Source organism: Girardinichthys multiradiatus, chromosome 15 (assembly GCF_021462225.1).
Source record: "Girardinichthys multiradiatus isolate DD_20200921_A chromosome 15, DD_fGirMul_XY1, whole genome shotgun sequence".
Taxonomy (NCBI): domain Eukaryota; kingdom Metazoa; phylum Chordata; class Actinopteri; order Cyprinodontiformes; family Goodeidae; genus Girardinichthys; species Girardinichthys multiradiatus.
Window position 1 is genome coordinate 8,608,375 of NC_061808.1, and position 121,896 is coordinate 8,730,270.

Genomic DNA, 121,896 nt, shown 5'->3' on the forward strand with positions numbered 1-121,896 from the left:
CCTTACGTTTGAAATGAAGAAATGTAGCAACAATTGTTTGTCTAAGTTAAAAAAACTCCCAACCAATGGTTTTAACCTTGGAGATAAAAAGCTAAGGTGTGCACAGACCTGACAGCCTAGGAATGTAGCTTTTCCAGCACAATAATGGATAAACTACATTGTCATCGCTAAGGTTGCTGGGTACAGCACAGTAGCAATGATTCAGTGTGTTGTGGAGAAAGTAAAGCACAAAAAGAGTTTTTATGCATAGCATCAGCAAAAAAAGAAATTATGACACCAATTAGGGTGGCACAACACATGCATTTACAAGGTTATTGTTAAATATTTTGTGATAATAATATTGGTTTCAGTTAACCCAAATCTCCATACATATCTCAAAATATTTTCTCCATTATCAAGATTTTCCCACAACACCTGGTGAGCTTTCACTTCTCGACCACTAGAATCTGTATCAGGTGTGGGCACTAAGCAGCAAAAGTCCATCCAACTAGCCAAGTATTATAATGTTATGGCATGCATTTTGCACCTAAAGTTCTAAGCGATTGCTTTGGTTTTGCACATTGATATTGCATATTGTGATTAGATATATTGTTGACCTCTAGGTAAAGAATTACATTTTAATTTTCTGTGTAAATGACCTTTTCCTAATCCATGTTAGTTTTGAGTGACAAGGTTATTACTTGGCTAGTTTGGCTGAGGAAGTGAGTAGCTTGCAGTAACTTCCAGTGCTGGCAAATTAGGCCAATAGAGAAGATCTAAAATTATTCAGTGAATAACTCCCTGAATGACTGCCTGAATGCTCCATCACGCGTTAGCCTGGTTTAACTGTCACAGACATATCAGCCCATCATTGAGACAGCTGAAGCAAACAACAGTCCATAAACAGTTGGTATAAATGCAAATTTAGGAGATTACCAATGGTTGCTGGCCATTTCAACCCTTTGCCATTTTCTGCTTTTGCAGTTTTGGTTTTTTAAAAATGTTCGCTAGGAAATGAACCCATCTTGTGACGAATGTTTCCTATTCATTTGGACCCACCTTGAAGACATTTCATACCCACATAATCTGTTTTTCACCCTGCTCAAAGTGAACTGTAAAGAAATGTGGTTATGTGACTCCAAAGAATGAAATCTACCAGTTCCAAGTAATTTGGAAATAATATTTAATGAGGGCAGACTGACCCAACTGGGGGGTTAGCAGCACAATGGCTAGTAATTGGCTCTAACAGAAAAATTCCGAAGATAACATACAATTAAATCAATATGTGCACGACATTAAAAAAAAAATAATTGTTTGGTTGTTAATGTCAGTAAATCATCAAAAACAACAATGGAAATGCATAAACTGATACAGTTTAAAGATCTGCAAAGATGCAGATTAATGCTCTGTGAGGAAAGGCCATTTCCGCTTTTTGTGAGACGTGCAGTCAACACGCGTACCCCTGTTATACCCCTATGTTCTGCTCTGGTGAAAGCACTGCATGTTTTTTGTCTCTTCTCATGCAGACAGCTTAGACTTCACCCAATACATGCTGGTCTGTGCTCCATGCTGTTGCTAAGACGAAAGGGAAAACTGACAGACATTTCCAAACTAAATGAAAATGCATAGGTGGGCTTTCGTAGGCATGACCAAACAGGCAAACTGTGGACCTCATCCTAACCACACAAGCAGTGTGGTTAGGGATTGCAAAGGACAGGAATAAAGCAAATTGTTAACCGGTAGGACAAGTTATTGACATTTTGGACTAATTTTCCTATTTTTCCTGTTCATGCCTTGTTAACAGATGCAGCAGAAAAACTAAGGGGTTCTCTGGAAAGTTTGAGAGTTTGAGAGGGGCTGCATATACAGGTCCTTCTCAAAATATTAGCATATTGTGATAAAGTTCATTATTTTCCATAATGTCATGGTGAAAATTTAACATTCATATATTTTAGATTCATTGCACACTAACTGAAATATTTCAGGTCTTTTATTGTCTTAATACGGATGATTTTGGCATACAGCTCATGAAAACCCAAAATTCCTATCTCACAAAATTAGCATATCATTAAAAGGGTCTCTAAACGAGCTATGAACCTAATCATCTGAATCAACGAGTTAACTCTAAACACCTGCAAAAGATTCCTGAGGCCTTTAAAACTCCCAGCCTGGTTCATCACTCAAAACCCCAATCATGGGTAAGACTGCCGACCTGACTGCTGTCCAGAAGGCCACTATTGACACCCTCAAGCAAGAGGGTAAGACACAGAAAGACATTTCTGAACGAATAGGCTGTTCCCAGAGTGCTGTATCAAGGCACCTCAGTGGGAAGTCTGTGGGAAGGAAAAAGTGTGGCAGAAAACGCTGCACAACGAGAAGAGGTGACCGGACCCTGAGGAAGATTGTGGAGAAGGGCCGATTCCAGACCTTGGGGGACCTGCGGAAGCAGTGGACTAAGTCTGGAGTAGAAACATCCAGAGCCACCGTGCACAGGCGTGTGCAGGAAATGGGCTACAGGTGCCGCATTCCCCAGGTCAAGCCACTTTTGAACCAGAAACAGCGGCAGAAGCGCCTGACCTGGGCTACAGAGAAGCAGCACTGGACTGTTGCTCAGTGGTCCAAAGTACTTTTTTCGGATGAAAGCAAATTCTGCATGTCATTCGGAAATCAAGGTGCCAGAGTCTGGAGGAAGACTGGGGAGAAGGAAATGCCAAAATGCCAGAAGTCCAGTGTCAAGTACCCACAGTCAGTGATGGTCTGGGGTGCCGTGTCAGCTGCTGGTGTTGGTCCACTGTGTTTTATCAAGGGCAGGGTCAATGCAGCTAACTATCAGGAGATTTTGGAGCACTTTATGCTTCCATCTGCTGAAAAGCTTTATGGAGATGAAGATTTCATTTTTCAGCACGACCTGGCACCTGCTCACAGTGCCAAAACCACTGGTAAATGGTTTACTGACCATGGTATCACTGTGCTCAATTGGCCTGCCAACTCTCCTGACCTGAACCCCATAGAGAATCTGTGGGATATTGTGAAGAGAACGTTGAGAGACTCAAGACCCAACACTCTGGATGAGCTAAAGGCCGTTATCGAAGCATCGTGGGCCTCCATAAGACCTCAGCAGTGCCACAGGCTGATTGCCTCCATGCCACACCGCATTGAAGCAGTCATTTCTGCAAAAGGATTCCCAACCAAGTATTGAGTGCATAACTGTACATGATTATTTGAAGGTTGATGTTTTTTGTATTAAAAACACTTTTCTTTTATTGGTAGGATGAAATATGCTAATTTTGTGAGATAGGAATTTTGGGTTTTCATGAGCTGTATGCCAAAATCATCCGTATTAAGACAATAAAAGACCTGAAATATTTCAGTTAGTGTGCAATGAATCTAAAATATATGAATGTTACATTTTCATCATGACATTATGGAAAATAATAAACTTTATCACAATATGCTAATATTTTGAGAAGGACCTGTATAAACAATCTAATCCATATTATTGTCTCTTCCTCTCATTGGCTGTGACTAGTCTCAAATGTAAAATAAAATGCTCATATTTCCTTAATGCTTTAAGATAATTGGACTGAGTGATTTGCAATAGAAATGAGTTGAAGGTGATGGGTTACCTTGAGGTTTTGCTTTCCATGTCTTATTCAATGTAATCCAAAGACGTCAGATTTAGAAAAAGGGTCTGAGATAGACAGTCAGTTAAAAACAAACGAATTTTAATGTTCAATATTTTCCATTTTCTGAATGAAATCTTTCCAAAAATATAGGGATCAGTAATATGTTATAAGATTAAGAGGCGCCAATAATCCAGTCTAAATGGCCAATGCATGAATATCACATTCATTTCTAGTTTTTAATGGCACATTTGAATTGTTCCCTTTTCAGAGTGGAAGGATGACACAACACATATCTTCAATGAATATTAATCAGTACATTTTTTAAATAGGAATTGGATGCATAGTTTGAATTTATTAAAACATCTCTAATCCGCACACAATCAAAATTATGCATGAACGTTCAAATACTGTATATACAGATACACACTTCAACAAGCTTGCAGCATCATTCTGGGTGGTTATTTGACCATTCTTCTTGGCATAACTGGTAGAGTTTATTCTAATAAGGTTGGTTTCCCAGCATGGACCTGGCACTTTAGCATTGCACACAAACTGTCAGTTTACTTGTGGTCAGTGCTTCCCAGAGGTTTCACGTTAGCCTGCTTTATCCATTCTAGAAGCAGTTTAAATGTGTGTTCAGGATCATTGCCCTGCTGGAACACTTAATTTTGTCTTAGTATTAACAATCAGTCATGATGGTTAGTTCACCAATAATCATCTAGCATGATGCTACCACCACCATGGTTAAATGCTTTACTTTCTTCTGGTTATTGTACTCATTTTGCCAAATCTCTGTCCCGTCTGATAATAAAAAAAAAGTTCTTCAAAGGTATTTGGATTGTCAATGAGGGCAGTGGCAAACTTCAGCTTAAAGGTGATGATTTTTGATCATGAAAATGTATAGATTGTGCTTTTGTCATTGGCCCACAATGGTACAAGACTGAACCAAAAAGGGATTACATAAACAAATAAAAAATAAAATTAATATGGAATCCATGCCTATACGGAGTACATGTTAACTTCTGACCGGCAATTAGTGTGAGCAGGGATTATTGCCAGTGTTACAGTGGATTAGCTGAGTTGCTACAGATATAAATCAGAGAGTGCTATCACCTTTGAAGACTATTTGTTCATAAAGAAATACAAGGTTAAAAAGCACACCTCCTTCCCATTTGTTTCGGATCTGATTTGCATACAGATGGGTTGTGCCCACTGGAATCATTCTGGCTTTGTGCCTCTCAGAGTGTCCTCTAACTGCAAAGGTAGTTATTGGATCTTGACTTTAGCATCAAAGGGGCAGGTTTTAGTCCCCACCTGTGAATGGACTGCATTCAGAAAGAGAGGGGTGGTAATCCATCTGCTGCACAGACACACTCACACACATCCAGATGGTCTCTGGAGAACACAGGCATCCCATGTGTCCAGTTACAGCATGAAAGCAGCAGACAGGCAATTTAAGGAAAGACCTATCCGCCCATGTCCGTCGGCCACACAAGAACGACACAAACTGTTGATCACTTCGAGAATGAGCCTCATTAGGGGTGTAACAGAGTAAATGAGCCTTTCAGCTGACTGAATTTGCTTTCAAAATCTCAAATGTATTGATTCTGTTGTTTGTTTTTTGCTTTCTTTAGTTTTGCATCTATCAGTTGAAATGTTCACCTTAAATCTGCTGCAATAAATATCTTCATGTTGGATCAAATGTGTTATGTGAAAGGCACTGCAGTCTGCAGTTTCATTCAGCTCCAAGGAACGTATTAGTTTCAGCTCATTGATCACCAGCTGCCCTGCAGCAGCAAGAAGCAGGCAGAGAAAGTTAGCAACTAGCAGGAGACCAGAGTGCAGTGTCTCCCATTCATTAGACAGACAAAGCCTTGAGGTGAAGGATCCATGCTTACTGGAGTTGTTTTAGACATGTTTTACACATGCACACCAGAACAACCGAGTTTACTTGCTTCGTAATCTCACTAAAGCTTGTAGGAAGAACTGTACTGTCTCCTTTTCATTAATTATCAATATCTTTCTATTTGCATAAAAGTTGCAAAAACAAGTCCTTTCTTGGCCAAAAACAACAGTACTTGATATTAAATATAAAATTGAGCTTTTTTCCACAAATTGTATATTGGACGGTAGCTAGAGTAAATCATCAGTCTGAACTTTTAAATGTTTCTTTTAAAACACTGTCTCTGATACTTCAATTCTTTTTAAATTTTAACTCTTAATTTCTTTTTTGGGAGGGAAAAAAAGCAACATTCCTGCCTGCACCTGATGTTCTTGTTGCTCTTCTCATGTCTCATTGACTCTGTCTGTGTTTTAAAGTTCAAAAACTTCACATAAATACAACCCTTCCATCTTGTCTGTTGTGTTTTGTCAAGTGCAGCAATGGCCAGCAAAACAAGTTAAGAAGTCGGAGCAAGTTTACGCATTACCTTTTTTCACAGTGAGAGTGTTAAGACTTATCTTGAACGTTACAAACGGCAAAGAGGGTGACAGTAGATTTTAAAAGAGATAGCTTGGCAAACCTTTGTAATACTGGGAGAACAGGAAAAGGTGGTATACCTGGGAGTTTACATGGCCCACGTGCAATATTACAAATGTGAGAAGGCATCAAGCATCTGTGTGTTTTCAAAAAGGAACACAGGCTCTATGACCTCCTACTCTATGATTACTAAGAGTTTAGTGACACATTGTTTTTATATTTTTGTGCTAACGGCGAACAATTATATGCAGATATATACAGATTGGAGCTGCACAGTGCAATCATCATCGTAATATAATGTGTGCAGTATAAGGTGTGCTGCATCAAAATGGACTCCAAGGCAAAGAAATCACTGCTAGGAATGTTGCTGTCACTACTTTTCTGGATTGAGAACTTCAGGGTGAGAGGCTGAAGAGGGCTTAAGACAACAAAGTGTACAGCAAGAACCATGATGGTCTCCTCCCGAGGAGTGTGCAATGGAATTGTGTTTCCACCGTCGTGGAGTTTGCTCAGCAAGAGGGTGGGAGTGGATCTGTATGCACAAGCAGGTAAAAAACCTTCTGACAATGGCCCTAGAACAAACATGGCAGGTAAGAAAGCACCTTCAATCCAAGAAGACATCAAGGAAGCACTGAAAAATCTTCAGAACATACAAGTACTAGACAAGAACAAAGCAAAAGATAATGAAATTTACCACCTATGACCAGGAGCCTCCCAAAGTCTTAACTACATTAAGAACTCAGGTTTTTAAAAATGTTTTAATGAGCAGAAACTGACACATTTTGGTCAACTTTAAGCATCAATAAAACAAGAATGCGCTACCATCAGTAGGGATTATGCCTGAATGTTGGCTTCTAGCTTAGCAGTATAAAGTGCAGATGCTATGAGGAAGACAAATGAACTTTAAACAATGGCTCTTCTCAAGTTTAATTAATTAAATGTTGAAACTACAAAATACAGTGTTAGTATCAGTGCCCAAAGTTCAATAGGTACTGTGTCTTCCAAAAGTATTTATGTCGTATTTGTGTCACCTTTCACATCCCGTCACGTTAAATAACACACTTTAGTGCTTTTACGTTGGATGTGGAAGACCAAAACAAAGCAGCACAAATTTGTAAAGTGGAACGAAAATGACACGATGCATACATTCATACATTTATTTAGCTCCCTTTCCTATTTTGAAACCCCTAAATAAAATCCAGCGCACTTCAGAAGTCTCCGAAATCCACTTGTGTGGTAATTAATCTAATTATGAATCTGTTCTGTGAAGGCCTCGGAAGTTGGTTAGAGGGCATTAGTGAACAAACAGCTTTATGAAGACCAAACACACAGCATACAGGTCAGAGAGAATGTTTCGGAGAGGTTTAAAGCAGGCTTAGATTAAAAAAACAATATCCCAAGATTTGAATATCTTGCAGAGTACAGTTCAATCCATAATCCAAAACTGGAAAGAGTGTGGTAAATCTGCAAACCTACCAAGACATGACTGTCTACCTAAACTGACAGGCTAGGCAAGAAGAGCGTTAATCAGAAAAGCCGAGAGGCCCATTTTAACTCTGGAGGAGCTGCACAGATCCACAGCCCAGAAAGGAGGATCTGTCAGCAGGACAACTATCAGTTATGGACTTCTCAAATCTACAGTTTAAAGAAGAGCGGCAGAAAGAAAGTGTTGAAAAAAACTACAAGGAGTCCAATTTGAAGTTGGGAAGCCATGTAGGGGACACAGTAAATGGGCAAGAAGGGGCTCTGGTGAGATGGGACCAAAATTGAATTTTTGGCCTATGTGCAATATGCTGCACATCTCCCTGAAAACAACCCCCTCCCCAAGTAGAACATGGTAAAGGCAGCATAATGCTGTGGAGATGTTTTTTATTTCTCAACAGGGACAGAGAAGCTAGTTAGAGGTGGTGAGGAGATGGTTGAAGCTAAATAAGCCTGAAAGAAAATATATTAGAATCATCAAAAGACTTGAGACTGGGACAGAGGATCACCCTCCAGCAGGATAGCGACCCTGACTATAAAATTATACTCATTGTGGAATATGAATAGCTAGTCAAAGTCCAGACCTATATCCAGTTGAAAATCAGTGGCAAGACTTGGAAAAATTGCTGCTCAGTCTCTCCTCATCCAAGCTGACTGAGTTTAAAAACTTAGCCAATGAGAACGTGTAAAAATGCAAGTTTGTAGATGGAAGCTGGGAGAGACATATCTTGAAGGACATTGCGGCTGTGACTGCAGCAAAAGGTGGTTCTACAAATGATTGACTTAGAGAGGCTAAATACAAACACACAGAACCGTTTATAGCATTTCATTTGTAAAAAAACATGAGAACAAAGTTTAAAAAGTTTGAAAGGTATGACTACTTTCACAAGGTTCTATACAGCAAGATGTTTCATATAAACTTTGCAGCAAAGACTGGAATTTGTTTTGCCATCAACTGTTGGAACAGCAGCATCAGATTCAGACTTTAACAACTATGAATAACGACTGATCGTCTATTTTTTTTTTACAGTATATTAAATTCAGTTTTATTCCCAAACAGCCCTGATGTGTTACACTGGATAAAAGCCAAAATATAAATTGAACTCTTACATAAACTGTCCCTTTTTTTTGTAATAGTTTTGTTAGATCACATGCAGTCTTTTCTTGTGTCTGCTACAATGACAACACTGATAATGTTCTTCCCATTTTTCCACGCTCCACTGCAGAGTCACCTCAGATTAAATCATCTCTGCAGCATAGAGGCTTTGATTTGCCCCTCCAACCATATAAATGAATCTTGCTTTCATTTCTGGTAAAGTTATCAAGATGCCTATCAAGATCAGGTTTTGCTGAACTTACACTTGTGTTGACTTATCTTCGGAGAGGGATTCTTTGCACAAATGTGTCGCACCACATCTAGCTTTCATCAGGTTGTTTCTTTAAGATATCTTATCGACATAGAGAGGACTGAAAGATGTATGTCAAAAGCAGTGAAGTGTTGCAGATCCAAGTTAACCACAGAGACCTCTAATTGTCTTGTTCCGTTAGGGGATGCTCATCTCTTTGATTCACATTTAGGGCTACACATACTTTGCAATGCTCAAACTGTACAATAATTCATTGCAAAGCCATTATAAGCAAGTAATTATTAGTTTAAATTGTCTTTACATAGTAGTAACCTTTGAAAAATACATATAAGTCTTGATTAACTGGAAAGGACAGCTAAACAGAGAGGTACAGAGCCAGGAGCACATTCGATAGAAAAGAAAAACAAAAATCGATTCATGGGGGAAACACAGCTAAACACAAATGAATCATACCAGCAGTACTTTTATGTGACAAAGAAAAACACAATGTTCATGGCAGTAATAGCTCAATTAATGACTTGGTCTAGAAAGGAGGTAAGTCTAAACAGAAAAGCACTGGGTCTTGAATACTTTCCATGGGTAAGGAAAACAATGAGTAAACAAATTAAATGGCAACAAAATTGCATTAGTGATTCAATGTTGAATGGTTCCGTCCAGGGAAGAGAGACATAGGCGCTGACCTAGGAGTTCTTTCTAGAGAAAAGAAAAACAAAGAGTATACACATAGTTAACAGTAAGCTTTGTCAGTGGCTTGGTTCATGAAAAAAATGCAGCTTTACATAAAATAACTGGGACGAGTACTTTCTATCGGCAAGAAAAGCTGAGTACACAATGTTAATGGCAACAATAGCTCTATCAATGGATCTCACCAAGCCATGGTAGCTGAGGCTAACACCAATTACCCTGAGTGAACATGTGAGCACCATGTGTCTGTTTCCTATAGAGGTTTTGCCTTCAAACTAAACACTTTTATGTGGTTGCTCAGATTTGTTGTGCTTCTAATACAACAAACTAATAAAGACCTACTGTGGTGTCCAGCAGAGGCCATGTAAACAATACAGTCATAGATATACAGGCTGTGCAAAGCTATTCATTACTTTTCAGTTAAAGCTGCTATCTTTTTATCCTCAGAGATTTCCACTGAGGGTTTCAATGTTTTAAGACTTTGTTTAAATTATAAATAATGACAGGACACAAACATTTTGGGCATCAAACACATTTTATTTTGAACGTAATGCAGTTTAATCCAACACAGTTAGTGCACATGCAATGTTTAAATCATCACTGTATGTTTGTACCAAGTTTTTTTTACTTGAAATGTAAATATTTCAACATTTAGGTAATAAATTAACAAAACATAAGCGTTACTAGAAACACCGCCCACAATGTGTATACACTTTTAACAAACCATTAAATACAGAAATTAATAAATCTGCAATGTTTGTATTTATACCTTTTTTTATGAAAACGTTTTTTTTAAAAACACAATTTTAGTAAGACACCAGAAAAAAGAGAAAAACAAAAATCCCATTTGACTCATGTTTACAATAAGAAAAATTCCAAACATGTCTTTCACTTAAAGGTATTGTGTGTAGGATATTCGCTGAATATTACTTTACCAAATAGATTAACCAGTGCTACAACATAAAGTCACTATGAGCCACTTTATAGTCGTTTTCCGAAAAATTGACTTCCAGACTGCAAGAAAAGTGGCAAAAATGACCGACTTGCACACTTTGTCCAACAATCAAAGTGCATTTTTTCAGGTTTGCTTAGCAAAACAACAACCATTGTATGTCAAATGAGCAGAGGTAATTAGGCACTGTTCAGGCCTGAACAGTGGCATTATTTAAGAGCAATACATCTTCTTCTCTTAGAGGATACTACACATAGCACCTTTAAAAATGTTCCCACCTTAAAACATAGGTTTGGGCATCAGGTTTCGATTTGAACCGGGATTAACATTCCAAATCTCCAGAAATCATTTAAATTTTTAAATTTTGATTCCTAGTTTTGATACCCAACCGGAAGAAGTAGCCACTGAACAAAAACAAAGAAAAATCCAAATCGAAAATGTGGCTTAACTTTCATAAAACAAATGACCAGTCGGCTCAGTGCAACACTTGCAATAAGATTATATCATGCAAAGGAGGGTGCATGACCAACATGATTAAACACCTCTGGATTTATGGTGTAGAAATAACAGAATGCCCCGTCTTTGAGGCGTTGCACTGCCTTCCTCCGCTGCCTCTTCCTTCAGCTCTGACACTCAGCTTAGTGCCACACTGCAGTCAGAATCAGGTAAGTAAAACAAAAAATCCATCTCATACCAACAATGAGGCAGCTACCAAGTTATACTCAACCTAAAACAGTGGGTCAACTAAAATGAAAAAACCCAGCTAACATTAGTCAGACAGTTGACCAAAGTCCGCCATGTGCCACTTCGTTCACCATCGCAAAGAATAGGAATTGCTAGGAATCGGGCATCGAAAGAGGAATCGGAATTGTAATGGTTCAAATTCAAACGATGCCCAACCCTGCTGAAACATCGTCAGAAAAACACAGTATGAAGTTGTGAAAGAAATGCACAAATCCTTAAAAAAAGAAAACAAAAACACGTTTGAAGAAGCAAACAGAGCATGTACATTTATAAAATTCTTGTAATGATGATTTTATTCTGTGACCACTGAGAACCATTGAGTGTTGACTTGTTGTACATGTGGTGGAGTATTAAGACACATAAAATGCCTTAAAAGACAGCAAAAAAAGAAAACCTTTGTTGTGGGTTGTTGTTCTGATTGATGGAGGTAGAAACACAGGGAAAGTTGCTAAAATCCAGCTCATACATGATTTATTTATATTAAATATTAGATTACTGTATGTTTAAGTAGCATAAATATGGCTTACCTGTGGCTCAGACTGTAACCTCTCTCTAAACTGTCCAAAGTGCATTTAATGCTGTCATAAAGTTGGAAATTTAGGCTTGTACAGCAGTTAGACTTAAGGAAGCTGTTTTAGGAAATATATTTGTTTTCTTGCAAAATGCGTAACAGACAGATCCATAGTCTGATGCTCTAAAAGTGGATCTGAATGTACAGCCAACTGTTGGCTGCCTTAAAAAAGGAACAATTCACTTCTCAGCCTAAAATATTGATGTTATTTATGCTGTGCAAAAAACAAAGGTTGGAAATTTCCGACCATCTTCAAAGTTTAGGTGAATAGTTTACATCTAGAAAACATTCCCAGCAAAGAAACTAAAAAACAACACAGACAAGTTGTCAATTAGACCAATTTTGTGAATATTTTACAAACTAGTCTGTTCAAAAGTTTCCTTGAAAATCTGCAAATGTGTTGCTTTCATTAAACTGAAAGAAAAAAAATGTGAATTTGGTTTTTTTTGTTTTGGTATTTATCATGTTTAAGGTCTTCTTTACCACAATTCCACACATTTGACTAGCCTGCTTTTTAAGAAACAAAGCTTGTTTTGTTTCCACGGGCTCTGCAAAACTATTATCTTGAAATATAGCCAAACATAACTTCCCATTATCTTTCGATGCATAACTGACTTGTTAGTGAAGCAGGCTAAACCAGCTGAACCTGAAGTGCCCACGCTGCTCGTTTGCCTTTTTGCAGTCAAATTCTCGCCAACAATTGACTCTCAGTTACATAATCTACGCACTTTGGAGATGCTTTTTCCTTTGATGGCTTTTTTTAAGCTGTCAGTAAATCCAAATGGAGCTTTACATCATCACAAATCGATTCATCTTGGAGAAAGGCATGTGCTGTATATTTATTTATGAACATATAATAGTTTGCTAAAGAAGCACAGCCTCGTCTATTTGTCTGTCCTAGGATGAAAAAAAGTAGAGAGAATGCAAGCAACTCCACATTTTTTTCAATTGTTTAAAGTGGTTTTGAACCATCCTTCTTGAGGGATTATAAATGTCTCTTGATTGCTACTGACTTGGTTTCTGGCTTAGTTTTCAATCTAAATATGGAACCCAAAAACAGCAGTGGAAATATAGATAAAAAGTAACAAGTAGGCTTACATACACTACTGTATGTCAATGCTGTCCATATTTGATAGGCACATGCAGTTACAGACTGGCCTTCAAGTTTAAATGGCTTTATCTTGTTACATTTACACATAGAACCAGAAGCAAACTTTACAGTGATTACAATGAAAATATTTTTTCTCCTAATGGTTTATGGCTCTAGCCTTTGTTAACTTTTTAAAATGAGAAGCTTATTTTTTTCTTGAGCAATTTGATCATTTTTCTACAGGTAAAATAAATACAGTTGCTGGTTATATTATAAAGTGAAGTAATAACTTGCACTTAAAAATCCACAGCTGCCTTATGATTGTGACATCTTTCACATTAACGCATTAAAACATGTTGTGGTTTCTGATTGTGAAAGTTGGTTCAATCCAGAGTTTCTATGATATGTATTTGAAAGGTTGAGTTATGTTTTGGGTGATCGGGCTTAGCGTTTTAATTTCAAAATTCCTTTACAAGGAAATCATTTTGAATGATTTCCTTGTAAAGTTAAAAGATGATTTATTTTTTATAATTCTTTGGGGAATATCAACAAGTTATTAGCCAAGAAATCTAAGCAAAAAAGACTCACAATGTACAGCTTTAATAATATATTCATATATTTGAATAGAGCTGAGGGCAAAAAAAAAAAAATCCTTAAATGGAAAAGCAAACAAATATATTATGGTTAATTTAAAAGTAATATTTCTTTGTGCAAGTAGTAAGACCTCAAGGTGGAAAAGCACCGTGATGCCTGCTAATAAGGCTGAGCCAACTAAACTGCAGGATCGGAGTAAAAAACTGAATTTTATAACATGATTGATGTAAAAAAAAAAAAAAAAGGAATCTTGAAATTTGATTGTCAGCTTTCCCCTATTCCACAAATGAAAATGGCAGTGCACTGGTCCTTCTAGGCATTTCTTCAAACCAGAAAAGCTAATCTGTTGCCTTAAAACTTGAGTGGTCTGCCCAACTAAATGCTACTTAGGCCCCCTTCACAACTAAAACTGTACTAGGACATAAACGTGGATGGTTCCTGCAGAGGTCTTTTGGGGTGCATCGAAAACATAGTGGGATCCCTGTTACTTGTGAAAAAGTGTTAAGAGTTCCCAGACTTTTTGAAGCATGCAAAAAAATTCTGTGGTAAGATCATGATAGTTCATTATTATGGTGGCAGCATGTCTAGTTCACGGATTCTGTGTGGAGGAGCCTGTTTTAACTCATCCATGATGTGTGGCCCATGTACACCTGCACGGCTTGGTTATCAGAGAACTTAAAGGAACATGAATTCAATCACACCCATACTGGGCTGGCAGAACTCCAAGTAGCTTAAATTAGTGTAACACTCCCATACTATAGCTGGATTGAGGCTCCTAAAAACCATGGTCAGACTTCAGAGTCATTGTGTGATCAGCTCAGAATGATCAGTAAAAAACACCGATTTTAAATGCATGATTCCTTGTGCCTGCACTCTTTGAGATATGTGCACAGAGTGCTGCGCACGATTAAAGTTATTGCACAAAATCCTGATTTATTGTATGCTTTGCTCTTGACAGAATATCAATTTACCTGCATCCTCTAATGCTGCTGATGAAAATACTGATGGTGTTTTGTCCTCCTCTGTGGAGCTGAAACTGATGGTGGAGGTGCAGAAACCTCCCTTACAGACATTATGCAGACTGTTAAATTACATCTTAGGGCAGATATGATCCTAATGTTGGTAGCAAAGTGATTGGATGGCCAGGAAAGCAGCAGCAAAAGGCTTACCAATAAAGTGGAGGAGCGTTGTTTGTGCCCTCACACTGAAATTAGGTTTTCTACATTTTGTGTAATCCATTAATGTTCAAACTGTATTAGAGGTCCTCAAGAATGTAGGGTGGTCTCGACCAGGTGTAAAGGGGGCCTTAAAACACCAGAGATGCATTAAAGTTTCTCTTTATGCAGATAGTGTTCTGTTTTTGTAAACTCTCTTTATATGATCTGTTCTAATGAGTGGGCTTTGCTGATTTACTGTGCTGCATCAGCTGTTGCTAAAGAAGCAGGAAACTCAATGTAAAACCCTCTTAAACTCCTAAAACACCTATTAAAAAAAAAAAAAAACATAAACAATTTCTTTACATAATTGTTGAAGTGAACTAAAATTAAGTTTCAACAACTAGCCAATGTTCAAATTTGATTTTATTAACTTGTTCCTAAAAACACAATGACCATATAATTATTTCAAAGTAGTTTTTTTTTTTTAACATTGCACTTCACACTCTTTCAAATAACAGCCTTATATATCCCAAGGTATTCCTATGGTAACAGAATACCAGCACTATACGCAGGCGAGCACTTAACATATCAGTTGCATTTTGCTTTCTTCTCATTGTGAGACGTGTTATCTGCTTTACACGAACATCACTGTCTTGCACAAACACTATGGCCTTTGTTTCAGATCTTGCATATTATTTTAACACTTCTATGTGGGAGTTACTTTGTTTTTACAGATGAAATAATTAATGAAATACCAGCCCTTCTTCAATGTAAATATATGTGTGAACAGAGGACACTTGTATGTCTACAGCCTCACAAGCTGGAAGCGATTTTGAAATGGGATGTTTTAGGATTATAATGACATGCTGGTCTTTGTCACATTCAAAGATTTGTTGAAATATAAAGTTTAAATACTTGGACCTGAGATTTGGCAATTTGCTGATGTTCAGAGATTAGCTGTGTGTTAATGAGAGTTTGAGGTTTTTCCTACAAGTTAACTTGTGAATAGAAAGAATTTTGTTTTTGGAAATGCTGATTATGGTTTTCCTAAAATTCCTAAGATGTAAATCCAAAGTGTAAAAAAAGGCCTCATTCTTCTTACTAATTATCTACAAGGTTAGATTAACCAGAACTTTTAAAACAAAGCTGCCTTTAATAATCTGCAGAATGATTTCTATCACAGAAGAAGGTATGACAAATAATTACTGCAAGAGGTTTTGTAAAAAGAAAAGTTTCCAATCTTCCATTTTTAAAAAGTTAGTACTCAACTTGGAGCTAGATTTATTTATAATAATGCCCCTTTTTACCAGGAGACCTACGTTTGCTGCACAGTGTTTCTAACGTGATTGTGCTTCAGTACCTTCAGAGTAAAGTTAGATGTGTAGTATCCCTGTGTGGCAATCGAGGGTTCACTATACCTCGATTGGCACTAATTTCAGGCGCAATAAGTGATTGTTCAGCATTGGATGGTAGAACAGCTATTGCTTAAAGGATGGGGTTTAGAGAAACTACATATGGCTTGATGAACACCTAATTTGACGAACATTGTTTTTACATAACTGGGTGGTTCTTGGTTTTAAAATTCAGACTCGCGGTGAAAGTCTATTGCAAAACATAACTATCTGTTGCATGTTGCCATGCAGCAAGACAATTTTGCAATGAGACTAAGATGGAGTATATAGTGTTAACATCCTGGTTAAATGCTGCTTTTAGGTTAGTTATAAATATAATAGGGCTTCAGTGTTTCTGAATGGTGAGTGCTTGCATTATCATAGCTGTTTGCCAGATTAAGCTACTATTGCTTATATCAGATTTCGGTTAAATTAAATGCAAAGTTAGGTGCAGTATATTTGAGTTTTCAAGAGAGAAGTTTGATGTTACTTTTAAACCAGAAATTTTAGCTACCATCTACAGTAGGCATGGGCTGGTTACTGTTATCAAGGTATAGCACAGTTAAAGTCCATTTAATGAGATGCCACAGGAAACACTGGAGTGACCAGAGTGTTCTCCATCCATATGAAGCATAAACTAATGCAACATTTCCCTTCCACACATGCTGCTGGGCACTGAAAGTCAGCTGGCTGATGGAAGGTTCCTTCACTTACCCTGGCCTACAAACAATGATAAATTTGACTGTTCATGAACAAACATGGACAGTAATGGTGTGGTTGTTTATTCTATGCATCAAAATCATAAGAAAAAGTCTAGATAACAATATAACTGTAATAATCAATGTGATTTGAGCAACTTTAAGAATGCTTGCTGCTTTTCTGTTTCAAATAAAACCAAACAGATGTTTTTTGTTTTCAATATTAATATAAATACCTTAATACTGGTCTTTTTACTCAATGCTATCATACCATGTGAATCTCAGACCGGCCCATGCCTAACCTACGTAGAACCTAAAAGATGGCCACTGTGATGTAAACCATTCAAGAACTCCATTAAAAGCGCCAGGGCCTTCCTAAAATTGTGCAGGCAAATATGATCAGTGATATGAAGCCATTTTAAAGAGATTGCACATTAAAAATAAATAATTAGCATTTACCGAAATGGATTTAAGAAGAGAAAATGCGCCAGTGCAAACCAGCTATGGCAAAATGTTTTTTGTAGGAGAATTATCAAAACATTAAAAAAATAAAAAAGTGACAAGGACAAGACAAGGAGCCCACCCTTCTTTGTGTTCCAATAAGCAAAAAAGGCAACACAGGATGATGAGCTGTGAGGATAGCAGAGGGTGCGCTGGACCAGTGTTTGACTTTAATATGCAGTAAATGATAGAGTGGTTAACTAATGCCGGTTACACATTGGTAGATATCTTGTACTTGGGAGACATGTTATTATGGAACCAGATGAAACTAAAAATGACGCCCATAGTTTTGGGTATACGTTCGTCGTAGGCAAACGTCATGGCCTCGTGCAACGGGACCTTGACCACCTCGATAAGCTCCCCTTCGCGTGGCTCGCCTCCACCGGCGCTCACACAGTTGTCGTCAGACACCTCGGCGTAAAACATGGTCTGCTTAGCACCCGTTACACCCACACCTGATCTGTAGAGGAGAAAGAGAACTTGAAAATCTGTATTTGAGATCATCCTTCTATTTGTACAGTGTTTTGGAAAAGTATTTACACACCTTGAACCTTTCCAAACTGTCTCACAAACGATGTGAGGTGGAAGCAAATTTATGCCTGGTTTTCAACCTTTTTTTAACCTTTTAAATTGTGTTGGGCATTTGTATTTGATCCCCTTTAGTCTGGTGCCCTAAATAAAATCCAATGCAACCAAAAGTCAGCTAACTGGTGAAGAGAAACCAGCTGTGTGTAATTCAATCTTAGTTCAACTGCAGCTGTGAAGGCCTCAGAGGTTTGTTAGACAACATTTATGAAAAACAGCATCATTAAGACCAAAGAAGACAACGGGCAGATCAGGGAAAAAGCTGTGTGAAGTGGCACAGCTTTCTCCCTGAAAGCCTGTCCACCTAATCCAGGGGTCTGCACCCTGTGGCCACATGTAGCTTTTGGACTCCATACAAAGCGTGTTTACATGGACAAAAGTATTCGGTATAAAAGATCAAACAGAATAAAAATGCGTCATCTAAACACAGAAATCAGAATATTCTGATTTGATACAAAAAAATTGGATTCCGAATGAGAGGGGTGGTTTATGCCGATCTACAAACCGAACAGCTTCCATGTAAACACTTGTTCCGATTGTCTCATTCTGACTTCATCAAACTGACCAGACTGCACATGTGTGTCAGCATGACGCATTTCCACCTTTAGTGGCAAAACATGGAGGGATGTTAATTTCACCCCTCTCTCTAATCCTGTAACACAGTGAAACTGTAGTTACATTTTTTAATAATGCCTAAACCGCTCTCAGAACCTGGTGCGGGTCCATTCTAGGTGCTGAGAACTCTCAAAGTCAACAAATTTCTGCTTTTGTTTTGTATTTTCAGCACAGGAATAGGTGATACTTCTTCTGCTGTTGTTTTATGGAAATTTGACAACTCTGCGCACGTCAAAGTGCTCCTATTCTGAAATAAACGTGGTGCATGTAAAGAAACATCAGATTATTTGATTTTGCACCCATAAAAACAGTGTATTCAGATTTGTTTTTGTTTTTTTGCTGAATCCGAACATTTTAATCTGATCAAGAAATGTTGCACATGTAAACAGAGCTATGCTGGCTCTTAGTGTGCTATAAGGGTGAGCAGGTTTTTCTTATACTTATAGTTAACAAAAATGCAAATGTTTGCTGATTTATGCAATATTTGTATAGCATTTCTCAAACAAAAAATAATGTGATTAGGGATAAACGATTATGGAAAATATTTCTTTAATCTGGGAAGCAGTGATCAGGTGGGAGAATGAGTCAACAATTATTAGTTAAGCACTAAACAAATCTGGTCTTTATGAAAGATTGGCCAAAAGAAAAAGTCCTGCTACAAACCTTTTCAGGGGGCGTAGCAAGCACGCTGAAGAAGGTGCTCTGCTCAGGAGAGACCAAATTAAATTTTTTCTGTTTATGCAAAATGCTATAATGCACATCACACTAAACACACCATCTCCAGTTAGGAACATGATTGTGGCAGCATCATGCTGTGGGTATACTGTTGCTTGGCTATAAAATGGGCTATAATTTGCATCTATAAATGTGCCCAGCTGGTAGAGGCATACAGAAAAGCTGTGATTACAGTGAAAGGTGATGCTACAAAGTACTGACTCAAGGAGGTTGAAGGCGAACATGTGCCACAATTGTCTGATTTTTATTTTGGAAAAAACAAATCAAAACCCATGTATAATTTCTTTCAACTTCACAATTATGCACTACTTTATTTTGATCTATCACAACAAATACATTTAAGTCTGTGGATTAATATAACAAAATATAAACATTTTCTAGGGGTATGAATACTTTCCAAGGCACTGTAGAGTAAAACACCACTAGGTACTGTTTGGGGTTTTCTATTTCCTGAGTTGCGTAGCAGGATCCTCTGTTTTCTACATGGAGAGCTCCTGACCAGAAAAAAACACCCTCATAGGATTCATGTGGGTTAATATGATCCCATCACACGCAATGGAAGCAGCCCGCACATAACAATAGTCACAGACGACACCAACAGAGCTGGAGGAGATTTTCAAGTCAAATCAAAACCATATTTTTTGTTAGTATTCGGTCACGCCTGTCTAGCTTTTACAGTCAGATGTGGGACTGTTTGCATACTGCCGGTTCTGGGCAGCCAAGATGTTGACAGTGATGAATGGTTTCCCTGATTTTTCCTACTAACTCACTCACACAGCTTATTATTTTAAGAAGTTCCAGAAGTTAATATTTGGGTATCATTTCAGAGGTTCCTCTAAAACAACTGGCTTCATTTATTTTATCTTGTTGTGCTGTACTTCCTCCTACATCCATATATGCCTTATACTTTCCTCAGATTAGAGAAAAATTAAGTAGTAGATACATGCATTAAAAAATACAATTATCTACTCAATTAGAGCCCAGCAGCTATGGGCTAGGGCTAAAATCCTTTTGATTTCAGGTGATATCTGGAAAACCACCAGGTAAACTATGCATGCAGACACAAGTTTAAAAATCAAAGTCTTATACTCCATAAACTAAAAGAAGCATAGCTTTGAGAACATATTTTAGTACCTGCACTGCCTTTCTGTTGCTATGCAGTCAGTATGTTTGCTTGTCCATAAATAAAGCTTGTTCAGCTTGTGTCATCAAGCCTGCTTTTGAGGTTTTAAGTACCAAAACTAGATGCTGACAACTGTTGATAAAGAGCAGTTATTGCCTTTGTTGTCAAACATGATGACAGTTAATATGTTGGTAGAAAATCATTTCAAACACTAATTTTAAGAAAGGAAAAGAAACAATTGGAAGGATAAATATGCTAAAGAATTGTTTTGTTTTTTGTTTTTTACATATTCCAGCATATTCTGGAACACTGGAGTGCTTAACAACTACCGGTAGTACAATTTACCACCTGTTATTTAAAGAAAGTGGATCACCACAGTCTTTAAAGCCATTTTCCTTTTCAAGCACAGGAAAATGGCAAATCTGTTCATGTCACAGAGAAAACCGTTTTTCCTCATATCAGGAAGTGATTTCCACAAGCATGGGAATTATTTTGCTCTCATGGTTTATTCATATGGCATCTAACTTCTGGGATGCATTTGTTAAGGTTTTCACTGTCTTTCAATCTGACAAGAATGTGCCTTTGATGGTCAGCAGATTTACAGGAGGAGCTCAGTGGAACCAACAGGTGCGGTCCTTGTGTTTGAGTCTCCGACCTCAGGGAACATCTACAAAACCTAGGTGCTAAAAGAGCTAACCTGTATGAAGTAATCCTTTTCAGCTTGGAAGCTGGTATGTCATAACCACATTCCTCCAGCACCTCCTGCCGGGCGATCTCCTCCAGTGGGAGGTCCGGTTTGTCCACCAGGCCGGCACAGAGCTCGTAGGTGACCCCTGCTGAGGCTGGGGGCCACTGGGAAGAGGTATCTTCAGTGGCGGCCGACTGGCCCTCTTGAGATTCGGAAGCTTCTCCCTCTTCGGTCTTTTCGGCCCCCTGAGAGGTCTTTGTCTTGGCCTTTTCCCACTCACACATGTATACAGCTGAAGGTGGGAGAAAATGGGTTGATGGATACAAATTCAGCAATCTGCAAGGTTAAAAATGTAATCATATTCTAGGATGTGGTCATTTTTCTCTAAAGATAAAGGGAGGAAAGAGGTATATAATAGCCCAAACTTCCTTGAATTTAAACCACTGCCGATTAAACGGGGTTTGGGTCACACAGGATGTTCAGAAGTTGAAATTTTGATCAGCGAGAACTTGTTCAGAGGAAAATAAAACGTACCTGGACGGAACTGCTTGACGAGGACAAAACAGTGTGAGGTGGTGTTGAAGATCAGCACAGATACGCTGTAGAAGGCAGAGAAAAAAGTCACAGTTAAACACGACATTTCATTTCAGAAACAGGGATTCCTCCACAAAAAGTGAAAGCATCTTATCTTATTTTAAAAGAAAAAATTCTAATAAAGACATCCCTTTGAAAACAGCTTTTTACGTGTTCAGAATGCTGCAACCTGAGATCTGATTACATTATTTTTGGGTCTTTTTCTTCTCAGAAAACAGCCAATAGCCTTGTAGGTCAAACCAACATGCAGCAATAATCATATAGAGTTTAGGGCTGATTTTAGTGCATCTTACTTTCTTTTCCTAATGCAAAGTGCTCCCATTAGAACTTCCCATCATTAAATAAAAGAAATACATTGACAGTAAATGTTCAATCCCAGAATTTAAGATTAAATTAGAATTAGCATTTAACCCGAGTTGGTATTGAAAAAAATAATAAATTTACACAAAACAACAAACTTTTTGAACTTTTTTGTGTAAGTTGATAAAAAACATAAACCTAAAATCCCTTTTGTGCTCGAATTTAAATGTCTTTATCAATCTTCATCCTATGACAAAGCCATAGGTTTCCAAATTTATCTTCATATTGGACTTTTCCTGTTCAAAACTACTAAAAATAAAACAATACTAAAATAAATCCCCATACCCCGGCTTACAATACTAAAATAAGAATCAGAATCCGGAGTTCAGCAGGTCACATCGCTGGGATTTCAACTCGTCGCGACCAGGATATGGCACTAAAACTAGAGCGAGGGTCAAAGGGAACCATAGATGGATCACTGCTGTGGGGCCACTCTGCTGTGTCTGTGTTTGTGTGACTGTCGGAGGAGACTTGAGGCCTGGGGTCAGCATTGGGAAAGCGGATGCGTCTGAGGAGGCAGGAAACCCTGCCCCGTCTTTCCCATGCTCAAAGGGAAACCAGGAGATTGCTGTTACAGTTTCTAACAACAACTCCTAGAAGATGTTGCTAGAAACGTCTGTTTGCATTTTTTATTTCAGATGATGAAGTGCAGTTACAGTCACTGCTTGCCCAACTATAGCTCATGTCAGTGGAATATTTATTTAAAGGACAGGTAGTCGTTTGCAAAAGACTAAATCCCCAAACTCTAATCTTCAATTTGTAACAATGTTCGCAAAGTTAAATGCCAACAAAAGGCTCAACGGGTGATTGCTGTGAATGAGAAGACACCAAAACAGACAGGAGATAAACTGCATTTTTATCTAAACTTTCTGCAACGTGTTGAGGCACGTTTCAAAGTAATAAAAGACATGAATTGACCGTGCACAAGTATAGCAGCTAATACCTGAACTTAAAAGCAGATAGCCGATTTCCCTTTACCTGCATGTCTGTTTGCATCATGTCTGATTGTTTGTCTTTGTTGGTTCATTAAATCTACCTCTAGATTTGCTGTTGTGTTTCAAATATCCTGATAAATAAGGTAAAGAACTGAACACTGGAAAACAAAAGTAGTCATAAACCATAACGTAAATAGAAATAAATATGCACCATTTTAGGTCATTGTGGACTAAAGAGTCACATGTCGCTAGACACCATATTCCTGTGTGGTCCTGCCAACAGCCTTTTCAGCCTGAAAAAGAAAAGGTCAACTTTGTCTCTGCTGATAATTGCAAAGCTTTTGATCCTTTTTAAAAGGATCTCATACCAGCAGCTACAGAAACTCAACTACTTACTGCTCCACTTCCTTTTTCAATCACTTCTTCCCTTTCTGCCACCTCGCTGAAAGAGCAGAAACAAAAACAACCTTTTTCACTTACTGGTTCACAGAAGAACATAACAGAGCTACACTTCCGACCAGCACCACTGTTTTTTATTTTTGCGTTTCTCTTCAAATGATATTGTTCGCTTATTGGAAACAGCCGGAAACATTTAAACCAACTTCCAAGATCCGGAGAAAGAATATGAAAAACACAACATCTTGCAAAAATAATTATATGCTTTATGCTATATATGTTTTTGTTTTTTTTTCCCATTTAGTCACGTTACAAACACAAACTTCAATAACGTTTCTTGGGATTTTTTGTGTTAAACTGACATAAAGTAGTGTATAATTGTGAAATGGAAGGAAATGATACATAGTTTTATACCCAAATCTAAATAAAGCTGCAAGTCTTTTAGGATATGTCTCTTCTAGAGACTGAAATGTACACCCATTCTTCTTTTCAAAATAAGTCAAGCTCAGTCAGATGGGATGGAGAGTATCTATGGATATCAATTTTCAGGTCTTGCCACAGATTCCTGGTTGGTTTTAGGTCTGGACTTTGACTGGGCCATTCTAACACACAAGTGTGCTTTGATCTAAAGCAACCCACCAAGACTGACTGTATGTTAGTGCCATTGGGGATGGTGAATATCCACCCCAGTCTCAAATCTTTTGCAGCCTCTAAAAGGTTTTCTTCCATACATCTTCTCATTAACACCAATTAGCTTGTTTGTCCCTGCAAAACAAAAGCATCCCACAGCATGATGCTGCCACCATGTTTACCCCGGGGGAAGGTTTACTTAGTGCAATGTGCAGTGTTAGTTTTATACTAAACATTGCACTTGCACATTGGCCAAAAAGGTACGTTTTGGTCTCCACTGACTGGAATGCCATCTTCCATGTTTTCCTTATAGGGCTTGTGACAAACTGAAAATGTGTCGTCTTTTGGCTTTTTTTCAACAACAGCTTTCTTCTTGCCGACCTTTCAAGACCAGATTTGTTCAGTACACACCTTAAAGCTGTCCAGCAGATTCACCCACCTGAGCTGTAGATCTCTGCAGCTCCTCCAGAGTTACTATGAGCCCCTTCGCTGCTTCTTTGGTAAATGCTCCTATTGCCTGTCCCTTTAATTTAATTGAACAGACATTTCTTGGTATGTGTACATGGATGACATACACTTTCCATTTTCAGATGATAGGATATTGTTTTATTATCTCTACTACATATTTTACTTAAGGGAATCAAAGTAAAAACTTCAAAGCAACTACAAAGGCCCTCCACAGTTTACAGGCTTTTATTTGCCACACATTTTAAAAACCCTGGAATCAAATTCTTTCTAGTTCACAATTATGCGCTACCATCACATAAATCCATTTAAATGTGCAAGAGTTCAAGGGGTATGAGTACTTGCAAGGCACTGTCTGGACAAATGTGAAAAATGAGGAAAAACTGGTACATAGCAGTTATGAACAATTTGGAATATCTGCTATGCATGTAGAACATGAGCGTGGGGGAAGAAGACTGTCCTACCATTTCTGATGTTCAGGATTGCTTCCTGCCTCAATGACACTTTGACGTATTGGATGTTTTAATCTTCCCTGTTGGGATTCTGGACAAATAGCAGGAAAACTATGTTATACCAGGAATGAAACTAGGTGACAACTGGTAGAAAACTTATGTTGTATTATGGCCCTAAGTCCCATGTAGCAAATGATGGACACTAAGCTATTCTAAATTTACCATGTACAAAATTTAGAAGTCAAGTAAACATAAGGTTTGTTTGGATTTTTTATACCTTCATATTGGAGGCCAGTTTTATTGTGCCAAACAATCAAGAATGACTACTAACAGTGGCTTGAAACACTGCTCAAATCAGAATTTCAGTGTTTCTCCTCTACTGCACGAAGGACAACACTGAGGTTTATCTTGGTGATGCTCCACCCTTGACTGGGTTGGGATTAGATTTCTCAGATCAATCTTTCCTCATTGATCTAATTGATTAGCCAAATATAGACAGATGGCCTATTCAGGCACCATAAATTCTTTGTAGCTCGGATTTATACTTGTATAAATGGGAGGTGCAGTTGCATAACTTAGACATCTTCATTACTTATTGATTATCTGACATATTTACTTTGTGGGGCTCTGACTAAATATTTATAGAAGTAGGGAATTAATGGTACTCTTGATGACCACCTCTAAAAGTCTTTATCTCCGATGTCAAGACTTTTTGCTCACCTGTCTATGTCAGCTGACCAGTTCAATTATTATTTAGACAAATGCAACACTTAGTTTAATCAAAATAATCAGTTCTTCAAACAATAAGCAGGAACAGCAATCAGCAATTTGTTCTAGTTACAAAGGAAAAGCTTTTTGATAAGATTGGAAATTTGTGAAAGTCTCCGACATGAGAAGAACATGGGTACATGTCTGTTTTGCTTACGAGACCGAACAACAGAACAAAGTTTCCATCCAAGCAAGAAACCCGACCCAACTCTGTCACCAGGACCTGGAGAGTTTTCAAAGCTGCGGTTGCAAAAAAATGTTTGTTTTGAAAGTTCGTCTAATTTTTGTGTAAAGTTCCTGCAAATAGCTTTTTCTTTTCTTTTCCCTGAAAACCTCCAGGGAAAAGAAAAGCCGGGTTTGGGAGTATCCGTAAAACTTCTCGGTCAGATAGGGAGTCTCGTCCACACGAAGCAGCTGCGAAACCGACTACATTTGAAACCTGCTCCTGGACTGGGACAGCTCGAAGACACCCCGTGGTGGCTCCGTGTAGACAGCCCTAACTGCTAAACTGGCTACAAGCTGGCGAACTTCCCTCTGCTCTCCCTCAACGCGCATGTGCTGGCTAACCAAAAACAAGAGCAACAACAATGGCAGACGTCCGCGTTGCGGTTATGTTGAAACTATTGCATCTGTTGTGTGTTTGATACCAAAATCTTTTGCTCCTCTATGGTGAGCATAATTGGGAAAACTACGTCTGCAAATGTTTAGATCGCCATGTTCACTTTGTTCCTACAGCACTTTCATGTGCAATGTGATTTTTGTTTTGCCTCTGTTGCTGCATTACTGCACCACTCACTGGCATGGCATAAGTATTACAACACCTACTAATATGGCATCTCTGACATTGTGTGGTTTCATCTTTACGGTAAAACTTTCCTGCGTGAATACCGTCCTGGACTCCGTGTGGACATGGCCTCAGTGACTTTCTTCAATTGTGTAACTAAGGTCCAAATTTAAAGTGATGAGTGGCTTGACATCTCAAAAATCCCAGGCAGACAGAATCACCCATCTTGGTTTCTGTCATTTGCTCAATAAATAAGGTAATTTCAGGGAATGTGTAATGTGGACTGCAATGTCATCCCATCTCCTAAAAGGATAAAAATGATGCAGAATTGAGTAAAAATCTATATCTGAAAAATATTTTTATTTACACAAATAGGGCTTTTATAATGAAAGTACATTAACAGGTACAGGTAAAGAGATGAATGTAGCAGCATCACCTTAAATAATAACATAACATAATAACTACTAACTATTTAAAATGTATTTTCATAATATCATAAAATAATCATACAAACTAGTTCTGTTCACATGTCTTTGTAGTAAAAAGAGACTGACGTATGTCTGTGTTCTGGTTGCTCTGCAAAAATAGAAGAGAAAAAAAAAACTAGAAGTCACTAGAATAAATGGTGGGTAATAAAGTGTGTTTTCTTGATAGCAATACGTTCAGATCAGAGTAAGAAAGTCCAACAAACCACAGTGAATTAGGCTGTGGGTTATTTCCAAGAAAAGGTCAGTAGATTTTTGCCATTGCTGGGTTTAAAGAGTAAAACAGACAAATTTGAAGAAGATACAAGGAAAAATCTAAAGCGGTCAAAAAACATCATACATATAAGAAATACCCGTTGGGACTCATCAGAAATAAAATGAAGGACATGGCAAGGAAGAAAAAGATGAAGAGGTTAATTTAAACAACAGAATTTGCAGACACGAATGAGGGAACAGTCAAAATTAAAAAAAGCTGTCATTATTAAAATTGCAGGGCAACTGAAACACCATCTAAAATAAGTGTAACAAATAATCTCACAAAAAACTAGAATTTTTAGTACAATCTTCATTCACCCATTTGGACAATAAAGTTACAAAACTTTGCCAAAAGCTACATCTTTTAAATAAAATGAAAAACAAAATGCAGTACTGCAAACATAAAAGAAATTCACCTGAATAGAAAAGGCTACATTCAATTAAACAAAAAGGCAAAACAATCCCAGGTTCTTTTAGGCAACCCTGTAACAACTTAGCAGGATTTCCTCTTTGTGAATAGCTACCTGTCGCCAAGGGAAATCTTTTGTTAGAAACACAGGTTCGACGTTTACCGCCTTTCTCTCAGGGGTGCTGTTTTTTTTTTTTTTACAAGAATCCCTGTTAGAGCCGTTCAGCAGTGCAGGAAAGAGGCTTGAAATGACCTGAGATTAACCTCGGGGCAATACTAAGGAGAGGAACGGGGGCTTTGGCACTAAAGTGTGATATTTCTGTTACAGTGCCTCTCCATGGAGCTCAGTGTTGTATAGCCATTTTATTTCATGTAATAATAAAAAGGGTGTAACTCCCCTTGAAACCAGCCCTCTTAACTCAACCATCATCCAAATACAGAGACTCATAAGAGGTGCTGATCATAAAGGCATAAAAATATCAGGATGTTTTCCTAATAAAGAGAGAAGAGCCTCACACAATACAAGCATATTTCTATTACATCAAATCTGCATATTTCAGATAGCATCAAGATACTTATTAAAAAGGTTTAATCCAATAGCTCTCATCAGAAAAAGTGGAAAAGGCCCTGAAACTCTACAACAGCAGAAATGAAGAAGAAAATCCTAATATGCAGATAAAGAAAGACAGGCTTTGACTAAGATCTCCGAGTTCATCCTTATCTCCTGATCCCAGAGAGCTACATGGTATTCAAATACTTTAAAGTGAAGCTCTACTAATTGAAAAATGTCTTAAGGCAGGAACATGCTTGTTTTAGAGATTTACAGGCATCTACAGTGAAGTTTTTTGCACATCAGTCAAGCCAAGCAGGTTCAGTTTTAGGCCCAATCGCTGCTGACTGGTTGTCATCTCTGCAAGCCAGACACATTAAACGAGCGGAGTTGGGCCACTGCATCCGTTTGACAGTAGAAAGCTAGGGTTTTACCTGTCATGAGTTCGCATGAAGTCCCAGGATTTCTTTGTGCCATTCTGTAAAGACAAAACACAAGAATTAAAGATTTACTAGGTGCAATTAACAAATATGTATACATTTTTTAGCGGTGCAACTGAAGCAAAAAAAGACATGAATTCAGCTTATCAAACCCATTTCCACTTGTTTGATTGTTTGTAATGAGTAACGGATGAATAATAAATAAAGCCATCTTACAAGCTCCAACAGAGACAAACATCTGCAAATATGAAGCAAATGGAACAAAAAAACTAAAAATAAACACTGCAGAAAGGAAGACTGAATGTTGGGACTGGGCTTCATTTCATGCTTCATTCCCTTTTACTAAGTTCAAAACACAAAATGTCCTTAAAAAAAACAAACAAACCGTAAAACATCCTTTTCACAGTTCATGTCTGGCACTGGCAGGAAGAAACGGCTTAAACTAAACGCTGAAGTATATCATCCTGTCATGCAACTTTGGTGACATCAGCTATTGTAATTTTTAATAGTTTATAGCTGTGTGATCACATTACAAGACTGCAGAAAGACGCTCACACGTGGTGGCCTAGGAGCTGAGATCTAACTAACTGTTGGCTGGTATTCTTGTACAAAAAACTAAATACTAACGAGGAAAAATCTCCTGATTATTCTGAGTTATTTATAGTTACATTTCCTGTCACTTCAACTGCAACTTCAGACAATGATCAGTTAATGTGTCCGAATGTGTCTGTAAAATAGGATTGGGGGGCATCCACTTTTTGTTACTATCAAAGCTGCTAAAAAGTAATACTAAGGTTTATGGAATTACAATCTGCTTAGACATGCTTGTGATTTTGCAGTATTACTGTGAGTAATGTCAGCATTTGAAGGCTTGACCAGTCCACATACTGAGGTATTTATGCTTCTAAGGTCATCCATCTCTCTCCGTGTGTTTTCAAAAACTTTAAAAAGTGTAAAATTATGTAGTCTAACTTTGAGCAGTCCAAGCAATCTAGATTTTCAACCACAGTAGATCAAATGCATTACAGTGTCTCTAAAACAGTGAAACAACCCAATAGTTTAGCAATTATAGGAAGCTAAAAAGCAGATCCTAACATTAGCAGACTGTTTATTCCTGTAAGTCACTCTCACTGCGGTACCTCTCCTTGTAATAGAACTATCGAGTATATTATACTGCTACAGACCAAGCATTGCAGCAGAAGAAGATTATAAAGAGCAAGAAGATTCTTGAAACGTAACAAATTTAAATGTATCTATGCATGTCTTAATTCAGAAGTTTTTATTGATGGTATTTAAATCAAATATATAACCAACCTACCACATATGCTACAACACCCTGAAGCTGTTTCTACCACCCTCCACCTACAACAATATTTCAAATATAAAACAAAGTATAAGAATTGTATTAAATTGTTTTCAGGTAAAAAAAAAAGACCTTTGTACTTCAAAATGCAAAGTTGTTGGAGATGTCGCTTATAGCCGACAGGAAGAAATTAGCATAAACATCGAAGAGTTTTCCTTGAACTGTCTGATGCATGTAATAACCCCAAACAAACCTTGTACTGTAAATTCACCACAATAATTTAGCCTACATTACTCTCTCTACATTACATGCTTTTATAAAAAGGGCAAAGTTAGCCTACATTTTCAATGCCTGAGGAAATATGACCGCGATTCAAATTTAGGCTACACCTCCTCTCCACCTACAAGCTCTGTCAGATGCAGGAAGAACGCTTTTACCAGAGCAGGCTTATTTCTGCTCTGTGACTGTGGTTCAGTGACACCCTAGAAAAAGGGGCTAAAAGGGACTAAACAAGGCAACTATGAGATTTCTAAAGAGAATCAACCTTGCGACTTTCAAAAATGATTTAATCACTTGAAGAAGATGACCTAGGGCAAGCAGTTAATGCTCACTCCCAACCATTAATCCAAGGACATCATGCCAAGACAAATGTCTTAGCAGCACCGCAAACAGTCTACTGATGTAATTACTCTCTCAAAATTCAAGTAAGAGAGCCTTTGTCCTACACAGAATAAGTCCGACATGAAGCAAACTCTTTCACTTTCCTCAGCTGAAAGCAAATCCAGCTTAAAAATGGTTCGGCAAAGAAACAGTCATGGTGAAGCTGTTCTTACATATCCCTGATCCACACACCCCGTGAAAAACACCAATTGCAGAGAATCGCCAAATATCAAGAATCATAATAAGTTCCTAAATTAGTAAGTGATTCATAATTCTTAGTCAGCTTTTGAGCCATCTGGAATTAATTGCAAATGTTTCCAGCTGTTCAAAATTTTAGTGCAAAACCCCGGGAATTCCACAAAATCTCAGTTTATTCTTAAAAAATGTGTAGGTCTATTAGGTATTGTAACCGATTCCTAATTGATTCGTAGACATTCCGATGTTTTCTTAACTCAATATAGGATCCGTAAAGCATTGTCTTGACCACTCAGAGCCATCCTACCCCCTAAAAAGAATGACTAAAATGTAAAAAAGCTAAATGAATAAATTATTATTATAAGTGGAATTCACATTTTTTAATTCAGTTTCTTAATCCATTTACAATCCAAAAACGAGCACTTTAGTTTCTACATTTCATTGGCAGAAACAATAACTTCACATAAAACATTTTCACTTCCAAATATCACATAACATTCAGTCCTGCTAGTCCGTCATCACTTCATACAGAAGAAGGAAGTGTTGTTTCTGTGTAGTTGGGACCATCAGCATGTCTTTTCAACAGAAAACCACAGAACTGCAGAAATGTCTAATCAGTGCAAGCAATATCAGTTAGAGATGTTTTGATAACATGCACGTTTGTTCAGATTAAATATACCGATTCATCATCGCTGAATTTATAACCATTGGGTATTTATAACACAGTGAAAGATGACATGACTATTCCCACACGGTAGAGAAAGGTAAAACTAACCCATGTTCCCTCTCTTCGTTCTCTGGTTTGCTGTCTGCATACACAGATGGTGGGGTTTCCCTCATTACTTGGGCCACTTGCTGAGAGAGAAGGGGCGGCAACAGCGGGAATGGCCCAGGGGAGACTGAGAACCATGACCGACATGGATTACGACACAGAGATTAGCCCATGGGGAGAGACAGAGTCAGAGAGGAAGGGAAGAGGAGGCAGGCTACACGGGAACCTGAAAATAATGTGGTCCCTCTGGCTTTAGGCATCAGAAATGGCTGGCTCCTGTGAGAATGGCTACCGCAGGGAAGGATGTATAGTCTTGATCTTTTAGGTGCTTAAAGTCTAATAAACCATCCCTTTTAAACTCACCCACACACAACCTCACACACTCACAATACAATAAGATGGCAGCTGTAGCAGAAAAAAAAAACCAATTGCTGTCTTTGAATACAATAGCACTTAAAATTACACCCATTTTTTTTCCCTCTTGTTTTAGCTTCAGTCTCACATCAAATTAGAGATCGAATGGTTACTTTTATTTCCCAAATTACAAAAGCATTTGCACATGTACAAACATGCATATCACTTGTATTAAAAATGCTATTCTTCAAAGCTTAATTTTTCAATGCACATCAAGCAGCAGCCAACAGCAAATAAACCTGGAATCATTTGAAAAAATTAATTCCTGTGGGGTACGCTGCTTTTAGTTGTGCTTGCCATTGAATTCTTGTGCCTTTAATACCGTAGCGATTTTATTGCAGTTCATAGAATAGTAAAAAAAAAGTTTTTTAATTTATGACTTTTAGCTGATTCATGATTTGTTTTTTGATGTTTAGTCATTTATTTTCAATTTAGTATTTGGTTTTCTGGAGATTGTTGATGTGCAATATGTTGATGTTTTGTCATATAATTTACAACATCTGAATACTTTGTCAGTTATGAACTGTTCAAGGGCAACTTGCTGAGCAGTCATTTACATTAGCATTATTTCAATACTGACCAAAATAATCATGATTATGAGGTTGTTTCTTGGCCCGTTTTTCATATGTACATGTAGAAGTAGGCAAGCTTTTTATATGTAATGTTATTTACAATTGTTTATTTGGATAAAACTCCCCACCTACATACCTAAACACACATATTAAAAAAATATTAAAGTATAACGATACTTTTAGAAACACAGATGTTTCCGCCATGTAAAGCACTTTGAATTGTCTTGTTGCTGAAATATGCTATACAAATAAACTTGCCTTGCTTTATTCTGTTGACTATACTTCTCCACATCTTGAAAACTCCAACAGCCGATTACATGCTTTTTCCAGACTTTTCAGCACTGCACTGGTACCTTGATCTTTATAGATATCAACAAAAAGCTGATAGGAGAACCTGCAGTTAGACATCTGGGACCAACATCAATTCATTTCTCTACTGAACTGACAATTTTTGGCAATTTTGTACAACTTAAAACATTTTTGTTACATTCAAAACATTGTTGTTAACATTCTCTTCACTTGCCTCTCCCAACTATTTTAGCCTAGGCTTTTTATGCAACAGACAAGTTTAAAAAAAACATTTTAAATGCAGAAAAACATGGTAGAACCCTAACAATACACTCAAATGACTGCAAAGAGTATTTCTTGGATTTGGAAATGCATGGCCCACCCAATTCCTGCTCAAAGAACAACTGATTTTTATTTGTTTTATCTTGGTGTTGGTTGCGATAGGCTTTTTGGTGTGCCAGGACTGAGCTTTTGTGACTGAAGCAATATTAGTTGACTTATAGAGCAGTTTAAATCTAATAGAAGTGAGTTTATTTTACCAGGTATGTCGTAACACAAAGATTTCCAAATGTTTTTCAAGTCCAAATCCCATGCCTTTCCAGACTCAAACTCCCAGAGTTCTCTGCCACATTTTTCTCTAAAGGTTCTATATGAATTTACCACATATTTGACCACAGAAGTCACAATTTAAATAGAAAATTTGCAATAGTCATAGGCTGTAAAGACATGAATGAATGATACAAAGATGGAAAGGCGGATGAATGGATAAACAATTAGATAGATAGATGGGTGGACAGATCTAGACAAAAAACTGAGAATAAAGTCTGAAAAACCAAACAGTTTTCTTATTCCATATTTATCCACACATGAAAACTACTCAAATATAATTCTAGACTTTTCCAGGTACTTCAGGATCCCTGTAATACTGAAAGATTAAACCTGACAATGTAGACAGAATATACAAGACGAGATCCTACTGGCTGGATCATAATGACTGGAGGAGGGGTCCACTGGCTTAAAGCTGTGCATAGGTGAATAAATCCAAATGAATAATTCAAATTGTTCTGATAAATAAACTGAGGGCAATTATGCAGCTAAGTAGCAACTTGTGATTCTACGTCAGTGCCAGACAAGACGGATAAGAGGGGTTTCCCGGAGTCAACGAGGGACAATCACCTGCTTTGTAGAGGGAGATGAGACAAAACGCTACTAGACATCAATGAATCAAGAGAGCCTCTTGCACATGACATTACCCACTTCCAGAGTTTGCATGGAAGCAGGAGCACATTTGGTCAGTGACCAGTGGCTCAGCTGCAGATGTACAGGCAAGCATAAAAAGATTGTGGGGGAGACGTTCCCTCAGCGAGACAGAAAAGCCTTTGTGAGGGAGTCTCTGAACAGCTCTTCACGAGCTCTGAAGGGTACACAATGAGGATGAAAGGGTGGGTATGAACAAGGGAGCCCAACATCATTTCTTTCTATTATCTAACTACAGTCTTTAGACTGTTTCTCAACATATGTAACCTATATCCTTTGCTTTCACAGGTGTGAAACCCACTTAGGTTAGGCTAGCTTTTTTTATACGTGGGAACAATAATCAATGATTGTCAGGATGCCAAATAAGCCAATCTCCTCCAGACTTTTTTCTTTTGTGCATCAATGCCACAAAAAGGATGCCTGAAAACATTCATTATGAAAAAGCATCCCAGCTGAAAGCTACCAGCAAAAACTCTTACTCCCCTCATGCAAAGTTTTTGTTCCCTCTCCATTAACCTTCGAAAGAGGTAAAGCTGTGCCAGAAACATTTAGATCTGATAGAAAAGTCCAGGCTAAGGAACTTCACCATCTTCTAACGACATCAAGGTTGAGGTAAGAAAATTGCCCTGAATGAACACCTGACATTGCCGCCAACGATGGCTCAAAATAGTTTTATGTGTATAACCTGTGATTTTCAAACAGTGCTCATTTGTTCTGCTTCATTAAATCCCTTACAATGGATGGAGAAGCTATGAACAATCTAAAAAGCTCTGATGTGCATCTGTACTTCACAGTAAAAATGTTGGTTGCATTTTGTTTTAAGTAGGTCCAACCTCATATTCCTCAAAGCAGAAGTAGAGCCCAGTTAGTCTTAACCTGATACATCGCTGGGTCGGGTTCTTGTTTCATCATCTGGAGAAATGCAGACGTTGAGAGAAATACAATTTATTTAGGTGTGGAAGGTTTTCCTTTGAAGGTTGACAACGCAGTCAAAGGTGGAATGACATGTACTGATGAGTTAATCCTGTTGAAGATTAAAAGCACTGCCGCCTAGTAGTTGGTCGTACCTAAACCCCAAGATGCAGTGAGGATGTTCCCACCATCAGGTTTTTATGTTGACTTAGTGAAAACATCAAATAAACAAGGTTTTCATGGATTTCAGATGGTCACATCCAATTTAGATTCATTCAACTTGATTCCTCTTATGTGCATAACCAACCAACCACTAATTGCAGGAACAATTCTGTATCACTTTGGGTGCATGTTTCACACAAGCACTTTTAAAAACAAAATGTTAGACCTAGTGGAATCATAGTAGCAGTAGAACAGAGCTCAACAACTACTGGAGCTTTGCAGGGACATGTCTCTAAGTGTGTGATTATGGAAACAGACAAAAAAGAAGTAACTAAACTGTAAACCAATCAATCTTCAAAAATACAGCTCACAACATATGATTAGCCATCATTACAAACTACTTTACTGGGACTTTCTGTATCTTATTGGAAGTTGCACCCACAAACAATCATACAGCAATACAGTTTTCCCAACTAGATATATTTCCAAGCAGGCCAATCTGTCTTTCTTGTGAATAAAGATAAAGGTGTAGAAGCCTATTTTCCAGCTGATTGGCAGTGAGCAGCATGGGGGGCATCTGTTATTCTGAGCGGTTTCTGGTGGAAACTATTAGTGGTTTTGGCAACTTAACATTTTAAAACCTTAATATACCTTGCTATGGATCCATATCTAGTGTCACCAGCACAGCTTTGTTTAAAGCACTATGAAAGTCGGATTAATTCTTGTCCACAACTAAATATCAAGGCTTTAAACTACAAAGAAAACGGCAAGTCCCCTGGGCCCAATAACAGAAAATTTGCTAACTTAATTTGTGACCTTAAAATAGATTTATCCTGGACAGCAGCCTGTGTTTGTGTAAGGAAACATTTCTCACTTTGAGACCATCAGGACACACAGACTTGACTTGGCGTCCTAACAGAGGGAGAGCATTCATTATACTATTCTTTCCTGTAATCCACTGCACATTACATTGAACAGAGCTGGTGGAATTAAACTCACACAACAAAGTGAGCAAATAAACTTCACGTCTGTTTTACCATACATTAAAAGAATAAAAACAAGAGACTGGCAATCTGTAAACATCCAAATACATGAAAAGCAAGTAAAAACGTGGTAAAAACCTTTGCCTTTTAAAAAACAAGACTGAGTTAGTTTGACACCTGAGATCAACAAGTCTCACCTGCCTCCGAAACCACACTTACAGCATTAAAAACACCATCTGCAGTCAGGTTAAACTGCCAGACACTGAATGCCACCAAAGCTCTGCGAACTAATGTAAAGCATGCGCTGCTGTTAACGTGATGCCTGGAAATAAAACAGTCCTCTGTTGGGCTACCGTTAGCAATTAGCCTGTTAGCTTAGCAGTCTCGAGTTTAAATCAATTACAAATGTAACAACTGCATCAATGTGTGCGCATAACAGAACGAAAGTGGTTGGGTTTTCCCTGCTTTTATTTGACGAGACTCAATATTGACATCTAAGGTCAGTGTAGCCTTCTTCACGTTAGCTTGCTGTAGCTGCTAAATGAATGGGGGGTTGGGCTAGCCCCCAGCATCCTCCATCCTCCAACAGACAACAGATAACTCACCTGATTATAGAGCAGCCGGAACGGTTTCAGGTAGTTGGACTCTGTGCACGGAACGACTTCAATGTTATTAATCTCTTCCATAATTTACAGCTGAAGCAGGATTTGGGGCTTTACCGATGCCGTCTCCGCACACTGACAGTGAAGGAATGCCTACGGAATCCGGGAAAGGACATACGAGTTCTGATTCGAGTAATCTAATCTAACCCGAGTAAGTAATTGTCCGTCCGTATCATGAATAATATAAAATAACGCTAGATAGTATTTCTTCATGATCTTTAGCAGTTAAGTTTGAGCAAATGTTAAAATGGTGGAAACAAAAATTTGATTAAAACGTATAAATTAAATGTAATCAATATAAAGAACACAATCTTACAGCGGTTTAGCATTCTAACAGCTTGAGGCAGAAAATTTAAGCAGTCTGATGGTTCTGTTATTTTCCATTTAGAACTATTTACCTGATAGTAGCAGTTTAAAATTCTTTGTGTGGGTTTGAGGGGGCAGAGACAATCCTAGGTTTTCTGAGCCTCCATGTGAAATTTAATTTGGAGGCTCACTTCGAGTGAAGCCCACCAGTCATAAAGGTGACACCTACCCCTTTTAAGTTGTGGGTTTCTGTTTTATTTTCAGTTTGGATTTCTGTATTTGCTCTAGAATCAGAGAAAACAAGTTCCCAGCTCAGACACAAACCACAGAAATAATTAAAATAACTTAAATTAAATTAAGACTGTTTACATAACTTTCAAGCTAAGTTTCTCTTAGCATGTTTGCATGGTTCATTTGTCAAGTTGTCCTGCAGGCATTCAAGTTCTCATTGGGCCCAACACCAGGAGGTAGACCTGAGCAGAATCAGACTCAGAATCAACTTTACTTGCTAAGTTTGTGCACACAAACAAAGAATTTGATTTCAGTTCCACTTTTTGTTCAATGGAAACATTTTAGATATATATAAGGAGGGAAATAAAAATACAGGTTGTAGATACACATGTGGACGAAATCGTTGGTACCCCTTAATTAATGAAAGAAAAACCCACAATGGTCACAGAAATAACTTGAATCTGACAAAGGCAATAATGAATACAAATTCTATGAAAATGAACAAATGAAAGTCAGACATTGCTTTTCAAACATGCTTTAACAAAATTATTTTATTGAACCTTCTCATTCAAAGAGTTTTCTTTATTTTCATGACTATGAATATTGTAGCTTCACACTGAAGGCATCAAAACTATGAATTAACACATGTGGAATTATATACTGAACAAAAAAGTGTGAAACAACTGAAAATATGTCTTATATTCTAGGTTCTTCAAAGTAGCCACATTTTGCTTTGATTACTGCTCCGCACACTCTTAGCATTCTGTTGATGAGCTTCAAGAGGTAGTCACCTGAAATGGTTTTCACTTCACAGGTGTGCCCTGTCAGGTTAAATAAGTGGGATTTCAAGCCTTAAAAATGGGGTTGGGACCATCAGTTGTGTTGTGCAGGAGGTGGATACAGTACACAGCTGATAGTCCTACTGAATAGACTGTTAGAATTTGTATTATGGCAAGAAAAATGCAGCTAAGTAAAGAAAAACGAGTGGCCATCATTACTTTAAGAAATGAAGGTCAGTCAGTCCGAACAAGTGGGAAAACTTTGAAAGTGTCCCCAAGTGCAGTCGCAAAAACCATCAAGCACTACAAAGAAACTGGCTCACATGAGGACCGCCCCAGGAAAGGAAGACCAAGAGTCACCTCTGCTGTGGACGATAAGTTCATCCGAGTCACCAGCCTCAGAAATCGCAGGTTAACAGCAGCTCAGATTAGAGAACAGGTCAATGCCACAGAGTTCTAGCAGCAGACACATCTCTAGAACAACTGTTAAGAGGAGACTGTGTGAATCAGGCCTTCATGGTAAAATAGCTGCTAGGAAACCACTGCTGAGGACAGGCAACAAGCAGAAGAGACTTGTTTGGGCTAAAGAACACAAGGAATGGACATTAGACCAGTGGAAATCTGTGCTTTGGTCTGATGAGTCCAAGTTTGAGATCTTCGGTTCCAACCACCGTGTCTTTGTGCGGCGCAGAAGAGGTAAACGGATGGACTCTACATGCCTGGTTCCCACCGTGAAGCATGGAGGAGGAGGTGTGATGGTGTGGGAGTGCTTTCTTGGTGACACTGTTGGGATTTATTCAAAATTGAAGGCATACTGAACCAGCATGGCTACCACAGCATCTTGCAGCGGCATGCTATTCCATCCGGTTTGCGTTTAGTTGGACCATCATTTATTTTTTTAACAGGACAATGACCCCAAACATGCCTCCAGGCTGTGTAAGGGCTATTTGACCAAGAAGGAGAGTGATGGGTTGCTGCGCCAGATGACCTGGACTCCACAGTCACCGGACCTGAACCCAATCGAGATGGTTTGGGGTGAGCTGGACCGCAGAGTGAAGGCAAAAGGGCCAACAAGTGCTAAGCATCTCTGGGAACTCCTTCAAGACTGTTGGAAAACCATTTCAGGTGACGACCTCTTGAAGCTCATCAACAGAATGCCAAGAGTGTGTGGAGCAGTAATCAAAGCAAAAGGTGGCTACTTTGAAGAACCTAGAATATAAGACATATTTTCAGTTGTTTCAGACTTTTTTGTTCAGTATATAATTCCACATGTGTTAATTCATAGTTTTGATGCCTTCAGTGTGAAGCTGCAATATTCATAGTCATGAAAATAAAGAAAACTCTTTGAATGAGAAGGTGTGTCCAAACTTTTGGTCTGTACTGTATATATACAGTGTTTTTACAAAGAGAAGATTATGGTTGAATTAGTGCAAACATGTTTCAATCTATGGACTCTAAGGACTGTTAATTGTTCATCAGAGGGACAGCCTGGGCAAAGCTGTTTTTGGCAAATAATGCTCTTTAGTGCCAACCTGAAGGAAAATGTCTAAACAGTTTGTGTCCAGGATGTGTGGGGTCTTTAAAAAACATATGACGGATAGAAGACAGGAAAAATTGCGCTTAACTGTTTGACTCACCTTATTAAAATGCTCTGAAATAAAATATCTCCTATGATTTTGGAGAAAGGTGCTCTGGTACTGTATTGTTGTTATATAATTAAAGCAGGTCAGGCTAATGGAACATTGTTTGTGTACAAAATGCATGTGTACTTTACTAAACGAACAAATCTGTTAAATGCCTGACCTTTAAATTGACAGTTTCTGACAGCGTCCCGGGCAATCCGGTAACAGAGATGTTTACAGTTACATGCTTAACTGTAGAAATGACAGCTAAAAAGTAAACAACCTAACCCTGCAGCATTTCACCATTGTGTTTTTGTGAAGCTTAAGTGTGTTTACAGATCAAATGAAGAAAGTCCAACAATTACTAAAAATCCCAGATGGCTATTGAGCTATTTATAGACAGCATGATTTCTTTTTTTTTAGGATTTGTTTTTGTAGCACTAGTAACCTTTAATGGGGGCAATAATTACTGTTTCTGTTTTACTCAAAATTTATAAGAAGTAAATCATCAGTCTGACAATCTTCTGAACTTGTGAAGTGGTGTGAATAAAAGGCATGTACAACTACTGTAAATGCAAACTGCATAAAAATGGTAAGAGATGTCATAAAAAAAACTGAAAAATAAATCTTCTCTGTGACATTTTACTTAATTACCCTTAAGCACCTCACATCAAAATCCCAGATGCAGTTTCTTATTATTTGAAACATGAACAGAGTTTTGGTCTCCCCAGTGTTTAATAATGAATAAGAGATGGGTGTGAGACATTTTTCTCACAGACCCAACCTTATGGGTGAGGCTACATGATGTCAACCTCTCATATCAATAACAGCCTGGAAAACAATCTTTAGAAACTCCAATCTCAATGGGGTGGACTTCCTCCTGCGAACAACCAGTCTATACCACCTCAGTCCACCGCCCACCACACAAGGACAGGACGTAACACTTTTACAAACTCATTTACATCGAAATAAATAAAGGCCAAGACCAAACAATGTGCAGACCCAAAGGAGGAACCGGCGTCTCTCTGCTTGGCAAGCTCGATCTATATCGGCCAATCGGGGCAAGCTGCAGGGCACGATAAGGCAGGAGGGACTGTTGAGTTGAAGCATTGTGCTGGAGTCCAACTCCTCTGGTTTGCTGGCACACTCTAAAGGAAACACAAAGAAACAGTGGCACACCAAAAAGCTGATGAAACAACAAGAAGTTATAAATACATGAGTGGAGACGAACAATCACCATTCTCGAATCAAGCATGTATTTGTCAGAAACGAGTCATGAGGTTCATATGAAGATTGTTCTTTGTTTTTTGTTGTAAAACAGTTTATAGTGTCCTGTAAATGGATTCGTGCTGCTTGATCTTTTCCGCATTACAACTACAAATTTCACTGTTGTACTGTTTTGTGTGACAGACCAACACAAAACAGTGTATAATTTTGAATTGGAAGAAAAAAAAAGTACATGGCTTTGGTTTCTTTTACAAAAAATCTGAAAAGATTGTAGTAAGCACCACTGAGTCATACTTGTACTCAGCACCATCCATCTTCCCATGCTCTGACTGGCTCATCTGTTCCTGCTGAAGCAAAGCATGGTGGTGGCAGCATCCCCACAGCATGATGCTGCCACCACCATGTTTCACCTTTGGGATGGTGTATTAGGTAGGTGTGCAGCATTCGCTTTTCTCCACACAGCATTTTGTGGGTTGTTCAGTTTGGTCGTATCATACCAGACCACCATCTTCCACATGTTTGCTGTGTACCCACTATATTTGTTAGGTCTCATGGTTTTTGCTTATGGGTTTTCTTCAGTAATAGCCTTTGTCTTGCTACTCCTATAAAAGCTATATTCGTGGAGAACACAAACCTTTGACAAACCTTTGATGCCTTGACAGAACAGCTTAAAGTTTTACTGAGATTAAATTACTCCCAGTTTTTCCAATCTTCTAATGCTGCATCCTCTTCTGGGCCTCATGTGAACATCACCTACAAAGAAGTTTTTCCATAAGCCTTATCAGCCCCTCAGTCAGACCCTGGTGCACCCATAACGTGTTAATCCCGTTCTCCAAAAGAGCATGCGGGTGGAGGGTCCATAGCAGTCATGACCAATTAGTCCTTGAACTCAGATGATGCAGGGCAGACATGCATGGGCTCTGTCCAATGCCAAACCTGGAGCCTCTTAAAGCCATGATATCTATCATCTTGTCTGTCCTCAAAGTTGACTATGCTATTTATTTAATGGTTTAGACTTGAAACTTTAAAAGCATTTTTAAATGGTGTAATGAACCAAAAAATATTATAAAAATATTAACTATATAATAGACATTATCAAATTTGGTTGTAGAGGGCCACTTGCCAGTTAGAGGTTCGAAAAGAATGTTCTGATCCACACAATGGTACAAAGAACACCTCAGTGCTGTAAAATCCATACACTTAAGCTAGTTTTAGAGGTGAAAAACCCTGCTGTTTTCTATCCATAGCAAAGTTTATCGGTCAGGGTCAAGCAGGGATTTAGGCCTGGGCTTTGGGGAATGCACTTAACCAAGGTGCCAGCTGCGTCTCTGTTAGGGGGCTCAGGGTGTGGGTCAAGATGACTGCTTTCCTCCCAACCAGCAGTCTGGACGTTCAGCCGCCTCAGGCCTTGTCCAGGAGATGCTCCTAAATCCCAACACCAGAGCTCAGATTTCGAAATAGCGCCCCATGTTCAAAGGGTCGATAACATCACACAGAGATATGCACTTTGCTTCTCTGAGGTGTGTTAGGAGCTGATGGAGACGCCATTGTGAAGACAGAAAGGAGTGACAGTGACAGGACAGAGTTATCAGGCTTTGTCCCATCTGATCATCTGTAGGGTGTTCACACTGTGGTACATTTGCACGCTAAATGCTGATTTTAATGAGCCAGCATTTTCTGGATGTGTCAGGCTTTCAGGAAGTTGGTTCTTCAACTGAGGAGGATAGAAGGCTGAATCCTCTTGTTTTTAGTTCTGCTCCTCAGATTACTGAGTGCAGATCTCTCTGGTGATCTCCAGGGTCAGGATAGTTAAAAAAAAAACAATTTTTAGACCAATTATTACTCCTCTTCATTTAATTTTAAACAATGTGATATTAACAAAATATGGATTATTTTACTAATCTTTTGTGAACAAAATAAGAGAACAGCCAGAAAGGCATGTTGCAGGGTCTAAATTAAATTAACATGTCCAACATGCCATTTTCCTGCTCCTCTTCCATAGAAGCCATGTGGAAAACCTTCCCTTTCATGTTCTGGTATTTTTAGAAAAAGCTGTTATTATTTTTCTCTCCTGTAGCTTGCATGCCCCAGGATGTGTTCAAGGTCAGTATTCCTGTTTTGTCATCATTATTGTACAATAGAATAGGAACCTCACCTACAATGCTCAAGGTTTGGTGGGTTTCCTAGTACTTGATAGTTTTCTGCAGAAACAAACAGCTAATGTTGCTAAAAGCATTTGAAGTAATTCAAACTCAGCTAGTGAGGTAATCTGCTTTATAGGTCTAAACCAACGTGGAGGTCAGCACTTGTATATTGTTGATAAAGATAAGTTGCAAGTTCTGCATGAGTAGCTCAAGTAAGAATTATGAATATCCATGTGAAAGAAAGATACCTGTTGACAGACTGACAAAACTGACAAAAACCCCTATTAAAGCCCTTCACTTCATCCTCCGGCACCTGGACTCCACAGGAACCTACGCCAGGATCCTGTTTGTGGATTTCAGCTCTGCCTTCAACACCATCGTCCCAGCTCTGCTCCAGGAGAAGCTCTCCCGGCTGAGTGTGCCCGACTCCACCTGCAGGTGGATCACTGACTTCCTGTCTGACAGGAAGCAACGCATGAGGCTGGGGAAGCACGTCTCTGACTCCCTGACCATCAGCACCGGTTCCCACCAAGTCTGTGTTCTCTCTCCTCTGCTCTTCTCCCTGTACACCAACAGCTGCACCTCCAGTCACCAGTCTGTCAAGCTTCTGAAGTTTGCGGACGACACCACCCTGATCGGACTCATCTCTGATGGTGACGAGTCCGCGTACAGATGGGAGGTGGACCATCTGTTGGACTGGTGCAGCCAGAACAACCTTGAGCTCAACGCTCTAAAGACAGTGGAGATGGTTGTGGACTTCAGGTAGAACCCAGCCCCACCTGCCCCCATCACCCTCTGTGACTCCACAATTGACACTGTGGAATCTTTCCGCTTCCTGGGAACCATCATCTCCCAGGATCTCAAGTGGGAGCCAAACATCAGCTCCCTCATCAAGAAAGCCCAGCAGAGGATGTTCTTCCTGCGGCAGCTGAAGAAATTCAACCTGCCAAAGACTATGATGGTGCACTTCTACACAGCCATCATTGAGTCCATCCTCACCTCCTCCATCACCATCTGGTACGCCGCTGCTACAGCCAAGGATAAGGGCAGGCTGCAGCGTGTCATTCGGTCTGCTGAGAAGGTGATTGGCTGCAGTCGACTGTCGCTCCAGGAACTGTACACCTCCAGGACCCTGAAGCGGGCAGGGAAGATTCTGGCTGATCCCTCCCACCCCGTTCACAGACTCTTTGAGACTCTCTCCTCTGGCAGGAGGCTGCGGTTCATCCGGACCAAAACCTCACGCCACAAGAACAGTTTTTTCCCATCTGCCACCAGCCTCGTTAACAAAGCCCGGAAACCACCCTGACACTCCCCCTTTCCCCCACACCCCCCCTGACACTTGCAACTCTATGCGTTACATTAACGCTCAGCTTGGACTTCTGCTTTACTTGCACACTGATCACCTGCACTGTTGTACTGCTCTCGCATCTTATGCTGCTCTACATACTGCTCTACATTTACTCTCACTCACTTAAAACTGTGCACATATATTTATATTTATATTGTAGTTATATTTATACTGTTTAATTTGTACTGTATTGCACCGACTACGCCAAAACAAATTACTTGTATGTCCAAAAACGTACTTGGCAATAAAACTTTTCTGATTTCTGGAATGGTTGAGATAAAGATGGACAAAGTGTATTCATGTGTTAAAATGGCACAGTAACAGCCCAGACCTAAATTCAACAGAGTTGTTGTGGAAAAAACTTTAAAATTGCTGTTGACAAATGCTCTCCATCCAATCTGACTGAGCTTGATGTGCAAAGTGATATAGCAATTGGCATCAATGAGGGAGAAGCACAGTACACCACGGACGGGTCAACACAGAAACAAACAGATCACACAGCCCTGCACTAGATTCATACCTAAAGGCCATTTAGTGAGACCAAATAAACTAAGGTGCATGTTTGTGGGCAGTCCGAGGGACCCAGAACCGTGCAAAAATGCCTAGGTTATGATTCAAACACTGGACCTTCTTCCTGCAAGTTACAGCTGCACACAGAGTTTATGTCAGTACATTTTTACACATCCCTGATAATGGGACATACAGTAATGTGTCCCCAAAGAGATTAAATAAAATCTTTTCGCTAATGGATGTTCTCTATTGCTGCCCCGATCTTTGAAGTTTGATACTATGGTCACCTGCTGCTATTCCTTCACTGTTCCCCTGCTGAGAGAGAGCCTATTTTAACAAGTCAGATCCATTGTGATCCACCGAGGATGATCAGGGAATATATCAACTCAGTCACATGCAGAGTCCTTAAATGTAAGATGGAGAAAGGGGTGAGGGGCCGGACATGGGACCCCCCATATCCATCCCCTTTGGGAACACATGCCATCAGAGCTAATTATCTGCCAGGGAAGACCAATAATGACACTCTAATTCCTCATGAACTGTCTCATCATTTATCCCCCTCCATTCAACTGTACTGTAGTACAGTTGAATGGAGGGGGATGCAGGGTTGATGGACATGATGGTAGCAGCTGTTTAACCACAAATATTTTAATTACATAGGAACTTCTACTAATATAACTATGGCCTGGGAGTAAAATATTGAGGACAAGGTCAAAATAAATATATTAGTCATAATGAATTATTTACCCTGAATAAGATTTTTTTAAACCCTTTCCTCTCAAAGAGTTTTAATTAACCAAAAATGTATTTCTGGCATGAAGTGGCACATCTTGACTCAAATGTGTGGACAGCCTTGAATATGTAGATTTCACATCTTCAATCAAGTATCATGTAAAGTAAAGATCTGTATGGAAAAAATTCAGGAAATCACTAGATTGCAATGAAAATAAGAAATGTACTTAGTGGGTTTTTTTTTACATTTGAAAGTGTAAACAAACAGAACAAAGTCAGAAAAGGATTTGGTAAAAAGGATGAAGTTAACAAATACCTTCATCTATGAATCTAAGTCCTGTGTAGCACAACTCATACTCTCATTGGATCTATTTTTATGGAAGAAGAGTCTAAAATGGAACGGGAGCAGATATAAATTTAGAACCATGCCACTGATTACAAATTGACCTAGATGTTGGATGAGGATGAGCTGATTAGTTCTTATATGAGATATAGACATGAGGTAATACACAAAATGCTTATTGGATCTGAATTGACTGAATTTCTTGTCATCGATTTTCTTACTCCTTTTACATTATCGTATATTGGATTGTTTTTAACCACAAATTTTGATTTATCTTATGGAAAACCTTCTCTATAAATACACTGAACAATCAGCCAGATGTTTATATATGGCAACATTTCATTATTTCTTATTATTAATACAATGCAATACAATATTGTTTTATTTCAGTCTTTTTCCTTGCAGTCCAGCACTTTGTTTAAATTGGAGTAAACCTGTCACAGTTGGACTCCAGCAGCATTCCAGCAGAAGACATGGATGAGCAGTTGGCTGGATAAATTAGTTCTCCAAGGTCAGAGCAGGAGACCTGAGGGGAATTACTAATGAGTGATATGTTAGAAACGTACTACTGAAACACTGGTGGCTGTGATTTTATTCCAAATTAACTTTTGTTTTATGTAAAAGAAACAGTTTTTTATAAAAGGGGGTTTGTGGTTGAAAAAGTAAAAAATATTCTGGAAAGGGGAGCACAGAATAAAAAAACAGAGCCAAAAAAATCATCTTGATCAACAGGCAGTCAATGCTGCAATGATTTCACTATTCATAAGTTAAAATATGCCGTGAAGCTCAGCTATCCCAAAAAGTTTAGAAATAAAAAAAAAAAGCTTGAGTTAGAAATAACAAAAATATTCACAATAGTTAATTTGTAATGTTTTCGTTACATTAAGCCTAAATTAAAAGGTTAATAAAAGATTTGGCATCTGCTCTGTTAATCTCATTATATTGTGATCTAAATGTGATGTTTGTTATAGTACGAGGCCCTACATTTATTAGGTGTTTCTCAAATTATCCTGCAGGACACCTTGATACTACACAAGGGAAGTTTGAACAAAGTGAAACTGTGTTGGGTTGCTTTGTTGAAAACATTTACAAAACAGCTGAAACTGCATTTTTTAATTCAGTATATGTGCATGGCTGAGTGATTGCACTACATGCTGCTGGCCAGTTGTAACTGGTTTAGAAAAAACTGGCAGCACACAATCCACTCAATACAGACAATAATTTCCTGCGTAAGGGTGGCTGCTGGGTAAAAATCTTTATATGTGGGGGGAAAACATGGTTTTTGCCTTGATTTTAAAGAAATTACCCGTGAAGTTTTAATGTGTTATTTTTCTATCTTCCTGGAGCAGCAAGCTGTGCTGCAGCTTGTATGTATACAGGAAGTGGAGAGCTGGGTTGAATCTTATTTCTGTCCTCCTCTTTATCAGAACTGCTTTAACTAACAATATTTTGTCAGCATTCTAGCATCTGAAAAAATATTTTATTGGCTGCTGCTTCATATTTAAGAGGAATTTCCTGCAAAGGCTCCACATAGACATCCTGCACTAAAGAGCTGTAATATTTATTACATTTCAGTTGGATATTTTTCTAGCAAATTGGTTGTACTTTTTGTTTAATGTTATATTAAATGTTTTTGAAATGGCATATTTTCAGTCTGATAACATGATGGTGGAAATTCTACAATCATTTTAGCACATTAGCATGCTAATATTTGCAACTGCATTATTTGCTTCTGATTGGAAGGTAAGAGAAAAGGGTCATTGCAGATTGGTACCAATCTTTAACTAATGATGCAACATTTGTATCCTAAGTGGAGTGTCAATTTGTATCCGTAGGACACATCTAAATCATCTAGAAATTCACTAATAATCCGTGTAATATGTCATCGCCAAGCAACTAATCTAGGATTGCAGCAACACTAATTGCATATTGACACTTCAGATTTTTGTTTTGATAGTCCCCTGACATCAATTTTTTGTAATATCACACACCAATATTTCATTAAACTATTGATCACTGTCTTCATTGTGCCATTGTGTATAAATACGTAGTACTGTTGATTTTTTGCACAAGGAGATCTTTCCTATCCTTTGTATCCTTTGTAACCTTCCTTTAGTTTATGGCTTTAGCTAAACGATGCAAATGTGGTAACTGATAGCCCGGGGTGAACTTAAGAAGACTGAATGCTGAAACTGAATGAAAAAGTGTTTCAGTAAAGTAATTTTTCCAGGGTGTGTACACTTCACCAGATTACTGCACCTTTTCTTTTCCTTGCATTTATTCTGAGCTAGATAAGTGTCATATTACTTGTGTAAAATGTTTTGAAACATTTTTCTTGGTCTGGTTTGTTATATATCACAAGAAACATGTTATTTCAACAATGACGTTTGGAGCCACAGCATATAAACCTGGAATGTTGCCACTTTAAGAGGATAAATGGTGTCAAAATACAATAAAACAGAGCCAGATCCCCTCATGCTTGTGTTTAAAGGTTTTGGTCATTCTATATTAAATACTATATCTTGGTGGTGACTCAACTAAAACACAATCATTGTTTAATGTACAGCTATTTCTTACAATAAAAAAAGACTTAAATTTAACAGATGGAAGTTTTACAAGAATCCATATTAATGCTGAACAGTTCCTTTTGCAACCTTCATTTAAAATTATAGTTACTAATGATTTTTAACTGCACATTTAAGAATATGAAAAGACCTATGCTCCTTATTCATAGGTCTATTTTTCTGGAATAAACCACCTGTGCATTTAGACCAACAAACAAATAAAAACGCAGTCGTTTCTCATCATCCAAACCCAATTTAATATCCTCAATTCTTTCTGTTGTCAGCAGAGGACACTGATGTGGTTATTCAAGTGAAATAGTGCTCCTGGATGAGGCTGTAAACAGATTTCAACCAGGTTGCTCAAGGCTAAATGTCCCACTTTACAGGATTAAACCGTTAAAGTCACAACATGGATGGCTAATTTGAGAAATCACCAAAAAAAATGGTGTGATTGTTAATGAGATTACAAAAACAGTGTTTCATTGCACCTTACATATAATACATACACATAAAGTACTTTATGTAGGGCACAAGGAAACATACTCTGTATAACTAAGTCATATGTGAACATACAGGACATTTTGAAGATCCATGCTTCCATCCACTAAGATTTGGATCAAACCTGTCCTATCCAACACTTGGAATACAAATATTTCCCAATAATTTCAAGTTACAAGAGAGGTTGCTTTATACCTCATGTTCTTTCAAATTGGAATTTATGGTAGGAAGCAAAAATATCTCACACCAAAACAGATTTGAATCATTTATAGTGTTTAGATGAGTATTATTGCCCTTTTTACCCAAGCCAAGCACTTTAAAACAGTGAGCACTGACTAAAGTACTGAACATTAAGACAAGAAAGAATAAAAAACATAAAGCACAATAAAATACTAAATATAAAAGACATGAATAAGAATCAGTAACAATACATAACATCTGAAAATCAATTAAATCCAAATACAATTAACATACTATACTGAGTTAAATGCCAAAACTAAAAGGTGGGATTTCAAAGCCGATTTAAAAACATATTTACATAATTTGGGAGCCAGAGCTGGAAAAGCGTGATCCCCACCCAGAGCTTCCAATTTGTCTTTGGCTCATCCAACAGCAGCTGGTCAGCTGATCTGAGAGACTGAGAAGGGGTGTGCAAGCTCAGTAGCTCAGGGAAGTGTTTGCAGTGTGCTATGTGGCATTGTTTCACAATGTTCAATATTGTACAAAAGCCATTTCAGATTAGTAGTTGTAAATCAAATAATCTGGTTAACCTTCAGGGTCATATTGATATGGATTATTCATCACCGTATAATTTAATGTAAACTTAACAAATGAGTTTTCTAAATAGATGTTCTGAGCTGCTCACACTGATGCTACCTCTTAATGCTTCATTAGCATGCAGCTTCAAAGGGACACGATTAGGTAAGTTTACACTCAACTTATGCTATTCAGCTCAGTTTACAAGATGCAAAGGCATACCTCTTCCAGTGGGCCAACACAGAAATGACAGAGGTGAGAAACAGAGATAATTGCTATTTAAGTTCTGGGGAAATTAAGTTGCAATGTGCATTTTTGTGATTGGGGCTTTTCATGTTTATTCTGCACAAAAACATGAGCAAGTTTGCTAAAAATAGAAGTGAATAATGCTGCATGCAGTTGATTATTGTAACACTGTTCTAATAGTGAACTGGATGGGAACTGAATTTCCTCTGCAGGATTTTTGCAAAAAAATTACCTTTTGAAAAGGGAGCAAAAATCTTCCTGCTTGTTGTGAATCCAGGCTGATGACATTACATGAGGCAGCATGAATCAACTCTACACAGCAAGGATCTGTAAGCAGTGAGGATCAAGGTGACCAACTGATTTTAATAAACATGCTTGTCAAAAAAATGTTTATGTAGCCAGTTGCAGTTTTCCCAACACAGAGAAGAACAATACAATGAAAACCAGACAGAGTCTTTGAGTTGCAAGGGGTTTAACCTTATTTATTAGACTCTGACGAATCAGAATCCATTAACCTGCCCATATGGTTTTCAATAACAACTCTGCTTAAACTGATTGCTGCAGATCTTCGAGGATCAAATCTGGACATTCCAGTCCCCCACTAATTGCTTCTAATTGTTGCTTTTCTTCCAGTTGTTCAGAAACCCCTGCAGAGTTTTTATGTATGGCTCATGTGTTTTACTGCAGCACTGCAGAGTAAAATGAAGATCAGAAAGGTGAATTTGAGCGAAACCACAGAAGAAATTAGCGCCATCAGAAGTACTCCGATCAGCCTGTTGTGATGTCACAACAGTGATATTGAAAGAGTTTTATGGGAAGGTATATTTTATAGCAAGTTAATAAGATTTCGCAACAAAACACCAAAACTAGTAGGAAAGCTGACCACTGCATGTTGTGTTATAGGTAAACGTTCCATTAAGGGCTTCGAACTACCAAGTGTGAGCTGAGCATTTTACAAGCTCCATAGAGCAAGCGCAATACAAATGAATGGTTTTCAGGGTGCAGTGGAGCTGGTGCCACATTCTTTGTGGAAGTCCCTTTAGGGATAAACAATTATTGTATCGTTTAACATTATCAGGGAAACGTTATCCTGATAAACACTGTGATTTATCGTGATAGTCTCTAATTGACAATATTTTATAACCTCAAAAACTGAGCATATGTCGGGTAATGTTACTTTTGCTCTTCAAAATCTATTTTCTACTGTTCGTTCTTTGAAATCACCAATAAATATCAGACGATGTTAACATTTTAATGATTTCTTTTAATTGTATCCTGTTTGGAGGTACAATTACACAACAAAATATTGTGAAAAAACTTGACATCTATGTCACCCATCTCTAATTTTCACAGGTAATTATGGTGGAGGATCTGTGATGCTGTGGGCCTGTTTCTTATCCCAATGTTCTAAGAAGTTTGTAAGAGTGGATGGCAAGACTTCATTGGTCCAGGAGAGTTGAAATCCGATTATATATGTATATATATATTTTTTTGCCATTACTTAACAAGATATAAAATAAAATACATATAGGAGGTAAAAAACTGGCTCTGAACTCATGTTGTGTTGGAATGAAAATAACAAATCAACCGCACTTTTCAAAAACAGATGATAAATCATTCAACTGATCAAATTAAATTAAATTGAGGTGAGCTTTATGAGAGTACCCACATGCTGCTTGTATTGCCTTGCCTTTAGTTTGACAGCAGCTATTGTTCTCAGGAGAAGGAGGGACAGACGTGTCTCTCCATGGTTTGGAAAGTCAACTTCGACCCTTGACACTGCTGCTCAGGGAGGTGACTATCCCTGCCCAACACCTTCCATCCTTTTTGGCGCTGTCTGTGTCAGTCTAGCCCTGACTGTTTGTGGGTCATGTGATGCCTTCTTCTTTTTGTTACGCTGACATAAATCTGTCTTTCAGTGTTGTTTAGTGTGGTCATGGAGCTGCCCTTTGGTTGATAATGAGAGAAATAAATAGTACATTTGATTATTTAAAAACCACTAATAACATAAACAAAATCAAATATAACTTAAAATTTTACAATCAAAACTATACATTTTAGCCATTATTACTCGAATGATAAAAATGTAAACATATTTATGTTCCACCTGCTCTTTGTTTTTCACAATGTTTCAGGAAAGGCAATGGTCTTTGTATTTCATAGCCCTATAGTGCCCTCTAAAGTTTAAACTTAGTATAACAAGCTAAGTAGAAGTAATATTTTGCACCCAATTGTAAACCGCAGCCAAAATTATAAAATAACTTGAACAAGCTGTTAGTCATTAATGAGAAGTGACCAAACCAAACTTCGCTGCAAGCAATAAAAAATGTGATATATATCTGGAGTTAGGTAAGTCTAAAAACTACACATAGTAGAAATCTGCTTTGGAAATGAAGAAATAAATCAAGAAAAAGCATGTAACTTCATTGTACAACTTTTATTTTTTAGCACATTCTACATTTTCTACAGAAACATAATGAAAATAGAGTGAAATATATGCACATATTTTTCTTATAGCTTTGTTAAGATGAAACAAAGGTGCGATTTTTGGTTCACCACAAGGTATCAAAGTAAATTGAGGGACATAAGTAACCCCAGAATTTCAGTTGTCTTAGTTTTCTACCTAGAAATGATCATGGTATGGTTTAAATGTTCAGATTAAGTTTTACATTACAGAAACACAGAAGTTGTTTGACTTCTTGGCTAAAAGTGCAAACAATTGTTTATTTTATTTTATTTAAAGATGGACACTTTTATGCAGCATGATCCTTTATTATATTCTTGGCAAAACCTCAAATATGTCTGCTTAGCCTGTTAACAATTTAGATCCAGCTTCAGTAAAGGTTGATAGTGACAAAACAGTTAAACTCTACAAATTGGTGGATATTTGCTATTACAGCAAATATTGGTTGAACTGATCTCAGAACATTTCTGAAATGCCAACAATTTTACTATTCCCTCTGCCTTGGTGGTTATGTTCAACTGTAAAACAGAACGAGAACAAGAACCCACAAAAAGTTCTAGTGTACAAAAAAATTAGACATATTGTGTATCCATGTATAGTACTGTGATTTAGTATTTGTACCTTCATGTTTACTTATATTTGCTTTATGGGATTTTGATATTTTTATAGTCAAGTTTGGAAACATGAAGATTTAATGCAATTCCATGACCTAAAAGAACATTTTTAATGATTTTATCCTGCATTTTCTGAAATAAAAAAGGAATGATTACTATATAGACACATTAAATCTTTATTTCAAAAATATGCAACACATTAATATGTACAAAAGATTTTGTTGTTGTTTGAAGTTTACAGCAAGAGTGCTTCTGCCTCTTTTAGAGCTCTCTCAATTTCAGCAGCCTCCTGAGAGAAGTTCTCCGTTTCTCGCTTCAGAAGTTCTCGCGCTTTAGTGATGTCCTCCATTTTTGCTTGGATTTCCTAATAAATACAATGAAAAGTCAGCCAGGTTAAACCGAAAAGTTGCAATATGATCAGGAAAGTGAGAGAAGAGGATGACTTGCCTGTAGCTGAGTATGCTGTTGTGATGCAATGTCCCCAAAGGCCTTTAATTCCCTCAGCAAGTCAGTGGAAACACTCTGAAATACATGCAGTTTTTTACTTTTCCTTGTGCTCGGGTGCTTAGTATCTTGTGCACGTTTGCCCTTAGATTTGTGAGCATTTTACTGTTTACAACATCAAGGGAAATAAAAAGCATACCATAACTTCTTTCCTTTTTTCTTCCTTCTGTCTTGCATCCTCTCCAACCCTTTCCCCTAAAACTAAAACATCAAACAGGTTTATTACAACATGTAACATCACAATAGTTAAAATTAGACATTTAAATAGAAAGTTAACTTTTTCACCTGGGTCTATTTTGGCAGAAACTAGGAGGGTGTGACAGTCCTGTAGGTTTTTCTGAAACTCTACATTCTCCGTCTGAAGCTCGTCGAGTTGCAGCTCCAACTCAGCAACTCTTTGCTTTGAAATAAAAACTATATTTGAAGCACATGACTAAATCAATAATAAATGCTTTTCATCATTGCTTTCTTTACCTGCTTCTCTGACAGGTTTTTCTGCAGCTCCTCATTTGCAGCCACCAAGTTCTGATTTTGCTCCTTCAGCTCTACCTGTTGCCCATATCTGGTTGAGACCCTATATGAAAGTGCAATAAAGGCATGAGAAACAAAGCCAAAATGGGCTAGCGCCCCCTCAACATGATGTATGTTATGTAATACAATCCATGACTTACCCTTTGTGAGCTTTTGGAGCAAAATTTTTCCTGAAAGACAATAGATTTCAAAAACTATGATGAACAAATGAAACCACCAGAGTTTAGAGCTAAAAGTTACAATAAAAAAGAGAATCTTTTTTTTTTTTACTTTGGTACATTTTCCCTTGGATTTTTAAGATATGTGTCTGTTTTGGAAGCAGTTTTTGCCTCTGTTGGTAAACCTGAAAATACAGATATCCATTACTGTTAATAAAAAGAAAGAGATTTTCAAATTCAATACACTATTTAAATATCACTAAAAAAGTAAATCAAAAGCTCACCTTTGGGAATTTTTGAAGACATCATTTTTTCCCCACAGTGATGTTAATGCCAGTAATAATATTAAAGGCACCTGTATGGAGACAACAGTAGACTATATATGGGTATAAAAATGTGTCGTTTTGTCACCATCTCATTTAAGAAAAGAAAAAAAAAAAAAACAATCTTAAAATAATTTAATTTTGATTAACAGACTCTTTCACATAACTTTGTCACTGATGATAGAAATGAGATTTTAAAAAATGGGCAGGTAGTATGTCTTAGAGCTTATTTGGATTTTTCCCGAGTTTTTTTCCCATAAGACTTTTATATGCCTTTTCCACATAGAGAAGTCTGAGTCCATTTGCATGTATGTTTCCACCAACCACGATTGGTTATGCATTTTTTCAATACACTGCCATTGCAATAAAAAAAATAAATACATAACAGAGACTTTAATCCCTAAAACGTTTAAGTTATATCATCTAATTATTTACCGTCTGACATTTTGGCCTGAGCCGTCCCAAAGTACACAATTAACATGTTACTCAAACCGTGTCAGCTGACAGACTTAAATGCAACATTGGCTGCAGCAATTCAAACACATTGGCGAGTTTACACAATAAAGTGTATAAAATAACCCCCAAACACTGTTAAAACATACAAAAACGTTCAATAATGTACCAAAATGAGAGTATAAAAAATTACCTGTTTCGATAAGTCAGAAAATGAGTTTCAACAGTTACGAATTTCAAATACGTCCCGCCCTCCATAATCTTTTCCGGTCTGGCAACAGTTTCCGGTGTACGTAAAACGTCTTCAACAGTAGATTTTTTTAATTATTATTCTAGCTAAATAGTAGATAAAAATTTGTCGAAATTTTGTTATTTTCAACTACAACTTAGGAATCATATTAAACAAAGAAACCGGGAAAATACGCGAGACCAGCATTGTATTAGCTAATGCGCATGCGTGTAGGCGGCTAAATTCAAAACTTGAAGCGTTCGCTTTAGGTTGGAGATTCGCGCACTGCCTCACACAAATGTCTCTTAAAACGTTTTGTACGATAGTTAGCAACTAATAACACAGATAAATCAGGTGTAAAACGAAGAAGTTGGTTAACAACATATAAGGTATGTGGTTTAATACAGATTTGACGTGCAGTTTATCAATAGCTTGCTAACAATAAGGCTAACAACAACACTAAATGTTTCTGTTAATGCTAGCAATATGGAAATATGATACATTTATTAATGTAATAACAATGAAGGCACACATACTCTGAAGGCTTTTGCGAAGACATGTTTTATGTTTTAATAAAGAGCTATTTCAATGTTTTTGATTATTATGGATTAGTTTGAAAGATGAAATTGACCAGAAGCTGATCTTTGGGTGGCAAAATGCTAGAATAGCCTTAAATCGTGCTTGTAGCTTGTACGTGTTTTCCCAAGTAGAGTAAAGGCTAAACCAACTATAAATAGTAATGTTTAGGAACAATTTAAAGTATAGTGTAAGTCGGACATGGTTTGAACAGTAGGACTATGATTTTAAAGGTGGACCTAAATGAAGGTGCTCTTAAAACAAAACACCTTTTAAAAAACATAATTTGTTGTATTTTCACAACTAGAGTAACACTTTACTAAATTACGTTTTCTCACAATATTGGCCTAGCGACAAATAATTCAGTCCAGGTGTGAATATTTGTAGTATTGTAGATTTCGAACTGCACCTGATAGATTCCTTAAAAACTGTGAAATAACTCAAGTCCTGAAACAGATGCTAGCATCTGGATTGTGCTTGGACAAAAGAAACATTTTGCAAATAAAACCTGTAGCAACTTTTTTCTGGTTCATTTAATATATGGTAAATCTACATGACAGACCGATTTGCTGGTGTCACATACATGCAATTCCCTAAGAAATAAAGCACTTAATTTCTTTCTGGTTATGTGCACATGAACATGCCAATGCAAATCACCAACATTTGTAAATCTATAATCTGGTTTTGATTTCCTGTTTTCTTACAGGTGAAGATGGAACCTTTGGATCCAGGGAAGAATGTGTGAGTGAACATTTTGCTGTTTATAGTGTTTGGCTTAGGTTTAAACTGGGTTTCTTAGTACATTTATGGAAGTAAAATTAGTTTTACCCTTTGTTTCACATTGATTATACATTTAACAATCTTTTGCTTTATTCTAATGCAAAAGGCTTGAATTGAATATTTTAGCCATGATATAACTTTAGATTATTTACCATATGTTGTGTTTAGTATATGCAGCTTTAAATGAAAATTAGCCCTGTCTTAAAGTGTGTGTTGTTTACCCAAGTACAAGCAAACGTCACCTTAATTATTGTTTTTTGGTACAGTGAGGACAGCGGACTTTCCAAACGACGCATATCTTCTGTAAGTATTAAAAATAGTTTATAACAGAAAGTACACAAAATCCTTGGATAAGTGTTTACATGCAGTGTGGAAAAGTATGACATTTGATTTGTGCATTTTCCAGGTTTAGATAGATAAAGAAAAAGAAAAGAGTGAAAAAGTATTTGTATTTATACATTTTCCTCTCATGTTTCATCCATTTGTCCATCATCCTTTCACCTGTCTGTCCATCCATTCATCTATCCATTCGTTTTATCACCGCGTTCATTTCACCTTTTATTTACTGATCTGTCCATCAATCATTCATCCATGCTTTCCTGTTTTTCTTTTGCGTTTCCAAACTTATATCTTGACCACTGTGGAATTATCAGCAATAAGTCAAAAGTGAACGTTTGTGTTTGTATTAACAAAAGAAGGTTGAGAACAACACATGAATTAACTGAAATTTTCAGATTTTAAAAGCACCACGGAAATCATTGGTATTCTGTGAGTCGGAGCAGCAGGAAAATGAGGTAAATGGACTGCCCAGTTTCTGTTGATTTTGTTTTAATGTAAAAATATATATATTTTTTATTTTAACTTATTCAATGCTGTAAAACATTGACACAAAATGTTCAAAAAGAGGTTTTGATTTAGTTGATTGTTTTACATTTGAACTTAGTTTTTGTTTTTTTCTCACCAAGGTGGAAAGTGTCAAACCGGTTGAAAAGAGGAAATCGAGAAGAGTCAGTTTTGCTCCAGCCAATGATGTTCTCCTGTTTGCTAAGTGAGCGTAATGAAAATACTCCAACTATGCATCATGTAGTGATCTTCATTGTTCCTGATCGGCTGCTTTTTTTTTTTTATAGAGATGCCAAGAATGTTTCCCCTGCACGCTGTCCTCTTCAAGAGCTATTGGGATCAGGTACGCAGTAAAGATACTACATACATTATTCCCCCTTTTTGTTTTTGCATTGTTAAGTATGGTTATAATTGTTCTTTTGTATTATATTGCAGCCACTGCAACAACACAAAATAGGTAAAGGGGCCAATTTAATAAAGTTCAGTTAATTTATTTGCATTGTACATCTTTGTGAGTGTATATTTTGTTGATTTTAAATAAGGGTTGATGTGGCAACTGAGGACACAAGCCCACAGATCATGGGTAGGAGTATTGTTATATTTGTTCATATTTTTTGTTGTAATTGTATCAAACTGGAATTGCTATGTTTTTAGTGTTGTTTCTAATTCAGCTTTCTAAATGTAGGTATAGAAACCCTGCTGAATGCTCCTCTGCATGCTTCTCAACAACGAATAATGGTGAGTGTAGAGTTTGGGTGCTTGTTATTTTGTCGATTTTGTAGTTTTGGTATTTTCTTACCTGCCCTTGAGACATTTTATAACCACTCTGATAACCAATGATTTAAAGGTATTTGCTTTAATCTGCTCATAGTACACTGTAAGGAAATAGAGTTATATGACTACAAAAAATAATATCTACCAACACAGGGACTATGATTGTTCTTATGGTCAGATTAGGGGTCCAGTCTAAACAGGATCAGAATCATAGTTATTTGTGCTTTTTTCACTTTTGTCTTCGTGATTTATCAAAAACTCAGCTATCTGGAGATATAAACTGATAATGACTAATTAAATGGAGGTGTGAGTTGCATAAGGATGAGTTGACCCCTGCAAATTTGCTATATTGTTTTTACAAGAGTTATGTTTGTTACATCATATGAGCTACAGAACTGTTAACCTAAAAGGCTCTAACCTTTTTTCTTGAAAATTTCTATATTATTATTTTCTAATAATTTTGTTTTTAAACTGTATTTAGTAATTATTTACTGACTTAAGGTTATTTACTTGTATTAGGTCCACTTTGACAGTGGGAATGACTTTGGGGAGAAAACAGTCGTGTTTTCTACAGACGATGCAGTCATGGACATCACTCACAGTCACACCATAAACATCAACATGGATGCAGAGCTGCTTGAAGATTCATCCCATCAAATCTACAATCTTTTACCCTCAGAGGGAGATGGCAACGTAACTGATGTGTTCACAGATGTGCCTCCCAGTCATTCCATACAAGCAACAAATCTGTCATCATTATTGACTGATAAAAAAGTGGATTCAAGTTTGGAAAGGAGAACCATTTCCACTACTTTGCCTCTTTTAGATCCTGGTTTTAAAAACTTCCTCTCAAGCCTCTCCACACCAAGTGCCCCCAGCACCAATACTGTTCTCACTGGGATGAAACTTTTAACTGGATCATCCTCTGATGAAACAAAATCCCCCTTGGGTCAAAGTGAAACCCAAAGCTCATATGTTGACAAAGAAAATCAAGTGCCAAAACCTCTAAGCAGCAGGAAAACTGGAGAGGCCTTACGTGGAAGTGCTTCCGGTCCAGAATATGATGTGAGCATGGACATGACCAAAGCCCAGACTGGTTGTATTCTGGCGGCAGATGATGATGATGACGATCCTTTTCAGTGTCTCTTTCCAACTCAAGAGATGTACGAAAAGTTTGAAAGAAGAGCCCCACAAGCCAGAGAAATGAAAAAGCAGCAGAGCTGTAAAAGCTTAGAGTTAAACAACCTAAAAGGTGAGAGATCTCACATTTCTGAATTGTTTGCAGCTTGCTTGACCATAACTAAGTTGGCCATTACACACACAGACCAAAATATCAGCAACTATTATCAGACTATAGATTTTTGTACATAATTGTATCAAAAACTAAAGTAATAAAGACCGGATCTTTGGTGAGATCACTTAGCACCACTAAGGCTGACAGAGTAAACAAGGCTGGGCCAACTGTCAACATAATTCAGACTCAGTTGTTTTTTGGATAGAATATAAAGTATTTAAAGACATTACAGTGTACTGCAAAAAAAATTACTGGACAACATCATATAGTAGCTACACAGTTATATGGCTAATAAGATTTAAAAAGTGCGTTTCTGGAAACCGGACAAAGTTGTTTTTTTTTTTTTTGTGTTTTTTTTTTATGTAATTTTTAATTCAACAATGAGTTGCTTAACAATTCAAATAATATTTTTGTTGTCTTTTTTTTCAGCCAGGAAATCTTTGGTAAACCCTTCTGTACTGACCCCTCATGACAGCAATAAGGCGAGTTTCAGAGACTGAAGTTTTAAAAGTTATACAACACCGTGTAAATGAGGGGTTTGGAAAACATCATTAAAATGTAATAATTTTCTTTTTTCTTTTTTAGGTTCACTCAGTTTTAAAAACTGACTGCACAGAGAAAACAGTTGTCTTTACTGCAGATGAGTTTATGGACATCACTCAGAGTCACACTGGAAACATCACCAGCAGCTCATTAGCACATCCGCTAATGTCAGCAAATAGTTTGCGATTTACTGAATTACCTGCAAGTCTTTCCAAAACGAGTCAGTCCGGTGAAAATCCTGAGAATCCCAGAATTCAGCCCATCACTGCTCCATCCTCCAAGCAAACCGTTGACTTCAACCGCTCCTTGTCGCAGCACAACATGCCAAGGAATGACACTGATCAAGAGAACTGCCCTCACAGTACAAACAGGAGTTGTAGAGAACAGTCTTCAGTTATCAATCCCGAAGGCAACATAAGCATGGATATGACCGAAGTTCAAACAGGGCGCATCAGTGGAGTTCCAGGATCTGATGATCCTTTTCACTTCCTGTTTCCCTCAGAAGAAATTCAGCCTCTCAGCAAAAGTCAGAAGAAGGAAGTTTTCCTTTTGGGACAGCAAAACATTGAAGGACCACAATCATCTGACCATAAAGGTAAAAAAAACAACAAAAACACTAACTGTATTTTTAGATTTCTTTTCATCTCGAGGAAATAAAAGACATAAATGAAAGCAGAAAGAGCACTGATTCAGGAAAAAAATGACTAATCTTGTTATCAGTTTTATTTTGGCTTAAAAAAAACACAAACTGATTTGTGGTCGGAAAAAAATGTTTTCAACAATTAGCTCAACCGCAATCCTATGCGCCACAAATCTGTAGCATGATCTTATTGCTTTAGAAACGACAACAAGAAGAAAAATAACAATTATTGGGACTACTGCTAAAATAATAAAATATCGGTTAGGATGTCACCTTTGCGCGTTTTATTATTTTGATCTTGACATATGGAATTAAGCTAAAATATGCCGTAGAATAAACAACTACTAAATTTAGTATTAACGTTAATACTGTTACACTGAAAGTTAATCTATTTTGCCATTCTATGCTTTGGTTAAATATCTTTGGTAAAATAAGTTATTAGTGGGTTAATAAGAAAAGTTGTCTGCTCAGTGGGGCCTGTGCAGAGCACTATAGTTTAAAAACAACAATAAACAAGACTGATGGTTAGCATTTCTTTCGTTTCCAAATGGGTTAAAAGTGACATGACCTTGATTCAGCCAACTGGCTGAAAGCTGCAGGATGGGGAGGGTCCTAGTCCTAGTTCTAGTGAAAAAAAATAAAATGATACTGATACCTGATCCATGCCTGGTGGACATCAGAATAAGTTAAGTAATTGAACCTTATAATAATTTAAAACATAAAAATAAAAAAACATTGCTTTTTATAGGCTTCTATTGGCATAGTCTACCATTATGAGTAGTTATTTTATGTTTATTTAACTGTACTCGATATCCAAAGAAGACAGTATTCTCCCATTGTAAATTTAATGGTAAAATGGATACAATTGATCAGATTTATTGTTCTTATTATTAACTAGTTTTAATGTTTTCTTCTTCAGGTCTGGAAACCTCATCAAAGCTGTCTTTGAACATGCAGCTACAAAGGCATCAGGTGAGATTAATTAACTTGCTTTTTAATGAGTTTTCCCTTAATTGCCCAAAATAAAATTTGTGTGACATACTTTTCAAAATATCGCTAATTTCCAACTGTCAGCATAAAAAGCATCATTGACAGTATTAACATTAAATAAAATGTGTACCTTCTGAAGAAAAATAAAAACACAAGCATTTGGACCTCCTAGCCTTATTTCAAGGTGAAGATAAAGACGGTTCTGCCCTGAAATTTTATATTTAAGATTTTTTGTAATTTGTGTGATTTTTGTGATTTGATGTAAATGAATGCAGATATTTTTTAATAAATATTGTGTAATTACCAGGTAATACAGCTAGACTGTAATTAAAGTGCACCTCCTCTATTGTTGCCTTTTATTAGTACAATATTTCAACACTTCTCAACCAGAAATGTTAATCTAAGATATGATGACAATATTGTAGTCTGCTGTGGTTGTCCTCTCACACTACCTTTACTTCTTCACAGGAGAAAGTTGTGCCTGCATATGACTACAGAGAAAAAACGTTGAGGTTTTCAGCTGATGATGCCTGTTTGGATGTGACGCAGAGTCACACTGTATGCATCGCCACTATCAACATGGATTCCCACCAAAACATTAACGTGTCACCCACATGTGGGGAGAAAACTGTGCGGTTCGCTGCAGATGACGGCGCAATGGATATGACCGAGTGCCTCACCATGAATATACCCTCCAATTTAGCACCTGATTTAATCACTTCTGTCAGGAAACGAGATGATCCACTCGAAAACAAATTTTTATCCTCACGCAGTTTGGATCCAGCCCAAGATAATCTCTTGACAAATTTCTTAACACCAAACGACTGCGATGCTGATCCCATGGTTGCAAGAATGACAGCTACTGCTGCTGCAGAATCATCTGACGGATTTACAGTTTATCAGGAAGATGACATGGATATAACTGAAGCTCAGACAAGCTGCATTTTGGGAGATGAAGTGAGCATGAATCTGACCGGAGTTCAGACCGGCCGAATGGTAGTAATACCACAAAAGCAGGAGACCCTTCAGGCTGTTTCACCCACTGAAGCAATGCACGGTCAAAGTGTTCATGGAAAGATGGAAGGAATGAAGCATCAGCAATGTAATGAAGCTTTTGGTGCATCAAATTATGCAGGTATGGTAATGGCCAACAGTTTTACATTTTATGGTTATTATTTGACCAAAACTGGTAGAAAATAAAAGCTCTTGTGTAGCAAATTCAAAGCTTGTTGCAAATTGTTTTTGGAAGGGTTGCTTTTTTTCCTAAGCATATGAGGTAACATGATAGTCAACTGATTGTAAACATTAAAAGTGGAATCATTTTCTTTTTTAGGTCCATATCCTTCGATGAAGACCTCTTTGAAGACAATGATGCAAAGAAATCTGGTGAGATTAATCACATAATTATAGACGCACTAATTAATATGCCTTTTGGTGTTAAGTTTCACTGACTAATTTTTATGCAGTCATTACCTAGATAATTAAAACTAAATGGCTTTTGATTTAATTCTCTTTCCTCAGGTTGGGTTTAATTCCAACGATGACTGCAGGGAGAGAACAGTGAGATTTGCTGCTGATGATGGCTGCATGGATGTTACTCAGTGTAACACGGTGAACATTAGCAGTGATTTACCACTTAACCCCCAGTTTAACGTGGCTTTACCTGGAAATGAAGAGAGAACAGTGAGGGTCAATGCAAATGATGCAGCAATAGGTCTTGCAAGAAGTCACACTGTGGATATTGCAGATGATTTAAATGTGCTTATACATAAAAAAGTGGACTTATTACCTGCTGATGGTGAGAGAACACTGAGGTTCAGTGCAGATGGTGCTGAAATGGATATGACCAAAAGCCACACAGTAAATATTGGGGATTTGCCTCTGCAGTTTTTCCCAAATATGGTCATGCCTTCAAATGGCGAGAAGACAGTGAGGTTTGGTACAAATGATGCCGCAATGGACATGACAAGAAGTCACACTGTGAAGATTTCCAGCGATTTAAAAATGCTGTCACACCAAAACGAGAACCTGTTACCTGCTAGTGGGGAGAAGACATTGAGGTTCACATCAAATGATGCCACCATGGATGAGACCAGAAGTCACACCGTAAACATCGCACATGATCTAAATCTGCTCGCACATCATAAGGTGGACGTATTACCTGCTGATGGTGAGAGAACACTGAGGTTCAGTGCAGATGGTGCTGAAATGGATATGACCAAAAGCCACACAGTACAAATTAGGGATTTGCCTCTGCAGTTTTTACCAAATATGGTCATGCCTTCAAATGGCGAGAAGACAGTGAGGTTCACATCAAATGATGCCACCATGGACATGACAAGAAGTCACACTGTGAAGATTTCCAGCGATTTAAAAATGCTGTCACACCAAAACGAGAACCTGTTACCTGCTAGTGGGGAGAAGACATTGAGGTTCACATCAAATGATGCCACCATGGATGAGACCAGAAGTCACACCGTAAGCATTGCACATGATCTAAATCTGCTCGCACATCATAAGGTGGACGTATTACCTGCTGATAGTGAGAGAGCTGTAAGGTTTGGTGTCGATGAGGCAGAAATGGATGTGACAAAAAATCTGACTGTGAAGATTCCTGCAAATGCAGGCCAAATTGTCAATTTGCCAGCTACTAAAGAGAATCAGGCATGGCTCACAACAAATGATACTACTATGGATGTGACACGAAGCCACACTGTAAGCATTTTCACTGATTTTGACCAAGAGTCGAACCAGATTAAGGACTCATTACCCGCCAACACAGAGGGGATAAACAACGCCCTTGTGGATAAGACAGGAAGTGACACCGAAAGCATTTTGAAGAATTATAAACTAGTGCCTCATCACAATGTTGAATTTTTGCCCACATCTGGAGGCAAAACCTCAAGGTTCACAACCAATGATGCAACTATGGATATGACCCACTTCCTTAGTGTAAAAATTGTCAGTGATCAACTATTAAACTCTGTTATATCAGACCAAAACACTCCGTCCATGCATGAGAACATGAACAATACCCTTGCTTTGAAAGAGACAGACGGGAACTGTGTTCTGGATTCAAATCCATCTTTATCTGCACAATCCGAGCATGCCGCCTTAAACAACTCCCTGTTTCAGAAAAGCTGCAGCCAGGGCAATCTCAAAGGGGACGCATCATTATGTCCAGACTCAAATTATTCTTGCCTCAAAACAAAGGAACCTGACACAGATGTTCGAAATGAATCTCCAAGCTTGGTTTCAGATGACATTGGCAAGCTAATAAATAAAACCAACACTGAGGAAATCTCTGCAAGTATGGACATGAGTGAGGATCAAACTGAACGTTTGGCATCAAGTACAGATAATCCACCTCAAGGTGTTTCTTCAAAACAAGACCCTCATTCAAAAAGTTTCAAGGAATCTGACTTGACTTTACAGAGCAGTGAAGCACTGGGGTCATCTGTGTCTGATGAACTAGAGAACACAAAAGAGTATCAACCTAAAGCAGAAACGCAAGCTGCATCACAGAAGATGGAAGGCTCACCCAGTACTGCAGATCAAAATACTGATGTGCTGCCTTCACAGTTCTGCAGACAAAGGACATTAACCAATCTCCAGTCAAAACTCAGGCGTTTGAGCCACTTGATAAATGTAGCCGCTGCTGATACTGCCATGGAAAGCTGCACAGCGCCATTGCCTCATGTGGAATCCGATCTGGACAAAAACTCCAATGGCAAAACCTCATCCCCGTCTGGAGTAAAGCCAGTGCTTGGAATGGGCTTAGGAAATGATACCAATGATACAGAAGCCCAAAATCCTACAAAAGCGGAACTGCCCTCTGTTGGAATCAGTACACCTCCTTTCAGCTTAAAACCAAAACAGCTTAAGTCAAGGCTTTCAGTGATAGGTTTTAAACCCAAACTCCCCAAAAGAAATAATGCAGATGAGTTGAAGAAGTCTGTTTTTGAAGGAGAACCTACAAAGACATTCACTGTCAGTGTTACCAATCAACTGAGCAGATTTGACCAAATCAGGGATATTCACGATGAAGAGCTGGTTGACTGCGAAGATTTTTCAGAAACAATAGACACCATGACTCCTGAAAAGATCCCTGGAAAGGAGCGCACTTCCAATCAGTTCTCCACACCCCAGCTTTTAGAGGATGATGAGTTTTTGGGAGATTTCATGTTCTGCAGCCCGACACATAAGAGGTCTCTGCCGGAAAATGAAGACGATCGGGAGGATGAGAAGAGACAGAAGATGTGCACAGAGTTCGCTGAAACGGTATGTCAGAGTTGAATGAAAGTTGAGTCCTGTACATTCTTGAAATTGCTATTTAGGCAATCTGTGTCTTTTTCATTTTACATATATATTATATTGGCCAGCAGTAATGCAGCTAAAGTGGCAACAAAAGCGAAATGGTGCTCAGAAACTTTTCAGTTACTATCTTAAATACTCTGATGCACAACAAAGGGCACCAAGTGCTTAAAGGAGCATGTTGTTGTTTCTAAATAATTTGTAGTGTTACAGAAAGATACTCTTATTTTTCCTTGTTTCATTTCTTTGCAGGCCTTGCAGCCTGATGATGACTGTGACAGCAACACCGCTACAACTCGTACACAGACCATTGTTTCCTCCAACAGGCACCACACAGGCACCACATGTGAAAAAGTATCTCCCGTTTTTTACATTTGTTTTAAGCCAATTTAAAAATGTATGTTTTTTTTTTTTTTTTTCTCCATCTCATATTTATCTCTTACTGTTTTCTTATTATTAATTACAGAAACTTGAAGACGGCACAATTACAGTTTTGGAGTTCTTCAATCTCTTCAGCATAGATTTTGTTATCCATAATCCTCGGCACAGTGTCCTTCCTGGCAGAGTATGGCTCACTTTAGTTTGTATAATTAAATCTCATAAACTCTTCCTGCATAAGAACAGCTAAGCCAAATTGTGTATTGTTAAATACTTTTGTTTTTGTAGCTTTTGGCCGACACAGATACGACACCACTGGATTTACTGAAAGACAAATATATAAGCCGTCCTAAACAGACGGTCTATGAGAAAGACGTTCAGACCCTCACAGAACAAATGGAAGGGTACGGACACTTTTAGAAGAATTTTCTGAAAACATTTCATTGGATTTCGGCCTTCTTGGTTGCCCTTTTAAAAATTTAGATTTCAAATCATACCTTAAATGCATCATTAGACACAAAGTTAAAGATGACTGCTATTCTGCAAAGGTGGGTGCGCATTTTTACGCTTAAAGTTTTTGTTTTTATCCCTTTTCCAGGCGGAAGTATCGGATGCAAGATTTAAACAAACCTCTAAAGACTGTAAATAGATCTGTGTGGGAAGAAGTGAAGCACTTCACAGAGAAAGAGGTATTAAAGAATAAAGTTTAGTTTCAGTTCCAGTCTTGTTTGTTTCCGTCGTCCAATAAGCACAGTGAACATCCACAATGCAAAGCGGTCTCATTCATTTCACCACAACTGGACTTAGATTCACTCAGTTTTATGTGTAAACCTTCTCCTTTTGCTTGTGTCATCAGCTCAAGTCCTTTGGGGCTAAGCTAAAGGAGAGAAACAACTTCTTCAGAAAAAAAAGCAAAGTTCAGAGTCATGAAATGAAGGAGGTGCTCTACGGAAATCTTGTTCTAACTAATCTGGTGAGAACCTTTGTAAAATAATGTTGAGCTGTACCAGTTAAGATTGTGTCTGGATAGAAAAACATTGTTTTTATTTTGTTTTTCAGGAGGAACAGCAGAAGTTGATGGGAACAATCGATCAGGCAGATGAGATGATTCAAAGTCTGGACGGCTGTATTGGTGAATTAGAAGCAGGTAGGCCGTTAGTGGAGAACATAAGTTGTGACTTAAGACTATAAAAAGAAAGTAGTTTGGGTGGTCTTTATTAAAATTATTTAAATGTAACTTCATGTGTACAAAAACACACAACACATTCCACACTGTTAAATACACAAAGGTCAGCATAACATACTGTTGTAGATTTGCATCTATGTTTGAGATAACTGGCCTGTTGGTTGTCCAAGCTTCAGCTGTCAGGCAGATGGTCCCACTGTAAACCAAAATGGACTCTGTAACATTTTGGTTTATAGAGAGGTCAATGGTCCACTCACAGACTGCTTAGTGGCCAGGTGTTGTGTTGGCAAAACAAGCCCAAATCATCACCCCTCCACCACTGTGCTTGATATTATGATATTCTGTATTTGATTTTTCAACCAAATATGGCCAGTGCATTATGGCCAACTTTATCTATTTTGGTTTCATCTTTCCAAAACACATTAAACAAAGGTGTGTGTATATATAAATACAGGGCTAATCAAATGTTTTAGACGCTTTCTCATTTAATGGTTTTCTTTATGTTTATGACTATTTACATTGTACGTAGATTCAAGACTCTGTGGAAGACCATTTCAGGTAACCACCTCATGAAGATCATGGAGAGAACGGCAGGAGATCAAAGCAGGGATCAGAGCAAAGAAAGGCTATTTGGAAGAATTTAAAATATAAAAATGTTTTAGTGTTATTTCACACTTTTTGTTTACTACATAATTCTATGTGTGTTCATTCAGTTTTGTTGCCTTTGGTGAGAATCTACAATGTAAAAAGTCATGAAAATAAAGAAACCCATTAAGTGAGAAAGTGTATCTAAAACTTTAGACCAGTAGTGTAACTTCAACATATAACTTCATACTGCTTGGAAATGGCCCTGTATGCATCAGTTGATTATCTTTGCTAATGTCTTTCTACCTCTGCATTGTGGTCATACCAAGAGCTGTTCAATGCGAGGACATCTGTGCTTCCATCACACTGTGACCTTTAGCATGTTGGGCAATGTCATTGTGTCCGACGTGAGCATCTGCTGCTGTGAGACTCTGTTAAACTGGCTAAATATTGCATTAGCATTGAAACTGGGAGACAACATCACCTTCAGAAGAAAAATGTCAGCGTAGGAGAGGACATGTTGCTACAGTTTACCTGTTTTTTTTCTCTTCGTTTAGAGCTCGATGCAGTTGAGGAAAAAGGCGCTGAAGACACGCCAGGTCTAAAATCACTACAGGAAGGTAATTTGTGGTGAATCATTACTAAATTAGTTGTGTTTTATTTCTTTTAAACCTACTGTGAACTAAATACTGAAATTGTGATTTGTTATTATAGAAATGTCAAAGGTCACTGCAACTTTAGCTGACAATAACAGGTGAGTTAAGAGTCATATTTTTTTTTCTATGTAGCTCCATAAGGATGTAAATATCTGCACTCATCCTCAGTTTTAAGATACATTATTTAATAAGCCTTACAAATACTTTTGGTTTGTTGTTTCAGACAAATATCTGAACTGGATTTGGGGAAAAAGAAGAATTCAAGTGATCTAAACAGACTGATAGCTGAAACGAGGAACTTGCAAAGCCACATTGACATGCTGATGACGTCAGTTTATTTTCAGGGGGTTTTTTACTTGCTTTTATACGAGAAGATGTTGAAAATTCATCTGTTTTATTTTATCAGGGTGAATGAATGGAGGCTTGAAGAGAAAGATGACGAAAACAAGGACAACTGTTCAGTCTACACATTCCTTCATAGGACCTTGTTCCTGTGGCTGGTCTATGAAAAGACCAATGGTGAGATTGTTGGCTTATTTCATGCAGTCAGAAGAACACATATCAGAGTTAGTGTTGCAGTGACTGGTCTTCAAAAGTTCCACCTTCAGCTCCGTTTTCCTCTGCCGTATAGAAAAGTCTGGGGTTACATTTTTAGAATTTCCACTCTATGTGGAAAAGTTCAATTACTTGTTTAATTTAATAAATCTATTATCGCTTTATCACTACATCACAATATGTACATGGCAGATATTTGCCTGGACTGGAAAAATGTTAGTTAAATATATAAGTTGCAGGTATTACATGATTGGATGAGATTCGCCCTGAGTACCTCCAGTCTTTGGATGTTGTTGGGCTGTCATGGTTGACACGCCTCTTCAACATTGCGTGGCGGACGGGGACAGTGCCTTTAGATTGGCAGACTGGGGTGGTGGTCCCCCTACATAAGAAGGGGGACCGGAGGGTGTGTTCCAACTACAGGGGGATCACACTCCTCAGCCTCCCTGGTAAGGCCTATGCCAGGGTATTGGAGAGGAGAGTCCGACCGATACTCAAACCTCGGCTTCAGGAGGAGCAGTGTGGTTTTTGTCCCGGCCGTGGGACACTGGACCAGCTCTATACCCTCTACAGGGTACTCGAGGGTTCATGGGAGTTTGCCCAACCGGTTCACATGTGTTTTGTGGACCTGGAGGAGGCATTCGACTGTATCCCTTGTGATGCCCTGTGGGGGGTTCTCCAGGAGTATGGAGTCGGGGGCCCTTTATTAGGGGCCATCCGGTCCCTGTACGAGCGGAGCAGGAGTTTGGGTTCGCATTGCCGGCACTAAGTCGGACCTGTTCCCGGTGCATGTTGGACTCCGGCAGGGCTGCCCTTTGTCACCGGTCCTGTTCATAACTTTTATGGACAGGATTTCTAGGGACAGAGGGGGTCTGGTTTGGGGACCAGTGGATTTCATCTCTTCTTTTTGCAGATGACGTGGTCCTGTGGGCCCCCTCTAGCCAAGACCTACAGCATGCGCTGTGGCGGTTCGCAGCCGAGTGTGAAGCAGCTGGGATGAAGATCAGCTCCTCCAAGTCCGAGGCCATGGTTCTCGACCGGAAAAGGGTGGCTTGTCCTCTTCAGGTTGGAGGGGAGTTCCTGCCTCAAGTGGAGGAGTTTAAGTATCTCGGGGTCTTGTTCACGAGTGAGGGAAGAATGGAGCGGGAGATCGACAGGCGGATCGGTGCGGCCGCCACAGTAATGGGGGCGCTGTGCCGGTCCGTTGTGGTGAAGAGAGCTGAGCCGAAAAGCAAAGCTCTCAATTTACTGGTCGGTCTACGTTCCTACCCTCACCTATGACCATGAACTTTGAGTCATGACCGAAAGAACGAGATCCTGGATACAAGCGGCTGAAATGAGCTTCCTCCGTAGGCTGGCCGGGCACTCCCTTAGAGTTAGGGTGAGGAGCTCGGCCATCCAGGAGGGGCTCAGAGTAGAGCCGCTGCTCCTCCACATCGAGAGGAGCCAGTTGAGGTGGCTCGGGCATCTATACCGGATGCCTCCTGGACGCCTTCCTCTGGAGGTGTTCCAGGCACGTCCCACCGGGAGGAGGCCCAGGGGACGGCCCAGGACACGCTGGAGGGACTATGTCTCTCGGCTGGCCTGGGAACGCCTTGGGCTCCACCCGGAGGAGCTGGAGGAGGTGTCTGGAGAGAGGGACGTCTGGGCGTCCCTGCTGAGTCTGCTGCCCCCGCGACCCGGTCCCGGATAAGCGGAAGACGACGAGTACGAGTATTACATATTACAGGCTCTCTATGCCTGTAATATGTTTGTGGGAGCTTGTTGTGTAATGTAGAACAGTGGCCCTCGGTAGGAGGTCGGCATCCAGGCTGTGAGCCGCATATTTGTGGCCCCCAAGCTGCGACTCTTTCAGTATATCCATGTTTCCATACCGAAGCCGCGTGTTTTGCACAAAAACGGAAAAGCCACCAGATGCCGGTATGTCCGCTACGTAATAGAGCAAGGTGGACAGTTGTTTCCATGCCGACGACACACCGACAGCCTGTAACTGTCTTTTGGGATGTTACCGCTTCAGCGCAAACAGAACATTTTTGTTTTCACTTCTGCAGCGGATTGCTATTTGATACTTCCTCAACAGTAGGTGCCTAGGTTGGGGGAAAATTCCAAATTCACTGAAAAAGAAAAAGGGTTGAGAAGTTTATACATTCTTTTGATAATTGACTCATGGTAAAAACATTTTATTATGAAGCTTCATTTATTATCTACATTTTTTCTTGTTTAAGGAAATGATGCTGACAGCAGATCTGGGAAGAAAATAACAACCATCAGCTTCAAATTTAATCTCAATGGTGAGAAATAAATCAATGGGTCCTCTCGTTGATCTTTAAATATGTCCCTGCATCAATTTAATCCTGCTCTGCCGTGCGTGGTGGTTCTTCTCCGGCTCCATTTTTCAACCATGTTCCATATTTGTTGCTAACTTTATTTAAAATGTATGTTGTTTTTTTTTTTCCCCTATCAGATGGGAAATCACAGTCTCATGCCAGCCTTGTTCATAAACTAGTCTCCCAGTACATTGAGGGAGAGGCCAGCTGGGTGGAGAAATACCCCACAATTAGACACGTTCCACAGGTTGGTGTGAAAGCAGACTTTTTTGTTTTAAAGACAGTTGCAGTAGACTTATGCCGCTTTCTTATGTATGTTTGAATTTTATATTCTGTTTGTGTTGCAATCACAACACATTCGACCTGTTCTAGATACTCTTTACACAAAAGGCGCTAACAGCTATTGTATAAAGTATTTTGTCCGTTTCCCTCAGCTTCTCCATGACGTCAGCTTGGTGGTGAGCCGCTGCCGCCTTGTTGGAGAGGAGTTGCGTCTGCTGAAAATGTGGGGCGGTCTTCGGTTTGATATCCTTGATATCAGCTGCTCAGAGACCCAGTAAGGACTGATGTTTCCCTCTTTTATCAAATATTCCTGCATGTATTGTTTTAAATGCCTAGGCCATTGCAGAAAGCTTTATCTCTGGATTATTTTTTTTTTTTTCTGATTTTGGTATTGGTGAAACTATAGACTCTAATGTCACTGAATGCAAAGCAGTATACAGGAAATCATATCACAAATTGCTAATTCTCAGTTAAACTTTACACCACATTTTCTTTGTCCGCTTATAAATTAAAGACTCACCGCCTTTTTAAAAATAAAGTTGTGTTCTGCTTTATTTCTTAACCTGATTCCTATGTAGTCTGGAATAGCATGGAATTTGATTTCAGTGTTTTTCTGTGTGGATAATATGGAAAAAGAAAATAAATAAATATTTGTATTTCTAGACTTTATTCCCTATTCCATTGTATAAAAGGTTTCTTTCTATGCATCCTTTTAATTTTGTGTCCTTCCTTCTTTCCTTACTTGTCTTTCCTTTCTTTCAATTCTTTGCTTTTTTGTTTCCTTCTTTCTTTTCATCCTTTCTTATATTCTTCCATCTTTTCCTGCCCTGCTTATCCTTCTTTTTTTCCTTTTGTTCCTTTCTTTATTGTCCTTATTTATTTTCTTCACCTGCTTTCTTGTCTCCTTCCTTCCTTGAGTCTATATTCTCATCTAAGTCTTGCATAACTCTTTCCTCCATTGTCTTGTGTCCTTCCCTTTCTTTCTTCCTAATATCCTTGTTTGTTCCCCTCTTTATGTCCTCTTATCCTTCCTTACTTGTCACCTTACTTTTATTTCCCCTTTTACTCTTCTTACTCTCTGGGTGTCAATCCTTTGTTCCTCCCATCCTATCTTAAAATGGGCATAAAACTCTGGAAAGTTGAGTCTGGAAGTTTTTCCAGGTAGAAATATGTATTTAATTGTTAATGCTTCCCTTTTCCATCTCCTATCTAACCATCTGTTTCTGTCATCCATCCATTTATAAGTTTGTCACATTCATGTTCTTCTTCAGTCTGTGGTTTTTGGATCTTCCATATTTTAAGCCTTATAGAAATATCATTGTGAGGTTTTGTCTCCATACTTTAAAACTGGACTAACAACTTTGGAGATTCCAGTCTCGAGAAGTATGGATTGTTGACCGTAAAACACTAATAGGAATTGTATTGCTTCTGCGTCTTTTCCCAGAGTACACGTTGTGTTCAGCAGTCTCAAGAAATGTTGCAAGTTTGAGGTAGTCTTCACTGCCAGGTTGACCAACCAGCTCTGCGTCTTCCATGTGCAAAGCTTTAAAAACCTGATCGGAAGCACAACGTAAGTAGAGCAGAGATGGAAATAAACTGGTCGAATTCAGTGAAATGGTAAAAATAGTCAAATAAAATACTAACTACTACTATAAAATACTACCTTAATGAGTTTAAAGAATGGTATTTAGTGTCCAGCCAGTAATTTGTCTGAAGTACATTAATGTTGAAACCAAAACAATTTCTTTTTCTTACATATATAAAGTTATAATTCACAGAAATCTATAATGTGGTAGATCAGGAGTGTCCAACTCCTGTCCTCAAGGGCCGGTGTCCTGCAGGTTTTAGATGTGTCCCTGCGTTAACACGCCTGAATGAAATGGTTGAACCACCTCCTCAACATCAGGTTCATCAGGTTCTGCAGAGGACCAGTAATGAACCATTCATTTGATTCAGGTTTATTGAACTGGGTACAAATCTAAAGTATGAAGGACAGCGGCCCTTGGCTCTGAGTTTAAAAGACAGCAATGCATTTACTACAGCACATTTCCAGGATCAACTAATTTAATGTTTAATAATTGTGATTAACTTGTAGGATCCAACAGATCGAGGACATCGTGGCTTCACTGAGTCCAGGAAAGAACCTGTTTACGAAGATCATCAAGAAGCTTCATGGAACTCTGCTTTCCTAACATCAGAACGTCCACAGTCACATTTAGATCCCAGGTTTTTGTAATCAAACATTGTACATGTAAATATTACAGATAAAATAAATCAATTATAAATATTCTGTGCTTATTTCCTTTCAGGTTTTCCCACATTATTAAAACAGTCAGAACTGCGTTTCTCTCTGAAATGCATCTACATTAGTGAACAAAGCACTGTGCAATTTGTTTAAAAATTATATAAAATTCAACATAAGCAATGTAAAACATTATATTTGTTAACAGTAGCATTTGAAACCTGTAAGAAAATTGTTTATTTTTCATTAAATAAGCCAACAAAACTAAATAAAGACTTATCCTGATAAAATCTGACTTTAATTTTCTTTATGGTCATGACTTCTCTTCAGGAGCTTCCTCTGTTTCTCCCACATACTGAACACAGCCTTCTGGTTTAGTTAGGTGCTGGACATTTCAAAACTTACTTTAGACGTAAGCTTGTTTTTATCTGGTTTAAAATATATAAAAAAATAAAGCACTGTATTTTACTTTATTCTTTCATTTTTATCTTCACTGCTTTATTCCCAAAGTATAGCAACCCAAGTCATGTCTCATTCCCATCATGAGCTTCAAAAAAACGGATGCTAGTGGAAATTCAAGCCAGGCTTTGCGTTTTTCTGTAGTATTTTATGACTTTGTCCCCCATTCATATAATATTTCATATCTAGAGGTCTGCTTTTCCTCAAATGTGAGGCTTCTTTGGCCCAGTTTACTAGTATTCATGGCCAGTCATTCCTATGGAATTGAATACATTGATTGTGTGTTAATGCGTGAAAGACATGACATGGTTGTACAGGAATATATGGAAGTCTCCTGGCATAAAATCCACTCTGCATTTCTTCAACATATTTAGCAGAAGCTGTGGATTTCTCCTCATACATCATTATTTCGTTGTCCCAACACATTGCTCCAGGCCCCTTAGAATCAAACAGTTTTCCTGTCCAGTACAAAAAGACACAATCCCTTCTTCAGCAGCCAAATCTATTTTTGTCTCATACAGAAATATCCGTTTCCAGTTAAAAGTATGCTGATTTGTGGTGAATTTCATTCCTGTCCAGCATGAAAAACAGCTCTGCCCTCAGCAACCCTTTGAATGATATTCTTACATAAACATAAAGTAAGGAAATGTTCATTTCCATTTAATGGTGCCACATTGGTAAGGAAAATGTATTTGTGGGTTAGCTCCAAGGACAAATTTGCATTAACCATGTATGTTAAGCAGGTTTTGGTGGAGACAGTGTGGTGATGTGGGGTGGCATCATTACCAGATAAAAATAAAGGCAGCCTCACAAGGTTGTTTTTATCACCTGTTAACTGTTTTTTGTTTTATTTTAATAGATATTTGTTTCAGTCACTGCAAAAATCTCACCCTAACGCCTTGAGTTTAACTTATTTTCTTGGTTTATTTGGGTTATTAAATTCTACTTAAAAACTAATTAACTTCAACTAACACTCTCTAGAGTAGATCCTAGAAATAGATCCTATTTGCGTCTTTTAAATATATTTGAATGTTACTTTTTACTGTTTATAGTGCAAACAGGTCAAACACTTTTTTTGTACAGATGCAAAGCCTACATCGCCTTATGAAAGAAAGATAACGGCAAGTTTAGCAAATATGTTTGTTTAATGGTTGAATTAAAGAACCACAGTTTAATTTCTTCTTTTTTTAGCTTTTAGAACAAAGAAAAACATACTTTTTCCCTATATCTGAGGAAACCTTTGAAGCTAAAAAGTACATGTTGCAGCTTAGTAACAAAAACACCTGTTTAAAAAAACCTTGGCAGAAATATTGCATAAAAGCATAAAAAAAACAGCTAAAACTAGCCTTTTCATTGCTTTTGTGTCTAAAAGCAGAGCTCGGCTGTGGAATATTTTGACCATTGTTACAAGCAGCCACCGGCTGCAGACCTCAGATGTAGTTGAAAGCTGGACAAAAATAATTAGCAGAGAGTTCGTAGACATTATATGCATAAAGAGGCACAGATCAGGCATTTCTTGGATAATATTGATTCATTTCAAGCCCGACTTGCTGATTCATATTCTGACCAATTAACTTCTGGTCTGTTGGTTTTGTTTGTGCATCAGTTGTTGAAATAGCTTTTTTTGGGAGCAAAGTTCACAAAGGGTAAGTCATGCTATCACATAATATTAACATTCAGTAGGCATTGGCCTGTTTAGCTTTAATTTTTCCTGATGTTATTGCGTTTTTAGGGTTTTGATCAGATGTGGGCAATAGTAGAGCTGAATGAGCAGAAGTAGAACTAAGTAGAACTAATGGCAAAAGAAATCCAGACAGAACCAGGTAAAGAAATAAAAAAAAAAGAAAGGGCATCAATTGACTATTTATTTATGTTTTTCTCATTTAAAGTAGAGAGTTGGAACTGCAACTTGCAAAATGAGACTGTAGAGTTTCCGAAAATCCTACAAGACTTTCACACACTCCTAGTTTCGGCCAAACTAGACACAGTCTAAAAGGCTAACTTTATATTTACATAATTGTTATACTTTTACAGTGTCATAAACATGGGTTTAATGTTTAAACTTTATAGGAAATAGCAAAACAACACGAAAGGATGGCAGTTATAGAGGTTATGTTTTTTTTTATTTCCCATTCACTTGATGATGCACAAACAATAAAATGGTCACAAACTGAACAGCAAAGCTACTACAACCTCCAGTATATGTAGAAACATGCACTTCTACTAATACACAGCTTAATAATAATGTAGATAAGCTACGTCACATTGTTTAGAATGAAAACAATGTAATATAAGGATAAAACACCATCAATCTTTTCTGCAACTGTTTCATTGCATTTATAGGAAATGGAGGACTCCCCAAAAGCGGGTGACGTTACGAAATGACAACTCTTTGCAGGATGCTGCTGAAATGGAGTAAGCTTTATCCCATTCAAAAGAAATAGTTCTCTATTGTTGGGTGGAATGAGATTTTGTTTTTTGTTTTTAATACTTTTTGTTTCAGACACTAAAGCACACAAATACACAGCAGGTTCCTGGCTTTAACTGGATGAAATCATTAAAAAACATCTATTTAACAAAGCACAATGTTTCTTAACACTAGCGTATATCAAATATTGTAAATATCAGTATCAGGAGATAAACAGCACAAAGATACAGTATTTTACATGGACACACTACATTTCTCATCCCCACTGCAAATCACATTCCCTTGTCTTTTTCAAAAGACTGATATGGGTTCACAACGCTCTCCAGTCCGGTTTTAAGAGTGCTGATGCTCTCTGAGTTGCCCTTACCCTTCGCATTGGCACTGTTTGGATCAACTCGGGTTGTCTTGTAGTAATAGATGAACAGGAAGAAACCTGGCAGAAATAAACAAAGGAAGATTCTCACTCCTTCCTGCAGAATCAATCAAAAGACACTGATGATAAAACATTTTATTTATAAGCACCTTTCAAAAAGATTTTGACTTGAAGGAAAATATAGTTTTGGATGTCTGGTGAAAGACAATGACTGAATGCTTTACCTCCTATAGCAGTTAGACTGTGAGGAGGGAGGACGAAGGCCTGGGAGGTTGAGTCTGATGCAAATGAGTTCTGGATGGTCTTAAAGGAGAGTAGCAAGATTTTAACCAGCTAAACATGGACTTGAGAGGGAGCTCAAAGAGAACAGAATTGCAGCAGTCAACAGGGGAGGTGATCAAGTAGTAATTGAGTATGGCCAGAAGGACAGAAAGGAAATAATTTAATTGTTTCAATCTGAATATGCAGAGTATGGCCAAACAGATAGGATTCAAACCTGTTGAGGCCAGTAATGCAAATGGTGGTCGAGTCAAAAAGGACCAGAATGAACAATAGTGCCAAATTGGCTGCTATGAGAAGGTTGCTGGAGATCTCAAATAAAGCTGTTTCTGTGCTGTGATGAGGACGAAAACCAGACTGAAATTATTCATGTGTTTAATGTTAGAAAGGTGGGCATGAATCTGAGATACAAAGAGTTTTTCAAGTTATAGTTATTTATTTATTTAATTATTCATTTTGCAAGAAAAGGTAAGCTGACATTGGACAAAGGTTGTGAAAGTCAGTGGAATCTGCACCATGTCTTTTGTGTATAGAGGTTGTAATGGCTTATTTGAATGCTGAAGGAACATTACCAAAAGTAAGGGAAGACTGAATCATGGTAGTTATTAGAGGACACAAAGAGGCCAGGTAGCCAAATAAGAAAATGTTCACCTTGTTCTAATTTACCCTTGGATCCAAAAAACTAGAAAGGAAAGAAGGATTTTAGGCATTTCAGAAATATCTTGAAGACTTTGTATCAACCTTTACTGAAATTCAAAATGTAACCATATTTCCCCAGTTGATGTAGGGAAAAGTCTGAATCATTAAACTACACAAAGGTCAGCATCTTTAATGGCATCTCCATTACCAATTTCTGTTCTCAAGCAAATGTAATTGTAACAATTGTTGACCATCAAATTAATAATAGCATGCAAGATCCTGATTGAATATATTTCCCTAAGATTTTACTAAATGGATAGTAAAGCACAGGCCGTTAATCCTTTTAAGTAAGAGTTTGTAGTTTTATGTATCTTTTAAGAGTATTTTTTAACCTCTCCTTATACTGACTCACCGATAGCTGGTGATTTCTCTTCCATGTATACTATTGACAACCCACTTGACTATTTTAAGTACTTTGTTAATTTTCCACTTTTAAATCTGTGAATTTGTTTTACATGTGAAAATAAAAAAGCAATATAGTTAAGATGCCCATTTTAAAGTAAGGTAAAATGAAATACTGAAGGCATACCTACACACATCTGTGAAGATATAATCCCATTTTCCATCTATCATATAGTTGTATAAAGATTACCGTATATCAAAAAGAGACATGTTTTAGCTGAATACCTTGAAAGGAGTTGAGGATTGTGAAAATGTAAGTAGCTGGAATCCGAAAGGAACCGTAGGCGAAGAAGGCAAACCCCCACGTGACACCCAGCTGGAAACAAAGACCCATTACGATAACTATGCTTATGCCGCTTCTGTTTCCTTGTGGGTTGGCTGCTTTGGTTCTCTTGAGGCAAAAGAGCCAGGACAGAGTGATGATGACTGTGGTGAAGGTGAAGAGGAAGACCAGCGAATAATAGCCAATGTTGACGATGTAGTGGATGTTATTGTCGGTTATCCAGCACCTTTGAATAGCAAGATGAATCAGTTTTGCCCAACTTTAAAATTCAAATAACAATGCATCCCATGCAAAGATATTTCTAGCCTCACATTGCCACGTTGTTTTGAGGATTATCAGCGTAGATGGTCTGTTCACCATATTTGCTCAAGCTGCCAACAGTAATCACCATAATGATCGGCAGAGCTGCAAAAGCAGTTGAAAATAAAAAATTAAGTAGCAAAACTCATCTCATAAAAGTCTGTATTTGACGTTTTAAAAACAATATAACAATATGATGCATAGCAATGCATACTGTTTATTGTACTTTCCAGGAACTTAGAAGTTATTTTCTAGGACCTTTCATGGATCTGTCAATGAATTTACCAGGTCCATTCCACCAGTGTCCATGGAACCTTCCTGGACCTTTTCAAGTACTTTCATTGAAATTTCATTAAACTTGTTAGGTACTATTATGGAACTTTCAAAGTACTGTCATAGAACTTTACAAGTACTTTCCTTAAACTTACCAGGGACTTTAATGGCCTTGGTAGTTTGCAAGAATGCACAGTTCTTGGAAAATAACCCCTAAGTTCCATGAAGGTAACTAAGTGAATGTTTAAGGAAAGTACCTGCTCAGGTAACCTGGTAATTTTAATCAAAGTTCCATGAAAGTACCTGCTAAAAGTGCTTTGTAAGTCCTAGAAAATTATATTGTAAAGCTCATAAAAGTACCTGGTACATTTCATGAACATTCCAGGAAAGTACAAGGTAAGTTCTGAGAAAGCTCCGGAAAGTAACCTCTAAGTTCCTGGAAAGTCAAGGCTGTATTACAGTATGATGTACTCACTCCAGGAGATAACAGAAAGTTTGAGTACGTAGCGCCTTATTGTAACATGTCCTCCTTTGTACAGCTGCAGACAGAGGTGGAAGCCCTGTGCAGCAAACCAGCTGAAAGTGGCCAACATAGAGTAGTGCATCAACGCTGCCATTACCTGACAACCGACACGGCTGTGCAGATTTGCCACAAAGTGATTGACGAGGAAGGTCAAATTTAGCAGGAACAAGGCACAAATCAGGTGGATGAGGATTTGTGTGGCAGTACTGGCTGGGGTCTTCCTGTGAGGACAGAATAATTAACAAAAAAGATAAACATGGATGAGTGGTTGTTGAGTGCGCTCGTTATCCTGCTTTATGCCTCAACATTATTTAAGCTTCAGGCATACAACTGTAAATTACCTCCACAGCTCAAACAATTAGGCATCTCACAGCCTCTACTTTTTTAGGACTTGTCCTTAGTGGCAAATTTTGCTGACATAAAAAAGATGATCTAGGTTTAAAAGGCTGCCACAATATTGTTGAAAGCGATAGTGAAAACTACTCTTCAGTTGAAACAAAGCCAGTCTCTGTGTTTTTAGGGAAAATTTGGACAGTTCTAGCATATCAAATACAAACTGAAAGATGTTTTTGTTCAGCTTGTTTCGCTTGTCTGAAATAGTCTAGAAAGCATGATTGTCGACGACTTAGTTGTAGTTTGATCTAATGTCTTTCTCAGATTACACAGACACTGGAGGGTGTTCCAGTGGCACTTCTCTGCCCACTACCAGGAGTCATTTACTGCGCCTGCTTTCTTTGAAAACGTATTACTTCAGCTCAGTTGTTCCAGAATTACGTATTACCTTTCAATCTCAAGCCTGCTACAGGTCTTTGACTACGTCCAGAAGGAAAATGAAAGACTTATCGGCAGCTGGTCACCTTTGACCTTTTCTATTGTGCCTCAACGCTTTAAAAACAAATGTCATAATGTTGCTTTAAAAAAAAAAACATTCTTAGCTTTAAAACTATCATACGTTGGATGAAAAAAAAAAAAAAACTAAGACCACATGAGAATATTATTTACTTTGAATAAATTCATTGTTTTAATATTTTTTTCTAAAGTTTAAGTTTTTAGAATGTGGTGGCCATCTTTTGACATTAATTTGTTCAGACTTTACTTCGAAATTTTACTTCAAAACAACTATTTAGTCTTCATTGCTTGATATTATATAAACTTTCTTCTCTCTTTAATGTAACTGTTAAAAGAAGCAGTTACAGGTAACATTAAAACCAAACAAGCTGATAAAAGAGAGGGGACATGTATGTGCATGATGTACAAGGGAGATCTCAACTGGCTTCCAACAACAAAGCCTCTATTCAACATTTCCATCTGCTTATCGTAAATAATTCAGTTAAAAACTCTGCACAGTGTTTCGCTGGCCTGAAAGGTCAACTTATTCACATAACATGTGCACACATCAACAAATGAAACAGCATCGCCACTGAGCCAAGATAAAGTAATTTAATAGATTACTCCTTTGCTGCTATGAATAAGGGCAATTACATTGCAAACATCTACAAGAATAAATATTTATCTCTGATTTCTACCTTATAAGGAAGTACATGAAGAGAACTATGCCAAGGAAGAAAATGGACAATCCACACCCAACCTGTGTAATGATGGTGAGGGTGTTCAGGTCATAACTGGAGATGGTTTCATTAATGGGAGTCTGTAAGGTGTAAAATAAAAAAATAATAATGATAATAATATTAAAAAAGAGTTATCATCATTTCATAACATGAGTTAGAAATATTTCATGATAAATTCCTGTTATTTATGACAAGAAAAAGGAGATACTTTGGGGGGGGGGGGGTTCATACAGAAGCAACTGACAGTTTGGGTCTTGATATTTATGACTGATTGATAATAAAACAAAAAATAAAACACACCAGCAAGACAGCGAAGAACGTCAGATGTGAACACTTGCATTTGATGTTATTTCCAATGAGTATGGTTTCACACCCTTTGAAAGTCCAGTTGGGTTTACTTCCTGTAAGACAGGAACAAAGCCTTTACGCAATGCAGACTAGACCTACCGGAAGCAAACGCAACCAGAAGACCTCAGAAACTCTACAAACAACTGTCTACATTTTTACTAAAAAACTAAACTTTAGTAGAAACTGCTTTGAGATTATTTTAATTGCATAGACCCGGAGATCTGACCCAAAGGCATCCATGGACCCCCCAGAGCACGAGAACCCCAGAGAAGCAGAGGAGAGCCCCAGGGGAACCACTCAGCAGCCACGGCGCAGAAGCCCCATGGAGCTGCAGTGACAAGCCCACAGGCCCTGCCAGCATTTGTCTACGCCAGAGCAGATCCAGCCATGGACCCTGAGACCCGAGACCCTGGGACACATCATCCCCCAGCAGAGGCCCGACAGAGCCTGAGGGCCCAAGACCCGGCAAGCAGCCAGCAGGAGTTAGCCAGCACGCACCAAAGCACCCAGCCCCTACAACTGAGAACCACCAATACACCAGCAGGCCGAAACAGCATCCACAGGCATGGAGTGTGGTAGGGAGGAAACTTGACACAAAAACAGATATACATAAAAACAGCGTATACATAACCCCCCCCCCCCCCCCCCCCCCCCCCAAAAAAAGAAATCTCCCAAAATCTGAACGATCCCGAGAGAGCCAAAACAGAAGAAACTTGTGCCATCAGAAACTTAATTCGAATTTCTCAGACTGAATCTGTATTTGTGTAATTTGAAATTAAATGCATTGATTTGAAACTGAATTTAATGGTTTGAAACTGAATTTATTGGTTTGAAATTGAATTTAATGGTTTGAAACTGAATTCATTGGTTTGAAAACTGAATTTAATGGTTTGAAGCTGAATTTATTGGTTTGAAAACTGAATTTATTGGTTTGAAAACTGAATTTATTGGTTTGAAACTGAATTTATTGGTTTGAAACTGAATTTAATGGTTTGAAACTGAATTTATTGGTTTGAAACTGAATTTATTGGTTTGAAAACTGAATTTAATGGTTTGAAACTCAATTTATTGGTTTGAAACTGAATTTATTGGTTTGAAAACTGAATTTAATGGTTTGAAACTGAATTTAATGGTTTGAAACTGAATTTATTGGTTTGAAACTGAATTTAATGGTTTGAAACTGAATTTATTGGTTTGAAACTGAATTTATTGGTTTGAAAACTGAATTTAATGGTTTGAAACTGAATTTATTGGTTTGAAAACTGAATTTATTGGTTTGAAAACTGAATTTAATGGTTTAAAACTGAATTTATTGGTTTGAAAACTGATTTTAATGGTTTGAAACTGAATTTATTGGTTTGAAACTGAATTTATTGGTTTGAAAACTGAATTTATTGGTTTGAAACTGAATTTATTGGTTTGAAACTGAATTTATTGGTTTGAAAACTGAATTTATTGGTTTGAAACTGAATTTATTGGTTTGAAAACTGAATTTAATGGTTTGAAACTGAATTTATTGGTTTGAAACTGAATTTATTGGTTTGAAAACTGAATTTAATGGTTTGAAACTGAATTTATTGGTTTGAAACTGAATTTATTGGTTTGAAAACTGAATTTAATGGTTTGAAACTGAATTTATTGGTTTGAAAACTGAATTTAATGGTTTGAAACTGAATTTATTGGTTTGAAAACTGAATTTAATGGTGTGAAACTGAATTTATTGGTTTGAAAACTAAATTTATTGGTTTGAAAAATGAATTTAATGGTTTGAAACTGAATTTATTGGTTTGAAACTGAATTTAATGGTTTGAAACTGAATTTATTGGTTTGAAACTGAATTTATTGGTTTGAGAACTGAATTAATTTGCATTGAAAATGTATTTCGTTGTTTTGAAAATTCAGTTTGCCCACTTTCACTTTCAGTTCTAAAATTCAGTTTTTTGTGTCATACATCCGGGTCCTTGAGGATAGCCTTTGATTAATCAAACACAGATTCATCGATTTACGTTTCACATTAGGTTAAACTTCCTTTACGGCATTTTGAGCTGGAGCAGTGCAGCATACATGAGCTTAGCGGATGTCCATCACCAAGTCAAATGACCATCTATAAGAAATCATGTAAACAAATGATGGTAAAACAGCAACACTTATGCTACCTGTAGCTATTAGCTAGACATGCCAAATCAGCATGGTGCGGCCGGTGTTACGTCGGTCTACGTTTATCTTGCCTTTACCTCAGCGTAACTTATGTTGCCTAGCAACAGTGATAGCGTGAAGCACAGAGCTGTGAAGCCGAACAAATGAAGCCCTAATGGCTAATTTTCTTGTTTTATAATCTTGTTCATTATTCAGACATAGATTTTAAAAAAAGTAAAATTCTATTTGTAAATCTATTTGTAAAAATGTAACAATTTAAACACTATCATGTTAACTTTAGCAACAACGTTTAAATCAGTTTATTTGTAGAGCATAAAAATAAAACCAAACATCAACATTAGATTTCATCTGTCTGAATTATATCTGTGTTTAACTTCCGTCCATTGGGGAAACCCAGCAGGAGCTTGAAAACAACGTGCCGGGAGTCAGCTGTTCTCTCGGGGTTCATCGGACCTCATCCCCCCGGTCAGCTGTGCGAGGCGAGCCGGCTGTGAGTCCGGTGTCAGGGCAGCAGAAGCGGACGTCTCCGAACACGTCGGAGCACGTGTGGAATTAAGCGAAATCTTGATAAACCGAGCAGATATTTCAGGTTTACACAGCTACATTCTAGTCTAAAAACAAGTTCATTTTGTTTCACAGAAAGCGCAATATATCCAACTTTGCTCACAACTTTTCCCTCTCCTCCAGGCTTTGCTACTTCCGTTAGCACAATCTACTTTGACCCGCAATGAATCATGGGATAGCGTGGCCCACGAAGGATACACCGGACCCATCCGTCATATCTGGGGAAAAGAAGGACGCATTTGTCGGCCCTATTTGGAGGAGCCTGCGATGCTGTAGTCTTCATTGCCTCACAATGACGTAATCGGCCTACAAATGCGTCCTTCAAAGAATGTAGCCCCTCAATTTGGACACAGCAATAGTGAATGACATCCGTGAATCGGTGAATCTGTGTTTGATTAATCTGTGGCTTCAAGGACCCGGATGTGTGACACAAAAAACTGAATTTTAGAACTGAAATTGAATTTTAGAACTGAAAGTAAAAGTAGTGAAAGTGAATTTTCAGTTCAACAAAATATATTTTCACAGCAAATGAATTCAGTTTCAAACCATTAAATTCAATTTCAATCAAGTGAAATTCATTTTCAAACCAATGCATCTAATTTCAAATTACACAAATACAGATTCATTGACATTGACACACCCATTCATAGGTAAGGGTCATATCTAACAGTCATGTTTTTGGACAGTGGGAGAAGCCGAAGTACATGGAGAGAACCCACACATGCACAGGGAGAACATGCAAACTCCATGCAGAAAGACCCCAGACCAGGGGTCGAACCCAGGACCTTCTCTCTGCAAGGGTCTCATTAATCAACATGCAAATTATAGAGTGGCAGATTACCTTCACCATTCCACGAGGTACAGTTTGGATGAAACCTATCCTGTAAACAAAAGAAAGTAACACTATACAAGTCTGTTTGAACAACAAAAAGAAATTTTAAAAACAGAAAAGATCATTTAAAAACATTTTTTTAAATAAACTCACAAAGTTAAAATTCTTGAAATTGATGCTTATTGTGTCGGAGAGATTCTTGATCTCAGCTCCCATCTCAATTGCAACGACCTCATTATTAAGCACAGTACTGTTATTCTCATCCTGGAGATCGAAATAGAAGTATTGACAAGAAATATTACCACAAACAATTGTGGGTTACACTGACTAAATACTACTATTCTTTTTCCATACCTGGCTCATATTCATAAACCGGAGGACAGCTGCAAAAGGTACACTGATGTTTAAACTGACAGCCTTTTCAAAGGCTTCCTTAGAAATAGAGACAGATCTAGAAAATGTTTTAAGAGTTTCTGGGTCTTCTACAATCTACAGGAAAGAACACAGGAACAGTGTAATATACTATGTGTGTTTTAGGACTCAGGTGATTATGATAAGGCAGATGGAAACATATAGCATTACTGAGATGACAAAAAAATGTTATTTCAAAGTTACTTTAGTTTTTGACAACAATATATAAAGAAAGAAGTTTGATTGTTAACATTCTACCTTTATAAGAAGTAGACATTTTTGCTTTATGGCCTCATTTAAATATTAGATTACAAATATTGGAGTACATCATCTAACTCAATGTGACCTGTGTCTGCAGAGTAAATGAAAGTTATCTCAGAACATGCAAGAGGAAAATAAAAGTACTCACTTTCAGTTTGTCATTTGGATCCATGTAAGCAAAGGATACCTCATTCAGCTCTGCAGGATCAGGTTTTCTCACTAAGACTCCCTCGATACCTTTCCCTATTGACAGTTCAGCCGAAGTTCCATTCATTTGGGAAATTAACTTTTCGATTCCAGACATAAGTTCACTGTTTAAAATATAAAGAATATTCTGACAACAGTCATGTAAAGCAATTGCTGAGAATACCAGTAAAACCCTCATTATTATTCTTTTGTTGCATGGTAAGCAAAGTGTTGTGTGCAGAACCCTTTCGGGCCTGCAGCCTGTTGGCTCTCTCAAACAACAACTACACAGCATCTGAAAGCTAATGTGTAAATATCTGCTTTATTTTGTTCCTAGACTATTATTAAAGTTTCCAGAGTAATTTTGTTTGTAATCATTCCAACTAAAAAAAATACAATTTTAATAAACCAGCAGATACTACCAGCAGATTTTTAGTGCAATGCAAACAATAAAGGTAAAAATTAGCTTGATGCAACTGCAATAAACTGAAAAACATTTTCAAAGACATTTATTAAACATTAAGCATGTCTTACGCAGCTTTGGATGCATCGACTTCTCCATTATCATCAAAAGTCTTATTTATTTTAATCGTCTCATCGGGCTTTTTCACAGGATTGTCGCAGTTGACACACGCGTTTGATTTTATATTTATTATGTACTTGTCGTTGTAGTCTGTAAGTCACAGAAACAGAGTGAATAATTCATCTATTCATCCATTGTCTATACCCAGTTATCTCCATATGGATATCTCCTGTGGTCATTGGTACACCCTGGACTGGTACCTGTCTGTCACAGGGACACACGGACACACAGAACAACCACGAGCAAACACACTCACACCTGAGGGCAATAAGAAAGACCAGTTAACCTAATGTACATGTATTGGGACTGTGGGAACAATCTGGAGAAAACAAATCCCAATGATAACATTTCAATAGACGCAAGCATAGGATAAGATATTTATGACCACAAATATTGGAATTTTAATCATTCTAATTATTTCTTTGAACTTATGGATAATTTGTGTCATTTTTAATTACTACAACATTGTCTTAAAGAAAAAAAGAAAAGAATGAGCACAAAAGGAATTCAGTACTTGTTCTGATGAAGAAAACATATACAGTCATTCAGTACATTAGAATGTTACTGAAAAGTTCATTTAATGTATTTCACTAACTCAGTTCACTAAGTAAAAAATCTTATATAAACTTTTTACACCCAGAATTGTGTTTTAAAGCCTGTATTTCTGTTAATTATGAATGATTTCTCGCTTACAGCTAATGAAAGCAAGACATTTGAGATTAAAATATTACATGTAAAATATGTTTCATACCTGCTTAAAGGTGATCAGTTTGGAAAGGTAATTTTAATCTGACAAACGAACGTCGTGGGTATGCATATTCAAATTTATTGAATATGACGGTAATGTCAAAATACGTGTCATTTCTGGACAAATTATTTGGGCAGCTTTTCATCGCTACTGATCTCATTCATTCAGCAGCTAACAGTGCCAACACTACATTGCATGTAAAAAGGAGCAACTACTTTAGTTTCAGTTTCATCTCTTGAACTTTTATTTATTTTATCTTTGTCCTCCAAAACAGTATTGCATCTAATAATACTTTCGTTAGCATTTCTTGTTCATAAGTAATCAACGTTAATCAACATTTTTTTAATTGCTATACGCTGTAGCCATCACAAGAGTATGCTGCAGCCAAACAAAAGGAAATGCTAAACAAAAGTCAAACCATCTAAAATAATAATACAAATAAATACACTGTTATTAAACTGGACTTAATGGTACTTACCTTTGTCCTTGCAGGAGCTTTCATTATACTTAGTCCCTGCTTCACACACAGTTTTTGTACTAATATTTCCATGCACGCAGGATTCTTATTGGTTCAGGCATTAAATAAAAAACAAACAGACAAAAGGAAACATAGAATTAGGGGGCAATGCTTTTAACTTTAAATCAGTTACATTTTTTAATCAATCTTTTATTTTAATACTTTATTTTTATCTTCAAACTGGATCTTAAAAATAGATTCACAATCTAAAAACTGCAAGTATTTGTAGTGTTACTGTACATATTCTCTGTTAAATTTCAGTTATTGTTTTAAGTTTCTAATAAGCACCAACAGGTATTATTTATTTAAAAAAAGACCAGTCTTTCAATTTTGACTGGCTTCAGTAAAATTGTTTACCTGTTGAATTGAGGCAGTTCTGTCCATTCAGAGCAATTATGAACATGTCTTTCTTCGTCAGGTCTTTCGATATGTAAAGGAAGAGATTTTTCACTTGTGGCCACCTTTTCCACAATGGTTCTACAAATGAAAGTAAAAAAACACATTTCAGTTTTTTTCACATTCATGATGTAAGCTTTATTACAAGATATAATTTCCAGATATGAAGTTTTAAGCTGAACTTACTTTGTCGTGTTTCGTTTTTCTGTAGGAATATTATGCAGCTATTGGCCACTGCCATCAAAAAAAAACATTTTAATGCAGGACCTTCAATGCACATTTCAACAAAATGTTAAAATGAAAGAGGCTGAATATGTCTGTCCATGTTTAAAAGATTCACCAAATCGATTAATATTAAAAAGGCAAAGCAAAGATTTAGATCTTTCAAGTCATTTTGTTCAGCAAATACCTGTTTGGGAATTACTTTGTTGGAGCTAAAATGGTAATAGAACAGCAATTTAAATACAAACTTTAAAAAACCTTCAGAAAACCTCATTAAGCAACACAACATCAAGTAATTAAATGAAAGACTGAGTTGCTTAAAAGGTGATTTAAGATTTTGGCAGTGTATTATATATTGGATGTGCAGTTCCCCTCAGTAACATTCCAATGGTCTACCCCTCACATCAGATTAACATTACATCACTCACAATACTGATTATGTGATAGTGCAAATCTGTGTTGGTTTAAGGTTGAACAAATTACATTTTAATAATTTAATATACAATTTGATAATTGAATTTGTGTTTATACCAGAGTTCCATCTGGAACCGTCTGGAACTCGTCGTCAGAGAGACCCAGACTTCCCTCTCCCCACCCACTTGGGCCATCTCGTCCGGGGGGAGCCCAAGGCGTTCCCAGACCAGCCGAGAAACATAGTCCCTCCAGCGTGTCCTGGGTCTTCCTCTGGGCCTCCTCCCGGTGGGACGTGCCTGGAACACCTCACCAGGGGAGGCATCCAGGAGGCATCCTAACCAGATGCCCGAGCCACCTCAACTGGCTCCTCTCGACGTGGACAAGCAGCGGCTCTACTCTGAGTCCCTCCTTGATGACTGAGCTTCTCACCCTATCTCTAAGGGAGAGTCCAGAGCCCGCCCCAAGGTCCCAGGGCTCCGCTTCCTCAGTGGAAGACGTACCAGTGGGGTTGAGGAGGTCTTTGAAGTACTCTGCTCACCGACCCACAACGTCCCGAGTTGAGGTCAGCAGCACACCCTCCCCACTGTAAACAGTTTTGGTGGTGTACCTCTTCCCCCCCTGAGATGCCGGATGGTGGACTAGAATCGCTTTGAAGGTTCAAATTCAAATAAAATCAATCCAGCCCATTTCAGTTATATTGTCAGATTTAATTCAATATCGTTTGCAGATCTGTGAATATTTTATTGTAACGGTTGCTGAAAAATACAGTCCAAAATGTTCCATCTAAACCTAGTTGGTTTTACTGAAAATATGTAAACAAAGATGATTTTGTCTTCCATCTAAACAACGTCTAAATTTGGATGAGATTGAAAAGGTACAAAGTTGCTGATAAATATGTCTCCTATTGTCTAAAAGTGTTGAAAAGTTGTCAGTGTTGTCCAAGTTTTTTTAGAAATCAGAACTTGGTCAAAAGTTTGTCAGTGAAAGCCAGAAACCACAGGGATTATCAACCTTGGTGACAAACATAGCAATACACGCCGATAACAACATATTTCTCCTCAATAAATATATTAAAATACTGAAAGAGTATGACCACAAACAGTACAGAAGCCATATTGGATATTGAACTTGTGGTGGCTTAGAGATCCCCAACTTACAAAATTAGAGCTCCGACATTGGCCAGCGTTCAGAAATTTCAACTTTACAGCACAAATTGACTTACTTTTAAAGTCAGTTTTTCAAAGTCCAACTTTCAGATTTTTTTTTGTGTAGACATGCGTCATTATTCACTTGAACCTCTACTCTGTTGTTCAATAAGAGCTGAGAAATACTGTACAGGTTTTAGCTGTTTTCTTCGTTACTGAGTATCTACACAAAGCAACAGAAAGTAATTAAAAATGTCTATTGACATTTTTAGCCCATCTTTCTTCACATCATTCTCATCCTTACTAATAACTTCCCCTACAGCATGTTGCCTGCTTTATAAACAATATGTAAAAGATGATCGGTTAAAAGCTGCCTATACATATCAACACTGTCTAATTGTGATTAAAATCTTTTTTAGGGTTGATTTTTTAAAATCAGGCTGGTTACCCTAATTTAAGCATCCTTTTAAGGCCAAATATGAATAAAACTTATGGACTAAATGGGCTTTATATAGCAATAAAATACTAACATAAATATGTGACACACATTAGTGTTCTATTCTGTTGGATAGTGGGTGTAAGTAGTGACATTAATGGGTTTGTTGCAGCATTGATCCCTGGACCGCAACAAGAGAAAAAAAAATTAATTGAAAGACATATCCTGAACCACAGTTTTTGTGTATCGTTTCATCCAACTTGATGTCTACTTTCAGTCTGTAAATTAACTTTACAAGGTAAACTTCATGTAAGAACTGACATCAAGCTTCATGAACGTATGTCTCACGTTACAAATTACAATACTACAAATTACGCCTCCAAAACATAGACATTTCTCTTTCACCTTTTTTCAACTTAGCAAGAAGTAAGAAACTTTGCACATTTTTACAATGTTTCTTTGACTGAGCTGTCCACACAATTATGTTGAAATGTCTTTATTTCAATTGTTTTGGTCAATTTTTCTTCATCTTCTTTTATACGAAATCTCTCTCTAAACATCCTCAATGATGTCCCCCTAGATATTGTTACCTGCTATATAAGCAAAGGGTAAAAAGTGAAAAGGTAAATATCAACTGGTGTCAGTTCCTCGATCATCTAAAATCAGGCTGACTAAGCCTGATTTTAAGTGTGTTTTTAAGGTTAAAATTGGACTAAACATGTGGGCTAAATGAAGAACAATTTTCAGTAAATGTTTTTGGGCTAAATAAGGACAATACATTTTAATATGAAAAAAAAAACTTTGATAAAGATGTTCATGAAGATTATGGATGTTGTGTAAAACCATCTGATTGTTGCAGTGTAGCTTCTATATATATACAAGTTTCATTCCTTTTTTCAGTAATGCACCTTTGCATTATGCAAACACTAACTCAGAAATACTAATATAATATTGGTTAAAAAAAACAGTCATTATACAGTACATATACACTGTGTGCTTAAAAAGTTAAAAAGCAGACAATTGAGGAATCATACCATTGATCTAAACCACTGATCATAAAGTGATCATAGACATTTATATTTTGTAGGCTACGGTATTATGTACCAAAAAAAAATGTTGCTGTCCAAATTCAATTGTTTGTCAATAAAAGTTTTATTAGACATTTTGAGGTTGTCGTCTTTACTTTAATATTGTACACTACTGGTCACAAGTTTTAGGTACACGTTTTCACTTAATGGGTCTCTTTATTTTCTTGACTATTTACTAGGCAATCCAAATATCCAAAATCTTAAATCTGCCAGGGGTATAAATAATATTTGGCTACACTGTAGTTAGTTAGTTAATTACAAAGTAATGGACCATATCGCTTATAACCTTAATTTTAAAACCATTTGATTGATGCAGTTTAGCTCCTGAATGTTCAAGATTCCGTTGATTTTACTTTACATCATATAGTTACATATGATGCAAGCACCAAAAATGTTATGGTTAATGCCAAATGGAGCATAAAAAAGAGACCATTTGGCCGGGCTAGTGTGTGATATTTATCCCAGGCGTTCTTATAACAATGCGAGCCCGGATTGAAAACCACGATGTGTTTGATATGGTTTTACTTCTAATCATGTGCATGCACCCATTTGACACAAAGAGTAGACTGTAACAGCCTAGTTTATATAAGAAGCTTATGATTGTTGACCATACCTTCCAGTTTTGCAGTGAAATTCATGGATGCGCTGATGATGCCATAGAAGTTATCAGCAACAACGTAACATCTGCCTCCTGAGTTAAAACATTCTGAGAGTTTTGTATTCTGTTGAGAGTTGGGATGCATATGATTTTTTCCCACATTACGGTTTCCTAATGCTGAAGGTTTTTTGTGAAAAAAAAAAACAAAAGAAGGAGGTTAAACTGATAGTAAATTAAATACTTGTGCCTCTCAATTTCACTGTGCAACAACTATGATTTCATTACATATAATTATACATTTTAAAACATGAAATACAGTTTCAAATGCAAATGAGTTTGAGAATTTTCACTGTAACCTTTTATAGATTATGTTTACTTACAAACATGAAAAATCCACATAAAGCCCACCAGTTGAATCATCCAGCTTTGCCGAGACATGTTGTTTTCATGGCATTCAGTCTCAGTCCGGTTAAATGATCCGTTCTCAGCTACATTTAACTTTTTAAAACACAGACATACCCATAAAATAATGTTTAAAAGAAAATGTTATGTAAATGAATCATTTACAGTGAGAAAAAGTTCTGATTTTTACTTTTCGCTGATCAGAGTCGAGCAGTTGGGAGCTACAGCAACCAGGAGCACCTGAGCCTTTTTGCCAATGAAAATGTTAACAGACTTTGCACTGTGACCAGTATGGAATATTTTGGCTTGCAAATTCTGAGATCCTGAATATGTCATCAGCGATGACTGTGCTGCTCTTCTATCTATGTAAAACAGTAATAGGAAAAACATTTGGTTGAATAGATTACTGATCCTTAGGATAAAAACATTTTGTTAAACAGGACATTTTACTATTCACACTGTTTGTATTTTATCTGATAGATGAGTAAGAAATGTCATAACCAAAAGAGGTGAATGAGCTTGCTTTAGAAATAGGTCAAAATCGACACCGCCCGCATTTACAAAGGTCTGTTAAAGAAATCACCAAAATCTAAACATTTTTAAAACATTTGATAAAATACGAAAAGGAAACATGATAAGAAGAAATTTCGTGCATCTTTAACTTTGGAACACACAGGTGAGCATGGTTGGAAAGTCCATAGTGATAATAAGCCAATTGCTCCAACTGAGCACCAAAATCAGAATATGAAATAGTCACAGAAATTAAAGAAACACCCAAGAAACACCTCTTCAGTGATCAGTTAGAATGTTAAATAATATGGTTACAAAGTTGCATCCAAATCATTCACAGGGCTTCTTTTTTGTAGAGCAATGTTGTTTGGACAGATTAGACTAGAAGACATTTCTCCAGATATGTCTACTAAAGTATCCTTTGAACAGAAGACACCAAAGTAGAGAGGTTTGGATACAACGTGCCTCACTCTATTCACCAAACACAGCATATGAGCACAAACCCTTCACACCGTTTGTCAAGCGCGGTGGTGGAGGGGTGATGATTTGTTTCATCAACCATGACCTGCACACTCTTCACTTCTCGCATTACCATAAAGTGCTTATTTAATGGGCAATGATAGCAACCACGGCAGCAAATCTTACAGTATAAGAGAATGGCTGAAGGTCACTCTGTGCTTGAGAGGACAAGATTAAAGGTCACATGTAGGGTGTACAATGTTAAGGCTTGCGACATATTGGACCCGCAGGCATCGTGATGGTAAGTGAAAAAAGGTTTAATTACAAAACTCACACTCAGCAGGAGGCAGGAACAAAACAAACGGGCAGGCAAGACAGGCATGGCAGGATCAAAAAGACAAGACTTGGTTTGCGAACAAGACATGAGCATGAAAAATGTTTCCGCGACGACTAACTCAACAGGTGTGTATAAATGGAGCACGGTACAGGTGGAAAACAAAACTGATTAACATGGTGCAGGTGAACCGAATAAACTTAATTAACAGAACACAACGTGACAGGAGCAAAACATGGCTTGAACAGAACGCAAATCCAAGGAAACAAACTAATAGAACTATAACTAGAAAAACATGAAACAAAAGCATAAACAGATCCGAAAACCAAACTTGACAAAACGTGAACAAGACGACAAAACTACAGCAGGACCAGGAAAAATAATAAACAAAAGCATGATTCAAAAGTTGAGCAGTGAAAAACATAAGGAAAAACCAGAAACCAAAAACCAAACAACCCCAAATCATAACATACAATGCCTCTTCTGTAGTTTGGCTTGTCTTAAGAATGACTGTAGTGTGATGGGTGGATATTTATTTTAGGTTATATTTTATTATGTAATTTTTGGAGCTTATAAAGACAAGAGTTGTATTTTTAATTAAAAGATTTATAATACCACTTGGTAAACAAAACCTCAAAACTTAAACAGGATGTCCTTACAGTGCTCTGTAGGTATTTTCTGTTGCAGACTAATACAAATTAGCAAATAATTGGTAAGTGGAGGGAAAATTATCATATTTCGACATTTTTTACAAATAATACTCTGAAAATTTGATGTGTTCATATGTATTAAGCTTTTTTTGATTTTTTAACATTAACATTTGTTCTGGGGTTGACACGCACATTTCAAAGAACCTGCCTCCTTCCCATGTAATGGCCTGAATACATTCTGTATGTATTTATATGTATACATATGTATATAAACAAAACCTTTATGCCTATATATATTTTCCCATGTCATATGGCAGATTTAGATGTCAATTTATTCTTATTTCACCAATTAAAAACCTGTAAAAAAGGAAATTTGCACATATTGTGTTTTTTCTGTTCCATTCCTTAATCTTCTGCTGTAGGAAGCATCATTTTCTCAGAAATTAGTTGAAAAAGACGTAGTGATTGTGATCTCAAAAACCTTTAAGCTGGTGTTTTTCATATTTCCAGAAGAACTGGAATTTTGATTTTGACAGTTAAATAACACCTCATATGTTCTCCCGTCTCTTTGCTGTCAAACTGATATTTATAGTTTTGATTGATGGACAGAGATAGAAATGAAAATGTTTTCTAACATATTTCAACTTCCACTGTAGAGGGCTTTTATAGTCAGTTACTTGGACATGGCCATTTAATTCACTCTTACATTTACACTTTGCATCTTTGTGGTTTGATTTCCATTGGATGTTTGTTTTGCATATTTTTTATTTTTGCTTGCATCTGATGTTATCTGTCTGTTTTCCAGGTAATGGTGGTAGATTCCCCTCTGGTTTGTGTTAGCTGTACTTTTCAGAGACCCAGAGCTGGAGCTGATTTCTATCTATGCCTAATTTGTTAATTTACGAGAATTTTATCACCTCAACTTGAAAGGCGTAATGGGTAACCATGTGATTTATAGTCTAAAGCTCTCCTGCAGTTACTCTGAACTCTATTGGCATGAATTTTCTTTTTGAAAACCATTCAGTATGGATACTTAGGTGCTTCTTTTTTAAAATCAGTTTTAATGTCCAAATTCATCAGAAAGATGATGTTAATTAGCAGATTTTTTAGATTCATTTTGGTGTGAGAATTCAAGGTAAGTTTTTATTCTGATGCTCTAGCTGACATTTGTGTTGGTATTACGGTATAGACAAATAACCTGCAGCACCAAAACCACTCCCAAAGCTCTTGCACAGACAATTTTAGCCGTTTCCAATGCAGTTGTGTCATATTTCAGTTATCTTCCAGACTTTGGCTTCCTTTCCAGGTCTGATTTGTATCATTAATATTTATAAGGACGTCTGGAGTTTTATTTCTGCAGAAAAGGAGGAATACAACTTACTTTTCCTCTGAGAAAGGTCTTTCAATAATATTCAGAAAAAACCTGAACTTCATGGAGAGGTTTAATCATTGTCATTACAGACGTTACATTCGGACCAGCCTAAGGTCAATTGAGATTGCTGAAGTCTTCAAAAACAAACCAAATAAATATTTTTTGTCTGGTATTTATTCACTTCGATCAACTTCTGTAATCAAACTGTTGTGGTTAATGTTGGAAAACATTTTATAATTTGAATTTGAGAAAATGGGACATTTTGAAAGCCAGATCAAAACTAACTGGAACTCCTAAACTTATACAGAAGTTGTTCCTAACTGCAGCTTTTACTTTACTTTACTTTGCTTGTAAAACCTGGTTAAAATTGATAAATTGTCTCTTCAGCATGTAATGCCTGCTTATGATCAATTATTTTAATTTAGAGGAGTGTTGAAGCAAGGAAACAGTTGAAACGTGCAGAACGTGCACATGGATAAAGTTTTGGTGGAGCATCCTGTCCACAAGAGGGCAGCAGAGCACTTTTTTGACGCACATGAAGTAGTGCAAGGCGGAAGTGGACTGTCACCCTGCAGCTGCTCACAGACGACTGATAAACAATCTAAAGTGAGGTAAAACATGTGCAGCTATTTAAAACAAACGGAGGAAATGTACTTTCAGTAGATTAGAATGAATTTCTACTGTTTTAACGCGTTTCTCCTTGTTGATGTGTTTAAAACGCCTTTCGCTGTTTGCTTTAGGGTCAAGCTTAAGTGGTCGAGGGCAATTTGAATACAAACTGTTCGTTAAAAAGAACCTTTCATCACCAGGTTGATTGTTAATTACAATCGCTTTTTACTCCGAATCGCATTTAGATATCAGACAGTTTATACGTTTCAAATATAAACCCAAATATTTTTCTTTCCGTCACAATTTGTATTTTTCAGTCCGTTGGCGGAGATAATGGTTCTCAAGCTGTGGTACGTGTACCGTTTATGGTTCTTGAACAAACCTTTTGTGGTAGAAAGCATTTTTGGATCAGATATTTGCAGGTTAATTAGGAACCCAGTTAACCTTCACAGCCTGAACTGACATAAAGTTAAACTGTAAGGAAACTGGCAAAATAAGTGGCTCAACCACATTATGATCTTCTCTCCAAATGGAAACAACGAATGGGAAGCGCATCCCCGTGGAAACTAAAGCAAAAGTCCAAAATATGCTGCAGGTCTAAAAGTGTATGCTGCTCTTATAAAGCCATTTTTTGTGATCTAAAAAATTAGACCATGATAAGTGATTTCAAAATGCTCTCCATCTTTAATTTGTCACACCGCCTTCTTCAAGTGACCCCTCAGCTTTTCTGCCAGATTTAGCACTGGGCTCTGTCCAGGTCATTAAAAAATCTTTAATTTTCTTCTGGTGAAGCCTTTGTTTAGAAGATTTGGTTACATCGAAACTCAATGTGAAGCTGAACAATAAAACCCCTCTTCAGCTTTCCATATGTTGTTTTTGTGCCTAACTTACCTTTTGAAACTATGTGTAGCTTCTGTGGAACCAGCGGACTTCTTCATCAACAGTTCTCGAGGCTTTCTGAGGCTCTCATAAGTATTTTCTTTGGACTTTGGCTTTTTTTTTTTCTGGCTTATTTTTAGTCCACTCTCTGTCAATTTTCAAAAGAATGTCCTTTTGTGTGTTGAGCTTAACTCACACCTCTACATCAAGGAATAAAATGCCATATATGTTGCTATGCTTGGATGGAAATAAGGCAACGAGCAGCCAGTGTTCAAATAAACATTTTGAAATGCATCCAGGATGCCTGAAAACCACTGATAAATACGTACTGTTTATAAAAGCTACAGGAAAGTCTGGTTCCCTTCAGGGGAATTATTAGGAAATTAGACAAATCATTGATCTTAGCACAGTACACACTACATTGGTGCAGTAGTTTACGATTAGGTCTCAAGATCACAGTGCCAAAGACTTTGAATGGAGTACAATTTTACGTGGTCTTGTCTCAGTCTCGGACGTGACATACTAGGACTGCAGCAGCAGCATCTTTTCCTTTAATGTAGCTGAATATAAAACTCTTGGCTACATTTAAACTCAACCAATGTTTGTAGCAACAAGTAAATCATTATGCTTACAGGAAAAGTCTTGAAAACTGTCACATATTGATTTGGTCCTGTCTCAGTCTCTCTTCCGTCAGTCTGAATCTTTTTTTCGACTGTGTGGTCTTGACGTCATTACTCCTGCACATCACATATTCTTCCTCATTTTTATACTAGAAGCATTGACAACTTTTATGGTTTGTGGTTTGCTCTGATTTGTCGACTTAGTTAAGTTTCACTGCACGTTAAACGACTGGTGGTGGTTTAAAAACTGGCTAAATCCAAACCACACTCACATTTGTCATTATGCAGTCCTTTGTTATTCTGTGAAAACAAAAAGAACTCAGTTAGAAAATTGTCTTAAAGTTTTCAGTGTCAGCTGCATGAATTGCTGAAGCATGAAGTGTCAGAATTTATGCCTTCTGTAAATCTAAAGTGTCACATCATCGCTTCTGTTTCTGTGCAGAAAATGTCTGCAGGTTGTGTCAGGTGGCTTCTAAGCCACACAGTGAGAGCTGTGTGCAGTAGCAGGCCTGCCTACTGGACACCAACTCTGAGATCAACTGGACTCTGTGAAACACGCAGTGTCATTGCTTCCTCCTGGAGACGATCTGCGTTCTCCACAGAGGTTCCTGAAGAACAACAGGTACCTCCAGCAAAGAAAAAGAAGCAGGATCCCCGAGCCCATGCCTCCATCAGCAGCGTCGGCCGGAAGATCCCTCACAGAGAGATACAGGTGATCAGTGAGGCGGGTGAGAACCTGGGGTTGATGCATCGGGCTGATGTGATCAGAATCATGGATGAGAAAGATCTGAAGCTGGTGCTGCTGAGTGAAAACAAAGAGCCTCCGGTGTACCGGCTGATGAGCGGGAAACAGATCCATGAGGAGCAGCTGAGACTTCGAGAGAAAAACAAGTCAAAAGCAGGTATGACGCACAAATCACTGTAAATCATCGACTCTCTCCAGCAAAGGCAGAACTGTCCAGAAGATGACAACTAGATGAGTGATGTCGCTCTTTCTGACTTCATACTTTACAGCAGATCTCATAGATGAACACCCTCTGTTCAAATGGCACCATGATAAAACCTTTTCCACCTTTAATTTCACACGTATTCTGTACAGTTTGTTTCTGAAAACGAAACAAACCTGTTAAGCAAGCAATCACAAGATAAAAAGCTGCAATTACCTGTTTGCATAAGCGTGCACGCCATAAAACCAACTAAAGTTAAAGCACCCTAAAAATGTCAATTTATTCAGTTTTCCTGACTTTGCAGCTGCCATTATTTGATTAATCTGAAATAAAACTCAGCTGTCCTCGTAGGATTCTTCCTGATATTTGCATCTTTTAGCTAAAGTCATAGTTTCCAGAGGTTTCAAAATGATCTCGGTGCAAAAAGGTATCAATCAGGAGTTGAGCATAAACACATATTCACAGCATGATGGAGAAACCATGAAAAATATTTGGAAAAATATGGGAAATCGGCATCATTACTACAACTGGACGTTTCTCCAAAATTGATGAAGAGACAAGACACAAAGTGGTCAAGCTATTCAAGAAGCTAACAGCAACGCTGAAGGAGCTGCATGGATTTCTGGGTATTACTGACTGTATTTTAAATGTGACAATAATCTCCTGTATTCTCTACATCTTAGGTCTGAGTGGGGTTGCAAGACAGATTTTCTTCCTAAGAAAACATCTAAGCATGGCTAAAATAAAAAATCATCCTGTTGGAGAACCAAACTTGGACATTCAGTCTGACACAAAAACAACACAAGAATTCACCAAAAGAACATTATGCCCAGATTGTAACACGGTGATGGCAGCATCATGATATGGGGTTACCTTTCTTCAGAGGACTCTGGGGGTCTTTGTCGAGGTGGATAATTAATGCATCCAAGTACCCATCGGTTTTGGCCCAAATCCTTTAGGTCTTTGCTAGAAAACTCTAAATAAAGAGAGATTTTATTTTTCAGCATCCCTTCGAGCCCAAACAAAGTGAAGTTTTAAGATAGGCCGAGCTAGAATTCAAACCCAAATCTCCCTTGGGTTCATCTGAACAAGGCTGTGTACAAGAGAGGTACACAAAGATGATGGCGAACCTTTGCAAGGTAGAATCATGCTGGCAGACTCCTACCAACAAAGACTGAATGCTGACATTGAACCAAACGCAGCTAACAAGGTATTTATTAAGGGATCTGCACGTTTATGCAACCAGGTTATTGCAATATATTCAAAATCAAAAATCACATGAGTCTGGAACGGTAAAATTAATCCATGCATGAATTTTATTGTACAATAGATTTCTTCTGGTCTCAGTTTTCCTTCTTTAGAGATTCAGCACATAAAGATAACTGAACTAAGGTTTAGGCACGAATTAAAACTAGTTTTATTCCAGATTTTGACCATGACGTCTGAGAGTGCCACTCCTAGAGAAGTTATCATGGTGATGGTGAGCTTTGTTCCACTCATGTGAAAATGTGTCTAGGCGCGGTGAGAACACTAAACACTTTCTGAATCAGGACCAGGACGTCTGCCACCATTTAAAACAGCTTCATTCAGGGGAAGTCATCATTGCATGGTCTCTACCGTCTCCACAGGTCCTGTGCAGGTGAAGGAGCTCAGCATCTCAGCTGGCATCGCATCCCATGACTTGTCCACTAAACTGAAACAAGCGGAGATCTGGCTGGATAAGAAACACCACGTTAGGCTCACTCTTCGGGCCGGACGGCCACAACAGGCTTCCAACCTGGTAAGCAGGACCCAGAAATAAGCACTGTTTATATTATTTTCAATAGTTTGAGTTTAATTATAGCGCATGTTAAGTCTAAAGGAAAGGTTGACATTTTGTTTAGTAATTTATTTGTGTTTTATCACATGAGGATCATTTATTTTCCTTTAACTTTTTAATCACAGTATAGCTTAAGTTTTGCCCTTGTACATGGTTTAGATCAAAAGCACTAATTAAGTATGAGATAAAGATAAGCTGAGCAAATACAATATTCAGCGGATTTTATTAATTAAAGGAAAAAAAACAGTCCACACCGCCTTGGTCCTAGGTGAAGAACCAATGAGTCTTTAATGTCACTGTGGAGGCATTTTGCCCCACTCTTCTTTGCAGAATTGTTTGAATTTAATAGTTGAAAGATTTTATAGCATTAATAACCCATTTAAGGTCCTGCCACATCTCAGCTGAGACTTTAACTAGGCCACACCATCACCTTCGTGTTTTTTGTAAATGGTAAATGGACTGAACTTATATAGCGCCTTTCCAGTCATACAGACCGCTCAAAGCGCTTTACACTAGAGCCACATTCACCCAATCACACTCACTAACGCTCACACATTCATACACCGATACGCAGATCGGTAGGCAACTTGAGGTTAAGTGCCTTGCCCAGGGGCACATCAACATACAGCAGGAGGAAGCTGGAATCGAACCCACAACCTTCCGATTGCAAGACGACTACTCTTCCTACAGTCGCCTTGCTGATTTGCTTTGGGTCATTGTCTGACTGCATATCCCAGGTGGTTTGAGCTTGATCTGTTCTGGGTTATATTTTAAACTCCTGGATGAGTCTTTGAGGACGTGGAGTGATTCTGATAGGTCGACAGGTGCTGAGGTTCACCACTGTGCCATGTTTCCTCCATTTGTGAGTCATGTGTTTCATTGCAGTCCCAACCAAAGGCAGACAAAAAGCTTTCTAACCCTTTCCAGGCTCATCGATGTCACTGACATGGTCTCTAAAGTGTTCTTGATTTTTTGGTTTTGTTTTAGATGGGATTTAGGTGTGTTGCTTTTTTTTTTTTTTTTTTTGTCAGACAGGTTCGATTTAGGGATTACTTTTCACAAAGATAGTTTGGGCAGCTTTTTTCCCCTTAATAAATTTAATCCTCATTTAAAAACAGAATATTGCGCTTTCTCTTACCTTTTTTAAATGTTCTCTTTGTGCAGGACACAGCTCTGGAGCAAATGGTGGAGCAAATGAACATGATGGTGGCCTTCGTCTCTAAGCCTAAAGTCATAAGAGAGGGTCAGGCAGCCATGTGCATCCTCCGACCACCGTCTGCAAAGGAGCTGTCGCAGAAGGCAAAGAACAAAGCTGAAGAGTCGCAGTCTGCAGCCACTCAGAGTAAAACGCCTCCTGTTAGCAACACGGACACAACAGAGGAGTTCGTACAGAAGTGATGTGAGAGACATTTTCACACTAACAGGTCGGTGTCTGAATGTTCCATCCCGGTGCTTCAGTCGGACTCAGAGAGCTATCTTTATCAACGGTTACAGTTGAGTCAAGCTGACTGCAGTGAGGCTTAAGGTTCGGATGAAATGAACAGAAATCACTGGAGAGACACATACAACATAACTAGAAGATGCAAGATGACGACTACAGCCACAACAAACAGAACAAACCTGAAAACATCCACGCAAACAGTAAATCACATTAAACTGCTACAGACCCATGCAAGTGACAAAACCTGCAGACCAAAGGACAGTAACTATGGAGATGATCTCACAATGTGATAAGTCCACCACATAAACATCCAAAATTGTTACAAATAGTAGTAAAGATCTGCAAAATAACTGGAAAAAGACTCAAAATGAGCTACAATAGGTTAAACTGCAATGCTGCAAAATAATTTTATCACATACCATAAGATACACAGCATTTAAAGTACCTTCTGTAAACTGCTGCTGCAGCAACTTTGACACTCCTGCAGAAAAAATGTAAAAGGGTCGACAGATCCTTCGCATGCATGTTGCTTCTTCAAGAGATGTTAGGTTGATACTAGATGGAGCTGAGAGTCACTTGTATGATTAGAAGCAGCCTTGGATGTGAACTTATGGTTAGTTGGGTCAGGGAGAATTTCATCCTAAATGTGAATGGCTTGCATTATATGCTGGGAATAAGTTTGCCAAACTGTAGAAGTAAAGGAAATGACTTCGAGGTTGAAGATTTCAAGAACATGCAACAGCATCATCAGTGTGAATCTTTCTCTTTATTTTAAGATCGGTTTTGGTAAAAAATAAAAGCAAATTTGGCGTACAGATACATTCACTTGTCTCAGATAAAAGTGCTCACTTGACTAAAATGTCAGTTCCACACTTTATCAACACTTTTCTCACAGTTTCTTGAACTCTGTCTTGTGTGTCATATTTTCCCTATGCATTAAAAAAAAGAGAGATTAAAAACAAAAAATCACCTTAAGGCCCCCGAAAATTAAAGATCCTTCCTAGATTGTGTTAGAAAATAAATGAGAACAAAAGTAGCTGAACTAGCGTGTGTTGAAGCGTTTGTCAATAAGCCTCGAGTACTTTGTAGGAAGAGAAGGGTTTAACAAAGTGATAGTCCAGATTGCCGCAGTGAGGGCACTGCTGGACGTTGCTGTACTCTGAGAAATACTGCATCCCGACTCGGACGTCCACCACCGGCTTGCCGCAGTGCTTACAGTTGAGTCGTGCCTGAGGACAAACAGGAAGTGGACACACAGGTCAGCTAGTGATAATACTAATACTGGTAATTATAATAGAAGAGTTATTGTGATATGATCTTCGTAACCTTTAACAATAGTGTTATTGTCATTACTATTTATTTATTATCAATGATCAGTGGTTTATAAATAGAAAAATATGATCAAATTAGTTTTATCATAATCTTATGGTCATAATAAGAATCATAACCATTATCAATACTACTGCTATAGTTTATTATAATTAATATTAATGTAAATAATGCTAAATGGCATCAATAAATTAGATTATTGTATTTTTACTTTATTATTATACAATTTATAATAATTCTCATTATCTCGTAATCTTTATTAGTAATGTGCTCCTCCATGTCCCTCTGCAGCCAATCTACCCACCTGGCAACAAGGTGAAGCAGCCAGTATATCGTAGGTGTACATGGTGCCCAGCTGGTGCCAGCTCCCGTCCCAGCGCGACTTGCATTTGATGCAGACGATCTTGTGGACGCCCTCCAGACAGTCGACGCAGATGCCGTAAAGGTGCATCAATCGACCTGTTGTAAGCCATACATGCAATGAGTTCAGTAAAAATGAAAAATGATTAGACAAAAAAAAAAAAAAAGTTCTTCAAAGTAATTGGGAGTTATTAAAAGAGGTATGATGTATGTAGATCATAAAAAGATTTTTTCGTCTTTTATTTCGTACTTTTTTCAAGTTTTTAATTTAATTATTAAAACTTTAGACCCGGGAAGACTAAACAACACTAGTATAGGAGAGAGGATGCCCAGAATGGATTTCCATTAGGGCTGCAACTAACGATTATTTTGCCAATTGATTAATCTGTTGACTTTAGATTAATCGATTAATAATCAGAGAGCAAAAGGTGCTTAATAGGAGATGTTTTACAGAATTGAAACCAGGTGAAGCTAAAGCTATGCCACTTGAAGAGTTCTGACGAGAATATTTACAGACAAAGAAAGTTTTTCATCTTCAATGCAAAATGTATGTATTTTTGTACATTTCTGGCCTAATTACTGATCTAAGTGAGTTTCAATAATCGATTAATCACGATTAATTGTTTTGGCCCTAACTCCCATGATGCTATATTTTCATGAAGACGTGATTTTATTTCCTAAAAAGTTGAAATTTTCCATCTCTAAATGTTTAAAGTACCCAATTTAGAAAGAGGCGAGTAAATATATAAGATAAACCAGATCAAGCGAGTTCAGGAGTTGGTGAAGCAGTATGAAAGCGATGGTATTTCAGCCATTAAATCTTTCTGGGAGCCATGTGAGTGTTTTAGAGCTGAATTCTATCTTGCTTCAAATGTTAAAATATAGCAACATTATTCATATAACCACTAATGGTCGTAGTTTAATTACACAATGTTAAATTTGTAGGACACATTTCACACTTCTCCTTTGGTTCCACAGATAGAAGGGTAAAAAATAAACCCTGAATAAATAACCCTTCCATACTTCTGCATATCAAATCTGGAGGATCAGCACATCAAAGAAGCTCCATGCTACAGCTGCACTGATTCACATTCATGTTGGGTTGTTCAGAAGTTGGCAGAAAATCCTTTATGTCCTCACACATGGATGGCCTGATGGATTTATTTAGACAAATCTGTGGCATTTATCTGAATACATGTTTTTGTAGCTAGTCAGCTGGGTTCCTGTCTAACAAAGAGATAAGTATTTGATATCTGGCTCTTTAGTTTTTAGGAAAAACATTGGTTTGCATCCAAGTGGCCTCACTGCCAAGAATTTGGCATCTGAAAGAACAGTAGACCATCAAAATCACACCATCAACTGTGCTGAAGAAGCCTCCAGGACGTCTTAAGACTCTCCATTAAGCCTTAGGGCCATCTCTTCCTAGGAAATTAGGTTGCCACCAGTGCAGAGCTTGCTTTCGGGACAAGAGGAGCAGCAAAGAAGCCACTTCTAAGAGAAAAATGAAACAGACAGATTCTACAGGAAGTACTAGGACGGACATTGAACAGCTGGTGCCATTTTCTTCTTCTCTAATGAATACTGCTTCTTATTGTTTGAGCGTTAACGTGCGTTCTGTGTGGGTCCGAAAGCGAAACGTCCCATTGCAACCTGTGTGTGGTGCTGCTTCTTTGCCTCATTCAAAGGGAAATGGCTTCTTCCCAGTTTTGCCAAAGGATACTGCCATGAATAAAAAGTTAATCAAAGCATCTTGCATTAAAAGATCCTTCCAATGATCCAGGCATAATTTGATGATAATCCATGCATTTTTCAGCCAAATGATTGAGCAACATCTCATAAAGCAAAATTGAAAAGGAATTTGAAAAACAATCATACTAATAAGACTTTGGACCTATGGCCAAGAAACTCCCCAGATCTTAAAACATTAGGACCTGTGCACAGTTCATGAAAAATGGATGATCAACAGAAGCCAGCAAAGACACTTTAACAATTTAAATATGGACCCTGTGTAGTTTACATGCCATTTAAAAAATAAATGTGTTTTTTCTTTAATATGCTAATAAAATACATAATAAACTTCTATGTTTTACACGTCTCTCTTCACAGACATGTAAAAAATTGCGGTTATTTTTCACCAATTTCCTCCTAATAAATCTCCACAGAACTGAGACACGGAAACCTAACCTTGAAGGTGGCAGGGTACATCGTACTCAATCTCATCGTGGCGTGACGGACTGAGGAACAGCGTCCCGTCCACCAGGGGGAACTGCTCAAAGACGGGCAGTGAGCGGTGGCACAGAGCACAGTTGACCACGTTCCTCTGGCTCGCACTGAGAGCAGACAGGATAAACCTGCAGGATGGAAATGTCAAAAAGAAAAATATAAGTCTGGGTGAGGCATATCAGGAGCATCTTTAATAGGTTAACTTTCTTGACTGACTGCGTAAGTTTTAGGTCCCACATAAAGTAATCCAATGCAGGTATGTAGAGGCAGAAACTTAGATCCATATACAGTACACACTGAAACCACATGGACATTTTTCCTCTGCCCTAAAGCTGGTATTGATAAAGGAGGAATGTGTAGGGAGGAAACGGGAAAGAAGCTGAAAAAAATGTACTGGAAAACAAAGAAATGGCTGTTTTGTTGTTTAGCACCTTGGGTCCCTTTGCTCTAAACCTATATCTGGCTGCTTTCAGAAATGATTTCTTTCAAATGTTTCTGTCCGGGTCCAGTTTATTTCTCCCTTTTGTATTTTTGCAGCTTTGGTCATGCCCAACTTTTTTTTCTATGAAAAAACAGTGGTCTGCTAAACGTAATCTGAAAACATGTCAACAACCCTTTTAAAGACATGCAAAAGTACGAGTCCAGGAGTACTTTATGTTAACTAATATGTAGAGTTAGTGGCAGTAGCTCTTTTAGTGGCTTCATCTCAGAGAGAAACAAAGAAAATCTAAAAAGATAAACTAAGCCAGTAATACAATATATGGGATGAAAAACAGTTAGTGGCTCCTTCAGTTTCCTTGTCTAGGAGAGAGACGGTGTTAAACACAGAAAGACCGGGTCAAGTGTATCCGCTATAGAAAGAGAAGATGAAGTTCCTTCCAGGAAGATGTCACAGCTAAACAGAAACTGCAAGCCAGATGTAACTTCTATAAAGAGAAAAAACAGAGAGAAGAGAAAAGTGAATAGCAGCAATACATCCAAATAATGCAGAACTGCAGAGTAGTAGGAGAAAACAACAGTGAGGAAATGTACAAGTAAGTTGCTACAAAATGGTAATACATGGGTACAAAAAGGTAATGGATGGAACCTTTTTGTAATGCCCCTGTTGCCCTTTAAAGCCAAGTGTCCTAGGTTCAAATTATTCAAAACAATTGAACTTCTTTCACCATTTCAGTGCTAATTACATTAATTGTACTGCAGAATTTTTATATGCATATGACTTAGCATGTATTCAGTATTGGTAAGGTTTTATAAAAGCTGATTGGTTAATGAGGAAGATTGGGGTAATACAGGAGAAAAAAAGATGGAGATCATTTCTACAAACTGCCTGAAAGATGAGTTTTATCAGGGACAAAATTCTCTTGCAATGTTTAGAGCAGTTTTCTAAGAACATTTTCTTAAACCAAAAATCTGAAACTTCTTCAGTTTATAGGGCCTACCTGCGCAGCTCCTCCCCCTGGCCTGCCTGTGCGTCATCTTCCATGCGAACATGGTAAGTGTTGAGTTTGTGGCGGGGGACGTGGGTGAGGAGCTCCGAGAGGTCCAGCCTCCTCAGGAACTGCACCGGGTGAGGGTGGGTACCGTCCCCTCCGCCGCTGGAGGTGAGACGGGGGTGGAGCGGAAGGGCGAAGGACAGCTGCAGCGGAAAGACAGACGTGGGGTCCAGGTGAGGAGCACCAGCTGAACTGGGAGAGCATCCGCCTCCCCGAGCGCCCCCAGCCAGCAGGTGTTTTCTCTGGGGGTCCATGTGGATGGCTGATTTGAAGAACTCGCCCAGCTGGCGGGAACCCCGCAGACCTGCTACTCCTGATCCCAGGACAGGTGTGGGGGAGAAATTAAAACCGCTTGGAGGAGACAGTCCTGGGGAGTCACATGGAGATTTTAGAGGAGGCCCCAGAGGAGACAATCCTCCTGCAGCAAGTCCCCCTCCTCTTTCTATGGAGTTTTGGTGGTCCACTGATTGTCTACGAGGTAACTCCTGACTGGAGGCCCTGTGAGATAACTTCCCCCCCCCTGCTGCTCCTCCTGTTGGCTTGCTCTTCTTAGGCTCTTCAAATGGACCATCCCCAGATCCCACAGTGCCACCACACGCCCCAGTCCTGCCGGTGCTCCTCTCTGACGGCTTCTTCTTGCGCTCGTCCTGCATGCGTTTCACCTGATACCAGTCGGTGTCCTTCTTCAGGTGGCCTTGTCCGCAGCGGCATGAGCAGAACCTGAAGGCCAGGTCGTAGCCCTTCTTGGTCCACATGTTCTGTCGGCACTGCTTCTCGTTCCAGGAGCGGGCACGGCCAATGCAGTTGAACTGAACGAGGATGGAGCTCTCCCACTCATAGAAGCACTGCAAATGCATCCAGTTACCGTACAGGCAGAGCTCGTTGTTGCAGAGCACTCGCTGGTGGTCTTCTTTCTCCAGGTCGACGGAGCGACCCAGGCTGCAGCCCAGAGGGGAGGCACACTGGACCTCTGAATGAACAAAGAAAAAGCCAACCATTGGTAAAACATTTGATCCCCAAATTTTGAGCCCAGATTACTCTAGAACTAATTACTCCAAAAAATGTAAAGCATTGATCTGAAAATTGCCACCTCCAAGCAGGGCATTACAGCTGCCCATGTGGAGAAGTTAATTTGCTTCTGGACAAGTTTTTTTGTCAGATGAGACAAATGTTGAGAAATTTAGCAGCAGTGAAAAGAAGTGTGTTTGTAGGAGTCAATGTGAGCCATTCAAATTTAACCTGTTTTACCTGTAAGACAGTGGAACCTCTAAATTCTTCAACTTTTACCATGAACCAACAGCCAGACAACTGAAACATGGACATAACTAAGTTTCCCAGCTGGACAATGACCCCTAACACATCAAAACTGGTTTTGGGATGGATAAAGCTGGATAATGTTAATCCTCTGGAATGGCCGTGAATTTAGCTTTATTAAAATTGTATGGATTAAGATTAAAGGCTGGGTTGGTGCCAGAAAAGCAACAAATTTAACTGGAGCTCTACCAATTCTGATAAGAACTGTGGTCAAAAACCAAGAAAATATTATACTGAAAGCTTGTTGATGGCTTCAAAAGTCATGTGGTTTCCCTGCAACTTGTTGAAGGACGTGTATCCAGTTGTATGTTGTACAATCAGTTCGTTTGGAAAAAAATAAACAGTTTAGATGAACGACACTCATATTTTCAGCAAAATTCTTTGTTGGAGCTAAAAAATGCGTGTTATGCTCCAATAATGGATTCACTCAAATAATACGAGGACATATTGGATGTCACTTTATCCTCAGCACAGACTGAAATGGTTTCGTCATAAGTTGAATGAAAATGGTGAAAATGTCGCCGATTGCATCTATTTCTAGAATTCAACTGGGCCACCCGAGTCTGTCAGCAGCTTTTTAAAGCAAGGCCAACAGTTTGAGGCTGGAAGGGAATCCAGCAGACATTGGCAGACAGTTTCAGCGAGGACCAGCTCAGCAGCTCATGATAACATGAGGGAGAGGGGTGTGTGTGTGGGGGGGGGGGAGTTTCCTTTTCCGGTACACTGTCAGCTCTCGGTCTTTGTTACACACCAAAGAGTCAATGTTGCAATCTTTTTTAACTTCTGAGCATCGTGAAGTAATCTTTAAAATAACCTCAATCAAAAAACTCACTTCTGCTCCAACAAGACATTTTCAAGTGAATAATCGTTTTATGATTATATTTACTCGTGTACAATCATTTATGGTGTTTCGTATCTGAATACTGTGGGAATCTAAGAAGAAACGATAACTTTTTATTACAGTACCTTGGAAAAGTATTCATATCCAGTGCAACCAGTTACTCTCAAAGGCCACCCAATAAGTGAATAGAGTCAAATTGTTTAATAACAGGTGTTTTATGAAGGCCTCAGAGGTCTGCTAGAGAACATTAGTGAACAAACAGCATCATGGAGACCAAGGAACAACAGACAGGTCAGAGAGAAAGGTGTGGAGAGGTTTGCAACAGAGTTAGGGTATTGTACAATATCCCACGCCTTAAACATCTCACTGAGCAATAATCAATCCATTGTCTGAAAATGGTAGAGTATGGAGCAGATGTAAACATACCAAGACATGGCTGAAACTGACAGGCCAAGCAAGGATTGCTTTAACGGGAGAGAAAGCTAAGAGGCCTATAGTGACTCTGGAGGAGCTACAGATCCACAGATCAGGTGGGAGAACTGGTCAACAGGACATCTATTAGTCATACAATGTACAAACCGTCTAAGGAATAGTGGCAAGAAGATCTGAATCACCTTGACCCATTTGGCAAAGAGGAATGGGCAAGCTTGCAGCTTGAAATGCAATGAAAGGTTTTCATTTTAAATTATCAACTCATGGGGGGTTGGTCACAAATGCCACTCTTCAGTTTTTTTAATTGTGGGAAATTTTTAAAACCATGTTTTCACGTTACTCCCGCTCCACAATAACGCACTATAGTGTGTTCTTCAATCACATAAAATCCCAATAAATGTACATTGAACTTTGTGATTGTAACATGACAAAACGGGGAGAGAAAAAAAAAAAAGTTTGTGCAAGGTACTGTAAGTCCAGAGCAAAGACAAAGCAAGGTTTTACTGTGATTTCAGACAAGAACTGGTGGAGCTGTTGCACCTGTTAACTGTTTGGCACTTCTGCTGAAAATGTGACTGTACTGCTGATGTGAACTTGCATTTTATTCGTTTTATTTCAACTGTTAACCTACTGATTTGTGGTTTAACTTTCATGGAGAGCGCCCTGCAAGAGCGCTCTAATGGATAGTTTGTCCTAAGCCATATTTGTGCGGTTTGCAGCATGCAACAGGATGACTTCTCCAGCTGCCGTCAGTAGAAGCTGAGATTGAGTGCGCACACAAGCGGTGAGGTGTCAGCAATACTGTCGAGGAAGAAGGCCACAAGCTTAACCTGAGTGTTAAAGGTGTGCGCCAGGAAACAGAGCTGAGGCCTTCAGGGGAGCCTTTAAAGTGATTTACATAGATTATTAGTTAAACGTCTGCTTTCACATCCAAGACACGAACTTTGTTGAGGTTTTAACTTGTTTCCACAGTCTTCTGTGAGTAATAGAAGCAGCACTGGCCTTAAAATCAGTCTCACCAGCTGAGCTTGAGGAACAGCAACTAGCTGATTTATAAACACGCAGAGAAAATCATGCAGTTTATGCAAGGCCTTGGATCGGACGTCGACCAGGGACTCCTTTGTTTGCCGATAATCAATGAATTTTGTCTATTTAGTCCATGCATAAATGAGTGTATCGGAGCAAACATTGGCACCGTCGCAGCGCATGCGTGCCAAAGCGGTGCAGATAAGCCAGGGTTTCTCCTGGAAGGAAAGCAACATCTCCAAACTTCTCTACATCTCTTACCGCTGGAGCGCTCCGTCCTGGGCGCAGCGGTAGCTGCAGCTGCCGCGGCCGCGCCTCCCGCTGCGACCGCGCAGCCTCCATTTTCTTGCTCGTCTCCGCTGCTGTTCGTGCGTTTGCTCTTCTTCCCCTTGCTGCTCTTCTGGTTGGGCATTTTACGAGATTCAGAACGTCGGAGGCTGGGATTTCGACCTCTATCAGCGGCTCCAGTCAGCGCTGTCTTGCATTTCTGTGGACTCCATTTCGGCGGTGGACTTCGACGGTGCGTTTGCAGCGCTTTCTGTTCGCGTTCCTCTTGGTGGTGGAGGTCTCCTCTTGGAGGACAGGCGTGGGCTTTGGTATTTCCAGCAGGTAGAAGAAATAAGCTCCTGTAACCTTTAAAAGCGAAGGCGTGTCCGTGTCTTGTTTTGATTCCTGCTGTGCTGTTTTCTTCCACCCCCTGACGTCCGCTGGTCCCGCCCCGCCCCCGGCAGGGACTATCAACGACGTGCTGCGTTCACGTCCTCCAGGAAAGCACGGAACACCAAGGGTGTTATCAATTTGTAAAAGTAAAAAACAAAAAGTGTAAATGTATAAAACGGAAATCTAAAATTTGGAAATACTAAAACTCTTCACAAAAAATAATTTGGCCACACTTATTAATATTATTCTTCAATAGATTCAGCTCAGAAACAAGCTCAGCATCCTCCTCTCCTGCTCCCCGCCAAACAGACATTCCACCTTCCTTTGACCCACAGCTTTTCCATCACACCTCAAATGTTTTATCTTCCACCTCAGCCATGGTCCCCTCTGCTTCTACATGTTGGCCTTCAACCATATCAGAAGATGCAGATGCTCCCTTTGCCACCCCCTTCCACTTGTGTGTCTCAAGACGTCAGGTGAAGATGCAACTGGAGAGACTGAATCGGAAAAAGGCTGCAGGTCCAGATGGTGTCAGCCCTAGAGTCCTGAAGGCCTGTGCAGAGCAGCTCTGTGGGATTCTGCAGCACCTCTTCAATCTTAGCCTGGCCCAGAAGAAGGTTCTGGTGTTGTGGAAGACCTCCTGTCTTGTTCCGGTGCCAAAGAAAACTCACCCATCAGTCCTCAATGACTATACAGGTCCTTCTCAAAATATTAGCATATTGTGATAAAGTTCATTATTTTCCATAATGTCATGATGAAAATTTAACATTAATATATTTTAGATTCATTGCACACTAACTGAAATATTTCAGGTCTTTTATTGTCTTAATACGGATGATTTTGGCATACAGCTCATGAAAACCCAAAATTCCTATCTCACAAAATTAGCATATTTCATCCGACCAATAAAAGAAAAGTGTTTTTAATACAAAAAACGTCAACCTTCAAATAATCATGTACAGTTATGCACTCAATACTTGGTCGGGAATCCTTTGGCAGAAATGACTGCTTCAATGCGGCGTGGCATGGAGGCAATCAGCCTGTGGCACTGCTGAGGTCTTATGGAGGCCCAGGATGCTTCGATAGCGGCCTTTAGCTCATCCAGAGTGTTGGGTCTTGAGTCTCTCAACGTTCTCTTCACAATATCCCACAGATTCTCTATGGGGTTCCGGTCAGGAGAGTTGGCAGGCCAATTGAGCACAGTGATACCATGGTCAGTAAACCATTTACCAGTGGTTTTGGCACTGTGAGCAGGTGCCAGGTCGTGCTGAAAAATGAAATCTTCATCTCCATAAAGCTTTTCAGCAGATGGAAGCATGAAGTGCTCCAAAATCTCCTGATAGTTAGCTGCATTGACCCTGCCCTTGATAAAACACAGTGGACCAACACCAGCAACTGACACGGCACCCCAGACCATCACTGACTGTGGGTACTTGACACTGGACTTCTGGTATTTTGGCATTTCCTTCTCCCCAGTCTTCCTCCAGACTCTGACACCTTGATTTCCGAATGACATGCAGAATTTGCTTTCATCCAAAAAAAGTACTTTGGACCACTGAGCAACAGTCCAGTGCTGCTTCTCTGTAGCCCAGGTCTGGGGAATGTGGCACCTGTAGCCCATTTCCTGCACACACCTGTGCACGGTGGCTCTGGATGTTTCTACTCCAGACTCAGTCCACTGCTTCCGCAGGTCCCCCAAGGTCTGGAATCGGCCCTTCTCCATAATCTTCCTCAGGGTCCGGTCACCTCTTCTCGTTGTGCAGCGTTTTCTGCAACACTTTTTCCTTCCCACAGACTTCCCACTGAGGTGCCTTGATACAGCACTCTGGGAACAGCCTATTCGTTCAGAAATTTCTTTCTGTGTCTTACCCTCTTGCTTGAGGGTGTCAATAGTGGCCTTCTGGACAGCAGTCAGGTCGGCAGTCTTACCCATGATTGGGGTTTTGAGTGATGAACCAGGCTGGGAGTTTTAAAGGCCTCAGGAATCTTTTGCAGGTGTTTAGAGTTAACTCGTTGATTCAGATGATTAGGTTCATAGCTCGTTTAGAGACCCTTTTAATTATATGCTAATTTTGTGAGATAGGAATTTTGGGTTTTCATGAGCTGTATGCCAAAATCATCCGTATTAAGACAATAAAAGACCTGAAATATTTCAGTTAGTGTGCAATGGATCTAACATATATGAATATTAAATTTTCATCATGACATTATGGAAAATAATGAACTTTATCACAAAATGCTAATATTTTGAGAAGGACATGTAGACCTGTTGCCCTGACATCTCACATCATGAAGGTCCTAGAGAGACTCCTGTTGGCCCACCTGAGTAAGCAAACAGTAAACCATCAGGACCCTCTTCAGTTTGCTTATCGCTGTGGAGTTGGAGTTGAAGATGCCATTATACACCTGCTTCAACAAACCCACTGTCATCTGGACAAAGCCAGTAGCACTGTGAGGATCATGTTCTTTGATTTATCCAGTGCATTTAATGCAATCCAACCTGATTTGCTTTGTCAGAAACTCCAGAAGACTCAGGTGGAGGCCTCAACAATCTCCTGGATCAAAGACTACCTGACAAAAAGACCACAGTTTGTGAGACTGAAGGGTTGTGAGTCTAACCAGGTAGTCAGCAGCACAGGAGCACCACAGGGGACTGTACTCTCACCATTCCTTTTCACTCTGTCCACCTCAGACTTCCAGTACAAGACAGAATCCTGTCATCTGCAGAAATACTCAGATGATTCTGCAGTCGTGGGGTGGATCAGAGATGGACAAGAAGCTGAGTACAGGAAGGTGGTGGACCTCTTTGTGGCATAGTGTGGAAACAATCATCTCATTTTGAACGTGACTAAAACAAAGGAGATGATTGTAGATTTTAAGAGAAACAGGAATAAGTCAAAAACTATTTCTATCATGGGAGAAGAAGTGGAGGTGGTGGAGGAGTATAAATACCTCGGTGTTCACCTGGACAACAGACTAGAGTGGAGATGCAACTGTGAAGCCATCTACAAGAAGGGACAGAGCAGACTGTACTTCTTGAGGAAGCTTAGGTCCTTTGGTGTTTGCAGCAAGATGCTGCATATCTTCTATAAGTCTGTTGTGGAAAGTGTGATCTCTTCTGCCATCATCTGCTGGGGAAGCAGCATCAGAGCCAGGGACTTAAAAAAGCTCAACAAGCTGATAAAGAAGGCTGGCTCAGTTCTGGGGACTCCTCTGGAACCTCCGGAGATCATTGTGGAAAGATGGATTCTTGATAAAATGAGGAACATTATGGAGAACCCTGAGCATCCTCTTCATGAGACTGTCCTACAACAACAGAGTGTCTTCAGTCAGAGGCTTCTTCAGATCTGCTGTAAGACGGAGCGCTACAGGAGATCCTTCCTGACCACAGCCATCAGCATCTACAACGGCTCTTTGAAGAAACCCACATAATGAGCTACATTTAATTTCCCTCTGGGATTAATAAAGTATTTTTGAATTAAATTGAATTTACCCAAGGTAACTCTGGAGGAGCTGCAGAGATCCACAGAGAACCTAGACAAATATTAAGTGTGCACTTTACAAATCTGGACTTATCTGTAAGAGTGGCAAGAAGATGACTATTGGTTAAAGGAAATTATGATCTAGGGGATACAACAAACATGTAGGATGATGTGATGTGGTCATATGACAGAATTAATATACTTTTAGGCCTATATGCAAAATGCTATGTGTTTTGGAAAACTAACATTGCATTTTACCCTAAACACACCACCCTCATGTTAAAACCAGGTGGTGGAAGCATCATGGTGTGGAGATGTTTTTCTTCAGCAGGGCGGGGAAGCTAATCAAAATTGATTGATAAATAAATGAATGGCGCTAAATACAATCTTATAACTCTTGACAAATAAATGAGGCAAATACATAAAAACTTATTTGTGCATACTTACAGTATGTTAATTGGTTTTAGATTTTACCCTTTGATAAATAATAACACAAACATGCATTCTAAAAGATTTTGGATGTGCTTACATCTAATTTCTTGACGTTATGTAATAGATCTGCAATTAATGATTATTACAATTTTTACATCAATCTACTGGTATCGGTTAGATTTTAAGGAAAATCTAATGTTGCTGGCTCAGAATGGGTGTCATTTTATTTTATTTTTTTGAATAAACTAACAAACTGTAATTAACTATATATGACATGGACATTTGTGAAAGTCTGTTGTTCCTATAGGTTTGGTTTTAGTAAATCGAATTTTTTTACTATATAGCCTAATTTCAGATGGTGATATTCATAAGTGTAGAAACTGACACCACCAAGACCATTTTCTAATATGAACCAACCCTTTGATTTGACCTCTTACTTCCAAAGGCTTTCTGCATTCCTGCCAAGCTGAATTTGATTATTTCAATAAATTGAACTCCAGATTCTTTTAATCTTTTGATGATATTGTTGACTGTAGATGATCAAACCACTAAATTCCTTGCAATTTGACATTGAGAAACATTGTTCTTAAACTGTTGGACTATTGCCACAGTTGTTCACAAAGTGCTGAACTGAGCTTTTCTGGGAGGCACCTTTTTAAATACCCAATCATGACACTCACCTGTTTCCAATTAACTTGTTCACCTGTGGAATGTTTTGAGCATTCCTCAACATTCCCAGTCTTTTGTTGCCCTTGTCCGAGCATTTTTGGAACGTGTTGCAAGCATTAAATCCAAAATGAGCAAATATCTGCAAAAAGAAACATCCAAGTGATAAACTTTCCAAGTTTATCACTTGGAACATTAAATATCTTGTCTTTGTAGTGCATTCAATTGCATATAGGTCGAAAAGGATTTGAAACATTGTATTCTTTTAATTTATGCTTCAAACAACGTCCCAACTTCACTGGAATTGGGGTTGCATAAACCCTGCAAATTGCACAACAGAGAACAAACAACTGATAAATTAAAAAAACAAAATCAGTACAACAATGTGTAGGTAGTTATAATCACCTGAATAACCTAAATCCCATCTGATCAACAGCAGTGGATTTAAGGTACATAAGAGACCAGAATGAATTTACAAAAAAGAAAAGCCACTTTCTTTCTTTTGCCAGTGGTATTTTTTACAAACTTGAAAGCAACACGTTAAAAATATGAAGCACTTTCTATTATAAACTATGATTCAGAGATTTAGGAAAACAATAATGGTTCAAGACTTCAAGTGTAAAGACTTTATTTTTCCACAGTAGAACAAACCTCAGTTCTGATGGTAATATGATTTCGCCAAATACAAAATACAGTAACAATGCACTAGAACAGCCTGAGGTACCGACTCAGTTCTGATCACTGACATCCAAGGCATCATTATTTTTTCACAACTTTTAAAACTCGTCTGTTTCATTCACACTGATAATGAGTCTCTGCTTTTCTTGATTTTTACCAAAGTTCTGAGCTGTTTTTGTCCTTAAATAATAAAAAGGTCAAACTGAAACAAAACCTGAACATAAAGTGTCGAAGTCGATCCAACAGCAGAGAAATGGGTCCAATAAAACTTGTAGACGAGGCATACTTTCATAAACTTTCTATATTTTACCTGATTTCACAACATTTTTTAACTTTGTGCCACATTTTTAGCAAGAAACTGAATAAGATGGCATTATTATTAACCTATCAAGTTTTAAAACCCTGAATATTTGTTTCACAAATAGAGGTGATCATTGAAAACTCTTCTTCATGTGTAACTTTTCATTTCACAATTTCCTATTTAACACACAAAAAACTGTGCATTTCTTACCATTACTAACCAAAAAAGCTAAATTGATACATCTGATACTAGGAAATTTAGGAAAGTATTCACACCTGATCCAAAAGTTTCATCAGACCAACAGTACAGTTTCTGACACTAAATAAAGCCACGGGAAAGTTTTCAAGCACAAGTTTGGTCCTGAGAATCATAAGCACTTTTTCCCACCACTAAAGGCTGCACAAGAAATACATTCGCTGTTTGTTCATCAGAAGTTTCCACAAACAAAGGCAGTTTTTGGAATTTGTTTCGTTGAGAAAAATTCACTCATGACAACATCTAAAAAGGGCTGTTTTTGTAGTAATAAGTCAGAAGAGCAGCAAGGAAATCTCGACACGCACTTCAACTTTCTTTGTGGTCAAAGTTTGTACAAAAGGAGCTGTTCTTGGGTTCTCAAAAGCTCAAAGAACATCTTGTTTGAAAGTCCACAAGAGGTAGTAGAAGTGGCTCATGTAAACAGTAGGCACAACAGCCATTTGGTTAAAGCAGCTGTGGATATTACACTGTAATTTGTACAATAGATGCGAAATATCTTTTCTGTGTGAAAGGAAAACAGTGGTCTTTAGAGAGTCCGAACTCACACCAGCGAAGCCGTTCGACATTTTTCCTAAACACTGAAATTCTCAAGAAAGGCATCTGGTCGGGATCTGCTAATTTTATCCAAAACATGACATAACCCAAAAAATATATAATATTTCGTTCCTGCTTTGTGTATTTTTAATGTTAAATCTGGTGGAAAATGTGGCTGATAAAAAGGCAGCACCTGGAAGGGGTCACCACTTCTCCGTGTATTCCTGAATCACATGCGTCTGTACTCAGGAGGCCAGATGTGATGTTGTGGATGTTCAAACCACCAACTTAACTTCTAACTTATCTGTAATAACTACTTTGTTTTTTTTGTGCAACATACGCAGATAGTATCGCTCAGGACAGCGAAGGAGTTCATTTTCTGGAGATCAAGCTTTCTAATTCAAACAACATGCCTCTTTACAGATTTTATAAACCTTACAGAAGGGAGCTGGAGAGGTCAAATATGCAACAAAAATATACAGATGTATGTTGTCTGATGTGAAAATTTGGAGTTTCAGTTTAATACCAGGCCCTGTAAATAAAAAAGGAAAAGAAAACAAATCTAATAAAATCACATAGAAACTTGGACACAGATGGAGGCACTGCAGGAACGCAGTGTTCTCAGAGGATTCAGTCAGACTCTCAGCTCATTAAAAGGTCATCCCGTTCAAACTTTGGTTTCATTCTTGCAGCAAGATGATGTCAACCTGGTCGTGGACACCCTGCAGGAGCAGCTCGCCCTGGAAGTCGATCACCTTCTTCTTCTTGGCCGCCTTCAGCGTGCCCACCAACGCCTCGAAGATGTTGGCACAACGGTCGTCGTTAAATAAGACCCCAAACTTCACACTGGTCTGACCGCTGGCATCTGAAAAAAAGTTGTTTAAAGAGTTTATGCAGGTAAACAGGGTGGAATACTGAAAAATGAGCAGAGCTCAAATCCTGTGCCTTTACTGTGCCTCCCATACTGCTTGAGCTTCTATACATCTTGTCTTGTTATAATGAAAAAACTTCAATGTATTTAAATGGGATTTTATGTGATAGATCAACACAAAGTAGAGCGTTATGGTAAGACGTTCAAATCGCGGTTAGGTTCTCAATCAATATCCTAAGCTTTAAACGTCTTATGAAACGCTGTGAAAGCCATCACATAAAAATAAGAAAATATTGGCACAGCTGCAGATCTACCGAGACAAGGCCGCTCTCCTAAACTGACAGGCTATAGAAGGAGAGCATTAATCGGAGAAGCAGCAAAGAGGCCCTTGGTGACTCTGGAGCTGCAAAGATCCACAGCTCAGGTAATAAGAAGTGCTATAGTCAGATGAGACGAACATTGAACTTTGTGGCCTACGTTTAAAACTCCATGTGTGGTGGAAAATCAAGACTGCATATAACAAACAGATACAACAGAATGGCCTGGATCGAAGCATATTCATGTGTTAGAATGGCCCAGTTAAAGTCCAGACCTAAATCAATTTACGAATCTTTGGCAAGACATGAGAATTGGTGTTCATAAAATCTCGCTCTTCAATCTGACCGAGGTTGGGCTACTTTGCTAAAAACAAAATAGGCAAATGTTCAGTCACTATATGTATAAAGCTGGTAAAATCAAACCCCAAAAAGGCTCACAGCTGTACCTGTAATGATGGTAAACTTTTCAAATGTAAAAGATCCTAATCAATAACATTTGTGGTTCTAACGTGATAATACCGTAGGTTTTAGAGCTGTAAGCAAATAAATAACTAGGTGGATCACTGAGGCATGCTGCTTCTATCAGATTAGGTTTGCAAATTTGGAAGTGGTGAGATAATCTAGGAATGGTTATGAATATCACGATTAAATGTTTGAACCTGTTTTAATGTCAAAGAAACACATCGACTCACTTTTGCTGCCAAGTCGCTGAATCTCCTCCACAAGCAGGTTTATTTCATGCGACACATTCATTGTTGCTAAAATGGAAAAACACAACAAAAAGCAAAAGATTGGTGCAAAACAAAACACGGATATGAATAAAGTAGCTTTTTAAAATAAAATGGGGGACGATGTACCTTTCTTTACATTATAGTGCAAAATTTAGATTTTTACTTATGTACTTTTTAAACACGACTTGTATAGCATAATCACAGCTACTCTGAACGGACTGCAGAGCTGAGATCAACGTGAACAAGCTGCAACCTGAACGGAACAGGGCGGACTGTCACTAATGCGGAAATGCAGGATTAGCACTCACAGCTAGCCAACACAAGCCACAAATTCTTTTTTTTCTGCTCTTTAATTTCGAATATAAATATTAATTCTAACGTGCGGTTTAATATTTACAACCTGGTCTTTTTTTTCCGTGACTTCCGGGACGCAAAACATGGATTTATCCGTTTAGCTCAGACAAATGATTCGCCGGTGCGGATGGAGGAGTTTTTTTTCTTTCGCCTGAACTGATTTCATGTACGATATGTGACATTTTTTTGTTTGTTCACACAGAGCAAACCCCAAACATAACGCCAACAAAGCCGGTTTACCTTTTTAGTCCGTCGTGTTCCTGTAGGGAGATGAGGTAGGACTTTCTGAAGAGTCGACCGGTGAGAATGATGTTGCGTTCAGCGGGTGCTCGAAAAGTCCGCTTTCTGAAGTCAAGTAGTAGGTGGGGCAAAAAAACTATACTAAGTTTTTGTTCATTTATTTGTTTATTTGTTTGGGGAAATTTACTGGAAACATTAAGTTCGGACAGAAAATGTGTACTGTACTACTTTATAGCTTTTCCATCTCCAGTCCCAGTGGCAGGTAGCCTACACGTGAAGTCTAGAAGAAATGCAAGAAATCACAAGATATTAGAAATTAGCTGTCGGAAGCGCTATAAAGTTGACCTGTGTATATTTAGCTACTCTCCACTACAAGTCATCAAATTGAGAATTTTAAATTGTTTGTTTGGATCCTGGATCAAACGTGACTTGAAGGCACCACGATTACCGGCTGTAATGATGGGAATTCCGGCTCCTTTCTGGGATCCGAATAATTTGGCTCAAATCTTTC

The 121,896-nt window shown here is 38.3% G+C and overlaps 7 protein-coding genes and 2 long non-coding RNA genes across 12 annotated transcripts; 4 read left to right on the forward strand and 5 right to left on the reverse strand.

The window, feature by feature from the left end:
• Positions 1-10,133: 10,133 nt before the first annotated feature.
• Positions 10,134-36,910, reverse strand: nudt14 (nudix (nucleoside diphosphate linked moiety X)-type motif 14). The gene is made up of 5 exons (XM_047388224.1): positions 36,708-36,910; positions 28,579-28,622; positions 21,596-21,660; positions 21,071-21,353; positions 10,134-17,775 (listed from the first exon to the last, which is right to left on the reverse strand). Exons 1-5 carry the CDS (start codon positions 36,786-36,788, stop codon positions 17,526-17,528), a joined length of 723 nt encoding a protein of 240 aa, XP_047244180.1. The 5' UTR covers positions 36,789-36,910; the 3' UTR covers positions 10,134-17,525.
• LOC124882073 lies at positions 36,465-51,565 on the forward strand. The gene is made up of 3 exons (XR_007041808.1): positions 36,465-36,601; positions 36,798-36,915; positions 51,424-51,565. It is a non-coding gene; the product is annotated as an uncharacterized LOC124882073 (long non-coding RNA).
• A 1,743-nt stretch (positions 51,566-53,308) lies between these two features.
• Positions 53,309-55,443, reverse strand: knstrn (kinetochore localized astrin (SPAG5) binding protein). 2 transcript variants are annotated; one of them, XM_047388618.1, is made up of 9 exons: positions 55,311-55,443; positions 54,626-54,717; positions 54,454-54,526; positions 54,324-54,353; positions 54,127-54,226; positions 53,938-54,052; positions 53,792-53,853; positions 53,596-53,670; positions 53,309-53,512 (listed from the first exon to the last, which is right to left on the reverse strand). In XM_047388618.1, exons 2-9 carry the CDS (start codon positions 54,648-54,650, stop codon positions 53,384-53,386), a joined length of 609 nt encoding a protein of 202 aa, XP_047244574.1. In that variant the 5' UTR covers positions 54,651-54,717; positions 55,311-55,443; the 3' UTR covers positions 53,309-53,383. The 2 variants fall into 2 exon arrangements, with proteins under 2 accessions (XP_047244574.1, XP_047244573.1); XM_047388617.1 differs by having other exon boundaries at positions 54,626-54,696; positions 55,311-55,439.
• Positions 55,444-55,593: 150 nt separating this feature from the next.
• knl1 (kinetochore scaffold 1) lies at positions 55,594-74,606 on the forward strand. The gene is made up of 31 exons (XM_047388616.1): positions 55,594-55,735; positions 56,629-56,663; positions 56,969-57,005; positions 57,437-57,496; positions 57,668-57,750; positions 57,833-57,888; positions 57,981-58,002; positions 58,088-58,128; positions 58,231-58,283; positions 58,839-59,571; positions 60,043-60,095; positions 60,199-60,751; positions 61,716-61,768; positions 62,255-62,921; positions 63,120-63,172; positions 63,308-66,067; positions 66,353-66,454; positions 66,567-66,665; positions 66,767-66,882; positions 67,077-67,167; positions 67,335-67,451; positions 67,538-67,625; positions 68,807-68,869; positions 68,964-69,003; positions 69,129-69,233; positions 69,312-69,424; positions 71,686-71,751; positions 71,925-72,034; positions 72,222-72,343; positions 73,514-73,639; positions 74,165-74,606. The coding sequence occupies exons 2-31, from the start codon at positions 56,635-56,637 to the stop codon at positions 74,259-74,261; spliced, it is 6,708 nt and encodes a 2,235-aa protein (XP_047244572.1). The 5' UTR covers positions 55,594-55,735; positions 56,629-56,634; the 3' UTR covers positions 74,262-74,606.
• Positions 74,607-76,865: 2,259 nt separating this feature from the next.
• LOC124882205 (adhesion G-protein coupled receptor G5-like) lies at positions 76,866-94,567 on the reverse strand. 2 transcript variants are annotated; one of them, XM_047388450.1, is made up of 19 exons: positions 94,510-94,567; positions 93,397-93,568; positions 93,185-93,302; positions 92,820-92,981; positions 89,088-89,135; positions 88,863-88,982; positions 88,467-88,550; positions 87,192-87,330; positions 86,620-86,782; positions 86,154-86,288; positions 85,953-86,063; positions 85,809-85,848; positions 82,199-82,299; positions 81,857-81,978; positions 80,283-80,551; positions 79,546-79,639; positions 79,177-79,460; positions 77,796-77,874; positions 76,866-77,631 (listed from the first exon to the last, which is right to left on the reverse strand). In XM_047388450.1, the coding sequence occupies exons 3-19, from the start codon at positions 93,240-93,242 to the stop codon at positions 77,589-77,591; spliced, it is 2,052 nt and encodes a 683-aa protein (XP_047244406.1). In that variant the 5' UTR covers positions 93,243-93,302; positions 93,397-93,568; positions 94,510-94,567; the 3' UTR covers positions 76,866-77,588. The 2 variants fall into 2 exon arrangements, with proteins under 2 accessions (XP_047244406.1, XP_047244405.1); XM_047388449.1 differs by lacking the exon at positions 77,796-77,874.
• A 2,452-nt stretch (positions 94,568-97,019) lies between these two features.
• mtif3 (mitochondrial translational initiation factor 3) lies at positions 97,020-103,667 on the forward strand. 2 transcript variants are annotated; one of them, XM_047387997.1, is made up of 4 exons: positions 97,020-97,142; positions 99,082-99,541; positions 101,215-101,366; positions 102,570-103,667. In XM_047387997.1, exons 2-4 carry the CDS (start codon positions 99,085-99,087, stop codon positions 102,801-102,803), a joined length of 843 nt encoding a protein of 280 aa, XP_047243953.1. In that variant the 5' UTR covers positions 97,020-97,142; positions 99,082-99,084; the 3' UTR covers positions 102,804-103,667. The 2 variants fall into 2 exon arrangements, with proteins under 2 accessions (XP_047243953.1, XP_047243952.1); XM_047387996.1 differs by having other exon boundaries at positions 97,052-97,137.
• On the reverse strand, positions 103,593-113,027 carry heca (hdc homolog, cell cycle regulator). The gene is made up of 5 exons (XM_047387994.1): positions 112,126-113,027; positions 108,198-109,221; positions 106,720-106,886; positions 104,480-104,634; positions 103,593-104,075 (listed from the first exon to the last, which is right to left on the reverse strand). The coding sequence occupies exons 1-5, from the start codon at positions 112,274-112,276 to the stop codon at positions 103,911-103,913; spliced, it is 1,662 nt and encodes a 553-aa protein (XP_047243950.1). The 5' UTR covers positions 112,277-113,027; the 3' UTR covers positions 103,593-103,910.
• LOC124881975 lies at positions 103,965-106,615 on the forward strand. Its single transcript, XR_007041787.1, has 2 exons — positions 103,965-104,104; positions 104,467-106,615. It is a non-coding gene; the product is annotated as an uncharacterized LOC124881975 (long non-coding RNA).
• Positions 113,028-117,715: 4,688 nt separating the features above from the next.
• On the reverse strand, positions 117,716-121,674 carry abracl (ABRA C-terminal like). Its single transcript, XM_047387059.1, has 3 exons — positions 121,386-121,674; positions 120,753-120,818; positions 117,716-119,737 (listed from the first exon to the last, which is right to left on the reverse strand). The coding sequence occupies exons 2-3, from the start codon at positions 120,811-120,813 to the stop codon at positions 119,553-119,555; spliced, it is 246 nt and encodes an 81-aa protein (XP_047243015.1). The 5' UTR covers positions 120,814-120,818; positions 121,386-121,674; the 3' UTR covers positions 117,716-119,552.
• Between the last annotated feature and the right edge of the window lie 222 nt (positions 121,675-121,896).

Bases quoted from the DNA above. Each gene is read 5' to 3' on its own strand.
- mtif3 (XM_047387997.1), top strand. From the start codon at position 99,085: ATGTCTGCAGGTTGTGTCAGGTGGCTTCTAAGCCACACAGTGAGAGCT. The intron at 99,542-101,214 runs GTATGACGCACA...CCGTCTCCACAG, and splicing joins GAAAAACAAGTCAAAAGCAG to GTCCTGTGCAGGTGAAGGAG. The intron at 101,367-102,569 runs GTAAGCAGGACC...CTCTTTGTGCAG, and splicing joins CACAACAGGCTTCCAACCTG to GACACAGCTCTGGAGCAAAT.
- nudt14 (XM_047388224.1), bottom strand. From the start codon at position 36,788: ATGGAAGAGATTAATAACATTGAAGTCGTTCCGTGCACAGAGTCCAAC. The intron at 21,661-28,578 runs GTAAAACCCTAG...TGCCTTCTACAG, and splicing joins TTCATGCGAACTCATGACAG to CGTATCTGTGCTGATCTTCA. The intron at 17,776-21,070 runs GTTAGCTCTTTT...TCTCCTCTACAG, and splicing joins AAAAGGATTACTTCATACAG to ATCAGGTGTGGGTGTAACGG.
- knl1 (XM_047388616.1), top strand. From the start codon at position 56,635: ATGGAACCTTTGGATCCAGGGAAGAATGT. The intron at 66,883-67,076 runs GTACGGACACTT...TCCCTTTTCCAG, and splicing joins CTCACAGAACAAATGGAAGG to GCGGAAGTATCGGATGCAAG. The intron at 72,344-73,513 runs GTAAGGACTGAT...GTCTTTTCCCAG, and splicing joins ATCAGCTGCTCAGAGACCCA to AGTACACGTTGTGTTCAGCA.
- knstrn (XM_047388618.1), bottom strand. From the start codon at position 54,650: ATGATGTCTTCAAAAATTCCCAAAG. The intron at 54,053-54,126 runs GTAAAGAAAGCA...TTTATTTCAAAG, and splicing joins AAAACCTGTCAGAGAAGCAG to CAAAGAGTTGCTGAGTTGGA. The intron at 53,854-53,937 runs GTGAAAAAGTTA...TTGATGTTTTAG, and splicing joins TTCTGCCAAAATAGACCCAG to TTTTAGGGGAAAGGGTTGGA.
- abracl (XM_047387059.1), bottom strand. From the start codon at position 120,813: ATGAATGTGTCGCATGAAATAAACCTGCTTGTGGAGGAGATTCAGCGA. The intron at 119,738-120,752 runs GTGAGTCGATGT...ACTTTTTTTCAG, and splicing joins TCAGCGACTTGGCAGCAAAA to ATGCCAGCGGTCAGACCAGT.
- heca (XM_047387994.1), bottom strand. From the start codon at position 112,276: ATGCCCAACCAGAAGAGCAGCAAGGGGAAGAAGAGCAAACGCACGAAC. The intron at 109,222-112,125 runs GTAAGAGATGTA...TTGTTCATTCAG, and splicing joins CAGGACGGAGCGCTCCAGCG to AGGTCCAGTGTGCCTCCCCT. The intron at 104,076-104,479 runs GTGGGTAGATTG...GTTTGTCCTCAG, and splicing joins CTGCTTCACCTTGTTGCCAG to GCACGACTCAACTGTAAGCA.
- LOC124882205 (XM_047388449.1), bottom strand. From the start codon at position 93,242: ATGTCTCGGCAAAGCTGGATGATTCAACTGGTGGGCTTTATGTGGATT. The intron at 79,461-79,545 runs GTGAGGCTAGAA...TGCTATTCAAAG, and splicing joins CCTCAAAACAACGTGGCAAT to GTGCTGGATAACCGACAATA. The intron at 77,632-79,176 runs GTATTCAGCTAA...TATTTCTGCCAG, and splicing joins AATCCTCAACTCCTTTCAAG to GTTTCTTCCTGTTCATCTAT.